At 40.0% G+C, this 144,179-nt stretch overlaps 1 protein-coding gene across 6 annotated transcripts; it reads left to right on the top strand.

Annotated features, from left to right (window-relative positions):
- The first annotated feature begins 4,282 nt into the window (after window positions 1-4,282).
- On the top strand, window positions 4,283-97,960 carry SNCAIP (synuclein alpha interacting protein). 6 transcript variants are annotated; one of them, XM_075739812.1, is made up of 12 exons: window positions 4,283-4,401; window positions 39,352-39,454; window positions 48,400-48,472; window positions 60,315-61,177; window positions 62,848-63,027; window positions 66,111-66,224; window positions 75,328-75,453; window positions 79,702-79,871; window positions 87,279-87,371; window positions 89,880-90,942; window positions 92,699-92,769; window positions 97,392-97,611. In XM_075739812.1, the coding sequence occupies exons 2-12, from the start codon at window positions 39,398-39,400 to the stop codon at window positions 97,474-97,476; spliced, it is 2,895 nt and encodes a 964-aa protein (XP_075595927.1). In that variant the 5' UTR covers window positions 4,283-4,401; window positions 39,352-39,397; the 3' UTR covers window positions 97,477-97,611. The 6 variants fall into 6 exon arrangements, with proteins under 6 accessions (XP_075595927.1, XP_075595930.1, XP_075595926.1 ...); XM_075739811.1 differs by lacking the exon at window positions 4,283-4,401 and adding an exon at window positions 4,531-4,676 and having other exon boundaries at window positions 97,392-97,960; XM_075739813.1 differs by lacking the exon at window positions 4,283-4,401 and adding an exon at window positions 20,601-20,654.
- The last annotated feature ends 46,219 nt before the right edge of the window (window positions 97,961-144,179 follow it).

Here is a 144,179-nt window from a genome sequence, read left to right on the forward strand (position 1 = left end):
ATTCATCAGCACATGTGTGGTACTGTTTGTTGTAATCAAAGCTAAACAGTAAGTCAATACTTCTAACAGCCTATGCAATGTTGTTGTCATTCTCTCAGTCTAACAGAATTATGTCTATACCTATATTTGATATCTTCTTCCATGCTTTTCAGAATGAAAATGTTTTTCCAAATTGAGTAAAATATTTGATATGTTGTAAGGCAAGCTGAATATGGGAAAAAGTAAAAATTATGGGTATTGAAATTTAGAAGCAAGGTTGACTTGATCTGTGTCCCATTCATCTCCACTCAGAATCTGAAGGTGAAGATAGGAACAACGCACCTGGTTTGGGCTCACTCTTTCGAAACGAGTACATAAATCCAGTTGTGCTCTAAAAATGGTAGTTATTCATAGAATCATAGAATCTTTAAGGTTGGAAAAGACCTCTAAGATCATCAAGTCCAACCATCAGCCCAGCACCACCATGTCTACTAAACCATGTCCCAAAGTGCCACATCTACGTGTTTTTTCAATGCCTCCAGGGATGGTGACTCAACCACTTCCCTGGGCAGCCTGCTGCAACGCTTGACCACTCTTTGGGCGAAGAAATTTTTCCTAATATCTAATCTAAACCTCCACTGGTGCAACTTGAAGCCATTTCCTCTTGTCCTTTCGCTAGTTACTTGGGAGAAGAGACCAACACCCACCTGGCTACAACCTCCTGTCAGGTAGTTGTAGAGAGTGATCAGGTCTCCCCTCAGCCTCCTTTTCTCCAGGCTAAACAACCCCAGTTCCCTCAGCCGCTCCTCATAAGACTTGTGCTCTAGACCCTTCACCAGCTTCGTTGCCCTTCTTTGGACACGCTCCAGCACCTCAATGTCTTTCTTGTAGTGAGTGGCTCAAAACTGAACACAGTACTTGGAGGTGCGGCCTCACCAGAGCTGAGCACAGGGGGATGATCACCTCCCTCGTCCTTCTGGCCACACTACTGCTGAGACAAGCCAGGATGCTGTTGGCCTTCTTGGCCACCTGGGCACACTGCTGGCTCATGTTCAGCCAGCTGTCAACCAGCCTCCTTCTTATTGGTTCTCAATGCTGAATGGGATTATTTTTTTTTTTAAAGATGACATCTAAGTGCCCTGATGACTGCTTTGAATGACTGTGAGTCATCATGGATCATCATATGACTGAGTTAAAGCTTGCTCTTTGTTATTCAGGAGATACACTTACTTAATTGCTAGGTTTTGCTTAATATGATGCTGTTCATGATGTTCCTTGGTGGAGACATCACACGTCAGCAGTCCTAGGAAGTCCACAGGCTGCCTTTATGTATGAAGTACTTTTAAAAAACTGTAGTGTGTTACTGACTGTTTAACTTACCTGTACAGCAGAACACTGATTCCCAACTTTGCTGCTCTGAAAAAAATTGGCAATCTAATCTACTGCACCTTACTGGACTCATCTCTTCCAGGCTCCTGCTGCCTCCTTTCTGTTCTGGCCCACCTTTTCCATCTCAGCACTGCTGCACATTTCCAGTAGCGAATATAGAGGCACCAGAGTTGGTCCTGCACAGGAACAGAAAAGCTCCTGCAGGACGTAGGACATACTCTATGGGCTTTGTGCCTTAACTAAAATGTGATCATGTCTTCATAAGCAGTATTAACAAGCACCACACTTTTAAATCTGTCTCAAGGTCATCTCTTAGAGGAGTTTCAAAATTATGGAGGGTTTTCTTCGTATTCATTAACATCGATGGATGTGATCACTCATGGATGCTGTGGTTGCTGGCTGCTGACTGCCATGGGTCCTTCATGGGGGCCACAGAATTCAGTTTTGCAAATGCTGCTAACCCACAGAATATCTGTCTTTTCCCATGTGCCTCCAACTCTACAGTGTGCAGCTCTGATGCAAATACCAGCCTCGGCTTCATCAAGTAGTAATGCTGAGGTTCAACAAATCATTAAATGATCTTGGAGAAACACACTAGAAAAACAATGCGCAACACATTTTCAAACCACTTTACTCCATTGGGAATAGGATTACCAATGAGAAGTTGTTTCTATTTCAGCAAAATTTTGTATCTGCACACACAGTAAGAAGAGAGCAAGTGTTCTGTGACAAAAAAGAGTTATGTTGCCATGTAACTGGCAGTAAAAATTCATCCTGAAATTCTTACAAGAACTGAAGTTGTAGATCATAATTTAGTTTTTGTATAGCCACATAGCCTAATCAGCACTTCTTATTCAAACAATGTTTCCAGCAATGAGTTCAGAAGTAGATATATAAACAGAGTTATCAGCTCTAATTGAGATACTATCATATATAACACACACAAAGACACTTGGCAAGCTCTTATCTTACAAGATGTATTTGCATTTGGATGGTATTTATAGCCTCTAAATTAAAATAAGATTTTTTTGGTCTTGGTTTTTCATCAACGCTGTTCGTCAAGCAGGCCATACTCCTATATGACATTGTGTTCTGGAGCTGACCTGCATTCCTTTCAAACCATTTAATCACACACAGCTGACCAACATTCCTGTATAAAACCACCTAATCAAATACATTACAAATACCCCAAATGGTTACTTAATCTCCATATATGTACAAGTGTGAAGTGTGCAGTGTCCAAATATGCCCTTTCATAAAAGCGAATGACATAAAAGCAAAAGACGTTTCCAAAGTAAACCTTTCCCCCCTGCCCCCCCCCCCAATCAGCACATTTTTAAGGTGGTTAAGATACTATTGCTCCATGTAGTTGGCCTTGTACATGAAGATTAGAGTTCACTGTAATTCATATTCAAGCTTATTTTTCACACATCTTAAAAATGCCGTTTAAGAAGAAATAAATATAACAGCTTTCCACTTCTGGGCAAGTATGTCAAATGAACTGCAAAATATTTGAAAATGCATGATGCTGCAGCACAGAGATAGCTCAAGGAGCATATCACAGAAAACTGTATTTCCTTTCATCTCCAAGTCGCTGTGTTCAGATGAAAAGCTTCCAAGGTTGTTACTGTCTGATGACTGTGTCTCAGGATTAAGTGGAATGAGGTTTTTTCATGTCCAGTAGCCACACTTTGATTAGCACTTTCACTAGAAATCCCTCTAGGAAAGACAGAGACCCACTGAGCTGGAGACTGAACTGTTTTCCCCGTTTCCAGAGATACTCGTCCAGAGCAGTGCTGCGAGCTGACTGATGTGAGCATACTTGCGGTACTGCTGAGTGTGCTCGATGTGTTCTGCAGGCAACAGTTTTCCAAATGCCAAACTAGCATAGATTCACTTTAATTTCCTACATGCATCTTTTGGGCTTTTGCAGTGTTTACTCATCAGAGATAATAAAATCTAAGTTTGGTGTTTGAAATATAAAAGCACACAAAAGCAGGGGGACATGGAAAGGTACATAAAGGGATACATTTGAGAGACAGGATGGAAAATGTGCCTACGAAAAGTAAGGGGAAAAAAAAATCCCTGCTAATGCTGTGAAAGCGCAGGACACAGAACAGGCTACATCACAAGGGAAAAAAAAAAAAAAAAAAAACACAAAAAACCAACAACAGCCAAAGGTTCACTTTTCTGCTGTTCTCCCGTTGCCATCAGATGCCCGGTGGCAGGGTGTGACTCGGCGCGACCCGTTAGGAGGGCTCCTTTCCTGCAGGCGTCTGAGGAACAGCCGGCGGGTTTCGGGCGGGCTCGCCGAGCGCGCAGAGCGGCTGCTGCGGGAGCACCCTTGGCGGCTCCGCTGACGCGCGGCAGTGTAAGAGGGAACACAGGATTTTGGCCAAGGCAGGTGAGAGTCGCTCAGTGGGAAGGTGTTCAGGGGTGCCACCGGCTCCACACGCGTGAACCAGAGGGAAGCAGCGACGCTTTCCAGGTTTTATAGCAGGCCAACCCGCCCCCACTCCCCGACCCACCAAGTTTTTATTTCAAACAGATGTGAGCGGATTGAACTCAATATTTTCAGGTATTTTTAGTGCAGCACAGTGCCACGCGCTTAGCATTGGACTCGACGGCGCAGCATTTTCCGATGCCGCGGGCATCGCTTTACACGTGCGTAAAACCCGCGTGGAGCGCTGCCAGCAAGCCGCGGGGCGGGAGGAGGCACCCACCGCCGGCCGCGGGGCGGGAGCTCGCCCCGGGGCTCCCGGCGGGGCAGGGCTGCCTCCGCGGCGGGGTGCGGCGCCCCGGCCATCCCGCGCCGGCAGCCGCGGCCCCGAACCCGCCTCGCGGGGGCCTCTCCCCCCGCCCCGGGGGGGGGGGCGCCGCCGGTACCGCCCACACCCCCCTCCCCACGCCGCCGGTCACGTGGCAGCGCCCCCCGCGCCCCGAGACCGCGGAGCGCGGCACGGGCGCGGCGGCATTGTGACGCAGCAGGCCTCCGCTGCGGCGGCGGGAGGAGGCGCGGGCGCGGCGGGGCGGGTGAGTGCCGTCCCCGGGAGCGCGCCGCCGGGCGGCCGGAGAGCCGGGCGTGCGGCTGGGCCGCCCCCGCTCTGTTCCTCCCTCCCTCCTCCCGGCCGGTGGAAGGGCAGGGGCGGAGGGCGGGGCAGCGGGAGCCGGGCAGCTGCCGGAGCCCTGCCTGCACCGGCGGGGAGTGGCGGGGGGCGGCAGCCGAGAGGCGGCACCTGGGTCCTTCCCCCGTCTCCATCACCCCGCGGCTGCCGTGGAACAACCGCGGCCGAGCGGAGCGAAGGGAGGTGAGGCAAGCGGAGCGGAGCGGGCGGGGGGCTTTGTTGCCGACGACGACGGAGTCCCCCGGGGCGGCGGGAGCGGGGCGCGGAGCCGGGCCGGGGTCCCCCGCGGGGGGATACAGGGGGTGCGGGTAGCGCTGGGGGCGCCCGACGTGGCTGCGGGCTGTCCCCCGCCGTGCTGTGCCCGGGCGGTGCGGGAGTGGGGGTGCCTGGGCGGCGGGAGAGGCGACGAGGGGGGCGGGAGCGGGGTGGGGGGACGCGCCCCGGCCCCCGCCAGCCCGCCCCGGGGAAGTGCTTTCCGCATGAAATCAGGGCTGAACGCGGGGGGGGTTTGTTGGGTCTGAGCACATACGTGATGTCAGCTCTGCGAAGTGCCGCTGCAAAATCCCTTGTAGCGCATTGAAACCCTCTGACACCCGAAGCCGACGCAAATCTGCTTCTGCTCTGCTCGGAGCCGGGCGTCCCTGGCCGGGACGCAGCCTTCAGCACCCTCCTGTCCCACCGGGGCATACCTACATCTGGAAGAAAATCAAGTAGGACTTGCATGTTTGTAACTGTGGGAAAGCAAATGCAAAGTTGTCTAATAGAAAAACTGCGCCTTGGTCAGTCCAAGATCGTGTTTTTGCAGCACCAGGGATCAAACCGTTTTCATACCCGTATCAGCGTTTTTGTGCAAGCAAATGAAATTTATATGAAGAAGAGCTCAAGGATCAGGTCCTGATGGTACTGGATACAAACCAGCTCCTAAATAGTCTCAGTCTTCATTGTCAGTGTTATCACCTCATGGCATTTTCAATGGCTGGCTTTAAGCCACAGCTCTTAGAGAGATATTAAGCAGTCACAACTGCTTCTCAAAAAGCCACCCCCCCCCACCCCAAAGCCCACCAAAAAACTGCTAGTTCCTATGGTTCCATAGAAAATCTTGTTGTACATCTCAGTGATCCAACCACAAAAGATAACGAAAAAAGTTTATTAAAAAAATATTCTGAAACAAATTACTTGATTGTTTGACCCTTTTGTGATATTTAAATGGCTGAAGAAAGGAATACAATTGTAGCACTGGAAAATCAAAATGACTTTATGTCTTGTGCAAATAGCTCTGATCCTGCAGCCAGGAATTATGTTGAACAATGTGTACATATTTAAGCCTTACACAGCATGATGTAGCAGACTTTCACAGTGTCCTGCCCTTACTGAATTCAGTAGGTATATGTACTGCATGTACTCCCAAAGACCCATAAATAATATGACCTGTTGCCCTTCTACCACCCATAAACAAGAGCTTCTTCACCCTAAAATCCTCTGCAGCTAGCTCATGGGCTGCCCAGTGAACATGATAAGCCACTTCTCTCTTTGTACTGCTAAGCCTGTTGAGTATGCCAGGTGCCATACTGGAGCCATATTTTGAAGATTTTGCATCTAAGCTGGAAATCTGGTCTTGAGAGCAGGCTTGAGGGATCACTCTAGAGGGAGTTCAAATGCAGTGAGAAGAGGTTTTCATGTGAATAAAACAATTAGAATTTGACTGTCCAGTTGTCAAGAAGAAACTTACCTTACAACTCTAGTTAAGGTTTTAAAATTGTATAGTAACTTTTCTTTTAGATAACTCCTTCAGTTAACACAGAGGCATAGCACCCGTGCCTGATGTGAAAAGGGTCCCTTTGTAATGTTTCTTTTCTGCACGTTTTCATGTGGCAAAGACTGACTTACGCCAATGGACTGTTCCACTTCGCTCAGTCACTAACGGTGTCTTAAACCAGCAATTCAGTCATTTTTCAGATCTTTGTGATTTCTGGTCTGTGTCATTGACTCAATGTGCAGCAGAAAGAAACTGTGGCTTGTAGCTTGCTGGAAAAGTGGGTAAAATGGAATTATATCGGAGTTATCTCCAAATTTGAGGAGCCTGCAAGGGACCAGTCTGCTAAAACACTTCCTTGTTTGAATGAGTAGCCCACCATGGGCTACTCAAAATACTTCCAGTGGCATTTTGGCATAAGGACATGGGCAATCTTTTAGGTGAGGAAGTCCTTATAGAAGAGAGTAAATTATATTAGATAGAAACTGCTCCTCTTCTTAATGTTTTTTTATCTAATGTCAGCGACGTGGCAAGTATGATGTGATTTCTTTGCGGCCAGCTTCTGAGTTTACAAGGAGCCACATGTGAAAGATAGACGGTTGAACAGGGTGACAGAGTGGTACCTTTGGAGGTGCAGTCTCTCTCCTGAGTACTGTGAATAAATGATAGGTCACTTTGCGGTTTGGTTTTTTTCTGGGTTCCCCCCCCCCATGATTGGAAAACCATAATCCCAAATATCTACCTATTTTGTAACCATTTTTGACAAGGCATCAGCAGAGCTTCAAGAAACTAAAAAGTGTCTCTCACTGTCCCTCTGCTTCTCAATTGACCAGTTTTGCTGGGAGCTGAAACCTCTTCCCATACGAACTCCGTAGGTGCAAGAAGTCACCTCTTCTTCCCACATGCACTTTAGAGAAGTAAGTACTTGTGGCTACCATACCACCTGCACTGGTACAGCTCTCCTCCTTGCATAGTCCTCTTCCAGGACATCCCAGGCCCCTGTTGTGTCTGCTCCCACAGCAGCTCCATCCTGCTTGGACACTTGCCTGATTACAGCCAGGAAGGAAAAAGCATGACAGCCCTGCTTTCCACTCTAGTTTCTGTCCTCTGAAATAGAGACGTGGGTAGCACTGCCTCCACACTGTGATGAGATGCCAGCAAGAAAGAGGAGCACAGAGACAGAGGCAGCCTGGTGGGGAAAGGACCTGACTGTCACAAAGAGCAGCACAAAACTCACATTGGCAATAATGCAGGGATGCTCGTACTCAAAGTTGTGGCATCATTTGATGTCATGTATGCATGGAGTGGCAATGTTGGTATCAGCATCCTGCACCTCACAGGCACAAAGACCGGTAGTTCCAGCAGCCTTTGTGGGATGCAGCATGTTATCTTCCCTCACTTGGCTTTCAAACGTTTCAGCTGGCTTGATGGGATGTGCAGCAGAGCTCTATTTTCACCCCTCTCTGTCTCTGATTGCCTGTATGAAGCTCCAGAAACCACCTGTGAATCACTAGCATGGCTACAGGAGCAAGGAGATGAAGAGAGGGGAAAAAAAATTACAATTTTTATTTCAGTTTTATTAGAAAAAACCTACATCTGTTTCAGGTTACAGTTGAAGGTAAAATGTCAGGATAATATTCTTATACTTCCTTATGCAGCCATGTTAATTAATGCTAAGTAGAATAAAGAAAAGTTTGTATTTTTCAGGTGAAAGTCTTTGTAAGGAACCATTTTGCCAATGCTTTACTGTACAATGAATAGAAAATATTAGAAAATACAGTGATTTTGTACAGTTGAAATGTATATGTTCACTGTCAAGATGAAAAATATGTTAAAAAGCCTTGAGAAGTATTGGATTTCAGAAGCGCAAGTAGTTGTTCTTGTTAACTGTTGTCAGACTAGGACCATAACTAAACTAAAGAAAATAATGCTTAGATAATTGGCAAGAAGACTTGGAGGAGTGCTGTGTCTGTGCTTTCTCTTTTTCTGGCAGATATGCCTGTTTCTCAAAGGAGGCAGAGAAGATAGGCTTACATGGAGCAGGTGCATAGTAAACACAAGGGAATTTCTCTTTAAATGCAAATGTGGTTGTACGATAGATTTATATGCACAGTGGAACCATTGGAAACAAGAAAATAGAACATATGCATCAGATATCTGATTGATTTGAGGTCTCAAGAGAGTTTTTTTAATGAGGGAAAAAAAAATAATTCATTATTGTGGTAGAAATATCACCTGCTGCTTACCTGTCTAAGGTGAAACTAATTTCATCTTCTAAGATAAAGCTCCAAGTGATTCAGAGGTCTGAAGGTCTTAGAGGTATCAAAGAGAAGTACAATTCAGCTGTCATACTTTGGCAGTTGAGGCAATCCTTCATTAGGTATATTTTGTTGTATGTTAAGGAGCGTTTAGAAGAGCTTATGTTGAATATGAATGTGGTTGATTTGCACTTAATGAAGAATTACTGAGTATTGCTTGAAAATGTATTTTTCTGGTTAAAATGTAGCGTTAGGTTTGTAAGATTTGCTCTGAGCATTTCCTTTGCAGTTCCGTTTCCTCCCCAGTACTTGTTTGCAGTTGAACTGCTGGCATTATTTTTCTTTGTTTATACCAGAGAAAAAAGGCATTGTCTCACTTATCTTTTAAATTCAATACAGTGTATTACATGACCTCTCCTTGTGTATAAATGCTCCCCCCTCCCCCTCCATCTGTTTTATTGTTACTGTATCAATCTGGAACTTACCATTTAAAATTAAATTCTAACCAGGAACTTAACGCTTCCCTTCAACCCCCCCCATTTTAGCAAACTTGTTTACATCTGTGAGTAAAAGTCAGGCTGTGCTGCATAGCTTTCTCACATGTGCATGACAGTGTTATGCACATGATTATGATTTGAAGCTATACTGCTCTGCTGGTTATTCATCCATGTAGTTTTGCAGGATTTGGCCATACTGACTGTCATTTTTCTTAAGAAATAGGAAATATCTTTAACTGTCCAGACTAACAACATATAACTGCTGGCATGTTTATACATCGATGTACATATCTCATGTTCTCTTTTACTAAAACACGACTGTAAATATTCTGCCTTTTGTATGGTGCACTGTCAGTTCCAGTTGAGTCACAGTAGTAAATTTATGAAAAGCCCAAAAATTGCTTTTGAATTGGCTCAGATTTTAAATATTGAAGTTGTCAGCATGATGAGAGAGTTATTTTAATATTTGTAAATGCTGTGTCCAAGATGTTTTTTAAAACAAACAAACAAAATAAAGCAAAACAAAACTGGGAAGTATGGCGTGCACAGAAGAAGAGTGCAAGCAAGGTAAATAAGCTTCCTGTTGTATTCTTTGACCCACACTTCTCATGTGACTAGACTAGGTTTACTCATTTCTCCTCTTGTACATTCAGATAGTCTTAAAGTACGTGCCGCAATTATGCTAAATCCTAGGATATTATCATTTCAGAAACTTATGTGTTGAGCACTGGATAAAGCACAGTATTTGTGCCTGTTGCTAGGACAAGGGCAAAAAGTTACCTTGAGTTACACAATGGAATCACCAGGAAATGGAGTTATATTTGCATTGTTAATTAGTCGCTTTTCATTAACCTAAAGCAGATTTTAAATTAGAGTTAAAGGAATTTATGGTGGCTAAATGTAAGCAACTTTGAATAAATACTGTAATCTTGAACTCCACCAATGCTTTTCACTTCATATCTGCAGAATCATAGTTACCCAGGTCCTTGACTTAACATTGTTCGTGTTTAAGTTAATGGGCATCCTTGTGGTCGATGTGAATGGAGGGAAGCAATGTACCCCATGGAACAAGCAACAGCTTAGAAAAAGGAAGATTCAGCTTTTCACTGTCCCTTTGAATATGATACATTATACAACATCTTGATGTGATATTTGCTTAAAGCAATTTGATAGCATAATTTTCAGGAGGCTGAGGTTGTTTATATTCTGTATACATCCTTGTATTAGTTATTTGTGTCTGGCATCTTAAGTTTTACATAGGAAAAGGAGGACTACCTTTTGAAGTATAATTATGATAACAGTAATTACTGTTATGATTGAACAGGCTAGATCTTGGAAAAAAATGCTGGCAAAGCAAGTTAAAAGAGAACCAGATTTGTGATATACTGTTACAGAGCACATGATGCAGTTCCAAAAATGAATGTTGGAGTTGTATGTAATATGCATGTAGTTCAATATGTTAATGTTTGTGTTAGTTTACCAAGTTGTATCTTTGATAAATGGTAATGATACTGGTTTTGGTGATAAGTTGACCCTTAATTCTAGGTTCAGGAAGCCTTTGTTTAGAATTAGCTCAATACAACAATTCTTGGGAAAGAGTTTTGGGAGCACCAATATCTGAGATATTAATAAAAAATCATTACTTATTGTTCAACATTGTGAACCTGCTGCTGATATGTATGACACAAATTTAGCAGTTATCTCAGCTGCTCTGTAGTGCTTGAAAAGCATTGATTACGTCAGTCTAATGAGTAGGTTTTTCACACCATACTTTGCAACTTGAGCTGTCATTTTCAAAGACTGGACAGAGAGAGCAATTAAATTCTCTCCCACCTCCTTACAGTTATTCTAGTGGGTCATATATGAAGCACTTTAGCAACCAGCATAATGGAAATTGTATTTCTGCTCTTTACTGTGATGCTCTCAATGTGGAGGAGTTAACCATTGCCTCTCTGCACTTCCTATTAAAGCACCCCACAAACGAGATCTGAGATGAAATGGCTGGAACAGCACTGCCTGAGAGTGTCTGGAGGTGTAGCTGTGGTCATGTGCGGAGAGGCCCAGGTCCAGACAGCTCAGTGGAGCACGACTGTGCACATGCTCAGGGTTTCCTCAGAGAGATGGGCAGCAGCATGGAATTTTTATCCTTGCGCTCAGAACTTTATTTCACTAGCTCACTTCTTCCCGTGGTAACTTTGTATGTAATCCTGATGCTGTGATCCGATTCCTACCAGAACGTTAATTGTCTGAGTGAAAACCCGCTTGTTTGTCTTTATTTTCTCCTCATAAGGCTGCTAAGCGTGCTGAAGAACTGCATTCCTTCTTGTCTTCTGGTTGTGATTTAGCAAAATGCACACCAAATCTCCCTGGAGTGAATCATTCGTTACGCAGTCAGTTTAAGCACTTATGCATAAATGCCTTTGGTCACTTGCTGGACAAATGGTAGTAAGCCATCCTTGAGAGGATGTAGTGTTTTGTAGCAGTTTGTAGCTTATAGCTAGTAGAGGATGTAGTGTTGCAGCTGTACAACAAACCACCCTTTGAGGGTAGGAGGTCCTGAATTTGAAGGACTTTATCAGCTGCTGGGTTTCTGCATTGCAGTAAGTTCTGCGCCTGTTAGCAGGAGTAGTGGATGAAGATATTGTTGGAACCTTGATGTTCTTCTGAAATAAGTGGCCTTGAAACTGTAGATGACTAAAATACCTCCTTAGGTTGGGGTTGTGGCATCCTACATTAGTACTTTTTGAAGATGAATGAGTGCCATTTACATGTAACACAGTTGCCTCTAGCTGCCTGTACAGTGTAACAGTGTCTCTTCATTACAGAGTAAAGGTAGGTGAGTTGCTGTACCTGAAGGATCAGGTTAATCCGGCCTGACCCTGTGAATCCCCAGAGGAAAGGCTGACCAGCACATGTTATGGTGTCCTCCAGGAGTACAAGGGCAGTGGGTTGTCTAGGGGAAGGAATTGGCCCAGCTGATACAATTTAGCAAAATGGACACTCTCTCCAGCATGTGTTCCTCGTCAGGTCCCATATGCTTTAGGATGTGTTCCCAGACTTTGCTTTTTGCAAATGCAGTTTTTAGATGAACATATCTACAGTAGCACTATTTCTGGATGTGTCTACATGGCAGTCGAGTAATGTGCAGGACATGCAGATAGATCTATACTAGCTTTAATCTATATGTGATGTGAAGACATGCCAGCTTAGACTTAAGAGAGGGCTGTCCAACCCTTCTGGACAGATTGTTAAGCCATGCTGAAGTCTGCTTTCATCTGTCTTCACTGCTATTTTTAACTGTGCTATCTAGATTAGCACTACCATGGGTACTCCTACACATGCTGACATAAATTCATGATTGCATGCCCACTGCTTCCCTATAGCATTGTGGGTGGATGCTCTGCATCTGGGGGTGCATCCCTTCTTCTTTGTACTGAGACACTCTAGTTTTCCACTGAGTTTAGTTGTTTATTTCACAGTTTAATTCCCCCCTATAAGGAATTACAGAAAAGGCAACAGAGTGTAGGAGAGACTTATGACAATTTTCTACTCCAAAAATTCATTTTATAGTCTCTATTCCAAGTTTGATTATTAAGGTCAGCCTTAAAGAACCTCCAGACCCAGGCCACAGGTTTTTGCAAGTGTTAAAATCCAGATGAGAGACCAGGCTGATGGAGCAATGTTAGAAAGTTAGCATTTTTAAATGTTTTTTTACGAAAGCATTTAATCTAGAGCACAATTATGTGAAAAATTTTGTGAAAAATACCAGCAATGACAATAAGGTGGTTGTCATATATAAAAGACAGTCCAACTTGTGACTTTATTTTTGAGAGAAGTAATGTGTATGGATTTTGAACATTTCAAAGAAAAGCCCTGTACTGCTAAGAATTTCTTGTTGTTGTTGGGGTTTTTTAATGCAATAAGGGTACTTTTTGCTTTGTCAGTCAGATTAATTGTTAAGTTACTCCACAGTCTTGTCAATGAAGTGTTCTTCTAATTAAGGTACCATGTTGGTAAGAGTAAAGTTTGATGACAACAGGAAGTGTACACATCAGATTTTAGTATTTTTTATTCAGAAATAGACTTTCCTTTCCTCACTAAACAAACAAACGAACAAAATGACAGAAAACAGCAAAATTTATATGTATCTAAGGATATAGTCTGGAAAGATCTGTCAATTATCCAATTCTCTTACTGTGCAATTTTCATGCTATTTAACAAAGACAAAGGAGAAAACATGGCTTGGAAATTGAAGTTAGGACATAAAAAAATGAATTAATGCAAATTTTTTTCATACTACAAAACCATTTCACATAAAAACGAGTACTGTCAAACAAAGAGGAATACAAAATAGACTCTAACAAGGCATATGTTTCTGTGAGACGAGACACTGTAGAGGAGTAAGGTGAAGCTTGAAGCTGAGCTTTTCAGCCTTGTGGAATGTTGCAGCTTACTTATATGCCAAGAAAAAAAAATGTTTCTAGATAAATGGTTGAACTGAAAATAAATGAAATATTCCCTCATCTTTCCTTAAACATTTCTTTAAAAAAAAGTATTTCTTATGACTGTCCTTGACACCCTTCTGAGGAAAAAGAACAACCTTGGTTCACCGCATGGAGTACAAGATGCAAGTGGAGAATTCTGAGTCTTGTTTTGACTTGGAAAAAAAAAGGAGCCATAGTTGGAAATTACATGAATACTTAAAAGATTTGTGACTGTTATGACGTCAGGTGCTTTGAAATTAAAAAATGGGAGAAGTAGAGTTTACTGTGCCACTTCATGCTGTCCTCACTCTTCCCCTTTTGACAGGTTGCATGGTGCTCAGAGATAGGTAGAAATGAGATGGGGAATGTGGTTAGACAGAACACAGAAAAAGTGGAAGTACTGAGTGCCGCCTTTGCCTCAGTTTTGACTAGCAAGACTGGCCTTCAGAGGGGAAAGGTTGGAGCAAGGATGATGTACCCTTGGTGGAAGAGGATCAGGTTGGGGAATATTTCAGCAACCTGGGCATATGTAAATCCATGGGCCTTGACAGGATGCACCCATGAGTACTGAGGGAGCTGACAGATATCATTGTGAGGCCACTCTCAGTAATCTTTGATCAACCATGATGACTGAGAGAAGTCCCTGAAGATGAAAGGAAAGCAAATGTAACCCCTATCTTCAAGAAGGGCAAGAAGGATGACCCAGGGAACTACAGGCTGGTCAACCTCACCTCAATTTCTGAGAAGCTACTGGAGCAGCTATTCCTGGAAACCATTTCCAGGCACATGAAAGTCAAGAAAATCATCAGGAGTAGTCAGCATTGGGGGGAGGTCATGCCTGACTGACTCAATAAACTTCTATGATGAAATGTCTAGTACATGAGGGAGGAACAGTGGATATTGTCTACCTAGGCTTCAGTGAGGCCTTTGACACTGTCTCCCATAAGATCCTCACAGAGAAACTATTGATTTGTGGTCTGGGTGAGCAGACAATGAGATAGATTGAAAACTGGCTGAATGGCCAGGCCCAGACAGTGGTGATCAGTGGCACAAAGTCTAGTTGGAGGCCACTGACTAGCAGTGTACCACCGGGGTCAATACTGGGTCCAGTCCTGTTTAACATGATCATTAATGATCTGGATAATGGCACAGAGTGAACCCTCAACAACTTTGCAGGTAACACAAAACTGGGAGGAGTGGCTGATATGCCAAAGGGTCATGCTGCCTTCCAGAGGGACCTCAACAGGCTAGAGAAATGGGCTGACAAGAACCACATAAGTGCAAAATCCTGCACCTGGGGAGGAGCAACCCCACACACCAATATAAGGTGAGGGCCATCCAACTAGAAAGCAGCTTGGCAGAAAAGGACCGGGGGATCCTGGTGGACACCAAACTGAACATGAGGCAGCAACGTGCCCTTTTGGCAAATAAGGCATAAGGTATACTAGGCTGCATTAAACAAAGTATTTCCAGCAGGTCAAGGGAGGTAATCCTTTCCATCTACTCACCTGGAGTGCTGTGTCCAGTGGTGGGCTCCCCAGTGTGACATGGACATACTGGAAAGAGTCCAGCAAAGGGTCACAGAGATGATGAAGGGACTGGAGCATCGCACGTGAGGCAAGGCTGAGTGATCTGGGAGTTTTAAGCCTGGAGAAGAGAAGGATCAGGCGGATCCCATTGATGTATATAAATACCTGAAGGGAGGGTGCAGGGAGTGCAAAGCCAGGCTCTTTTAAGTGGTGCCCAGTGACAGGACCAAAGGCAATGGGCACAAACTGAAAACAGGAGGTTACGTCTGAACATCAGGAAACACTTTTTCACTGTGAGGGTGACCAAGCACTGGTACAGATTGCCCAGGGAGCTGGTGGAGTCTCCAGCCTTAGAGATACTCAAAAGCTGCCTTGATGGAGTCCTGGGCAACTGGCTTTAGATGTCCCTGCTTGAGCAGCTGATTGGACCACATGACCTCCAGAGGTCCTTTCCAACCTCAACTGTTCTGTGATTCTGCAAAACACTGCGAAGAGACATCACTGCAATTCGTATGGACAAGGCAACACTGACTAGCCTGTGTCTCTGCCTCTGTGATGGTGATCTTCTATAGTGCTAAGCATGAAACCCAAATCATTATATGGCAGGTAGCGAGAAAAGCTGTATGCTTTCATGTTTGGGTTGTCTATGTTGAGCCTTTTGGCATCTGATACATAGAAGAATGGCAGTGCGAGCTATCTCCCACTTCTGGCAGCGATCAGTGCAGTCTGGTGATATGGACAGATATGCAAGTACTCCCACATACATTTCTGATCCTGTGTTATCCTGTGGCTTCCTGTAAGTCCCTTTGTTTCCAGTTTCTGGATGAGGACAATAATGCTTTCTCATCTTGTAATGGAGAGTGAATGAACTAATGAATGTTTGTGAAACGTTTTGACAATACTGATGAGCATCCTTGAAAAAGCAGTAAAGATGAAAATGATCTTCCATTCACTGTAGGGCTTAGGCTAAAATAAATAAGATTTAGACTAGCTAAATGCTGGGTAGGGGAAAACAAGAAATGGAAATAGCCACCTGATATTTCTGACTAGTTTTGGTTGTGCCCTGCATGAGGTAGATATCCTTTTGTAAAACAAAGTGTGATCCTTCAGTTAGACTCTGTATCAAAACCAGTGCAAGGAAATTAATGTTTCCATGCACAATTTTTGTAACATTGTGGTTTTTGATGTAGTGAGGTTTATTGCTTTAACATAGTTTCAAAAAGGTAATTCAATCTTTGTAAAGGGTTTTAGGAATCCCTAAAAGAAGACACTACAATATTACAGCTGTTCTTCATTGAATTTTCCAGTTTCCACCAAACTTTGACTGAAACAAAAAGTTCTTGTTTGACAATCTTTAACTTTACAGTAGTTTATGCTGTTTAACTTCTAAGAATTTTAGCAAACAATATTCTAGGCTTTGTCTAGAAAATGAGGTACAAAAAATTGTCATGTTTTTTTGTCCTTTATCAATTTTAATTTTATCAAAATATAGATATTCGCATAGATGTTAGTGGTCAAATGCCATTGCTAATTATGAGAAAAATTAATATGTGCAGTAAATTTTTTGAATGCTTTTTAGTAGTATTTGTTTGCTTTGAAAGTATATACCTATAATATATACATACAGTTAAATTGGTGTAATTCATCACGTAGTCTCAAATGAAAGTGGGATGATCTGAGTGACAAGGAGAGTGAGGTTTTATGAGTGAGTTTTTGACTTCAGGGTTTGGGGGTTTTTGGCCTGCGGCCACCATATGTGCAGATAGATGCTCTGCGTAATGTGCCCTGCCTGAGACAGACTCACATACCAAATGGCGGTGTAATGCTGTTTTCCCACCGGTGCCCCAGATCATGACCATGAGTAAAACCCACTTTGCATCAATGGAAAGTTTGAATTTGAAGTTTGGAGTATTACAGTTTCTCACAATTTAGCCATTGAGTATCCTAACGAATTTCAGTGTGCGAAGGATGGGACAGTAGACTTGATTGTCCAAAGGTTAAAAAAGAGGAAAAAAAAGGTTGCAGGTGGAGGATAGAGTAGGAGAGAGGTTTGGCCCTCGCTGCAGAGAGACAGGTCTTCCAGACACGAAGAGGGCAGCGTAGAGACTTCACACAAACAGTGGATATACTTGACAAATTGTGACCCTTGCGGGGAATGTTACTTACATACGAGTTTTCCCTTGAATTTATAATTAAAGCTCACATGAAGCAAAAAATCATCATGGGACTAAATGCAGGATATATATTTTGGCAGGCAAATGTAAATGAGGCACGTTCTAAATTTCTAACTTCAAATACAGCATTTGAATGTTACAAACTTGAGAGTACTGTTTGGCATTAGTTCTTTCCCAGGATATTTCTAAAAGTAATTGAACAGATCGCTATGGGACTACAAGGTGTTGAAATTCTAATGGATGATTATTGAATTTGGGTTGAAGAATTTAAATGAGAAAATTAAAGATGCATGGAAGATTTTGAAAAATGCCTTTTTCTTATTTTAAAAATAATAATAAAAACCCAACGTGATCTAACAGATGCTTTCAGCATTCAAAATATATTGAGCAAAGATATCTCAGATTACTTGGTTTATTGAAACAACAGTTATAAATGAAGTGTGTTCTTAATGAAAAAAGCAGCTTAGAAAGATTTATGGGGGTGGTATACTGATTAAATGAATTCCACATTTTCCTGTGATCAGTGCCACTGTAGAAGATAAGGTGAATAAGGGTGTTGTGTGGCTTTAAGGAGATAAACCAAGGTGGGGGTTTGAGCACTGTGTCAGAAAACTACACTGTCAGATACTATGTTTTAATTGAACTGATTTTACTGTGAGTGGAAACTTCCAAAGGATCACTGCCCTGGTGCTAGTGCCCCCAGTGTTGCTGCCGTTGATTCAGTGGAAAAAGGAAACACCTCAGCTTCTGATTTTTAAATGAGAGTGCAGTGAGTCACATCTGCTTTATTAAAGATGTTGACTCAGAATTCCCCACCTCCCCCCAAACCAATGCATGGTTTGGAAAGGCTGAGCTCTGCTATGCTTGATTTCATCCTAACATAAGTGCTGGAGCCTACATTAGCAGTGGTAGTTGCCATAAGCCCTTTGCTGCTCTGTCTTACTTCAGGGCCAAGTATCTGATTCCTTGTGGATGCTGTTACTAGGGTGTATTATTTTTGGATTTTTACAGAAGAACTAGGCTACCAAAAGAAGGCATCTTTTTTTATTTCTATAGTTCATGAACTTCAACAGCAGATGTTGAACATTCATTACCTTTGCCAAAAGACTTTAGAAGTTGTGAACGCTGTTATGGCACAGTACTTTTCAAGCTGTACCTGGAGTAAACTGTTGTTAAAGCAAAGTATCGTGCGTATTTGTATGTGTCACCTTCTTCTCAAGTTGATTGGAAATCATATGTAACTGTTCATTTCCTGAATGTTATGTATAAATGTCCTAAAAATGCACGTGTCTAAAGTCTTACTCAAGTCAATACAAGGACAGTATGTATGCTCACACACGCTTTCTCACGTGGTGTTTCTTTACTTTGGTAAAGTTTTATGGAGTAGTTTTAGGCCACACATGGGCTTTGTACTTTCAGGAGCCATTCAGGATATAATGGCTGAATTTGCATTTTTCTGTGTGTTTTCCATACAGAACGAGTCATGGTGGTAGTCTTGACTAATGGCTTGATAGGGAATGTGGAAATGCAAAGCAAGATATTGTTAGTATTCAAATAGTTAATTCCTTCTTACTTGTCAATGTTACCAAATAGCTGCACAAGTCTCTGCTGTTTCTTTGGTTACATTAGCAGTGTACTGATTGTGTCAAATAATTTAGGAGTCCTGTCAGCTGATCTCCTAATTGTCATTTAGTAGTTGCCTCCTGAAGTAAGGAAAAGGAATAAGCATTGGCTTTAATGTGGAGTGCACTGTATTTCAGTCACTAGTATTCTTTGAAATAATGAAGTGAACTGCAAATGGTCTTGACATGAAATAGCACAGCATTTTATGTCTCTCTTTCATTGTTCCAAGCAACCATGACTTGATCCATATAAGTCTTTGGTTCAGTCTCAAATCTAAGTTTAATGGAGGATTTACAGAAATGTTGAACAGCACTAGTACTTTTACATGATTGATGCAGTGTTCTATATATATTTTACAGTTCTGCATTATAAATTATTTGGTGTTTTAGTATTAAAAACAGATGACAACCTATTGCTTTAGCATTATGTATGCATAGAAGATGGATATATACCCATACATACTCTCTGTGTTTGTGATGTTGAACCTCTATAGTATATTAAAATGTATTATTCATTTCTGCCAACAGCCATGAGTCAGTGGAAAATAATGGGTGCAATCATTTGAAAAATGCGCATTCACAATTCGCTTGTATTCATCTCAAAGTTCAGACTGCAGATGTGTAACCATTCATTTTACTGTTCTCAGTGATGCGTGTAAGCCTCCTGAGGATTCACATTTATGAACTTCCTGCATTGCCATTGGTATTTAAAGTAGAACAGATAGGTAACATGAAATAAAATTTATTTGTGCCATAGAATTTACTGATATAAGAGGTAGTTATAAAAAAAAAAATTGACTCAACCCAATTATATAAAATACAGCTGCTATGTTTTCACTTGTAAAGTCATAAATTCAATTTGCAGTGGGCTTTGTCTAGTAATTGCAGATATTGTATGTGCATTTTCTCCTAGGAGTCACACTTTGGATTAGAAGCAGGTTTTTTTCCCAAAATTTTGCAGAAAGTAGAGAAAAAAGATGAGTATCTTTTAAGCTTACTCTGTTAAGCAAGCTTTTCTGGTCAGATTTCACATTTCTAAAAATGATTGAAGAACAGAATTATTAATTCCTGATATTTCTGCTCAGTTGTAATTTTCCATGGAAAGTTATGTCATACACAATCTCCTGATCTGTATGTGAATGTATTATTTTAACCTGGGTTTAGTGTTAGTGTTAAATTACTGATACTCAAAACAAATGTATTTGAAGACTTCTTTGGGTAGCTCTGCTTAAGAAAATATTTTTAAAGCACAGAGGAGGTACAATGAACTAGTTACTAGCTGCCCAATTTAAACTTGAGCTTTTGTGCATTCAGTGCTTCAAAATACATCAATGGCAGATTTCCCACTGTTGTGCATGTTCTTTTTTATTACTGATTGTTCCAGATTGTGCTTCTGGTCTAATTTAATCTTAGTCATACCTTGATAAGGTATGTATTTTTTTTTTCCCTTTGGTTGAGTTGGTTTTGTTTTGTTTTAGTCCATTCATTTTTATTATGTCCTTTATGTTTTTTCAGCATTTCAATAAGCAAAGGAAAAAGCCCTTTCACAGACATTCTTAACAGAGCTGCTTTTTACTTATTGCTGAGATCTTGCATTTCAGAAGTTGTTTTGATTATGGGCATAGTGCAACATGATGAATCATAAATTCAATCTTGTTAGAACCTGCATAAGAAAATCCTGCAGTATCAATCCATTGCTGGAAGTTTTATTCTTGAAACCATTCAGAATCCAAGTTAAAAAAAACATTTTTTTTTTTAGGGTTTTTTTTTTTTTTAGTTTTAAAAACATGTTAAGGTTGATTGCTGTCATGGGGGAGAAACTGAAAATGATGTTTTAACTACAGGTATAGTGTAATAGTGTTTCCTACGTGTATTTTAGATCTACAACTGCAACGTGAAAAATGTGAGTTTTGCCAGGACCAACTGACACAAAAATTCTTTTCCCGTAAATGGAGTGGTTTAAACCAAACAGGATGCTTGAAAAATTACAGCACTTAAAAAATCTTTTAAAAATACTTGCAGATTACAATTCTTCTAGACATGGGCCTCCATAAATAATCTACTTTGAGGGAAATTGCTTCCATAAAATTGAGAAAGTGAAAAAATCACCAGTGCTGTATTTACATCACCATAATTGTGCAGGGAGAAGGAAGTAATTCTCTTTCTCTTTCTAAATTTGAAAACTAAATTTAGTGTACATGAAGAAAGAGAGAGTAATCCTTTTTTTGCATCCCTTAGTAACAGTCTGTGGTGTACTCTAAGGTGCCCTGTCCTGGCTGAGAGAGGTGGTGATTTGGAGCCAGCACAGCTGATGCCAGAATTGCTACATTATTCATTGGTGAAAGCAGGAGGATAATCAGTGCTTGCTCTTTTCCAGAATCATAGGGAGCTTTTCAGATTTCTGAACTGAGAAGTGCACATATGTCATGACCTCTGGGGACTAAACTGTCTTCCCTGGAGTTCAGTTTTGGAGACTGGCCGATTTCACAGCACTGATTTTCAGGCGGGTAGGTGAATCTCACAGCAGCAAATCCTTTCTGGTTGTTCAGTGTAAATCTGAATTTTAGGCTTTGTAGTATATCAAATAGAGCATGATATTCTGTACAATTTTTTGTTATGTACACTCTTAATTTCTGTATATACACAAGTATGCAATGGTGTATATTCTGTCCTAGTGAGACTTCTGTTTCTGAAAGATCTTACTGAGATCTGACTTCAATTAACGTTCCTTAGCATGGAAATAACTGGTTAAAAGGTCCTGCTACATTTTTAGAGAATTTATACAAGCCTTAACTAACCTGCAGGCAAGTGCGAAGTTAAGTAATCTTGCAGGGAAGAATGTGGCTTTGTAAGTATTTTGGTGATGGGCTGTGTCACAGTTTAAATCTGTCAGTTAGAGGAGATACTATTGTCTTTACCAGTTACGGTTCTACAGATGTGCCTCATCTCTTATCGAAACTCCCCCATAAGCTGCTTAGTAGTTTCTTTGTATGACTTTCCAGCACTTCCTATGGCTCTGCATGTGTTTCTGCAAATCCACAGAGAACAGTACTGCTACAAACCTCAGTTTCTTATCTGCATTTGTGACTGTGTTGGATCTTTGAGCGTTTGAACAGCGAAGTAAGTGAAATTCTTCATAAACGGTGAGAACTTTGAGAACTCAGCTATTAGGGTTGGAGACTCTGTTGGATCAAGGAATTCAGGCAGATTCAGAATTTACCTAACCGTGTTATTCTACCTTCTCTAAACTCAATAAAGTTTTAGGACAGTAAAGTTGCAAAATTTATGTCTGAATAACTGCTTGTTCAGCACAGTATCTGTTCTGCCATTCACTTAAGGTTTCACTACGATATTGCAACTATTCACAAAGAAGAGCTGATGATGACGACATAAGGGACATTCATATTTTATGTGAGTCTGAATCAGTAATTAGCAGAGTACTCTGACAGCTGCAGACAATGCAGTCTTTTCTTTGCCCAGCCAGGGTTCTTCTGGAATTGTAAGACATCATCTCTCATCTCATAAGAGCATTTGTGAGAGCTACAGCTGACTTTTGAGTAGCAAAAATATGCTTCTTGAAAGATAGATTTGCTAGATAACAAGCAACCTAAGACCATATTCATCAGTAGCAGCTAAGTGCTGAACTGACATTGCAATCCAGAGTTCCTTTTCAGACTGTACAGCTATGATAAAGATCAGTGAATCATTTGTATAATTGAAGCACCATATGAACATCCTGGACCACATAAGGTTCCTAACTTTGACAGTATTCCACAATGCAAATTCTGGAGTTGGCAACACTTTCTTATGTGTAATAGGATATATGAACCAGGAAATCCGTGTTCCTCCCTGCTCACCAGATGTAATGCCCCTTTACCTTGCAACAAGTGAATGGAAACGATTGGAGCTGGCTTAAAAGGAATAATCTCTTAAACAGCTGCAACTGGCACTGATTTGTTCTGAACAGTATTAAAGCTGTCTTCTCTTCCTGGAACTGGGACAGATCCTACCTGGAGTGTTGTTGCTTGTTTCAGTGTATGTGTGCGTGGGAAAAAGAGGCAGTAAAAGAAATATTCCTTTGTTCAAAAAATGGAATAACAGTCATACAACACTGACTCGCCAACTGCATTTAATCCCAGTAAAGTAACTACACTTGTACCTTGGTCATGTGCCAACACTGATTATTTGCTTTATAGATGCAGAAAATTATGTTAATAAAACTACAAATTATAGTGCTACTATCCACAAGCGCAAGCTTTCCTCAGACAATATTGTTTACTTAAAAACTAAACATTATAACATTGATGCTAAATTACTTACGCAGATTTTAAACCAAATGTAGCCAATCAGTGTTTCTGCTTACTTGTCAGTTGCGGGTAACTAAATATTTGCTTGTGAAGCTAAGCTGCTGTCTGCCAAATGTTCTCAGTTTGTTTTTTTTTCCTCAGTAAATAGATGTATTCCCAGTTTCTAATTTTATTCTTTACACACTCCTAGAACTAGGACAAGAAATGTTGGTTGTTATAATTTTTAGTGAATAAACAGAGATTGTGGTATTTGGCCGTACATTCTTCCAATAGCCCCTGTCAACAGATTGTGCTAAACGTAACAGCTGTTCCTGATGGGCCCAATAGTCATTACTAGAGAAGAGTTCAAGAGTGCAGTACAGGCTATCTCAGTGCAGGTAGAGGAGTTGGGGGGACTGGGAATGGAGATGGTAGCTCAACAGTGAGAGCTCAGTCCTTCTCTTTGTGTGATAAGCAGCTCAGGCATACAGTTTCTGTATCTTAAATTACAGTCCCTTTCAGAGGTCATCCTAAGTGATATGGTTGCATAATTTCACTTGTGAAGGCTGGCAGCTAGAAATCAGAATTGGGTATTAGTAAATAGTTAATGGAGATCAGAACCATCTGGTTTTGGCATGCTTTCTTGTTGCCTTGAACAGAAATGTAGTTGGTGTGGAGCTAAAATGAAGCTACTGCTGAGTAAAAAGTGTAGTTACAAATCAGTAACTAAGTGTATTTCTGTTGTCCCATTCTGGTTCATCACCAGGCCCTATCTGATCATCATTAGCTATTAAACTTCCTGGTTCTCACTGTCTAGCTCACTACATGGTCTGATAGTTTTATGAATCACTTCTTGTGCAATGAAGTTTGAGTAGAGTATAAAAAAGAAACTAAACTGTGTTTTTAACAGTTTTGATAGGCTGATCCTTGTTAATATTATTGTTTTTCTGTTACCTTTGAAACTTTGAGGTCATTGCCCCAATTTTTCATTCATTTGAGGCTGATTTTTGAGTCATTCAGCTTCTTCGTATGCTTGAACAAGAGGCACTAGACGGTTTCTCTCAGCTGCAAACATTTCCTGTTATCCAGCTCTGATTTCTCCTACTGTTGTCACCCATATCCATGTATTCTGGTGTTTTTCCAGACAACAAGGCTGCTTTTTGGCTCCTTCATTTCCTTTCCATGTGTCCTTAATTAACAGTGACACCCACAGAAGTAGCTAGAGTCCTTTAGGCAGAGCACTTAAAATCTTGAGCTTTAAAAGAGTCACATGTATAGGAGCAGGGGAGTCTGAATAGTTGTCTGGAGAGTAGACTCCTAGATGGAAATAAACAGAAGTGCAAATGAAAAGTTTTTCTGTTTGTTTTAGTAATTTATAGTGTGGAGTCAAACCCAAGATAGATTTAAACTTTAGCGGTAGGACATCTGTGGTCTGGTTTCCAACTGTAGTAGCAAGTCATTGTGGCCAACTGACATCCAAAAAGTTAAAAATACTATTGCAGTATTTTTGCATGTGGTAGAGGAAAGCATACTGGTTTAAAAACCAATGGTATCATCTGTGATACTTCCATATGGAGGGCATTAGTTGTAAATTTCTGTATGTTCATTGAAGGTCTACTTTTTCCTTTCTCTCTCCTGTGTTTTCTGCAGCTATTTTTACCAATAAAGTGTCAGTAAGAGTAAAATACTGGTAAATCAGAATGGAGGAGTTCTAAATCCACTTTTTACAAATGTAGTAAATTACACAGGGTAGAAGTCTACCCACTCCCTTTCCTTATCTGTGTTGTCTTTTAAACATGTATATTAAAGTTGCACAAATCATAAAGGTCAGTATTATTCCAGTGAGTGGAAGACAACAAGGTGTGCTTTTTCATCTGTCTGGTAAACAATTCTGGAAAAAATAGCAATTGAGAGAAGAGATGATAGATGCTTTCAGAGACAATATACACAATAGTCCTAGCAGGGTTCTGTCTGCTACTGATTCTGGTTTTGGTAAAAATGGATAATTACAGTAGGTTATACAGGATCACAGAGCTCGTCAGGAAGACTAATTGCTAGGTGTCTGATTTGGAATATGAAATAACTATATTTGGAATATATTGGAATAAAAAGTTCAAGATGTTTCTTACATTTTCCTATAGTTGCATTCAGAATGTTTCCATGTCTAGTGTGATCTCATTTTCTTTGACTGCATTGCCTTGTTTAATGCAAGAGGATGAAAACTCAGAAAAGAAGTAGTGAAGAAAAAATAGCTGAGGAAATCATGCTGTCCATTTTAGATTGTAAAGAGTGATCTGCATTTTTCAACTGGTGAAGTTTTCTAAAATTTTCATCAATGTTAGTGTTGCCCATCCAGAAATTTGTGACTTTTATATGTCCCTAATGGCTTATAGATATTTAGCTGAATGACAATTAGTAGGGGAGCTGTGTTGATCTGTTTGTGTTCTTTTTGACGTATCAGTCAATAGTAATAAAAAAATGGTAAGATCAATTTCAAAACCTCTTAGCAACCACATAAAAAATAACAACTGTATTGATTTTTCTGATAATTGTCCTGGAAGAATGGTAGGAGCTTAATGGTATGAATGTAATGAAATGCATTTATCAATAGACTGTGTTGGATATACTGCATTAGAAGCCTACAGTAAGATGCTGTCAGTGGGGGTCTAGATGTAAACTTTCATGGCCGCTTTCACAGACTGATGAAAGTGCAGAAATAATGAAAATAGGAGAGAAAACAAATATTGCAGAATACTTGTAGCAAAAGGCAGACATTTGAAAGGAAACGCAAGAGTAATGCCCTCTTCATTAATCTAGCAAGTTCCTTAAAAGGCCATGAAACTTAGTCTGTCATACATATGTTCTAGATTTTATAGAAGAGACTTTGTGAGAAATATTTTCAGAGCCTGCTGAGATGTAGTCAGGATTATGGCAATTTCCCATAAGAACATGTGTTTACCAGCTCCAGCTTCCTTTTGAAACACTGTAAAGAATTGCTTTCATGAATAGGGTTTGGTGGGGTTTTTTTCTGTTTCAACAGGCAGAACAAACAGGATATCTTGGTCATAATGAGCAGCATAATGAAATGATAAGAACATCCTAATTGCAGCTTGTTTATATCATGATTATGCAAACAATTATTTTGATAGGTATTTCTGTTTCTATACACCCTAAAAAGTCTTTAAACAGTATTGTCTCTTTGTTGTTCTTTTCTCTGTTAAATACTTCAATATATAAGAAGGACACTAAAATTAAAAAGCATTGAAACCATGCCAACCTGTAAAAATATATATAAAATGCAAAATTAGTCTTCATCTCTCCCTTGAATTTATTTGTCAATGTTGGATATCCTAAATTACTAGCATTATGATATCCAGTGTTTGAAACGTAAGCTTTCTTTTATTTAGTTTCACACAAATTTATAAGCTAGCAAAGTAATAGAAAATAAGTACTTAGAGAAAGAAGTCATTGTTAACATAACAGCCACCAATACTAGTCCGTACATGTCTTCAGAGACCTGCTTGGAAGAATCCAATAATTTACAGCCGTGGAAAGAGGAGGAGCCTGAAAGCACTGGTCGATACACAAGGGCCACCTCCAAGCTCAAGAAAAATCCATCCCAACAAGCAGAAAATCAAGCACAGGTGGCAGGAGTCAGTCCTGCTTGGTGCATGGATGAACCAGGAGGTCTTGACTGAGCTCAGACATGAAGTGTACATGATGTGGAAACAACGGCAGGTAACCCAAGAGCAGTAGAGTTGTAGTCTGATTTTGCATGGATAAGGTTAGGAAAGCCAAGGCCGACTTGGAGTTGAATCTGGCAAAGGATGTGAAGGCTAACAGGAGGCTTCTACAAGTACATAAACAGCAAAAGGAAGACTAGGGAAAACATAAATTTTAAATTCAATCTTTGCTGTTAAAATTTCTGCTTATAAGTGTACTGTTTGCCTCAAGTGTCCATTTTTTGGAAACCGTTGGAACATTTCATATGAGAAAACCAAGTATGGAAAATGTGGTTCTTTCATACCTGAATGATAAGAATGTTGCAATTTAAGTAGCTTGCTTTTGCTTTTTTTTTTTTTTTTCTTTTTGGTAACTATTTCATATACCTCTAGATGACTGCGTTTTAAATTTACAAGTAGATAACTTTAAATGCACATTAGTATTTCTCCTGTAAGAGAGATTTGAGAACTATTACTCTCTACATTAAGCAGAAACACTTTGTCATTTTAGAGTCACACTGTCACAAAATGTTTAGTGGGAAGACTGAACAAATTCATTTTGAGAATAAGTGGTAACTGAAGATAACATGAGGTTAAATATATGTTCATAGAACAGTTTAAGGGAAGAAGTAGAAGTTCGTTACCATTTAAAGACCCCTTTTAAACAAGTGAAGGGAGTAGCCATCATGCCCAAATAGGGTCAGTGGCTGGCAGGAAGTAGTACTCCGCAGCTTGGGTAAGTGGGATGAAAGTGGCATTGGAAATAAGTAGAACTACAGGATATTTTCCACACTTGACTAGTTTAATGCCCTTTAACAAAGAATGGCTGAGAAGAATGAACATTGCTTCATTTTATCTTCCCTCAGATGTAAAATCTCTTTTTTATATGGAAAATCACTAAACAAGGAATGAGGTCCCTGTGTGCGAGAAGTATAACAACATGTCACAGTGGAGAGGAAAGGATGCTGCAGCAGGGCTTTCAGTCAGTGGAAACTGTACCTCTGTGCGTGGTACCTCAGATAAAGCACTGCTTTTCTTACTAGCATGAGTTGGCAAGTGGATAAATGGCAGAGCCAGACCAGATTCCACTTCTGTTGCAAGAGCTAAGATGTTAGAAGTTGGAGTAAATCCCACCACCTGCTTTCCTTACAGTTTGGCTGCAGATTGCATCCAAGGCAGCAACTGTATGTTCCACTCCAAATGCGCACTGAGCATCGAGTACAGCTACTGTCCCTGCTCTGGCCTCTGTTATCACTAGATCACTACAAACAGTGGCATTATAAAAATAAGTTATGGTAATGGAACTGCATGTATTCTTGCTGTGTGTTCTAACGAGGTTTCTGTCCGGTCTTTCCCTCCATTTATACCGACATGTACATACGTAATTTTCAGAGGGGAGTTGTTTGATCTGGTTTTGATCTGCAAGTTGGTGAGTCTTAAAGCCCATAGAAAGAGTTAGCTGGTGTGAAATAACTGAAACAGTTGCCATATAAGCTAGAGTACAATGAAGTAAGCGTATTAATATTGTATGACTGTAGGATAATTCATAATAAGAGCAAATAGCCTTGTAGTAGTTCAAAGGTAATAAATACATAAATTAATCAAATACAGCCAATGAAGTATTTCTTTTTCAACAGATTAGCTGACCTCTTATTTGTTTTCATCCTGTCATTAAAGTTAAGCACACAGTGCATTAGCTTTTAGCTTTTGTACAGTGCTTGAATCACATATGCAGTTTCATTTTTGAAATAACAGCTATTAATTTCCAACTCCAAAGGTTTCTCCTTCAAGACTAATTGAAACAAACAAGTTTATTTTTCTAGGCCTCATTCCAGAATGCCAAAGTACATATATTCTGTCTCACTGCTTGGAGTCCAGTTTTCCTTATGCTTGAATCTTAAAGGAAATATAAAAGCATGGGGAGGAAAGGATGGGGTTTTTATGAGAAATCTGGGGTGGTTTGCAGTGAGCAGATGTCTTTCAAGTTCTTTTATAGTAAAAACAGCTCTTCAGTTAGTCAGATCAATCAGTAGCCTGAATATTGATTTATTTTTGTTAGATTGCTGTTTTTCTTTTGGAAATGAAGAAGTAGAATCACTCTCCCTTAATATTAAATGTAACAGTTATTCATGAGAACACTAAATGGAGTAGTATTTAGAAAAGCAAGAAGGAAGTATTTCCTAACAGCCAAATAGACACTCCTTGCCTTAAAGTGGGTGACATCTTAGTCACAAATATTAATGGCAAAGGTTGCTTGTACTTTAGTGGAGCTCAGATGTCATCCTCTGAGTAACACTTCACTTTTGCAGTAAGTTATGTGGACTACTATTCTGTGTGCTAAAAACCTCCAAACAAACATGAGCAATGGTGTCTTAATAAGCATTCTGATGTACGTATTTCTTACAGACTACATAGTGTCAGTGACTGTAATTGCTAAAAATACTTGATGTTAATATGCCTCAAGTTGTGATGAATTTTCCATGCAATTCATGGGGGTAGAAGATAGAGTGGGTGAATGATACACTATTACCTACCTCTACATGACTTCTTCAAGATCATCTCTCTTAAGACTCCATAGGATTGCTTTATATCCAAGCAATAAAGATGAATATGTGATCTTGAGGTCTAGGTAGATGACGAGGAGAAGTTCAATTACATTTGGCCAGAAACAAATACATTTGTTCTTATCTAAAACCAGTGCTGAATGTGCATTGACTTCATTAGGAACAGACCTGGGCTCAGTACTTGTGCCTCTTCAGGGCTTCTGGTGGATTGTTTCTGCATGTCTGGAATGCAGAGTTTTTCTGAAGTTAAATTTTAAAAATAGCATCTTTTGGTCTTGGAAAATTGTTGTGCTTTGCTGCATTCTTTCTTCCTGTCCTATCGGTGTAGCTTGTGCAGTGATGGTACTTGTGTGATGATTAAAAGCAGTGCTTTTATTTTGACTTGTTTTAGAAGTATCATACTATTATGAATTGCTGCTGTGAACTTTTAAACTCAGGAAGACTTCTGAATAAATGTGATAAGGGATAAGGTAATTCTGGTCTCAATTCATTCCTTCACTGAAATAAATCACATAACTTTTCAGCCTCACTGTTAACTTTCTTTTTTTTTTTTTTTACAATAAATTGTTATTTAAAATTCATCTCTCCCTGCTCCTATTGAGCTTTCTCTTTAGATTTTTATATTTTAAATTTGACTGAACAGATAATCCTTTGCATGATATATTTTTCTTGGCTTACATAGAAGGAAGAAAAGTAAGTAAAACAAACTAGTACAATGGAGGTGCTCGGTCAGTAAGAGGCAATCCAGACACTCAGCATGACAAGTAATAGAAAAAATGTTACTTCATGTAATTAGAAAAAACAATTTGGGAGCCCTAGAAGGTAACAAAATTGGTTACGTAATGCACTGCATTATAATAGTGTAAACACTTACATGACTTAAAAGTGTTAACGTAGTCTAACCATGAAGCTAAAGTGGTGTACTTAAAAGCAAACAAACCTCCATTTGAGTCGCAGTGTTGCTCTTTACATTGTCGAAGTCATATGCTTGAATATTTATTGATTGTACCCAAGTAATCTACTCTACTCTATTCTATTCTATTCTAAATAGATGAAACTACAAGCTTTCTATGTCTTTGATGCTTTCTCCTTGTGTTCTGCGTTTATCACCTGTGGAGGTGCCATCTGTATTTGGTGAATAGAGACTTTCAGTTGTCAGCTCTTACAAAGCTTCAAATATGACCTCTTCCATAGTCCATTGCAATGTATTCACATCATGTTTATTATTTAATTGGATTACTCTTGTACAATGGAGCTCTGTTAATAGACAAGCACATAGGCTATGCGAAAAGCCGGACAAATATAGAGTGACTACACAATATCTGACTTAAAGAACCTGTAGTCTTTAATATGAGACAACACACAGCTAGGCACTGAGGAGCATGAGAAGCAGTAAAAGGTGTGATAGCTGGAGAGGCGGTGGTGTTAGCCCAGACTAGCTTTGCTAGGACCCAGTGGCTAAGCTTGCTTGCTTTCAATAGTGCAGTTCCCATATCCCCTAATTATGGCAGTGCTCCTGAACATACTATATAATGCTTTCCTTATACTGTGTAGTAAATACGGTTACAAGGCCAAATTAATTTTTGCTAGAACTTCACTGTCACAGTGGAATATGAGGATGGAGGAACTGAATTCAAAGTTCTGGATATTTCCTACTTATGACAGATGATGTGTCTTCCTGAGCTAAAGGTTTTAATGGGCTGTTGGGCTTTTCACTGCATGCTAAATAGATTTAACATACTGTAACAATGAACTGTCCTATTTGTTTGAAAGTGAAGAAACTTGGTTTTTCTTAATGTTAGGGAATAAAATTCAGACACTTACCAGATTTCAGGCATTACTTGAAACACGTACTGTGTGCTGAAATTAAAGATGTAAAGTCTCTCCTTTCTGCCCCAGAATCTTGTTCATCTTGAGCTACTATAGCCTCTGATGCTTAGGAAAGGGCAATATGTTTATTTTGCTATCTCAGACCTATAATTGTAAAATGTAACCTTATCCCCTAATTAAAAAGCAACCGTTATGGCATTCTGGCATTTAAAGCCTAAATCTTTAATATTAACTGTTCTTAAGGAAACAGCGTTTTGCCAACCACTATAGAAGTGTTTACATCTGATTTACTTTATATTTGATTGAAAGTTTAAGTAAATCCCCAAATATTTTGGTATAGTAGTTCTGAGATGTGGAAAATAAAATCTCATGTGACATTTAGTAGGATTTCTTAGAGTTACAACTGAAATTGACAGCAGATCTTTTTATTGTTATTTGTTCTTGTTATTTCTGTATCCATAAATAATTAAACTGACGCATTCTCAATCAGTTGTTTTGTTTTGGCCCAATAAGGACATTTCCCTTGTGCCCCCTCTTAGATTTAGTCTTTCACATGCAGCACTGAGACTGTTTTTGGCTGAGGTACTGGATCAGATTCCTTTCTGAAGCTACCAAATTCACTACAACCTTGTTGCAAAGGGGTTACTACAAATCAGTTATGGTTTTTTTTATTCCACAGTTTTGCATTGAGCAAACAGAACAAGAAACTGAACCTGATGCTTGCTTACTTTCTGCCTGTCATGCCAGTCTCTTCATTCACTCAATTAATTGACAGAGAGCAAATGCTCACCTATGGCCTTGATCTTGACTGATGTGCATTAGTGTGAATAAGGCGATGGCCATTGGCTTCACAATACAAAGTCAGTGGCAAGACTGGCTTTTAAAGCATTTGTGACGTTCCTACATTGAGTCTTACTCATCCTCAAAAGGCACACCAGCCCCTAGGTGTGACTTTTTTAAGATTGTGTGGTGAGACAAATTCAAGGCATGATCTAGCTTTACAAAGAAATCTGTGAACAGTGTAAGCATTTCACCTGTAGGTAGTGCATGCCCTCAGTCTAGAGCTGAGTTTTAGTGTTTGCAGAAATTGATGAATTAGTTCCCTGTATCTAATACTTCACTGCTTTTTTTTATTATTACTATTTTTTTACTGAGAATTTCTTTCTTTGCCCCTTTCTTCCTCATTCACCTATTTTATATTGAATATCAGTTACAGGGTTTGAGTTCAGACTACTAGTTTTAGCTGAGAAGGATAACAGCAGAGGACATCTATGTTTTGAAAAAACAGAAAGGATTGCTGCTGTTGTATGAAAAGGAGAAGGATGTTGGGGTTTTTTCCCTTTATTTTACAACCTAATCCTTATTTAGTATCTGTCGCAATGCAACATATGCAATATGTTATTACACTGATACTAGTATTACCACATTTCTGTATGGTAATTTTTCACTGGATGATTTCTCCTGGTGGAACTGTTTCATGAAACTATAAAAAACACTTTTTCTTCAGTACATATAGGTGATATTTATGTGATTTTCTTCTTTTAGCTGTGAATTCTGAGAGCAGACAGGATTTCTTTTACCTGTATAAAATGTGTGTGTGTATATATGCCTCTGCAAGCCAAATTGCCAGACAAGAAATATCCCTTTTGGGGTTAAAATATTGTGGAATATTTAATGACTAGGTTCCAAAATACAGTTATGAAAATTGATCAGTTACATTTCAGACATTTCTGCTGGCAGGCTATAGACAATCATCTGTATTGCTTTGGTGTTGATGCTGGAAATATATTATTCATGTCATGGCATCCATTGCTGGCAGTTGCAATTTTGGTTGCAATTATTTTTACCTTGGAGTTAACCAGTTGTGCTTATGATCTGCTTGCAAATGGTATTTGGATTGTTTATATTTCTGGTAATAGGATGGATTCAGCCATTGCAAAGGTCTCAAAATAACCACAAAACTGAGTACTATCCTTACCATATGGTTTGCATTATACATAGTGTAGTTCTGCTATGTGAAATAGTATCAGAAAAGTGCACCTTTTGAATAAGATTCTAAGTACAGTCATGGGAAATCTTATTTGGTCATAGTATTTGTCCTGAGTTGCTGTCTAGTTTTACCTCCTCCAGAAAAAAATGAAAATCTTATAGCAAACAGAATGCATGAGTCTCTTGCCTCTTCTTTACATGTAACTGAACATTATCTTCAGAAAGAGAAGTTTTCCATACAGAAAATGTGTGTGTTTTGGTTACCAACTTTGTCTTCAGCCTTTGTGTGTTTCATAGTCTTCTGTTTTGAGAAGACAGAAGATAGCATTTTGGGGAAGTAATGTTGCAAGACCTTGGACTGGCATGATGAATTTTGTACATCTGTAGGTGAAATGCAGTCCTTTTGCCAGCTGTGGATGGATGCAGCATTTTTTTGTCTCAATGGCTTCTTGCAGTTTAGAGCAAAAAAATAAGTTTGAAAGGTTGAAATCTTTTTGTTCTAAAATCTTGAGATATGCAGTAACTAGGAATAGTAGTTCTTTTATTAAAGCTATGGAGGTTTTTTTACCTGAATAAAATAGTTTTAATTGCAAAATAAAATCTTTAGGTCGCTTCTTGATTCTAGTTTAGTATGTAGCATGTTTAGGGTAGCTTTATTTATCTCTTCCATTGATTTTTAAACATACTGGATGGGGTTTTTTTAATCCATTTAATTCCAGTGAAAAATTGAAAGTCAGTGAAACTTTGGTTTGTGTTTAGGCTATTTGTATGTGATACAGTCCACATGCGTCTTTAACCTTTAAACTTTTACATTTTAATTCTCATTCTTCCTTCGTACAGGTATAAACTTATGGAATGATACTGGGTAGATTTTACAATCCTGTATTTGTGAAGGACAGTACATATACAGTTGGCATTTATCTTGTTTCTAAAACTGACTTAATTATTTGGTTTGAGCTGGTATCAATAGTCACAGAGATAAACTGACTGATAGTCTTTACCTCTGTGGAGGGACATTGTCATAACCTTGGCCGGTGGTCAGATGCCCACCAAGCTGCTCTCTCATTCCCGCTCCTGAACAGGACAAGGGGAGAAAATAAGATTCATAGGTTCATGAGATCATGAGATCAAGACAGGGCGGTGGCTCACCAATTACCGCTGCAGGCAAAACAAACTCAACTTGAGGAAAATTAATTTAATATATTGCCAATTAAAAATAGAGTAGGATAGTGAGAAACAAACACAAAAACTAAAACACTGTCCTCCCACCCCACTCTTCCCAGGTCCAACTTCACTCCTTTGTTCCCAACTCCTCTCCTTCCTCCCGCGCAGCGGCACAGGGGGACAGGGAATGGGGGTTGTGGTCAGTTCATCACACGGTGTCTCTGCCGCTCCTTCCTCCTCAGGGGGAGGACTCCTCACACTCTGCCCTGCTCCAGCCTGGGGTCCCTCCCATGGGAGACAGTCCTCCACCAACTTCTCCAACGTGAGTCCTTCCCATGGGCTGCAGTTCTTCACCAACTGCTCCAGCGTGGGTCCCTCCCACGGGGTGCAGTCCTTCAGGAGCAAACTGCTCCAGCATGGATCCCCCACGGGGGTCACAAGTCCTGCCAGCAAACCTGCTCTGGCGTGGGCTCCTCTCTCCATGGGGCCCAGGTCCTGCCAGGATCCTGCTCCATCATGGGCTTCCCACGGGGTCACAACCTCCTTTGGGCACCTCCACCTGCTCCGGTGTGGGGCCCTCCACAGGCTACAGGTGGATATCTGCTCCATCATGGACCTCCATGGGCTGCAGGGGGACAGCCTGCTGCACCGTGGTCTTCTCCAAGGGCAGCAGGCTAATCTCTGCTCCGGTACCTGGAGTATCTCCTCCCCCATCTTGGTGTCTGCAGGGCTGTTTCTCTCACATATTCCCACTCCTCTCTCTGGCTACAGTTGCTGTTGCACATTTTATTTTTTCCCCCTTCTTAACTCAGTTATCCCAGAGGCGCTACTACTGTGGCTGATAGGCTTGGCCTTGACCAGCGGCGGGACCATCTTGGAGCCGGCTGGCATTGGCTCTGTCAGGCGTAGGGGAAGCTTCTAGCAGCTTCTCACAGGAAGCTTCTCATCCCTGTTATCCCGCCTCTGCCCCACTATTAAAACGTTGCCATGCAAGTCCATTACAGTGAGAGTGCACTTTGCCACAAGTAAGATGTAATGTCACGTTAAAGCATAACATTTAGCTGTTGGAGTGAGTGCAGAGGAGGGCCATGAAGCTGATCAGAGGGCTGGAGCACCTCTCCTATGAGGACAGGCTGAGAGAGTTGGCGCTGTTCAGCATGGAGAAAAGAAGGCTCCGGGGAGGTCTAATTGCAGCTTAGCAGTACCCAAAGGGGCCTACAGGAAAGATGGTGAGGGACTGTTTACAACGGCATGTAGTGATAGGACAAGGGGTAATGGGTTTAAACTGAAAGAGAGTAGATTTAGATTAGATGTTAGGAAGAAATTCTTTCCTGTTAGAGTTGTGATGCACTGGAACAGGTTGCCCAGAGAGGTTGTGGATGCCCCATCCCTGGAAGTGTTCAAGGCCAGGTTGGATGAGGCTTTGGGCAACATGGTCTGGTGGAAGGTGTCCGTGCCCATGGCAGGGGGGTTGGAACTAGATGGTCTTTGAGGTCCCTTCCAACCCAAACCATTCTATGATTCTATAAACCTTAAAATAATATACTGATATTCAATGTTTCTGTTAAGAAAGCAAAATCTCTAATGTGGAAAAGAATCTGTCGACTTGAATGTGTCATGCCGTTTCACAACAGCTAATTCCTTTCATTGCAAGGATTTTGTCTGATGTTAGTGGTTCCCTCTAAGAATAAATTCAGCATTTGGGAGTTGTGCAAAATGAAAAGCTTCCAGTTAGTTTCACATTATAGCCACTTCTTTTCGTCATATCAATTTGGACTGAGGGCTTTATTCTGTTTTTACCTTTTTGTAGCCATCTCCTTTCACACTGTCTCACTCAAGTCTAACAGCCACAGTGAGAGCCCATAAGAGGTAGCTGAGGGTCTTCTTACATGCTGCCTTCCTCTCCAGTTTCTCCTTCCCAGAATTTCCTTCTCATATTGCAAGGAGCAGAAATATCCTAACACATTAAAGAAATGTGTGGGGTTTTTCTTTTTTTCCATTTAAGACTACAGTTATGCTTAATAGTCCTTCACCTTCAGCAACTTGATAAGAAATAAAAATATACTTTTCCATCTCTTTCAGCTTAAAACTGTAGATTTGCCTCCTGGTTCTTCTTCTAATAACTTTTCAAGAACAGGTGTCTTAAGGTCAGCTTTGTTCTTGGGTGGGGCGTTATGAAGGAGATTAATGACTAAGGTTTTGTTTGCCAATAAGTATAACACCTGCAGAAAAGCATTTTGTTCAAACTCCTTATCCTAGGACATTCTTAACTGTATATGTATGTTTCATACAGTGATTTTATTTTGACCTACACAGCTGGCTTCATTATCCATAAACATACTTCTTGGCAGTTGCTATATGAATAAACTGGGCTTCCATTTTTTTTTTTTTCTTTCAGACATTTCCTTTTCTTAGGTACAAGTACTAGAAGGATTTAATTTGCTTCCATAATACTTCTGTAGTGCCTCACATTATATAAAAATGCATTATAATTTTATTTTTTCAGCTTCCTTTAAAATAGCTTCCCCTTTTACTCCTGTTGTACTAGTCTGTAGTGGTGATGCACACCTTCATTTTAGTTGGGATTAAGAAAGTAATGAGGAATTTATTGTGTTTGATATTCTGAATTTTAAGCTCCAATTTATTCAGAATTACATATTGAATTTTCCAGCCAAATTTCTTGCTTTGCAAGAGAGTTTTCTCTTCTTTTTCCCTTGCTGTGAAGCCCCTGATAATCAGTACACATTGATATAATTCTGGTTTTTGCCTTGGTTACTGTTTTTGGGGAAGTGCACTGGCAGGCTGACGAGAGAGAAATTATCCATCTGTAAAGCATTGACTGCATTGTGTATTAGTCTACTTGTATGGAGAAGTGGAAATAAAGCGTGGTTGGATTTTGTTTTCTGTGCACAGCGTGATTCTCAGTTCTTTTCTGCCTTCTTGAGCAGAGGAAAACTACAGTCACAGAAGTTACTGTGTTCAGGGCAGTAAATTAGTAGCATCCTTAAGAGAAGATACATCATTAGTGCAGCTATGGTTGCAGGGTCATGAGGGTGCTCAACCGCTTGGGTCTTTACACCTATATTGAACTTCAGGAAGGACCCAGTGATGCTGAATCAAGTACTTTTGACTTCCAGTTCAAGTACCACTGTTGTGGTTTAACCTGGCCTGCAGCTAAAACAACCACACAGCCGTTCGCTCACTCCCCCTCCCCCTGCCCAGTGGGATGGGGGAGAGAATCAAAAAGAAAAGAAAGGCAAAACTTGTGGGTTGAGATGAAGACGGTTTAATAGGACAGAAAGAAAGGATAGTAATAAAGGAAGATAATAATAATAATAGTAATAGAATATACAAAACAAGTGAAGTACAGCACAATTTCCCACCAACCGAAGCCAATGCTCAGCTAGTTCCTGAGTCATGCTGCCACCCAGCCAACCCCCCAGTTATATACAGAGCATGACATCATATGGTATGGAATATCCCTTTGGCCAGTTTGGATCAGCTGTCCTGACTCTGTCCTCTCGCAGCTCCTTGGGCACCCGCCACCTTCGCGTTGGCAGGGCAGTATGAGAAGCTGAAAAGTCCCTGACTGCTTGGCAACCACTAAAAACATCCATGTGTTATCAACATTATTCTCATCCTAAATCCAAAACACAGCACTATACCAGCTGCTAGGAAAAAAAGGAACTCTATCCCTGCCAAAATCAAGAAAACCACTTATCTATTCTCCCTAAAAATCGAAAAGGCTTCTTCATAACAGCTAATCATTGCAAGGATTTTGTCTGATGTTAGTGGTTCCCTCTAAGAATAAATTCAGCATTTGGGAGTTGTGCAAAATGAAAAGCTTCCAATTAGTTTCACATTATAGCCACTTCTTTTTGTCATATCAATTTGGACTGAGGGCTTTATTCTGTTTTTACCTTTTTGTAGCCATCTCCTTTCACACTGTCTCACTCAAGTCTAACAGCCACAGTGAGAGCCCATAAGAGGTAGCTGAGGGGCTTCTTACATGCTGCCTTCCTCTCCAGTTTCTCCTTCCCAGGAGTTCCATGAAATGATAAGTTTTCGATTCTCAAAGAAGTAAGGAGGTGGGTCACCAGAACTGACACCTTGGGCTTCGGGAGGGCACACTTTGGCCTGTTTAGGAGACTGGTTGGCAGAGTCCCTTGGGAGGCAGTCCTGAAGGGCAAAGGAGTCCAGGAAAGCTGGACATTCTTCAAAAAGGAAATCTTAAAGGCACAGGAGCAGGCCGTCCTCATGTGCCAAAAGACAGGCTGGCAGGAAGGAAGACTGGCCTGGCTGAACACGGAACTTTGGCTGGAACTCAGGAAAAAAAGTAGAGTTTATGGCCTTTGGAAGAAGGGGTAGGCAACTCAGGGGAACTACAAGGATGTCGTGAGGTTATGCAGCAAGAAAATTAGAAGGGCCTAGCAAGCAAGTCCTGTGAGGAGCGGCTGAGGGAACAGGGATTGTTTAGCCTGGAGAAAAGGAGGCTGAGGGGAGACCTGATCTCTCTCTACAACTACCTGGAAGGAGGTTGTAGCCAGGTGGGTGTTGGCCTCTTCTCCCAAGTTACAAGAGGAAATGGCCTCAAGTTGCACCAGGGGAGGTTTAGATTGAATGTTAGGAAAGATTTCTTCACCAAAAGTGTTGTCAAACACTGGAACAGGCTGCCCAGGGAAGTGGTTGAATCACCAACCTGGAGGTATTTAAAAGATGTGTAGATGTGGTACTTAGGGCCATGGTTTAGTGGTGGACTTGGTAGTGCTAGGTTTATGGTTGGACTCTGTGATCTTAGAGGTTTTTTCCAACCTAAACAATTCTATGATACAGAGAGTAGACATGGCAAATCATATTTAGCTTTTAGAATGAAGTTATAAAAGACTGTACAAGTTAAATGTTTTCAGTAATCTAACAACTATATTAAACCATTTCTGTGTGGTTTTGATTCTATAGTAGATAATCCGTTTCTCTTTTCTTAATTAGGTCTTTACTACTGTGCTGACTCACCCAAAATGTCCATAGAAGAATAATGGAAGCCCCTGAATACCTTGATTTGGATGAAATAGATTTTAGTGATGATATATCGGTAAGTACAAGTCTTATTTTATTTGCTGAAGTTGAGTCATTCTTAGAAATCTCAATCCTGATACATCAAACAACACTATTGTTAGAAGCAACGTTCCTTTTTACTGCTACATATATAGGAATGCTTAAATAGGTTGAATCTAGAATAAAATAAGGTGTTTTGTAAGGGAAATCTTTAATGAGCTTGGAAGGAAAACTTGATTCCTGTCCTTCAGGAAGTGAAAATAACTCGCAAATCAAATTAATAAATGAGTTTTATTTCTCGGTTGCTTGTCTACTGTATTGTCTTGAATGACTTATCTGTTCTGTTATAATGCTAGCCTTAGACACCAAAATGGTAAGTTTACCTTTTTTGTAATTGAATGCATTTCAGTTGTAAAAGATCTGCCTCTTTCACCTCTGAATTGCTCCTTTTTCATGTAAGTTGTTACTCTGCCCTTTCCACCAGTAGCCATCTCCAAATACATAAAAATTTACCAGTAGGTGTAATGTAGCTACCTATGACATGGTAGAGTACAGAAGGAGGCAGAAAGACTTTATGGGATTCATAGACAGCACTGATCCTTAGTGTCACAACTAAAACAACTGCAGCTGTAACTGCAAGCAAAAAACTGGTCATCTACATTGTTAGTGGTTCTTATAGGAAGCATTGATACAGTATATTCTATTATTCATAATAACACTCCTACTGCCAGTGTTGCTGCTTTTTGTGTAACAGGGTTGCTAATATGTTGTATGTCTGATTAACAATGGACTTGAATACATAAATCCGCTATAAGAAAATTATTAATTCAATTTTCAGATGTGCCACCATCTCTTTCCACTTTCTTCATAATTTTATAATTTTTTTTTTTTTTTTTAAAAGGGGTTGGTTTTCCCTTTTGCATTTGGGACTCTTGATTCATTTTAAAACATTCCAGATGCTTTATTCACAGACAGATTCCTTTCTGAGAGGATTTTATTTTTACCTATTGTAACATTGAATTTTTATTAAAGAGGAGTATGGCAAATGCCCAAAATATTACAAGACCATGAGCCAATTTTGAGTGAATACCTTATTCTGGGCAACTTTCTTTTTATTACTGTTATTTGCTAGATCATGTCCTGGTATCTGTTTCTATACTCAATTTTGTAAAACTGTAAAACGTAATAGATGTAACCTCTCCATGTCTCTCCCATTGTGGCTGTTGCTGCATACTGGTGGGTTAGGTTACTCACTTTTCCGCTGAACAGCTCAGGCTGCCTGTTTTAATAGGCTGTTCTTTCGTTGGAGACTGAACCTTGAATAAAAAACCAGCACAAATTACAGAGGTAGAAGTTTTACTCCCTGCTTTAGCAGGTAAGAGAACAACGGATTTGTTGCCAGAATCCAGATTAACAAGAGAATTCATGGTTATTCTAGTGCTCTACTCATATCTCACCATATACAGTTTAGAGATACCTGACCTTCACTTTTTATCATTAGCCTGTCATGGAAAGAGCAGCTGCACAGCATCAGTGTTAGCAATTTATAGTGTTCCTGTTAGCCCCCTGGTTCTAATCCAGTCCAGAAAAGAACTGACTAAAAATAATGGCAGCAAGAAGGCTGTTAAAATGATGCACTTATAAAAGTACATGAGTTAGAAAGCCACTGTGTATAGTCCAGACGCTTGTAGACCATTTCAGCCAAAATGAGCAAAATATAATAGACAGAAAATAGACAGGAATTTGTTTTAAAAGGCAAATAGATATGTGAGTGAGTTAGTGGGTTTGGATTCTTTTTTTGTCTTTGTTGTTGTTTACATTGCATTTGTACATAATAAAATTAAACTGTACATTTCTTCAAAATCAAAGACTCATAGAATGGTTTTGGTTGGAAGGGACCTTCAAAGGTCATCTACTTCCAGCCCCCCTGTCATGGGCAGGAAAATCTTTCACTAGATCAAGTTGCTCAGGGCTCCATTTTGATAGGTTGGTGTTGGCTGGCCACCAGGTGCCCACCAAGCTGCTCTGTCACTCCCCCTCCATCAACAAGGTGGGGAGAAAAATACAACAAAAAGCTCATAGGTCAAGGTAAGGACAGGGAGATCACTCACCAATTACCATGACAGGCAAAATAGGCTAGACTTGGGGATGTTGATTTAATTTATTGCCAATCAAACAGCATAGGATAAAGAAAAATAAGAACATCTAAAAACACCTTTCCCCCACCCCTCCCTTCCTCCAAGGGTCAACTTTACTCCTGAGTTCTCTACCTTCCCGCTGCAATCAGCAGAGGTGAACAGGGAACATGTGGTCAGTTCATAACACTTCCTCTCTGCTGCTCCTTCCACCTCACACTGCTTTCCTGCTCCAGCATGGGGTCCCTCCCATGGGATGCAGTCCTTCCCAAACAGCTCCTGCATGGGTCCTTTCCACAGGGTGCATTCAGGAATAGACTGCTCCAGCATGTGTCCCCCATGAGGTCTCAAGTCCTGCCAGAAACCTTCTCCTGTGTGGGCTCCTCTCCACAGGCCACAGCTCCTTCCAGGAACCTGCTCCAGCATGGACTCACCACAGGGTGCAGATTTCTTCAGGGCTCATCCACCTGCTTTGGCGTGAAGTCCTCCACGGGCTTCAGGGTGGATACCTGCTCTACCATGGTCTTCTCCATGGGCTGCAGCAGGATCTCCACTCCAATGCCTGGAGCTTTCCTTGTCCTCGTTATTCACTAACATTGGTGTCTACATAATTGTTTCTCTCACATTTTCGCATTCCTCTCTTGCAGCTGCTGTTGTGTTGCAATTAGTGATTTAGGATCCTGCCAACTATGCCAATTTGTCGCAAATTGATTTTGCACAATTTTGAAGTAGCAGCAATTTAAGATCTATTAACTCTATTATGGTAAATGACAAGATTAACTTGTATGATATTTAATGACACTCGATTATCAGCCAATTAAAAATAAGTGATTCAACAAAATTTGTTGTAATCAAAATTTTGCAACTTAGTTAAAGATTTGAAAATGGCAAGGTTCACATGAGACTCATGACAGAATTTTCTAAATCAAATCACATACACATAAATACATACAGGTACAAACACAGATACAGATACAGATACGGACACAGAGTTTAACCTATGATCAAGATTTTTCTCTTTTCATGAATTGTGAATTAATCACTTTTTCATCAGCGTTTGTCAGTGGACAGGCTTTGAGCCTGTTTCCTTCGTCAGCCTCTATTAGTGGACGATCTTCGAATCCTTGTGAAATCTGCCCTGAGAGGTGTCCCAGTTCAGGGGGAGGCACTGGGTCACAGCCTGCTGTGATTCCAGAGAGCTCAAAGGATCTCAGGAAGCAGAGAAAGCCAACCCCAGAAAGCCAACCATATGCTAGAAACCCAACTGTATCCTCGGCTGCATCAAAACCAGCATGGTCAGCAGGTCGAGGGAGGTGATTCTGCCCCTCCACGCTCATGAGACCCCACCTGGAGTACTGCGTCCAGCTCTGGAGGCCCCAGTACAAGAAAGACATTGAACTGTTGGAGTGAGTCCAGAGAAGGGCCACGAAGCTGATCAGAGGGCTGGAGCACCTCTCCTGTGAGGACAGGCTGAGAGAGTTGGCGCTGTTCAGCATGGAGAAAAGAAGGCTCCGGGGAGGTCTAATTGCGGCTTACCAGTACCCAAAGGGGCCTACAGGAAAGATGGAGAGGGACTGTTTACAACGGCATGTAGTGATAGGACAAGGGGTAATGGGTTTAAACTGAAAGAGAGTAGATTTAGATTAGATGTTAGGAAGAAATTCTTTCCTGTTAGAGTTGTGATGCACTGGAACAGGTTGCCCAGAGAGGCTGTGGATGCCCCATCCCTGGAAGTGTTCAAGGCCAGGCTGGATGGGGCTTTGGGCAACATGGTCTGGTGGAAGGTGTCCATGCCCATGGCAGGGGGGTTGGAACTAGCTGATATTTAAAGTCCCTTCCAACCCAAACCATTCTATGATTCTATGATTCTATGATCACTATTTATAGGATTGCAAGATGATTGACTTTGGTTAGGTTTTTTTTCATAGAATCACAAATTAGACACAAGGATGTTGCGTGGGACTGTGCCAGAGGCTTTACCGAAGTTGAGATAGATGACGTCCGTAGCTCTTGTCACTCCATTGTAGAAGGCCACTAGATGAGTCAGGCACTGTCTGCCCTTTGTGAAGCCATGTTGCCTGTCTCTAATCATCTCTCTGTCATCCATATGTTTCAGCATAAATTCCAGGACGATCTGTTCCGCAGTCTTACTGAGCACTGAGGTGAGGCTGACTGGTAGTTCCCAGGGTCCTGCTTTTTACCCTTTTTAAAAATGGACATGATATTCCCTTTTTTCCAGTCGCTAGAGACTTGGCCTGACTACTATGACTTTTCAAATATGATTGAAAGTGGCTTAGCAAGTAAATCAAGCAATTCCTTCAGGGCCCTGGAATGCAAATATGATGCTTATTTAGCAAACTTAGATGATACTATTCCAGATCCATCTGGTATAGAATATATGAGCGTAGTTTAGATAGCTGTATAGGTTTCTGGGACTCCTGTTTATATTAAACAAAAATAATATTCTGTCTGCAATGATGTTAAGCAACCAAGCTGAATAATTTAATTTATTTCTTCATGAATAACTACTCACAGAAAGGAAGACAAAAAAATTACTACCTTTAAGTTGCATTAAATGATAGATACACTATAAAATTAAAAGCATGTTTTAAATTTTCCCCTTAGTACTCTCTATTTTGCCCATAAATTTGTTCCTGCTTGTAAGTTGTATGCTACTGTTATGGTTACCTGAAGTTTTCCTAATCCTTTAATTAAAATGCAGGATTTCTGTTGCACTGGAAAACTGTGTAAATTGAAACTATTTTATTTCTTGGTTTACAGAAATAATAACACATGAGCAGAGCTCCTAGTGATAGATATTTGTAAACTGTTTGGGCTTGAGTGTATAGATTATTGCTCTGATTGTTCAGATAGCTCTGTATGGATAAAAGACTGGCTCAGTGGTGCCAAAAGGACTGGGCCTTAATTGAAAGTTTGTGAAATGTATGGAATATTCCATTGGCCAGTTTGGGTCAGCTGTCCTGGCTGTGCTCCCTCCTGGCTTCTTAAGATGTTGATCACAGCCATTAAGTGAGAAGTTTATTTTGGGGGTGTTATTTCTCACAGGCACTGTGCCAGTCTAATCCCTTTCTTCTACTTTTTTGCCCTGGAGCTGCTTAAATTAACACTACTATTAAGAAAAATCTTCCTGCGGCCTCAGGCCAAGTATTGTTGCTTTACTTGTTCTCAGTGTAGCTTACTACTCCCAGATGAATGTCTAGCAAAAAGTGTGGTGTTGCACAGTTATAAATGATTAAGCAAATGTAATATACAGGGAATTTAATGGGATTTGAATATTAATGAAACAGGGTTTTTTACACTATAGCAAATAAACTGAAATGAGACTGTTAGATGGCTTACAGTAATAATAAGGCTTGGAAACAAATTAGCTATAATGAAGGAAGGTGTCTGTTTTCTCTAAGTGGAAACAAGGAGCTGTGCATTTAAGAGCAGGACACAGTCACTGGTTGTCTTGATCCAGTGGAGGTGCATTTGTTGAGTTTTGATACTGACCTAGTTGGAGCATGACATGGTCCTTAGTGTTTTGGGGGTGTCATGGTTCTGATGACATGGTCTAAGAGTCACACTACGTGTCCAGCTTTGCACTTTGACTCCATTTCAGGAGACATTAAAGGTATGGTCTACAACAGAATGTTAAAAAATGCTTTTTAATTCACAATTTTTTTTGCTATTTTGTATATACATTTCTATGCTACTACTTGTGATCCGGTATTTCTTCTTTCTGATACTTCTCAGGCACAAATGAGTCTGCAAGTGGCAAACAAGTAGCACAAGACAGAATGGCCTTGCTAGACATTGAAGTGGTTTTTTCCCATGTATTGGGTTTAAAATTCATTGCATTAAAATTTGAGAACCATGTGACATTTAAAAGGTTAACATTTGCATTCATTCAAATTCTGTAGTGCAGTTCTACATGACAAGCAAATGTGTTGCATGGTAAGGGATGTTTGTTTTCCCCTGAATTAAGTGTCTGTTGAAGAAAATTGGGAATCTCTTGCAGTTGCGTGGAATACATATTACTGCCTCTTGTCTGTTGTTTGCTGTTCATACTGTTCTTCCATCTTACAAAGTTCTTAAGGGGTTTGCTGAAATTCACTGTCAGGTTCAACATAGGCATGCCTTAAATGCAGAAAAAGAACCCAAACCTCAACCAGCAATCAAAAATGCCATTATATGCATTAGCCTGGAAAGAAACCCTTAGTTTTGTTACTGAATTTCACGTCAACCACAACACACTTCTATTAAATAACAAAGATCACAGTAAGCATTGACTAACAAAGCAATATCTGATGCTCTTAGCTCTCATAGTGTCATGTACGCCTTTGGGCATGGCCCTCAACTCTGGTTGACTTGGTTACTCTAATGGTGGAATGAGAGAAATGGAGTTTAATTTTGTATGTAAAACATTTTAAGATTATTGAATGAAAAGTGAGACATCATGAATTTTAAATGCCATTGGATAACCAATGAGTCTAAAATTGTGTTCTAGGGAAGGGTTGCAATCTCAACCTCTTTTGCTGTCTCTCTGCAATACCTCTAGTAACCTTGAAATTTTTGGTTGAAGAAAAGCTAACAAACATTACTCATAGATCAGAGCTGGAGCTAGAGTATGAGAGAAAGTAGTTATAGAGGGAAGAGCTGGCAATGGAATGTGCTTATGATTGGGAAAGGTCCATTTTGAAGAGTAATATTAGTTGCTTCCTGGACCAAAAGCCAGTTCTTCACATCTTCACCACAATACAGATGGCTGAAATGCAAATGCGCAGAAGTCTTTTTGAGGACAGAGGTGAGTAGGAGGAAATCTGTTAATGAAATCCAAATCAATATGCTTAAAATGCATAATCAAATTTATAACATTTAATAGGTTTTTGGTGGTGGCAGGTGGTAACTGAATATTTTTTAGTACAATGTTGAAACAGAAAAAAAATCTATTCTTCCGGAAAAGAACAGGAGAAAAGACAAAAAGAAAAATGGCTTTGTGCTCTTGAGGTTGTCTGACAAAACACATAGCAATGGAGTACAAAAGGTCTCATTCTAATTGAGTTACAAACTGTGTAATAGTTTAAACTGCACCAGCTGGTCTTGTGAAGCTACCATATTCCTTGGAGACATGTTCCTTGGATTGTCTTAAGAATCTTACTAGACCAGTTCAATATTGCCTTCTGAGTCTTCGTGCCGAAATAGCAAGATGTATAGCTTAGCAGCTCAATCTTTATTAAACAATAACTAGACTGAAGCACACCACATGGTGTTTGTGCATGTATGTGTTTAACTTGTATTAATTTGTATTTAGTAGCATCTTTCTCCCTGTCTCTGCTCTTCTGCTCTTTGTTGCTCTAGGCTGTCACATCCTGGTGCAGTCACAGCCTTATAGACAACCCCTTGTTTAATAGGGATTGGAGTCACTGGGTAGGTCTGTGGAATGCTGCTACACATTTTAATTAATAAGTTCAGTGCTGAACGTGGGAATACTTATGAGGGATTCTTGTTGTAGTTGAGGTTTCTCAATACACCCCTGAATCAGGTCAGCAAGGGAGAAAGTAGGGCATGGGAGGTTTCTGAGGCTTAATAAAGTAACGACAATCAGTTGAGCAACAGACTTAAACTTGCACCAGAGAAGTAAATTACTTCTGCAATTGGTCACATGAGGTCAACTTTAGATTATTTTGAAGTAGCTTGCCATCAAACTTTGAATGACAAACTGTCAGCAAAAAACAGTACAATCTACGACAGTTTCCTTTTTTGTGTGGAAAGCTCATGTGGTTTTATATGTAGTTGTTTTGCTTCATTGGTCAATAGCACACCAGCTAAAAATATCTGTTTCTTTGAAAACATATGGTGCTTATATACTCTTTAAAAATTTTCAGTTGTGCTAATCCTAACTGCTTTTTTCTGTTTTAGTTTCCAAACACTGTTTTTAATAGGTTTGTTTGTACGAGCAAAGGCATTGATCTTTCACAGACATAATGATTTTCATTTGTTTAAGTGAAGATTCCTGTAATTTTTAAGCATTTGATTAAGGAAGGCTTGCTATTAAGTAACTTAATTTCTGTATGTCAGAATGTGTAGTTTTATGACACTGGGTCATGTGTCTTACCAAGGGTATTCCACAAGTTTACAAGAAAAAGATTTCTGTTTAGTAAGATACATATGTCATCCCTGTTTGTTTTTTTTCCTCCTTTTTAATGCTGAATTCAGAGAATATCATACTGATTAATATCAGGCATATCCTGTCACATCAAAGTAATAATGCAAGTTTGCTTTAATAAAGCCTAGTTTAGAGAAATGAACCTGTCATCTGGTATGTGTATGTGTATGCATCCCTCTCTGAAATCAGATCTCTAAGGTGCAAATATTCTGTATTACTTTTACATACTGGTTTGTGAAAGCTTGAATTCTAATTTTTAAGCAAGAAGTATCCTGTGATATAATCACCATAATAGATACCCAGGTGGGCAAAGTGAGACCCTTGACATTTACTGTGAAGCCTAGATCTATTTGCACCTTTGACGTATCTTTCGTCTCATGGAAAGGATGCATATATAAAATGTATTTTTGACTTGAATAATGGTGATCTGCAGCAAGGAGAAATCTGAGGTGGGGGTACACTTTGCTGTAGCTTTGAAAGCCTGTTTGATATCCCTCAAGGTGGGACACAAAAGCAGATGCCATCTGCTTTTCTCATGTAACCTGAGAAGACCATCAGACTGCCAGAAGTACCCTTGAGCTGGTAGATTTAGGCTGTGCCTATGACATCAGGACCTCTTGAAAGTCTTTGTATCTTTTTAAATGAATTACTTCATATACATTTTTTCCTTTTTTACAGTATTCTGTAACTTCTCTCAAGACCATCCCAGAATTATGTAGAAGGTGTGATTCACAAAATGAAGACAGATCAGGTATGATACCCACTTCTATCCACCCACTGTATTCTAGACTGCTTTTTATCATGCACAACTTGGCAACAATAGCTTCTTGGCAGTGTTCTGTTGTTTTGTTTTCTCTCATTTTTGTACAGCTCTCTGGAAACATAATTTTTTTTTTTTTTTAACAGATGTTAGTTCATTAGAAAGAAAAAAAGTTCCAAAAAAGGATTTGGTTATATACAGATAAATGTAGGGCTTCATCTCAGCAGCTCCAAACCACAGTATATGCAACAATTTACTTGAAAACCCAAGAAACCGTTGGTGACAAGACGTAATAATGTAGGCGCCAATGAAAAAATGTTGGATACATTTACTACCCATATGGCCACGACTAGTTTGAGGGATGATGGTTTGCCAGAGTCTGAAACTGTATCAAGGATGCTACATGATAGAATCTACTCTAAGGCATACTGTAATAGTTAAGATTAAAGCCGAGTTTTTGAATTTAATAGTGTAAACTAAATGAAGAATCATGACATATAGATGAGAACCAGCTGGAGACCTTCCCCTTGCCCCCCTGACAAAAAGTGCATTCAGTGTTGGTTTTCGCTCTGTAAATCAAATTAATCCCCTTTTGTTTTTCTCTTTCTGATGGAGGAGAAATGAATTGGTGAGAGCAGCATTTTTGTTGAGCTATGAAAAGTTTATTGTGCTTTCTGATGTATTAATTGAACTATTGTTAATGTTGTTTCATCAAATACTTTTATAACAGAAATGGGAGACCTGGAATTTGTGGGATGATAGAAGGCCTTAAGAGCTGTGCTATACTTTGGCAGCTTTTATTTCTGTATTTGCTTCCAGAGAGTTGTGAATTTCTGAGGTTTGTAACAAAGTTGAAACTTTCTGAGAGCTACTTCTTCCACCAGAGTCATTAAAGGCCAGGTCATCACAGCTGTACACCACTGCCCTTGGCAATAAAGGGAAGCAAAGCTTTCCTTACTGTACCTGCTTGCCATGTTACTGCCCTCACAGGGCACAGCAGTGATTGTGCACACAGTATTTCTTGCTGCAAGCAGAGGTGGGGAAGAATTGGAAGGGGAGAGGACCCCTGATTCACCCCTCCAATTTGCCCTATCTCACTCTACCCCAGTCTTCCCCCGTCCTCCCCCATCCTCCCTTCCATATTCCCCCCATCCTCCCCATCACACTCCTCTGTCCTTGCCCTGCCTCACTGCTATCCCTCTTCTTCTCTTCTTCCTACCTACTTTTTCCATCTTCCCCCCTTCCTCATGTCTTTCTTCCTCCCTTCTCCCCCTTTTGTCCTCTCTCCTTCCCCCTTCTTCCCCTCTCCTTCCCTCCTTATCCATTCTTACTGCCATTCTTCCCACTCTCTCCTTATTCTCACTCCGTTTCTCCCCACCATTTTTCCCACCATTCTTCCCTCATTCTTCCTCCTTCCTTCCCTCCTCCTTCTATCTTCCTCCCCCACTTCTTCCCCCTTCTACTCATTCTTCCCTGCCATTCTCCTCACCATTCATCCCTTCATTGCTCTGCACATTCTTCTCACCATTCTTCCCTGCATTCCTCCTCCCATTCTTCTTCCCCCATTCTCCCCACCATTCTCTGCCATTCTTCCCACTGTTTTCCCACCTGTTCTCCCTACCATTCCTCCCCACCATTCTTCATTCCCATTCTCCCCAATGTTCACCCCACCATTCTTTCTCCTCATTTCCCCAGAGCTTACATTTTCTTCCCCCACATTCTTCCCTTCCCAGTCTTTCCCACCATTCTTCCCCACAAGTCTGTACCCTGTTTTCCCCCCTGTCTTCCCCAATATTCTTCTCACCATTCTTCCAGACCCTTCTACCTGCCATTCTTCTCACCATTCTCCTCCCCACCATTCATTGCCCTTCACCATTCCCCCCTTCATTCCCCACTCTGTACCCCCCTCATCTCTTCCATGTCTCCCTCCATCCCATTTTCTCCCCACTGCCATTCCCCACCCCCTCCTCCTGCCCTCTGCGTATCAATATTAGCAGCTGATCATGTGGCAACAGGGCATTATCTCATCTTGTAAAAAGAGTCAAACGCTCCAAGAGCAAGGTGAACCAAAGGAGAGCAGGAATAGCCCCAAAGGTATATTGTACTGGGTGGTCTGTTCATGAGGACTGCTCAGCCACAGTGGCAGCATCAATATCTATTTTCAGGAAGAAGAGTACATTATTTTTAAAATTCAGATAGTAGTCTTAAAGTAAAATGCAGACCAATTAGCAGGGTTGAAACAATGGTTATGAGCTCTTCCTGAAGACAGGTGGGATATTGACAACTTACTGTGTAGCTCTGTTGTTCCATGGTTGTCTCTGCAGTCAGACATTTTTCAATGATTATTTTAATTACATCTGCACTCATCTATTGCCTTGAAAAGGGATTGACAGAAGCAAGTACAGGCATCACTGGAAGACTGTAGTAGCACTGGGAGTCTGCCAGTGGAAGTTAATTCACAGCTTTGTTTAAAAGTCCGGAGTTGAAAAAGAGGTCTTTAGCACTGATAATAGTATTGGCAAACTGGAAACAGTACTAAAATCTGTTTTTTCTCTCTACTTATCATTTTTGAGTTTTGGTGAATTGGAACTAGTACTCAAATCTATTTTATTTTTACTCTGCTTAATCACTGAGTAAACATATAGTGCTGAACAGGAAGGTATCACTTTACATCCCCGTAGAGACTTCAATATCTGAAGTATCTTGAAATATCAACAGAGCTGCATCAGTCAACATTGTGTAAGGCCCCATCTGTTGACTTTTCATAGTTGCTTTTGATGCAGTCTCTTGCCTTCCTCATATTGTAGACCTTTAAAAAAATGTTCCAAAATTATTGTTGCTATATGCTATTTTTGACGAAGATAGATTATATCATAAATCTTTCATCTGCATGACATTCATGCTATTCTATATCTGCATTCCATTGGAAATTTAAGTAATTACACTCAGAGGTTTTGCTAAGAGCTGATCCAGCTTTCTAACTCATACTGACTCCTGCTTAGTTAGAGGTTGCATTTCTTCTTTAAAACAGAGAAAAATGTGGAAGTAGAACTTTCCAAGAATTATTTTTTAAAAGAACTAAAAGTTAATCATGTTAGCCATAGGATTAGATGTGTCAGGACCTTAATAAACTAAAAAATAATTCTCTGTCAGCTTTGTCGCAGAAGAATATTCAGTTCACTAAGACAGTTAAGACAAAAGCATAGAGAAAATAAAATTCAACTTTATACTTAAAAATATGTATAAATATGCAGACAACCATTTTTGCCAACAAGATTGTTAGAACAGATTTAAACCAGACAGTTCCTCTTTGGGGAATTACATTTTTTAATTATACGACTGATATTATGGAAGTCTTACTATTCATCGTTCACAGATATGTTTAGTAAATAGCCCTGTAAATCCCATTTTCTTTCCCTATTTTATGTAAACGTTGAATAATATGTTAGTAACATATGAAAGTGTTTGGTTACATTGCTTTCAAATTACTCTAAGCATTTTTAATCGTAGGCAAACATACCAGTGTTTACCAGTCAGTGGGCTTTCTCAAGCATTTGACATAGACTTTTCAACAGATTTCTTTTTTTTTTTTTTTTAACTGTTTCTGCCTGCCTGTAGCTTTTGCTCAAATTACTTGTTCCTTTGGACAAGGAGAGATTAGAAAGTCTGAGAAAGGATTTCCATACATGTAGTTTTTCCTCCCTGAATTCTTGTCACCTCCCTTTGTTGGATAGCACTGGGCAGGGAAGATCCCATGGTTCCCTCCTCAAACGTTGGCAAGATGTGCGTGAAAGTCATGCAGTAAGTACATTCTCAGTCCTGGCTCCTCTGTGTCCTTCCTTGGATTTAGGGACTTCTGATTCAGAAAAATTCCAAGGGATCCTTGGAGCCAAAGTATGTATGTCAGTACCCCCAGATTACAAGGTAAAAGATATATAGGATTGGAGAAAAAGTGTAGGGCAAATGCTAATTTATCCACATTAAAGAGTGATTAAGGGTAATTATTTTCTCTGCCATCATGCTTCAAGAGAATGATTTTTGTAGCTAGCATAATAACCACTAAGATGGGCATTGTTCTTCTTCAAAGATAGAAAATTAAAGAGTGTAGTTTTAAAATGGATCTAGCTAACTCAGTTTTCTGAAATGAAGTGTTAGCCAGCCTAAATCATTGATTTCCGGCATTGTCTAATGTAGAATGATGAATTGAAACAGAAATCAGTCCTTTATGCTTTTTTTATTAAGCATGAAATTGGTTGCTTTCTTTCTGGGCAGATTTTCTAAGGCCACTTGAGCAAATGGTTCAAGACATCTGTGTTCAGCAAGCTTCACTGAGCCATACCATTGTTGAAGTATATTCTGTCAGCTGTGATGACTTTTGGTTGTCATTAAATGTATGTCTCAAATGAGGACAATATCCTACTCTATTCACAGGTTAATAAAAGCAAGTTCATCTTTAATCTCCAGCAGTTTTCCTTCTGCACGGCTTTGTTAATTCCCAGAGTAACTGTCATTCTCAAAATTATTCAGAAGATTAGTGTCCTATTTGAGAAAAATAAATAAATCATTGAATAAAAAACTGCACACAATTTCTGTCTCAAGCTTTTGGTATTTTTTTAGCTATAAGAGAAATTAAAATAAAATTTGATTTGAGGGCAGTGTTATATGGCATTAAATTCACAGAGTCTGTTGTGCTCCAAATACCTCCCAAGTACATATGTCTGAGACAATACAGAATTGATTGGATAATTCCTTGTAGAATACTGAAGATTTTTCTCAGAAAAAATAATAATTAGTATGCAGTGACACTTGTAAAAGCTATATATAATCTCTTTTCCTACCTCATTTTCACGTCCTCCTTTTTCTTGTTTTACACATTTTGTGCCAGAATGACCTCTTCTGATTTTTCAGTAGAACTTTAATTGCTACCTCCCTTTTACATCCTTAGATCAGTCTGGACAAGGATAAACCCAATTTATTAATTTTGAAAATGTCTTTGTGTCTTCTTTATTCTCTACTTTAGAAATGACAGCTTTTGTAGTGTTCTTCCTCAAGCAAAGATAAGAAGACATTCATTCACTGAGGCTCGTATTAATGTTTGAATTACCTAGAAAAGTTATTTAAAAGGTTGAATTATTATTTACCTTGTTTAGCCTTTCCTTCTTCTTTAGAGTGGCTTCAAATTCCATTTAAATGGGAACAAACCCTCTCTGTTCTTATCTGTGCAGGGTTGTTCTTTATTTCAGGTTCTCGTGCTGCAGAGCTTTCATTGAAGAACCCTAAAATGTACTCCTGGAGGCTATTAATATATTAAAACTGTAAAACAGTGCCACCTTCAGTTAAAATTGTTAAATATGATTTCAGTGATATTAATAAAACGGTAAATAGATATTCAGAACTGGTTTTGATTATCCATCGATATGTAAGGGACATCCCTTCCTCCATCTCCTGGAGCCCCAGTATTGCTGCCAGTGTTGGAGATAAATTGGTGTTAACAACCATGAGGAATTTTCTAAAACTTTCCCTAGTGTAGACAACATGTCGGTGTCTGTATACAAAGTCAGAATCACAGTGCTCTAAAAGGACCTGGAATGAGTACAAGTCTTAATTGATTCAAGAGTCTCTGTTGAAGTCATATCACAAGTAAGAAGCTCAGACATTTCTTTCAGAGGACAGTAAAACTCCAAATGTGAAACTTTGTATGTACTTACTGCAGGCCCCAAATGATTATATAGTACATGAGCAATATGGTGAAATACTGCATTTAAAAAAAACATTTAATAGGTATGGGCAGTTGTCAGTGCTAATCCCATGCTTCCTTAATGATGATGATGGAAAGTGGAGTAAACTCCACAGTAAGTGAATTTTTAAAGCAAGGAGGAAGATTTTCAGATAAAGGAAAGTAATTTGAACACATTCATCATTTGGTAGCAACAGAGTCAACCTAACAGTTTGTTCTCATTTATAGAATGATAGAATAGTTTGGGTTGGAAGGACCCTTTGAAGATCATCTAGTCCAATGCCCCTGCCATGGGCAGGGACATCTTTCACAAGATTAGGTTGCTCAAAGCCCCATCCAGCTTGACCTTTGAACATTTTCAGGGAGGGGTCATCCACAACTTCTCTGGGCAGACTGTTCCAGTGTCTCACCACCCTCATGGTAAGGGTGCACTTGGGCTTGTTGACATTCATGAGGTTCACATGGGCCCAGTCCTCAAGCTTGGTCAAGGTCTGTCTGGACAGCATCCCTTCCCTCAAGCAAACCAATTGTGCCACTCAACTTGGTGTTATCTGCAAATTTGCTGAGGGTGCACTCAATCCTGCTATGTCATTAATAAAGATATTGAACAGTACTAGTCCCAGTACAAACCCCTGAGATGATACACCACTCATTACTAATCTCCATTTTGATATTGAGCTGTTGACTGCAACTCTTTGGATATGGCCATCCAGCCAATTCCTTTTCCATGTAATAGTCCATCCATCAAACCTATGTTACCAAATTAGGAGCAAGAATGTTGTGGGGGACAAAGACCTTACACAAGTTGAGACAGATGATGTCAGTAGCTCTTCCTTTGTCCACTGATACAGTCACTCCATTGCAGGACACCACTAAGGCATGATTTTCCCTTGGTGAAGTCACACTGGCTGGCTGTACTCACCTCTCTGTCATCCATATGCCTTCACACAGCTTCCAGGAGGATCTGGTCCATGACCTTGCCAGGCATAGAGGTGAGGCTTGACTGGTCAGTAGTTCCCAAGGTCCTCCTCTTTACCCTTTTTAGAGGGTAAACAATTGAAAGCTAAATGGTAAAGAAGTTTCTTCTTGTGTTATCAGCAAGGACAGAGAGTACCTCCCAGTATTATGTACTGGGAGTTTCCAAGTACGTGCTGACAAGATCTGGAGGTAAAAGTGCCCAAACAGTGTCTTCTCTTGTCTCTTTGTCAGTTTTGCACTTTGTTTCCAATCTTGCTACTACCTGCAGGCAGACTACGTTCTTTCAGGGTGGTTAGGTCTTCATCATAGCATAACTTAAGTCTGAAGGGACCTCTGAAGGCCATCTTGTCTACCTGCTTGTGCTCAGAGCAGTTCCAGTTACACCAAATTGCTCAAGGATCAATTCTCCAAATGAATGCTGCTATAAAGAACATTGCAACCAAGTTACTTTGCACAAGTGTTATTAGGGAAACAACCATAGTGCTCCCCTTCTTTGTCAGCAAGAAATAACTGTGATTCGACCTCAGTGGTTCGTAGACCATTGAACGATCTATTAGTCATGATAAAATCAGCAGATAGTCTTAGCGTAGCCCAGGACTATCATCTCCAGGGCCCAAGCAGCATATTGTTCTCCATTATTCACAGTTTTACTATGGTTTGTGACTACACTGATATGGAGTTCATAGGAAACAAAGGTTGTAATATAGAGAATTTAGGGTTAGCACAGTCTGGATGCAGGTCAGGTCATTAGGCAGAAGCATTAATGGCACTGATGACTGATAACTGTTTGGATAAAGGCAAGTCAGCCAGTTTTTCTCCTGGACAGTGGTTTAACACAGTTGACTATAAGATACTGCTCTCCATCCTGAGAAGGAACAGAGATAGCAAGCTAAAAATGCTCAAGGATTTTATTGAGGGATGTAGCATAGCAATGGGGATCACTGGTTGTCACCTATGGAAGAACAGGAGTGAATTGATACTCTTTCACTCCTGTTAAACCATTGTGTGGGAGTCAAGCGACGTAGTAGAGCAACATGGGCTCAATTGCCAGCTCATCCGCAAATGACTCAGATCTTTACATCCATTTTCCTGCTTGCCTGCACCACTGCCTGTTGTATGTCCCAGCTGTTCAACAGCAGCATTCATGACTACAGAACATTGGTCAAAGCGTAAACCTAAATGAATCCATGGTGATGGTGACAGAAATGTACTGTTAGGAGTTTGACCGTTTCCTCCCATCAATCAATGCTCTTTGAATGTGAGTCATTCTGGGTTTGTGAAGGTCTGGCATAGCAACGTCTACAATTACCACTCTGCAGTATGGTCAGTTCGTTTTGCAGTGGTACTAATGTGTGATATACAGCCTTTTGCCACTTCCTATTTGCGTCACCAGTGCTGTAAACTTCATGGAGCCATCATCATTTAAAGAATGTCATTGTACCCATATGCCAGGGAGACAGGCTCTTGCATGCACACCAGCAATGAATTTTAGGAGTAGTTTCCTTATAGAGCTGAAGTAAAAGCTGAATTCTTTGTTATTTTCATTATACTCAGAAGAATTTAAAGGTATTCTGATGTTTGACATTAGATTGTAGGTATCACAGAAACTGCCTGTCACAAGGGCAAAGTTTCATCTGTGCATGAGGTAGTCTTGATGGTTGAACAAAACTCATATTGTTACCCTATAATTCTACAGATGCTCATATACTAAATAAAAATCCCTCTCTCACTTCCCCACGCCCTAGATACAGAGGCAATGTTGAGAAATGCTCAGAAGTCAACAGATGCTTTCAATTGGAAACACGCTATAAGGATCTTTTTTAGAAAGTTCAAGGTAAAATTTGATTCCTAAAATAAAATCTGATTAAGTGATTAAATTGCAAGAAAAATTGGTTCCTAATCATCCATTTTTCTCATTATTGGCCCCCAGTATTTCTAGGACATCAATAAATAAATAAATAAGTGAAACTATAAATAAGCCTACAGGCCTCTTTATTCACATTTTGCATTTTCTCTTCCTCTAGAAGAGCATAGAGCACAATATATGGTTAAGAACTACTTTTGCAAATTTGACCCTTGCATGTTTTCATCAGATATACTACTTTCTTTAGTGCCAAGGAAATGCTTTGGCACCTCAGGTCACCACAGCTTGACACTTCTTTACTGATGAAGTCTCTCCAGTTTTTGTTTCCCTCTCTCTATTTACAGGAACACAACACAACAGGATCATCTAAATCTCTCATATTAGTGAATAAAATTAAAGAAATAATTTTGACAACATGGTTGGAAAAAAAAAAAGATTTGTCTTCACCTTTTTACGTTTGAGACACTGGTGCACAGAAGAGATATGGCTTATCTAAGATTATACCAGAATTATTTGTCAGGTTCTGGAAGTTAACTGCTCCACATTCTAGTCCCCTGCCTTAAACTCAGACAATCCTTTACTGTTTTTTCTAAAAGAATCAAACAGTATTTATTTGACCCAGACTTTTGATGGGTCCTGCCTGAGTTCATAAATATGGAGGGATGAGCAAGAGGCTTTTCCCCTGAAGCAGCTGTTGAAGACTACTCACATCACTCCTGCTGTGCTGTTGCTTTGGAGGACATAGGCAGCACTTGGTTTTGCTTTTTCAGGGAACAAAACAGAACAAAAGAGGTTCAAGCCGTGCCCTGGTCCACTCTGGCCTATAGTTTCAGTGTTGTGTAGGGGGAAACTGTGCTGTAACTGCCTAAGCACTGATGCAGCCTGTACAGCACACTAGCAGAAAACAGAACAAAGAAGGATTATCTCTACATACAAGTTTGACTTGCTTTCTTCCTTACTGCTATTTGGTTAAATGCTATATTCTAGTCCTTTATCAAATGCAGTGTAAAGTCATCATCCCAGTTAAGGGAAGAATGAGTTTGTAAAAGTCAGTAAAAATATTGCTAACTGTTCTCGGTGTTCCAGCTTATTTTCTAGAAAAACAGTGTTTGTAAAGAGATGTTGGGAAGAAAAACAGTGTAAAAATGGAAGTACCTTACTCTGCTCTAACTGTAATAAAAGAAAAGAGAAATACATGACTTTACAATAATATAAGACAGATTTGTAACAAAGGTCATTGCTTCTTTGCTGTATGTGATTTTACAATTTTATCATCAGTGGTTTATGTAAATGCATGTTATTAAGGTTAGAAGGAGAAAACCAAGCAACAAAATAAACGTAAGCTTAAATAAAGTGACAACAAACAAAATGTTGATGCCTTTTTCTCTGTCTAGACCCCTGTGTTGAAAGCAGTGTTTTCATAAAACTCAGACAGAATTCATTTCTATACTGGGTGCTTAATAGTTCCTGTCAGAACAAAACAGCTGGGAAACATATGGTATCCATTTCCCTGTATCACTTGGAAAAAATTTCACATGTAAATAAAACCAACATAAAAGTGTAGGCCTTTGAACCTAGAATCTTATACAATACATAAATAAGTCAGTACAGTGCGTTCTTTGTATTGGCCCACTAAGTTACATGTCTTTTGATTATTATTTTTATTTCTTCTTCGGAAATGTATTCTTAAGTGCTTCCAAAAGTATTAAGGTAATTTTCAGACATCCATAACTACTAAGATATACTAATCTTTCACTTCAGACATTAATGTTACACTGAAATTGTATATATCTGTTTCCTTAGGAAGGTGTTCATAGCAAATTGTATGTTTTGACCACAAATTAGATCCCACTGATATGCAGTTAGCACGTATAATAAATCTGCTTTGTTTAAACAGTATTCTTGACTTTCAGAATGCATTAACTCTTCATGTACATTGAAAGGGGCATAGAAACAACTGCCTAAAAGCTTTAGTGGTTTTAGTGCTGTCCCTCAACTGAAAATAACAAAATAAGGAAAACTCTTTGCTAGAGTTCCACTGGTTATGGAGATCATAAATGTCACCAGCTGGGACTGCGTGAAAGACTGCAAGCTCAGTAGGATCAAGAGTTCAGGTGCCTTGAGCTCCCTTTCTTCTCTGCAAGTCAGATTCACTGGTCAAAGTCCATATCCTGCAGTACACTGAAATAATGGTCTGAAAGGTCCAGAGTCATATATATGTGTGTGTGTGTGTTTGTGTGTGTATATATATAAAAATACAGGATATATATAAAAGGGATGGAAAATTTGACCGAGAAGCCCAACATACAGAGAAGTGGAAAAGGAAACATCATACCTGAATAAGTAGGCTTAATTTTAAGATCAGAAAATTGCAAAATTGTTCATGTTGGCAGGGACCACTTCAGATCATCTAGTCCAATGGCCCTGCTTAAGCAGGGTCATCTAGGGCAGTTTAACCCCAGGACTGTGTCCAGTCAGATTTTTAGTATCTCCGGAGATGGAGACTCCACAATGTCTCTGGGCAACCCGTGCCAGCGTTTGACCAGCCTCACAGTAAAAAAGTGTTTTATTTGGAAATGGAATTTCATGTGTATCACTTCATGCTTATAGCCTCTTGTCCTGTCAGTGGGCATCAGGGAGAAAGGTCTCACTCCCTCTTCTTCATTGCTTCCCATCATGTAATTATATATAAGGATAAGATTTGTCCTGATCCTTCTCTTCTCAGGCTGAACAGTCCCAGCTCTCAGTCACTGTTCATATGAATTTTCAGTTCTTGCATGAAAAATACATCTCCCAGAGATAAAAGGCCTTAAAAATTAAATTGTTGTTACTGTTGTTATAACAAATTCGCTAAAAAGTTTTGACTAATCCTTTTGTTGACCTCCCAGAAAATCATCCCAGTCTTGTGATGCATCTCCATGCAATAAAAGAAAAAAAGCAGAGTGCATACCAGCATAGTTGGCCAGGACCACTGTAAATGCCACTAGGCTCTTATTGATGTCCATTACTTGATTAAAACTACTTTATTTGTAAGTGATTACCAATGTATGTCCTGTTTGAATAAAGTTTATTTTCTGGAGTGACAAATTCTTCAGCTGTTTTGATAGGCCATTAAATCTGCTTGATATGCATGTGGCATGTTGCCATGTAATTCTTGTTTCCAGTGTTCACCCAGGTATATTTCTAAAGCATGCTCTATCATGTCACATGTCTGATAGTAATCACTTCTAAATCATATTCCTCTATTTCTCTAGTTTCCAGCAGCAGCTGGAACTGTGGAGTGTCAACTCTTATCGGAAATGCACAGAAACCAACAGGAATTGCAGATGCGTGCAACAAATTCAGACCAGTGAAGAGGGTTTCTCCATTAAAGCACCAGCCAGAAAGCTCTGAGAACAATGAAAGTGATGACCAGAAGAACCAGAAGGGAGAATACCAGAAAGGCAGCGATTCTCAATCCATACCTCCAAATGATGACCAGAGCCCAGGAGAAGGGGAGAGCCTTAAAAGCAAAAACATCGAGCCCACTGTTCTGCTTGGGGAGCTGGAGCACTATGACCTGGATATGGATGAAATTTTGGATGTGCCTTATATTAAATCAAGCCAGCAACTTGTTTCTTTTACAAAGGTAGCTCCTGAGAAAAAACTTTTGGGTGTGTGTTCAACAGTGAATGGTCTTAGTGGCAAGACCTGCTCTGCAGGGAACACAGAGAGCTCGCATGCTGGCAGGACACAGTTCTGTGTGCTGTCTCCTGTGAAAGGCTCTCAGCTGAGAAAAACACAGCCCATTGTCCTTGATCAGCACAAGCATTTAACAGAAGAATTAGAGCTTTCCCAGCCTTTAGTTAAGTGTAGCTCAGCCCATGAATCTGAAGCCCAGGGCAAGGGCTTCCTCAGCAGGACATTTGTTGATCCTCATGCTCACAAAACTGAGAAGACTATGCCAAACTGCCACCTGAGGACTTTCCACCTGCAGACAGCAGTGGCAGAAGGCAAGCAGCTGGAGGAACTGACTATGAACTGGAGCAGTGCAGGGGGCCCAGAGGAGAGGAGCGAAGAGGTGAAAAAAATTAAGAGCATCTTAAACATTGTAAAGGAAGGCCAAATATCTTTACTGGTAAGTATCATCTTTTTCATAAAGCACATAGAATAAGGGCGATCTGTAATGTGGTTTCTTAAGCCAGCAAACCTGATGTGTATTTTGAACCGCTGCCCTTTTTATCTTGTACGCTCCTTAGAAATTGAGCATATGGGCTTCCAAATGGAAAGTTTTAATCTTTAAATCAAATATGTAGCAAAACCAAGATACTAATTTGTGTGAACATGGCCAAGATTGGTAGTTTATGCAGTACAGTGAAATCATATAGAAGGCAGACATTTTAACTATTGAGAAAACTTAAATATCAAATTTAAATCTTAATTAAGTTTTGCCTTTCACAACGTTTGTGGTTCACTTTGTTCAATTATTGCTGGTTTACCTCAGTTGTTATTTAGATGCTCATGATGGGAACAGAGGGGCTTCTGTTGTATTCTGATTATTATTCAGGAGTGTTTATGCTGTCTTGTTGCAGCAGCATTCTCAGGCAGGAGCTTTCTCTATAGCCTCGTTGTCCTCTGACCCATATGAAGTTTTTTAGTAAATTCTAGCACTGTGATCAGGCACTATCAATGATGGTTTCCAAAGTAACTAGATGCAAGTTAACACAATGATGCAGGGCATGTGATCTCCACTCAGAATGGCTGGTGGAGGCACAGTGTATGTATAAGAACTGTTTTTGTTGGATTTTTGTTTAGCTTCTCTGTTTACCAGTCTAGCGCAAACACAAAGGCACACTGTTAACATAGCAGCAGGAACAAAGGCAGATATTCAAAGGCTAGACAGAGACACAAGAGGATATTAGATTGCTCAATAAGAAATAAAAGCAAATTAAATTCACCCCAAAATAGGCAATTGGGGGATGGGGGAAGAAGTCATCATAGGTAGGTAGATGGAAACAAAATGTGCTTTTTTTTACAAACAGGTCAAAACCTCTGAAGGTTTTGAAGTAGACTTATCGAACAGTACTTTGGCAAGTCTGCGCATCTCTAGGAACTTATCATTGCTACTCCTTAACTTTGTCTTCCTTCTTCCATTTTCCTTCTGGAGTTTCTCAGTCCAATTGTTTTGTCTCAAAAATAGACTTGGGCAGAAATAATGTGCTAGGTCATAGTTGTATAGTACATTGGGTGAATAGTCCATCAAATCTTCTCATGGAAACAAGCTATCAAAAAAGTCTTCTGTCATGTGTTTTAACTACATTTTAGATTGTGCTTAACAGAAGCTGCTGCTTTTGTGATGAGCAAAATTAATCAGGAACTTTTTTAGGAGTCATGGATGTTTCCTGTTCAATTACTCATTATTATAATGCCAAAAAAAAAAAAAAAAGGAGGGAAACCAAACACAAAATAGGTAGAAATTAGGAAAATGTGGGTATTTTTGCAGCTATGTCATTGATCAAACTAGTACAAAGACTTAAAGCTACCCAAGATCTTGCACTGTTGTGTGACAATTGCATGAGGAGAGAAACTCAATGAATCAAGCCAGTGAACATCCCGCCTCTATTCTTTTGCTGATAAGTGTCCACGTTCCGTATATTGAAGTGAAAAGCTCCTTGTTTTGAGTCATAAAAGAGCATGCCTGTGGGGGAACATCTTTGTATTTGGCTTGTGTATTGGGCCGTGAGGCTTAATGTTCTGTGTATCTTTTTATCCTTACTTATAACTAAGATAATGCCTTTTTTTTTACAGCCACATTTAGCAGCAGATAATCTAGATAAGATCCATGATGAATGTGACAACAATCTGTTGCATGTAGCAGCATCAAAGGGACATACAGAATGCCTGCAGCATCTCACTTCTTTGATGGGTGAAGACTGTTTGAATGAACGGAACATTGAGCAGCTAACTCCAGCTGGATTAGCAATAAAGGTAACTTAGTCTCTGTCTCTACAGTATCATGACATAAAAGTAATTTAGTTTCTTTCTGTGATGCCAGTAAGTAATATATCCAGCAGGATGTTATTTTTCAAGCGTTTTGTTAAGCTAGAGCAAAAAGAACTGTTGTCTGGTACCACATAAGCAAATAAAATAATGGATTACTATGCAGGATACAATATCAGCTGTATAACACTGACATTTTATACGTTGTTGTCAATGCATATACATTGATTTTTAAATAGTTAACTGACTCTAAAAAACATTGCTATATTTTAAGGAACTTTTATTTAACTCAGACTCAGTTGATTCTTTAGAGAACATAACAGTTTATTGGCTTTTTACAAATACAGGTATAATCTTGTTAGACAAGTGTAAGAACATATTTACGAAGCACAAAAAACCTCTGATCCACATCTGGAGGTGAAACTTCTTGGTTGTCTAGAACAATCACATCAAAGTTAAAATGTACATGTTACAGAATGACCTGTCAGAAAATGAAAAAATTAATGTCAAAGCTTACAGGAAAACCTATTATATAGGAAAATGTGAAAATTATTGGTGTTGCTGCACTAAAATAAAACATAGTGGTGTATAGGAAGGTGGATAATTTAACCGTATTGATTCTGATTCTTTAGTAAATGAGATTCAATGTTTGAGTGCCATTCCTTCTAGCCACTAAGTACCTTAAGAAGAAACAAGGAAAGGAGTGAAATATAATACAAGATTTTCTGTTTCTTCTGGGGTTTCATTTATATTTTCTTCTTGGGAAAACTAGAAACTGACAGAGGACTGGTGGATTCCACCCTGCAGGTTTGCATCTTTGGGATATCATTTCAATGACCTGGGGCCCTGGTGCAGGTTTCAGGGTTGGGTTTTTTTTTTCATTTTTCTGGGACAAGCCATATGAATATAAAATTAAACTGATATCTAGTTGTACTAATGAAATGCTATTATAAACGCAAGGTACTTAGCTTCAATACCTTGGCCCATGTTCAGACTGAATAGTTACAGTCTGCCAATTTAAAGTCTTACAGTTTTAGCTGGAAATTATTTTCTTTCTTGTTTTTTTCAACCGAGGTACATAATGTGTTTATAAGCCAATAAAACCTTTTGTCTTTTTAACCAGAAAGGTTGGCTTTTTAAATAATTGTTTCCTTTAGTTTCTTGAGCATGCTTTGACACTCATAGAAAAGTGTGTAAATGTAATGGAGTTCTTCATATAAGTGGGGGTGCTCAGGTCCAAGCATTTCTAATGATGACCGGCATGGCTGGACTTGTCGTGGATTATTGCAAAGTTTTGTGAGAGCCTTAAAGTAATCTGGCGTAACTAAACTTTGTAGCTCTTGATCCTTACTCCCAAAGTGGTTTTGCACTGATAGAATGGACTTCATTCTTTTTGCTCTTACTTTATACCATTATAAACTCCTATGATGTTATACCATGTGGGATGTGCACCTATGTTCCACAAGAACTATGATGGTCATTCACTGAACGGAAGAAAACTTATATGCAGGAACACAAATTTCCATGGAAGAGAATTGCAACAGTTTAGTGATGATGCTTAACATTTCCCAGTAAGGAATGAACTAATTAAAACTAATTCTTTTGATTCAAGACCTCTTTCTGACCTTGAGCTAGGAGCTAGAGAGTGAAAATGGAGCAGTATGTTACGACCTGTTGCACTGTCATATTGATAGTTTATTTTAACCAACTGTGGAGAAATCCTATCCACATGAGCAAAATTACTTTAATTAGTATGTACTTAATTTTATTAATTCTTTAATTTTAAAACTACAAAAATATTTTACTCAGTTGTGATACAAAGGAAAACAAAATAAAAAAATATTAGTTAGTCATACTTACCAAAATATTTGAACCCAAAATATGATCAGGAGGGTATTTCTAGTGTAATAAAAAGAATACTAGCAGTTTCATTGTTTTACGTCATTACTGAAATTGGGAGAAATAGAGAAAAATAAGTAAAGTAAAATGGTGTGCATTTTTGTGTTTATATACAGACATTACATATGGAAGGAATAAAACAAATATCAAATTAATTTTATTCTGATATTTCTTTCTCCCATATAATTTTAAATGGGTTAATATTTATTACATTCTTGTTGTTGTTTTTATAAAAATAAAACTGAAACTTGAAATGGATATTTCTTTCTTTCTGATGATGGCTTTTTTTCATTTCATACACACAAACAGCTTTTTTATGTATAGTTGGCCTCTGTGAGGTTTTGACTGAGCAATTGAAATACTTGTTTCAGCTATAAAAAATATAATAGCCTTTATGAACATGAGACTTGAAAAATGAAGTAAGAGCAGGCCAGAATGTAGGGTCATGCCAAACTGCATTTACCAAGGTACCATAGCTGAAAAGGGGCCGCAGCAAGGGAAGCTGCTAAAAACTCTTGCCTTTACATTGGGCCACAGGCATGCTCTGAATGTTCATCTGTTTCCACAGCACCTACATCCTGCTTTCACGGTAACTTGCAAACTACCAAGAGTGTGCATAGCAGCTTGGGAATCATGCGACGAGGCTGTAAAAAGTGTTCAGGGCAAGAACCATCTGCTTGTTGGTGTTTGTACAGTATCTATTACAGATAGGTCCTAATCCATGAGGATTAGGGGTTCAGATACTACATATATAAGAATAATTTAGGAAGCATGCATTTAATTAGTGATCAGTGAAGACTTCAGTTTGTAGGGAGACAGTTCACTCTGCTCCAGCAGCTGATCTCATTGAGTCATTGAACCTTGCTGTTCAGGTAATGGAAACAGAACTATGGTTTTGCTCTGAACAATCTGAGAGTAGGGACCGGATTGTGTATGTAACACTATTTGACTGCCACTTTTACATCGCCACTTTTGCTATAATCAATAGCCAAATATAATTGATCCAGGACAGAAAGATAAACAAGTGGATTCCATGACAGCAGATAAATGGACACATTTTCAAACAAACTGGAAATTCATATCATTTTAATAATTCTGATAAGCTTTTCCCTATTTTGTAAATATGTTTACAACTGAAACCGCTGGAATTTTGTTTTTTTTAATTTGTTTAGAATGGTCAGCTGGAGAGCGTTCGATGGATGGTGAGTGAAACAGAAGCTATTGCAGAATTAAGTTGCTCAAAAGACCACCCAAGCCTTATTCATTATGCAGGTTGCTATGGCCAGGTATGACTTTCATTTACTTTCTCAAATATATTATTTAGATGCTCATACAAGAATTTAAATTTAAAGCATGTTTATAATTTTGTGGCTTTTAATTACAGATGTTCTTAATTAGTTCAAATATAGTAAAATCACAAAATCTTTCCCACTTAATCTGTATATTTTTTTCAGTATTTTCCCTCTTAATTTTTTTTTTTTTTAATATGCTTTAACTAATGGCTAGGAGAAGATTAGCTGGCATATTAGGCCAGCCTATGAATCCCAAGAACATGAAGGGAGATTAGCTGTCATGTTCCCTAGAGACCTCCTAGGACACATCAGAAAATCATCAAACATTTTTGGATAGTTCACATTCTCCTTCCAGGAGAGACTAATCTCAACAAATTTTGGCAAATTGTGACAATTTAGGAATTCAGTATATTGGCAGTGAAGTGTGGTGAAATTTGAACATCATCTGTCTAGCCCTAGCCAGTTTTACTGAGAATTACATATAAAAATATGTTGTAAACCAATCCTGTTCCACACCTAACTTATCTATAAATCTGATGATGAGAAACCACAGAAGTACAGCATTTCAGTGCTTTGCTAACGTCTGGGGAAACATATACCACTTAATCACACCACATTCTCTTCCCACAAAGTCTGTTTTTCCTAAGTAGACCTTGCAATAACCCCTCTTCAAAGGACCTTCTCCAGGATCTACTACAAAAGTGATTGGTTATTCTTCTCTAATCTCTTTGGCAGATGGGCCACTTTATCACCCAGTTTCTTCAACTGACATTAAGGATAAATGCAGAAAATGCACTATTTTTGTGCTAATGCTTTTTTTTCTCTTACTTGTTAAGAGAGAACAAAAAAAAATGTAACCACTAAGAAAATTATCTTGTTCTTTCCTGTACACGCGTGGTTGTCTCATTCAGTGCCATACCATTATTGTGGTCTATTTCTGCTGTTAACTGATCCTGTCCAAGCACGAATTTACTGGAGGGGGAGGGAAAGAGAGGGGGTGGGTTTGGGAGGCTATTGAGCTGGAAGTCTACCCTTTCTCCTGCTGTTTCCATAGGCACACAGGCACTCTTGTTTTTATGCTGTGCAAAGACTTCCGTTGCCTTTTGTCCACTCACCTACTATGCAGATGTTACTGGTGCAAGTTAGGACCCTTCTGGATACATGATTGATTATGTCCTACTTTCCGTAGCAAGTTTGGCTTGTAAAACCTAGCACTGAATATAGGGAGACTGGGAACCAGATCAGAACTGGATTCGAGAAAGGCGTATTTGCTACTGGGAAGAAAAAGTTTGGAAGAGAGTTTCATGTGAACTTACATTCATATCTTCAATTGATTAGCCTAATTTTGTCCTCATCTCTAAAGATACTTATACAAATGAAAGCCAGTGAAGCTTTGTTTTTTTTCAGTAAGCTATGCTGTCTACTGCCAGGAACAGATCTGGCACACTTTATCTAGATTTTTTTCAGAGCAGGACAGAAGCTTTACCAGTTAAAAAACACCAGCTACAATCAGCTACCCATGAAATTTAAAAAGGTGATATATAAATTGCTGCCAAGTTTTCTTAGTTAGCTGAATGCCAAAGAAAGTTCACATGTAATGTCAATTATCTTTTTTTTTTTTTTTTGTAATACATAAACATCTTGCAAACATGAGGGAATGTTGAGGCTGAAGGGATGCCAGATTATCTTACCCAACTGTGTTAAGAAGAAAAAAACTTTGAGAAATTCAAATGCGTTGTTGGCGCTATCCTCGAAGCTTTAATTTATTTTACCATTACTTACACGAGAGATAATCCATGTAAACACTGGTCTTGGCAGAATTACAAGAGTAATATTTTTACAGGGAAGACCTGTTATTGAATCATTTTCTAAAAGAGTCAGTCCATCCATTGTTTCCCCAGCCATTAGGCATATGCACCATATTTTTCTTCAATAAATATCATTTAGAATGGGCAGCAAAAGGGAGTTCGTAGCAAAGCTCCTGTGTTAAAGGTCATCAAACCACAGTCATGGCCTGACTCCAAATTCATCTTGACAATATTATAATTGTCCAATGAGAGAGTGACCACTTTTAAGTTCATCTGATGGATGAGGAGAAGAGCTAAAAGTCAACCTGTAGCTCAGTCAGCATACCTCCTAGCAAGGGCTTCTTTAAGCATGGGATTGTTCTCCTCTACTCAGCTCTTGTGAGTAGAGTACTCGCACCTCAAGTACTGCGTTCAATTTTGGGCCCCTCACTACAAGAAGGACACTGAGGTGCTGGAGTGTATCCAGAGAAGGGCAACAAAGCTGGTAAAGGGACTGGAGCACAAGTCTTATGAGGAGCGGCTGAGGGAACTGGGGTTGTTTAGCCTGGAGAAAAGGAGGCTGAGGGGAGACCTGATCACTCTCTACAACTACCTGGAAGGAGGTTGTAGCCAGGTGGGTGTTGGTCTCTTCTCCCAAGTAACTAGTGAAAGGACAAGAGGAAATGGCCTCAAGTTGCATCAGGGGAGGTTTAGATTAGATATTAGGAAAAATTTCTTCACCAAAAGAGTGGTCAGGCATTGGACTAGGCTGTCCAGAGAGGTGGTAGAGTCACCATCCCTGGAGGCGTTCAAAAAATGTGTAGACGTGGCACTTTGGGACATGGTTTAGTAGACATGGTGGTGTTGGGCTGATGGTTGGACTTGATGATCTTAGAGGTCTTTTCCAACCTTAAAGATTCTATGATTCTATTATTCTATGCAAGAAGCAACCATGACTGTTGGCAGGCTTCTCCATGCCAGATATACATCATGGGTACATGGCAGATTGTGTACCAGCTGTGTCTGGCACAGTCACCATGTGACAGGAAGGAGATGGTGGTGCATCCTAAGTGCACATAAGTAGGTCCTGACTAAGAGCTTCACAGGACTGTAATTTCTTTGCAATATGGATGCTGTAGTAGCATGAACTGCACAGGTAAGAGGCAGAGGGTGGGTAGTGCCAAGGGTTTGTTGCTTCTGAGCTCCAGAGAGTCTAGGGGGTCTTCGGGGAACCAGAGCTACAGCATAGCTGAGGACCTAGAAAGAGTTCTTTGCAGCATGTGGCAATGGAGTAGTGCTGGAGAGCGCAGTGGGAAGGAGTATGTGACATGCAGATATGCAAATGCCTAACAATACACCCTTTTTCTACCTCAGGATGTTTGCCTTCTTGTGATTTTTGCAAGGATAATGTGTTGTTTTCACTCACTCCTCCACTGTGAAGGGATACTGGGAAAGGCATCTTATTTAATTAATATCGAGTGATGCGGCTAGGATTAGCTGTCCAGTCAGTACTCTTTACCATGCTAATCCTTCCATTTAAATGGTCTTTGTTAGTTGTTCTTTCTGCTCCAAAAGCCAGCTAATGAAGCCAAAGTCTGCAGCCTGTCCCAAAACAGAAATTACATATTGTGACATTTTCCCACAATCTTTTTTTAGGGAGTTTTGAATTATTGTAGGTCTAGAATATGCCAGAGGGATATTAACCACTGCTACAACATAAGACCATTGTAGGTCTTAAAATTATCAGATATACTGAATAATTCATCAGTATTTATCAGTTCCTGTTACATAACAAGTATGTGATTATTTTCCATTATCCTAATCTCATGAATTTTCATATTATCCCTCATTTTGTCTGAATAAATGGAGTTGATGACTATGAACCTATTCCTAAGAATACTTTTCTTCCAACTACATAATGTGTTACTAAAGTGATGTATGATATATTTTGATATATGATGTTTTCATTTTTCCTAGATGTAAGTGAAAAATATAGTTGTGGTTTGGTTTTTTTGTTTTGGTGGGTTTTTTTGTCAAGGATACATTTGTTAAAAAACATAGTGATTTGAGAGAAACACAGACTGAGTAGGCCTCTGACTTTGTGCCCGTGATCAGTTGATGCACAGACAGTCCTACATACAGATGACTGCATTTAGCCATCCAGGCACTTGATTTCCGTGTTGATTAGATAAATGACTAGAAAGCATCATTTGCTTCATGCTGATTGTAATCATAAAATTACAGAACATGCTTAACATTCTGGTCCCTGTTATGTTCCAAAGAAATATATAATTTCAAAGCTATAGTTGTCTTCCAATTCTACAGAGAAGTTTTGCTAAAATATTTTTCTTTTAATTCTTAAAACATAAGGGCAATTCATAGGAGCAGTGTAATCCTTCTTCACTGCTGGCCAACACCACAGGCATCTCAAGAAATTGCTCAGAAGTATTTTAAAAGGGATATGTGATCTGAAGTCATCTCTCCATGCTGGCTGTCAGCTGTATTGGGCGTTCAGCCAAGGAGAAGTAAAAATACCTATCCCTTCACCCTCTAATAAAAACAAAATTGCTGTTAAAGTGGAAATATGAAGAAGATAAGTTCCAGACAGACTAGCCCTCTGAATCAGTAAGCAGACATCCAGGTGCTTGAATGGGCAGAATCGTTTGGAGGAGACCTATAAGTCTGAGGATCCATCTCCTTTTCCTTGACATTAAAATTTCTGAGGTACTTTTATACAAAAAAAGATGTTTATATTCAAGATTCCTAGCTAGAATTTTGTTTTCTCACTTTTATTCTTTCCCTTTCCTACCTGATTACTGCTCAGAGTCCAAGGCATGCTTTCATAGAATCATAGACTCATAGAATGGTTTGGGTTGGAAGGGACCTTAAAGATCATCTAGTTCCAACCCCCCTGACATGGGCAGGGACACCCTCCACTAGACCACATTGCCCAAAGCCTCATCCAACCTGGTCTTAAACACTTCCAGTGATGAGGCCTCCACAACCTCCCTGGGCAACCTGTTCCAGTGCCTCACCACCCTCACAGTAAAGAATTTCTTCCTAACACCTAATCTAAATCGACCCTCCTTCAGCTTAAACCCATGACCCCTTGTCCTGTCACTACACTCCCTGATAAACAGTCCCTCTACATCTTTCCTTTAGGCCCCTTCAGGTACTGGTAAGCAGCAATTAGGTCTCCCCAGAGCCTTGTTGAGGCTGAACAACCCCAACTCTCTCAGCCTGTCCTCACAGGAGAGGTGCTCCAGCCCTCTGATCAGCTTCGTGGCCCTTCTCTGGACTCGCTCCAACAGCTCCATGTCTCTCCTGTACTAGGGCCCCCACAGCTGGACACAGTACTCCAAGTGGGGTCTCACCAGAGCAGAGTAGAGGGGCAGGATCACCTCCCTCGACTTGCTGGTCACGCATCTTTTGATGCAGCCCAGGACACGGTTGGCTTTCTGGGCTGCAAGTGCACACTGCCTGCTCATGTTGAGCTTCTCATCAATCAATACCCCCAAGTCCTTCTCCTCAGGGCTGCTTTCAATCTATTCCTTGCCCAGCCTATAGTTGTGCTTGGGATTGCACCGACCCACGTGCAAGACCTTGCACTTGGCCTTGTTGAACTTCATGCGGTTCTCATGGGCCCACCTCTCCAGCCTGTTGAGGTCCCTCTGGATGGCATCCCTTCCCTCCAGCATGTTGACCCCACCACACAGCTTGGTGTCATCAGCAAACTTGCTGAGGGTGCACTTGATCCCATTGTCCGTGTCACTGCTGGTCCCAGTACTGACCCCTGAGGAACGCCACTCATCACCGTTCTCCACTTGGACATTGAGCCATTGACCACAACTCTTTGAGTGAGACCATCCAGCCAATTCCTTATCCACCGAGTGGTCCGTCCATCGAATCCCTGTCTCTCCAATTTAGAGACAAGGATGTCGTGCGGGACAGTGTCAAATGCCTTGCACAAGTCCAGGTAGGTGACGTCAGTTGCCCTTCCCTTATCCACCAATGCTGTAAGCCCATCGTAGAAGGCCACCAAATTTGTCAGGCACGATTTTCCCTTAGTGAAGCTGTGTTGGCTGTCACCAGTCACCTCCTTATCTTCCATGTGCCTGAGCACAGTCTCCAGGAGGGTCTGCTCCATGATCTTGCCAGGCATGGAGGTGAGACTGTCCAGCCTGTAGTTCCCTGGGTCTTCCTTTTTACTCTTCTTAAAAATGGGGGTTATGTTCCCACTCTTCCAGTTGGTGGGAACTTCACTGGACTGCCAGGACTTCTCAAATATGATGGCGAGTGGCCTGGCCACTTCATCCGCCACTTCCCTCAAGACCTGCAGATGCATCTCACCAGGTCCCATGGACTTGTGCATCTTCGGGTTCCTTAGATATTCTCGAACCTGATCTTCTCCTACAGTGGGCGGTTCTGCATTCTCCCAGTCCCTGCCTTCTGCAACCTGGGCAGTGTGGCTCAAGCACTTGCCAGTGAAGACTGAGGTAAAGAAGTCATTCACTACCTCAGCCTTCTCCATATCCTGGGTAACCAGGTCGCCCGTTTCATTCCGGAGGGGACCCACATTTTTCCTCGTCCTCCTTTTATCACTGACATACCTATAGAAGCTTTTCTTGTTGCCCTTAACATCCCTGGCCAGACTAATTTCTATCAGGGCTTTGGCTTTCCTAACTGGAACAGATCCCTGGCTGCTCAGACAGTTTCTCTGTATTCTTCCCAGGCTACCTGCCCTTGCTTCCACCTTCTGTAGGCTTCCTTTTTTTGCTTGACTTTGCCCAGGAGCTCCTTGTTCATCCATGGGGGCCTCTTGATGTTTTTGCTTGACTTCCTCTTTGTTGGGATGCATCGCTCCTGAGCTTGGAGGAGGTGACCCTTGAATATTAGCCAGCTGTCTTGGGCCCCTCTTCCTTCCAGGCCTTTGTCCCATGGTACTGATTTATTTAAGTACACTTCACTCTTACAGACCCACATATCTAACTGTGGGCGATTATGTACTTATGTATCACTGAAACTAATGAAGTGCTGCAGGTTAAGTCTGTGCATTGGTAATTGCCTCACCAACACTAGAATCTACAAAGCTTTTTTGAACTAGAGCTCCTAGCCAGTATAATATGTGATAGCTATCAATGGAAGCTAAAAAAATACATGTTTAAATAAAAAATTATTAAGCTAGAAAGTAATTTATTCTTTTCAGCTATTCAGATACAATAACTAGGAGGACAGCTGTAGTCAGCTAACCTTTAATGGACCTCACTTTTTAATGAAATCTATAGATTTATTCTAGCTTCTCAATAGGTATCACATTCAGCAGGGCACAATGACATTTAATCTGGAGAGGCATGGAAGGTTCCTAGGAAGAAGATTTTTCCAAATAAGCCTATTGGGGAAAATAAGAAATAAAATAAGCTTAGTTCACATATAAAAACTCTCCACTGTTAGAAAAGAATATCCACATAACTGTGTATTACACCTGCACACACACACAAAAAGCAATGTAAAAAGGATTAAGTTGGCACCTCAGCTTTGGCTTCCAGACTTTCACTTGCAAGTTTTGCAGTCCAAGTCTCCCCATCCTTCCAAACATGCAGGTGCATACAAATGGTCCATTAGTCAATAACTGAGAGCTCAAGAAGGAGAGATTTCCTGGTTTTAGTTGTGTTGCTTCTCCTCTTGTACAACAGCTCAGAGCTGGGACATGATGATAGATTTGAAGAGTCCAGCTGCTCAGCTCTATGATCTGCTGTGCTGGTTTGACCGTGGCTGGAGGCCAGGTGCCCCCCTAAGCTGCTCTATCACTGCCCTCCTCAGCTGGGCAGGGGAGAGAAAATATAACGAAAGGCTCCTGGGTCGAGATCAGGACAGGGAGAGATCACTCACCAGTTACCGTCACAGGAAAAACAGACTCAACTTGGGGAAATTAATTTATTACCAATCAAATCAGAGTAGAGTAATGAGAAATAAAACCAAATCTTAAAAACCCCTTCCTCCCACCCTTCCCTTCTTCCCAGGCTCAATCACACTCCCAATTTTCCCTACCTCCTCCCCGCCAGCAGCACAGGGGGACGGGGAATGGGGGTTGTGGTCAGTTCATCACACAGTGTCTCTGCTGCTCCTTCCTCCTCAGGGGGAGGACTCCTCACACTCTGGCCCTGCTCCAGCCTGGGGCCCCTCCCACAGGAGACAGTCCTCCACCAACTGCTCTAAAGTGAGTCCTTCCCACGGGCTGCAGTTCTTCACGAACTGCTCCAGTGTGGGTCCCTCCCATGGGGTGCAGCCCTTCAGGAACAGACTGCTCCAGCGTGGGTCCCCCACAGGGTCACAGGTCCTGCCAGCAAACCTGCTCTGGCGTGGGCTCCTCTCTGCATGGGGCCACAGGTCCTGCCAGGATCCTGCTCCAGCACGGGCTTCCCACAGGGTCACAACCTCCTTTGGGCATCCAGCTGCTCCGGCGTGGGGTCCTCCATGGGTTGCAGGTGGATATATGCTCCACCATGGGCTGCAGGGGGACAGCCTGCCGCAGCATGGTCTTTTCCAAGGACTGAGAGGGAATCTCTGCTTTGGTGCCTGGAGCACCTCCTCCCCCTCCTTCTGCACTGACCTGGGTGTCTGCAGGGCTGTTTCTCTCACTTGTTCTCACTTCTCTCTACAGCTGCAATTGCTGCTGCCCAGTTTATTTGTCCCCCTTCTTAACTCTGTTATCCCAGAGCCACTACCACTGTGGGTGATGGGCTCGGCCTTGGGCAGCAGCAAGTCCTTCTTGGAGCTGGCTGGCATTGGCTGTGTTGGACATGGGAGAAGATTCTAGCAGCTTCTCACGGAAGCCACCCCTGTAGCCTCCCTCGCTACCAAAACCTTGCCACGCAAACCCAATACATCTGTGCATACTCCTGTTTTAATTTTCCAAAGAGGCTTGTAGAGTTTCACCAAATTTCACAAGCTGATTTTCAGATTGACACACAGGGTGTTCTGCCTCAGGTGTCCTCTCCAACATACAGGCAAGCATGCTTCTTAATGTACAATTTCTCAGAATGTATTACAGTAGTCACATTTGTCCTGTTATGTCTTTTTATAAAACAAATGAAATATTTTGGCTTATTTCCTTCTGGGGAAAAAAAAACAAAAACAAAAACAAAACAAAACAGAGGTAGACCCATGATACATAAAGTCCTACAAAGTTAGGAGAGACTGAAAACACGGAATTATTGGACAGTAACAGATGACAGTACCAGTATTCCTCCAGTACATTTAGATTTTCATTATTTCTTATCTTTTGTGACATCTCTTTCCCCTTCCCCTAGGAGAAAATCCTTCTGTGGCTTCTTCAGTTTATGCAAGAACAAGGAATTTCACTGGATGAAGTTGACCAGGATGGAAATACTGCTGTTCACATAGCTGCTCAACATGGCTATCTAGGATGCATACAGGTAGAGTGATAGCTATATCAGAAGCCTCTTTACATCAAACTTGAATGACAACAACCATTAAAATGATTGTAGGAGATCTTACAAGTGGGAATAATTAATGATACATTAAAATATACTAGAAGGAAGAACTTCAGTAGGACTCAAATTGAAATACTGAAACGCTCTGTTTTCTGGATTCTATTCTCAATTGTGCTGTTGTTAGCCTGAAGTAAGTGTTGTATAGCAAGAAGAAGGTGTGATTATATTGTTTATACACAAGCGGCTAATATGTATATTTTTATGTTACAAAAGGGCAGCCAGCATAGATATGCATACTCTTCTTTCTGTTCTATTTTCCTTGTGTTTCTTTTTCCAATAAATAGTTGTAGCTCTCCAGCTTAGAGGAAGTCTAACAGATAAGTTTCTTCTATGTTGAAGGATTTCCACCTTGAGTAAAACATCCTTTCCAGACCTGTATTCTGTGAATGTATCTATGCTAAACAATGCAGCATGATGGTGATTTCTAACTAATTCTCAATGAATCAGCTTGGCCACTGAAAGTAATATAGTTCTACTGTATAGAGGTATACAATAGAAAAGGGTAATTTGTTTTACTGAGAAGGCTTACACAGCTACAGTAATTTTGGAAGGCAGATCTGATAAACCAGTTTGGATACCTCTGTGCAGTACCAGTGTTCAATGCAGACATATCAAAAAAGTTGTGGGGTTGAACTGGATGGCTAGGTGAAGCATCTCAACTTTGCGTTGAATTGCAGATGTACCTTCTGTCCAGCAAAGTTACTAGAACCATGACTCACAGTACATTTCAATATTTAGTATTGTCAGCAGTTTGAATGAAAGCTGTTTGAAAAATGATAATAAAATTATTCCAGAAGATTGCAGAAAAGTATTTGAGAAACAAATTAATCATTGGAGAAGAATAGATAAAAGAATAAATAACAACGTGGCAGAAAGGCAAGAAATAGAAATCAAAGTGATCAAGTCAAGTAGGGGAGGAAAAGATGTCTAAGAAGGAATAATAATTCTCAAAGTCTAAGGACTCGAATATATATCAGTAAACATATTAATCCTGTTACCACACATGAACTGATCCACAGCACCTCTTAGGCCACTGCAAATACAGAACATTTGTATTAGTTCAAGCCTAAAAGAAATACAGCTAGTCAATTCTCATTAGCTAACCTCTTCAGAGAGCTAAATATATTTGTACACACTGTTATGTTGAATCTACAGATGCATAGCTCCTTATTATAGCAGTCTAATTATTTATCTGAACACAGAGAAGATATAACTCCATAAAAAACAGTGTGAGAGTCTCTCACAATAAAAAAAGAAAAACAGGTGTCAGCTAAGCTGAATGAATAAACTTGAAAAGAACACAGTCAAATAGATTTGGAGGACATGACCATGTCTGCATTTTCTCACTGGTGGAACATATCTTTCTTTTAAAGATGTCAGGAATGGACCCTGTACAAACTCTTATGAGTATAAAATAAAAAAATCATCATATCTGTGCTAAATCTTTTTATTATAATAATAAATGTTGTTATTATTGTATTGTAGAAAATTGCTGAGAGCAGTTGGAAAAATTGGATAGAAGACATGTTTATTGTTTACTAGTGAGGAGCACTGTTGTGGTAGGATGTGTGCTTAGAGTTACTAACTCAACAGCGGCTTGTCAAAATGTACAATGCCTTTGAAGGAGAAATGAGAGTAGATGATTTTGAACAGAGTGGTGACATCTGCAGGCTGTTTTCATGGATGAAACTAACAAAAAAGAGAATAGCCCTGCTTTCCTGATGAAGAATGAACCTTAATAAATGGCTTAGAATTCTCAAGATTATTTTATTGTAGATAAATATACAAATCAACAAGTGTTTTGTGCTGAAGTGAAGCCATGAGAAGTAAATCATGAAAATTACTAATGACAACAAAAATATGTTAGCAATGTCACTTCATTAACAGCTCACAGCCTTAAGTGTAGTTGATGTTTTGTTGTGCTGTGAAACAAAATAAGCCCTCTGCACAGTGAGCTCATGGTCTAATTTAAAACAATGTACAGTGAATGATCTGGTAAAAAGAAAGAAGCTATAAAGGAGGCGGGGAGATTATAAGTAGCGGTACTAAGGATGGAGGGTCACAGGCTGTCAGTGATTCCCCAGCCCTCTCATTCACTGTATTTATGAGGACCTGAAACTTCTATCATGTTCCAAACTATAAGACTGCTTTCTGCAGGGTCATAACTCTCCCTTCTTTATTTTCTTTATTGGCAAATTAAACCAAATTTATTGACACGAGATGCAGTGCAAAACTGTTCATAAGTTTCCCTTCTCTATAGATTTAGCAAACCAGACAGACCACCATTACTGTTTTCTGTCAGCAGATGTAGAGGGCTCTGTGCCTGCTGTTCTGAGTCAACAAGGCCACTCCAATCCTTGGTGGCTTACTAGCTCTGCTTGGATAAGTCAACCAAGAGCTAGCCATGCAATTCCTCTTCTGCATGTGTACGTGTAATGTTAATGATGTGGTAGTTTTTGGATGCATTATGATTTTGTTCAGAATTTTTTCCAAAGTACTATAAGCATTGTGTATTTGAACATTGCTGAGAATATTTAGGTCCTATTCTAGGCTCTCTAGTAAAGTGAATAGTGCATAAAACAGATTTCATGAACAGATCAGAAAGAGTGAAGGTTTGGTCTCAGTTCTTGCTTCAGTTATTGGATGTCTTGAGTACTGCATGCTTTGGTCTAGAGAAGAGGACACTGAGGGGAGACCTCATCACAGCCTACAGCTTCCTCACGAGGAGGAGCGAAGAGGCAGGCGCTGATCTCCCTCTGGTGACCAGTGATGGAACCCAAGGGAACGGCATGAAGCTGCGACGGGGGAGGTTTAGGTTGGATATCAGGAAAAGGTTCTTCACTAAGAGGGTGGTTGGGCACTGAAACAGGCTCCCCAGGGAAGAGGTCACAGCACCAAGCTTGACTGAGTTTGAGAAGCGTCTAGATAACGCTCTCAGTCGTATGCTCTGATTCGGCTGGTCCTGTGTGGAGCCAGGAGTTGGACTCGATGATCCTTATGGGTCCCTTCCAACTCAGGACATTCTATGATTCTATGTCCTGAGGTCAGCCTCACAGGCTTCTTTTGCCCTTACAACACTCTGGATTCAAGTCCCAGAGGTAACTCAAATGTCATGGTTTACAACCTGGACGATTCTGCAGCAGCAAGCTAGGGTTCTCCACTAGTACTGTGAGTAACACAGGGGTATACATCAGACTATAAGCCATTATTTTTCTTAAAGACTAAAAGCTGACTCAGATTTGAGTATCTCTTTAAAAGGGAATAAGGGGTAACCAAGCAAGTGCAAAGCAGTGAGACTTCTTTCAGCATTTAAAAAACCCAAACTCCCCAAAAAAACAAACAAGAAAAAAACCCACCAAGACAAACAAACAAAAAAACCCCCACCCAACAAGACTGAAAAAGTCATTATACAGATTTCTTTCTGCAAAAAAGAAATTTGGGCCTGTCTGACCTAAAGGAGTTGTTGGAAAGTATCTGCCATACCTTTCATATCCAAACATCACTTGGCTAAGGAATCAGGACATTGAGACTGCTGTGTTGAGTGTTTTAAACTCAGGGATTCTGCTGTGGTAGGAAATTGAGAGCTAAACCACAAAAAGGAGTCAGCAAATATTGTAGCAAAGACATTCCTAAAATGAGATTCTAAGGGTGTGTTGCAATGCCTTGCAGTGCAGAGATCCCAAGAACAGCAAATACCAGGCCTCGTAAGCCACTATAGCTCATCACCACCCTCTATAAACTGGCTAACGATGTGTTCACTCTGCCCTGGGCCCTGATGTTATGTAGCACAGATGTCCTTTGAATTGCACTTGCCTGTGTCTTCTTTTCTAGGTCTACCATGTGCAAAGTTAGCACAATGTTTAGTAATGCATAGACAAGTGCATCTGAAAAAGTTTGTTACTGTGACTCAGGAGAGAATCAATAGGTGCCTAAATGTAAATCTTCTGTTTTCATTTGGTGGTCCCACTGTTTTCATTTTGGTGGTATGTGTTTTGAGTTCAAGCTGCATACAGACTTGTCATTGACTGATTTGTAAAAAATATTGGTTTAGACCATTTTCAAGCATTTTATTCAGGAGTGCTTTGCATCCAGCCATTACTTTGATTGGCCAGAAGTGACAGCAGAGACTTACACTTGCAGATGTCAATGTTTCCTTTTGTGTTTTTACAGACATTGGTTGAATATGGAGCAAATGTCACCATGCAAAACCACGTGGGAGAGAAACCCTCACAAAGTGCTGAGCGTCATGGGCACACCATGTGCTCCCGCTACTTAGTAGTTGTGGAGACATGTATGTCATTGGCCTCTCAGGTTGTCAAGCTAACTAAGCAGCTGAAGGAGTAAGTGTTTCATTGTTAGCAGAGGGATCATTCTTAAAACAATACCCTATTTTGTCTTCAATTTATTAGCAGTGTCTGTTTTCTTCTTCTTATATATGATATTTCCAAGTCATATTTCTACCTTATTTCTCCACTCTTTCCTGCTCTCAGGCATTCACCCCTTCACCTTTAGCAGCTCAGCTTTTCAGCTCTTCTCTTTGTGGCAGTTTGCTTTGAATGTAGACAAAGGAAGTGGGAGTGGAAAAACGTGTGTATGAAGCAATCCCTTTGCATACCTTGGGATCACATCATTGCTGATCATAACTTCTGTTCACATAGCATGCTTTTATATACCATGGGTGGCTCTTCGCAGTTACAGTACTGAGTGTTGATGTTGGGAGGAATAATGGAAATAGTAGTTGGAGAGGTGTTTTTGGACTTGGAAGGTCACCAAAGTCCACAATGGTTACTCAGGAAATATTTTATGTTCTGTTTTTTCTTCATAGGAGCTGGTTTAAATATTTTAGTATGGTTTTTAATAAACATTCTGTAAAAAGCCTGTTACTTTAAAACATGAATTTATGCAATTGCTTGCTTTTATTGTAAGTGCTGTTACTGTGACTTAGCATGTCAATAGACTCATAAGACTCAGAAACCATCAGCACTGACCTAGCTTTGTTCCAATTTAGAAACATGATCAAGAGCTTGTCAACCACCTTGTAGTTGCTTCTCATAATCCCATGTTTAGAGGAGACCATATAATTTTATGCAAGCAGCATGTGAGTAATTGTACTGGGTAGAAATTACAAGAGTCTGTTAGCATGGGAGGTGCAGGGGTGGCTTCTGTGAGAAGAAGTGAGGGGCTGCCCTTTGCTGTACACAAGTGGTTCCAGCCTGCTGCACAACAGACCCACTGCAGGACACAGCTAAGCCCATCAAGCAAGTTGGTGGCACCTCTGTGAAAACATATTTGTGAATGGACAGAAAATGCCAGAGAGGAGGAGGGAACAGAAGAGTGACAGAGGGAACAGCAAGGTCAGAGGAGCAGGAGGTGCACCATGGTGGAGCAGGCACACGCCCAAAGGGACTGTGGGCCATGGAGTACCCATGCTAGAACAGGTACACCCCCTGGACGTACTGTAGCCCATGGGTAAGCCCACACCAGAGCCAGTGCTTCCCCGAATGGACTGCAGCTGGTAAAGGACCCACACTAGAACTTCAGAAAAAACTTGCTTCCAGAGAAGGAAGCAGCAGCAGAGAGAAACTGCTACACACAGATCCTGGCCTGTGCTGCTCGTTGTCTCACTGAAAAGGCTGGGAGTAACCTGCAGCTATGACAAGAGGGGAAGAGAGGTGTCTGGAGTGAAGCCTGAGAATGGGGGAGAGGAGAGGCTTGGAGTGCAGATGAACCTGGGAGTGAAATTGAGCCTGGAAAAGGGAAGGACAGGTCTTTTAAATGTCTGTCCTTTTGTGTTTCCCAATACCTGAATCAATAATGAAAATTTTATGCTAATTGGCAATGACTTAAGTTAAATTCCCCAAGATGAATCTCTTTTGCACATGACAGTAACTGGTAAGTGATCTCTCTGTCTTTGTTTTGACCAATGAGCTTTTTTGCCTCTGTTCCTCCTATTTTCTGCCCGCATCCCACTGAGGGATAGAGGGAGTGAGAGACCGGCTGTGTGGGTGCTGCCAGTTGCGGCCAATCCATTATAGTGATACAATCTTTAGTTTCAAACTGGATGTCTTGAAAATAAGGGTAAAAATTCTCTATATTGTTGATTCACCCTTTTGGTATAATCTGGTATTTAATTTGTACTGTTTTTACAGCAAAAGGAGTAGCAGTGTGGTGTAGTAGCAGTCCTTTCTGTCATTACAGAATACCTTCCTGCATTTGAAGTATGCTTAATTTTATGTTTGTTCCTCTAAGTGTTATATTATACAGGCATTTTCTCTTTGTGGTATCATCACTCTTCCTTTACATTTATAGTCCCATAAATGCAAACAGTGAACTAAGGATTATTATAATTTTCACAGTTTTCATAATTTCACATTCTAACACTGTTCACTGGACATTTCAAAGAACCAGGTGTTTTGTAGTTGACTCATTTACTGAGAAATACTAAAATATACAAATCAACTGATATAAAGGAAAAAAAACCCAGAATATAGGGTATTTCCTGAGTAGCTTGCATTAGCACTTCACTCATCTCAATATATAATGAAATTGATTTTCCCATAACCCAGCAGAAAAAAACCACACACGCTAGAAAGATTATCCATGTTTCAGTTTTCTTCAGTGCTCACCCAGTACTTGATATAAGTGTTAACTCTCATGTGGAAACAAAAGACTTATGTCAGTCGGCAGGCTGTTTAAGCCCATAGAGACAGTGTAGTTCTGACTTTCCTGACGAAAGCATTAACACTTTTCCAAGTCTCCCCTTTGTCATCTCACAGACTGCATGCATAGGAAGTCATTTAAATGATTTTTATCTGGCTCCTGATGGTTCCTTTGCTTGTCTCAGCTGAAGTTAAATGTGCTTCCCTTCAGCAGCCTGTTTTTTCAGGCTTCAGATTTAGCTCCAGTAAGTGCAGCAGCAGCCTTTTCTTCCTCTTCTACCAAGAGACATAAGAGTCGTGTGTAACCCTGTTGCAGTTTACTGAGACAGTGAAATATTTTACTTTCTGCTTGAAGAACAGCTTCTGCATGGCTGTCTGGGCTGCAAGCCTCAGGCCATGAGTGGTTCTGAAAGAAGCAATGGACCATGTTCAGAGGCCCCTGCTCAGAAGCCAGAGGGGATGATGGACGAAGACTCTATCCCTGTTTTGCAGCCCCATCCTGCATAAAAGTCCAAGGATGTGACGTGGTTTAGCCCCAGCCGCAGCTGAGCACCACTTGCTCACACCTCTCCCGCCGGGATGGGGACGAGAACGGGAAAACAATGGCAAAGCCTCCAAAGCCTCGAAGGTTGGGATAAGGACAGGTTACTGGGACAGCAAGGGAGGGGGAAAATCAACAACAGTGCTGATAACAGATATTCACAATGGGTGATAACAGAGAACAATTTACCGACCTGACGCTCAGCCCCTGCCCAACTACCCCCCCTTTTATGGTGAGCATGACCCTTTTATGGTGAGCATGACGTCGCATGGTATGGAATAGCCCCTGGCCAGCTTGGCTCAGCTGTCCTGGCTCCTTGTGAAATTAACTCTGTCCTTGCCAGAACCAGGACAGGATGGTATGAAGTACATGCCTGGGACAGCTTCTCAAGGGGCCTTAATTCTGGCATAGCAGGAGAATTCATTGGCTATAGCACTGCTGTAGATCCTGAAAGGATTAGATGTCAACAGATGGAGGTCCAGTTTACAGCCTAAGTCACTTCAAATTGTTACGTAGGAATAGCTCCAACTTGGGCAGCTGAGCTGGCTTTCCTGTATTTTCTCCACCCACTTCTGCTGGTGTTAGTGGACATTGTTCTAGAGACAGAGGAGTTATGATTGTATCATGATGAATTACCTGAATAGTCAATATCAACACAGAAAGCCCTTATGTACTTCACAGCCTTCCCTCAGCTGCTGTAAAAATGAGCTGATTATGCAATCTTCTTTCATTCTGAGTGCCTTATTAGCCAGTGATGAGAGCCTCTGTCTGATAATACTGTATGTCCCCAACCACAGGAAGACTGGAGTGGTTGATATTGTGCAAGAAGAACAGCAGCACAGAAACTGTCTTCCACCAGCACCTAGCAAGACCTATCTTCAAAGGTCCTAAACCAAAGAAGGAAGTACCATCTTTCATTCTCTTTTTATGAGTTCTTCCAGTCATCGAGGCAACACGGAGCAGTTTTAGAGACATGTTATCCCAGTCCATCACAGTCTTTGGAACCATTCCTGAAAAGAAGGCACAAAACCAAAACAATAAAATCACATCTGGCCAGAGTCTTCACATCTTTCAGCTCTTTGATCCGAAGAACCTCAGATGACAAATTTAGAGGAGTATAGCAAAACCTTTTGAGTTGGGTCTAACTCTCCATTCAGAAAGAAAAGCCTTTATATTAGAAAGAAGGAAATAAGTGGCAACTACAAATGTTTCATCAGATTTTCACAAGATGATTAACTGAGACTTTTCCCCAAAAGAGGGAAGGAACCAAGCAGTTCTTTCCATAGGTAAAAGGAAAGTGGCCCACAAAAACTGCTGTTACTGGCTTCAAAATAAAAGCTTTGGTTTACATCTCTTGCTAATTATAGACGTTTAGTCAATCCAATAGGACTTTCTGAACTAAACAAAATGCTTAGGACAGTCACAAAAGTTTCTCACAGAGTCTATACAAAATCTCAGCTTTCATTTTACTTTATGAGGTCTCCGTAAGTCTTACAATCTTAGTTATTCCCTCACTGATTCATCTGTCTAAAAAAACCTTAGTTGCCAGTGTAGAAAATTCCTACCTGCACAAATACATGGTTTCTAGCACTGATGACATTAGTGGTAATGACTTGTATTTTTTGGGCTTTCCTGGCTTGATGAGACCAAGTCAGAACTAATGACATAAAATTAATGCTTCCCTAGTCATCTTTTACAATGCTGCTTGAAGACAGACCGTTCTACCTGCATTCCCAAAGGGTTACACTGTCCTATGTTTATGGACTTGGATGTGCAAAGCTATCAATGAGTGAGACACTTGTTGATCTTTTTGATACACTGTAAAGCCAAAATCTCTGGCAAGGCAAAGATTAAAGCAAACCATGAGTCAAAAGATGAAGATGAAAAACTGGTTGAATATCATCTGTTGCCACCACTTTTCTCTGTTCTCTAAACAAAACTCATTATTTTTCTGAAACTTCATAGGAATAGCTGTAAAAATAGCTGAATGAAAAATTATTGTAGTGGTATGATAAGGTATGTGCATGTTGCTGGTTTGTTTGTTGGTTTGGTTTGTTTTGGGTTTTTTTTTTGTGGTAGTGTTATGTAGGCGTATAGTAAGAAACCCAGTAGAAACTTCACAATGTTCATATCTTTTTTATTTAGTTAAGCTGTTTTATTTTCTGCTTTATAGAGTGGCCATTCTTGTTTTATTTGAAACAAAACAGAGAAGTAGGGCAACATACTATGAAAGATACTTCAGTAGAGCCCAGTGCCTCAGCCTGTTCTCTATCCAATTACTGGACTCCCTGATTACATTAGGAGGTAGCTGTGGTCCACAACTGTCTAATTAGACACAGAAGGGTCCTTACATATTACTGGGAACATTGTCTAAGCCAAGACCTTCAGAATTTGGACATTAAATATCATAAAGTAGACCTTCTCACCTGTGAAGCTACAGTGATCTTGTCTCCTAAATCTTACCCTCAGCAATATTACTATTCCAAGAAGTTGCGATCCCTCGTTTTCAATGTTGTCTTAGTTTTATATGTGTAAGTTATATATCTTTACGGATAGTGCTGGCAAAACTTGTGGGTTTCTGTGAGCTATTTACTAACTAGTTAAACTGTGAAAATGAAGGAAACTTTAATTGTTTTAGCACAATAAAAATGTTTAAGTGGAATGAGAACATTAACTCAGCAGAGGAGGTGTCAGAGATTTCCATTAAAGCTAAAAGCATAAGAAGCTGACAGCTGCATTATTTAGATATTTAGAAACAGAGGTGAAAGAAGCATAAAAGTCCAATAAAACAGTTAAATTGCATCAAAATCTAATCTCAAATGAAAATTTCCCTGGTTCTTAAAAGAGGGTATCTGGGGAGTTGCAATTTAAGCCGATTTTGACAGATTGTAGGAGTAATTTTAAAACAGTCTAAGGAAGTGTGTAGGCAAGAGGAAGGAAGATGGAAACTTAAAGGAAGAAATGATTTACATAAAGCATGGTTGTATTGTACAATGTGATGGCAAGGCAGTATGTCAAAACCCCAACTTTATTTCTGTAGCACTTTTCAGATCCACTCTTGTATGTTAAAAGTAAAACATTTCTTTTCTGCCAGCCGTGCAAGTACAACCCTGAGTCTAAAAAGTAATCTGGATTCTTTCTGGCTTTGACGTTGTCAGTTAGAAAGACTGCCTTTGGAACTCAGCTAACTCTTCTGCTGATGGCATGTGAGCTAGGAAAGAGTCCAGCTCACTGGCAGAGACCTGTATGAGTTCTGCAGATCCAATAAGAATAAAAGTACTAAAAACATACTACCTCAACAGCAACAGAAGCAGAGCCTGGGAGAAGCAGATAAAAAGTCATTTTTGCATGGTCAATTGTATGCCAGGTGAAAGCATAGGTACAGCAACAAAAAAATGTAAGTCTCTTGTTTTCTAGTAGTTTCCCAATAATTCTGTCTGTGCAGTGTTTAGAGGCACTGGAACTTAAGGTCACTAAACAGAATTGAATGTTATCTGCAGTGGTGAACAAGCTAAAGGGGTGTTTTGATGTTGGAATGGAAGGTCTTAATTGGATGGGAACAGGGAGAGGGAGAAGAACTTTTTGTGGCAAATCGATCTATTCCTTCATTTTCACAGAACTACTTGAAGGTTTGCAGGTTATCTTGTTCAACTGAACAAGATACTTATTTCCTATGGAAATAAGTATGACATAGGACAACAGAGATTGTGATTACAGTTCTATAGTAAATGGAGTTTCTAGTATGGATGTAACTTTCATATTATTAATGATTTATATCTACTAAAATTCTACAATTTTTAAAACATTGGTCTCTAAAGTTATTTACAAAGCAGTGTGCATCAAAACGCTGCACTGGAAGTGATAGACTGCATTAAGTACAGCACTATTGAGTATAATGTGGGTGCAGAGCAGAGGTAGGACCTTTGATAAAGTTGCACAGCAAGCAGATGTGGTTTTTCCTACTCCCCTGAATACACAGAGGTCACACTTAGCCCTGTCTTGCAGCTGAAGTAGCTTGGACCAGCCCTTCCCAGTGGGCAAAGGCTCCTCCTTTTGCAGACAGAAAAGGAGAGAGCAGTTGCCTAAGGTGTTGTTTAGCTGAGTAAAAGCCATCCACCAAATGTAGCAGGAGACTCCTTAATGTGTCCCTTTCCTCTTCCTTAACACAAACAAGTAAGAGCCAAGTGGCCCTAAGTTCACTCTGCCATATCTTTGTTTCTGGACTATTGTGAGTCACTCAGTTCCACTAACTGCTGCTTATGATCCCACACTTGTCCTTATATGAAGTATAATAAATATTCTCTAACAAGTAAGCCTCTCTTGGTTTTGTACAGTGATCACAAAATATCCACAGGGATTCAGACACAAGTGCAAACTCTCTGTTTATGCTATTATTTATTATTTCTCTTTTTATTCACTATGTAATGTATAGGTGAAGAGGACTTCTTTTTGAATACAAAGTTAAACAGGTAGTATCAGTTATCTTGTAGCTTACTAATGCTGATAGTTTTACAATTCAAGGTGAACAGTCTTACATTTTCTTGCAGGCAAACAGTGGAACGTGTGACATTGCAGAACCAACTCCAGCAGCTTTTAGAAACCCAGCGGTCAGAGGGCAAGTCACTGCCCACATCCCCAAGGTAAGGTGACTGGAATTGTGCTGCAGCCTGGATTTGCACAGTTTCATGGTATCAGTTATCAGGAGAAGGTGTGACCTGTCTAAATAGTAGATGTGTTCTGTAAAGTAAATGTGTTTTTTTACCTCATGGGCTTGAAGCTGAGCTTCTAGAATTTGACATTGGGTAATGTATAAATATTGGAAATTTTGAGTATGAAATGAATAGTCCTTATTTCCCAACAGAGTGAAAATCAGATTTACAGTGGAATAAAATATATTTTGTATTAGATGAGTAGCAGAAGATCCTAGAAACCCCTAGGAAAGCTGTACAGTTTGACCTGTGGTGGTGCACCATACATTACTGCCAGCAGTAATTCATAAAGCCAGTTACCCACAAAACCTGCTTTCAGATTAATAAGACTCCTTGTGCTCATTAAATCTTTTGCCTGCAGTAGCTTGTATAAAAAGTCAAAACTCCAGAAATTTTATATATTGTTTACATACCCTGTCAGAAGTCCCAGAAATTGACACAAACTGGGTAATATTAAAAAGGAGAAAAGTAAAGACAGAGGACTGAATTTGGAGTCTGCTAACATATCTCTCTGACTTGTGCAACAGACTTCCTGTATGGTGCATGCAAGTCAAGCAAGCACACAACTTCTCTCTGATAACAATCTGAAGACAACTTTGAAAGGAATTAAGTAACTCACATGCAAATGTTTATCATTACTTTCTAATTCAGTTTCCTCTCTGGAAGACATATACAGCGCTTCTCCTTGTTTCAGCATTGTTAGGGAGCTATATATATGTTGAAGTATAAAGCCAGCATAAAAGCATCTGCAGGCATTGATGGTCAGAGCTTTGGGTCATCAAATATGAACCCATAGGATCAGTGACTGCTTGTTTTTCCATTCTTACAGAATCTCAAGCACTTTTCTGCACAAATGCTCCATGTGCCTGAATTTCATGTGTCAGTATTTCAGACAAGTGCAAATAGGTAGAGAAGTAGATAACAAAGACATTGGGATTGAAGATGCACTTGTGTAAAGGAAGTTCAGCTAGGAAAGGGATTTAAACTCAAAACTCCTGCTGAAGTAGAAAACTACAGTGGAAGGAGTTGTTTTTGTTCTTTTTTTTAGAATCGTGGTCTTTGTCTTCCCTGTCTGCCAGCTCAGCAGGGACAATGGGACCAAACGCTGCCTTCTGTCTCATTTTGTTCCTGTGACTTTTGCTGCTTGGTCTCTCCAAGTGGTCTCACATCTGAGTACTAGCGAGTGCCAGGGCTGTTTTACTTTCAGTATCAGATAAGATCATGTGAGAGCAGATCTCTCATCATTCATTATTCCTGTGAAAGGGTAGGTTTCAACATCTTCTTAGTTAAGTGAGCAGGTCTGAAAATTATATTCTATTCTTAAAAAAATTATTTCATAGTTGGCTACTAATTTTCCTTCCACCTAGAACTCACTTGTGGTTATTATCACCATCCAAGGATCCAGTAGCAGATTGAAGAGATTCTGCCTCTTTTACTAGGAATGTCTATTGCAGATACATACATATTCTTCAGTGTCTGTTTCAGTTTGCCACAAGGTAAAAAGCACAAAATGAATTGAACATGAGGTTGCTAGTGTAGGCATGTGAATGCTGTACACTGTGAGAACTATGGACTCATTAGAGTATTTTGCTTTCGAAAAAAGAAATTAAATTGATGAATTCACCGTCTCACACTAACCTTAATTTTGTCACCTTACCCTTGCTTAGAGAAAATGTGGTTTAAAATAGGAATGTGGAGTATTATGAGCTCTGGCATGTGTCATGGGGAAAGAAATGGTCTCTGTAATTTATGTTCTTTGAAAATCAGACTTCTAGAGATTGCTGTTTCCTCACTATGTAACATTTGGGATTCTAAATATAATTTATTATTCTAATAGTATTGAAATAAATTCATGTCACCTTTCTCATGCTTTTCAGTATTTTATATCTGAAAAGGTTTTGAGTGCAAATGGCCCTGACTTTTTATGAGGTCTTTTATGGCTATTGTTAATACCAGATGAAGTTTAGGTTTATGAAATCGTTGCTATGCAGGGAGCTGGTACTTTCACAGTATTTAGAATAAGCTACTTTTGTATTATGATGTGACTTGCATAGTAGGCATTTAGCCTTGTGGAGTTTTTTCCACCTTTTAAAACATGTCAACTCCTACAAAGAGGAAACAGTAGTTTCTCTAAAGTTTTCCACAGAAACTCAACTTTGGCATTGAAATAATCATTCTAAGTTTTGATTCTACGGAATTTTCTTTGTGAGAGAAAGTGAAGAGACTCAAATCCTAATTAGGAGTGGAAGCAGGGTTACATCCTTCTCTGTAATCTTCACTGTGGCATCATAGTAATGAATTCCATGTGAGTAGCAATGAAGAGGTTAAGCAACAATAAGCTGAGACAGACACGTACACTGTAAATGGCAGTTTCACATTTTATATTTGCATTATTTTGGCTGTGGTATATCCTCCTCCTTTTTTTTCTTTTTCTTTAAGCTCACCATCATCTCCTGCTTCTGGCAAACCCCAGTGGAAAACATCTGAAGCAGATGAATTGTCTCCACCAAAAAGTAAATTGAACACCCAAGATGGGATTCAGATTCTTGGCAGCTTGGGAACTTCTAGTCGCAATCGAGCCAAGATAAAAGATGAGGACTCGGATAAAATCTTGCGCCAGTTGTTGGGGAAGGAAATCTCTGAAAATGTCTGTATGCAGGAAAAGCTGACTTTGGAATTTCAGGATGCTCATGCATCCTCCAAGAACGTGAAAAAGATTTTGCCAGAGAAAAGGGAGCTGAAGTTAGCCAGACTGAGGCAACTGATGCAGAGGTCACTCAGCGAGTCTGACACAGACTCAGCTAATTGTGAGGACCAGAAGAACACCCCTGTGAAAAGAACTGACAAACCAAGGCCTCAGCCCATAGTGGAGAGTGTTGAGAGCACAGAGAGTTTGCACCTGATGATTAAGAAACACACTTCTGCAGCGGGACGCCGCTTCCCTTTTGGTATCAGGGTCTCTAAGTCTGTGGATGGCCACAGTCCTTCCCCTACTTCAGAGAGCAGCGATCCAGATAATGAAGCCCCGTATCAGTCTGGTACTGTACCTCAGAGCCAGTTTTGTGGAGACAACTCTTCGTCCTGCACAGACAGTGCCACTGCTCAAAAGGTTGCCACCAGCCCTAAGAGTGCTCTCAAGTCTCCATCTTCAAAGCGCAGAACCTCCCAAAATTTGAAACTCCGAGTCACTTTTGAGGAGCCTGTGGTGCAGGTGGAGTTGGCAGAGTCAGAACTAAACGAGGAAAAAGATAAAGACCGAGGCAAGGGACTCGTGCGGGCTCCACCCAGCTCTGGGGAGCCAGCGGGAGACCAGCTGAAAAGGCCTTTTGGAACCTTTCGGTCCATAATGGAGACGCTGAGTGGCAACCAAAATAACAACAATAACTGTCAAGCAGCAAACCTGATCAAAACCTCATCAACGCTGCCTTTTACCTCATTAGGAAGGAAGACAGCAGACAGCAAGGGAAATCCAGCAGCTGGCACAAAAGGAAGAAACAAACCAGTGAGTGCACTGAAAGGACAAAGGGCCCTGTTTTTCTCTTGTCTCTTTAAGTAATGAATAAGTTTGACAGCTTCTTCCTCCTGCCCTTCTATAGCAAAACGATGCACACAAATGCTTTACTGTATTTGATCTGTAAAAGCCCATCCACTGTTTTAATTTTGGAAGGCTTTTCCAAGGAGTGGCAGGTGTTGCTTGTGTACAAAGTCTGTAGTCTTAGTGCACGTGAGTCATATGTTCTGTGTTGAAAGCTTTCCACAGAGATGTGATTCACCTGGAAATGACATTTGGTGTTGCTCTGAGTGACAAGTCATACAATGAGAATGTCATGCCTGAATCCGTGGGATTTCTGAGGAGTAAATAACTGAAGGTCTAGCCCTGTCCTGTCCTATAGCCAAGACTGATGAGGCCAACAGGATAAAAATAAGTGATAGAATATAAAGAGGAAAAAATAGCAGGAATGGTGCTTCCTGTTTCTGAGGGAGCTACAGCCATGCCCTAGCTATTGAAGCTGTGAGTACCCAGACTTCTTTGCCCACCGTTTCCTGATGGCCCACAGTCTTCTCATGTCAGAGCATATGGATGGTCTCTAGCAAAACGTACTGGATCCAGATCATCCCCTCTCTGCAGTTAACAGAGTGCCCTTTCTGGGATCCCAACAGAAAGAGGGCTGTCTCCAGTTAGAGGCTGGCTCTCTTGTTCAAAAGAAAGGAGAAAATACTTTGAACAAATGTATCTTCCAAGAAAAAAGAAAAAGTATTGAATGAAAGAGACAGAGGTAGGAAATACTGTGAGCGCAATGTGTTTGTGGAGCGGAGAGGAGAAGTATGAGCATCTGGAGATACAATAAAAGTTGAGTGAGAGGGAATGGTAGATGATTTAATCCTCTGTGAAAGACAGGGTGGGAGGAAAGGGGTGGATGGAAAGACGTGAGGTGAAAGAATAATTTCAAGATGAAAAAAAAAGAACATAAAGCAGGCCAAGAGAAGGAATAGTGAATTATATACTGTAAAAAGTATGACAAGCTAATGGGAGAAAAACACAGGAAAATCTTAGGCACAGAGGAGGCAAAATGAGTGTGGAAAAAAACAGTGGAAAGAGAACTAGGAAACAGTGAGCAGTCCATATTAGTGGTACTGCTAGAACAGCAGTGCTATAGCAGAATGTGAAATGAAATGAAAAATTCAAAGGAGACGTAATAGGCTAAATTGAAGTGGGACTGCATTTATTGAACTTTATGCAGAATCACAGTATGAACTACTGATTTGAGTCTTTAAAGACATGCACCATGCCAATTTAATGTAGGAGTATTTTCGTAAGACAATGGCAATTTTTTTCAAAAGAGTGATTCAGATTTTATAATAACAAAGGAAAAGACAGTCTGTTTTCAAAGATGTTCTGATAGATTGCAAGGTGATGAGCAGTTTTCATAGTTCCCTGAGAAATTTGAAGAGTTGGATGGGGTAACTCTAACAGTATTGAGGGTTGCACTGTAAAATGCATGCTGCCTGTGGAAAGGCTGTGTTTGCATGTCATTGTTGCCAACGTCAAAACTGCGAAAAGAATACATTTTCATACCAACCCAAAGAACCACAGCACACATCTCAAAGAGGTAACAGATTCAGTCTCATTTCCTAGCTCAAGAAGAAATCTGTTAAGATGTTATTGTGGCTATTTGCATGTTTTGGTAGACTTCCATGTTATGCATGTGGTAAGCTCAGTGCACGTTTTTAACTGATATGATGTTGTACTTCCTTAGGGTCCTTACTTCAGCTACACCAGTCTTTCCTCTAGCACGTTGAATGAAGAACTTCTGTGTAACTTTGCTTGGTATGTGCTTATGCATGCTGATGTTTAGCATCTCTTTTGCTTTGTTTTCTCAAATTGCATTTGTTTGCTAACATTATTCATAACTGAAATACTGGAATTGATTGATGCATACAAAGGCAATAGATGAACAGATGAACATCTAAATTCCTAGAAAAGCAGAAATTTATGATGGATTTCTGCTGATGTCACTATTGAACTGGCTACAGGATTTCAGTTCCAAGCCAGTATAGAAAGTATTCATACTCATAAATCCACCAGGGACTATAGCACACTTTGGCTGAATATTCAGCCTCTGCTGAATGAAAGTCAAGTACCAGATGAGAATGGAAATTAAATTTCCTCTCATGAGCAGAGCAAAAAGACCACGGTTCATCTCTAAATGGAGGGTACAGAGAACATGAGGCAGAATGCTGTGCTTTAAGTCTAGTACTCTCCTCTTTTCACACATTTTTCTTACACTCCTTTAGACTTTGAAGTTAAATCAGTATTTTAAAAGTTTGGTAACTTTAACTATTTCAAACTCCTTAATTTAGATGTGTTCCATCAGGACCATTCAGGCAGACAGAGACCAGTCCTTCAAGGTCCATAAAGACATGTTGGAAAAAACAACATTTGACAAAATGTGCTTTTATTTTATAAGCAAATGCTTTGTAAAAATTACCTATCATTTGTATTCAACATCACAACAAATTCTTGTGATGATATTTTTTTTCTGTTAAACTGAGATGTAAATCCTTTCATTAGGCCTGGAAATGACTGCTACTCACACCAAAATTGTACATTTGAGGATACTTCTGGGAAAATTATAAATTAGTCATTCTGCAGTTTGGGAGCCTAAATTGCTTTCAAGTTACTCTTTTTCAAACGTCTAATAATTTTTTTTTTTTCTTAGCTTGTTTTCTAATGCCAGGACCTTCCCATACTTAAAAACTCAATTTCCGTAATGGAAATGGGAGTCTTGTTCTGAAGTCATTGGCACAGTGTATATGAAACCAGAAACAGAACTGTAAGGTTTCCAAGAGGTTTAATTCTCTCCTGAAAACAAAGCGGGAAATTCCAGTGCAGAAAACTGACGGCACAGCAGCAGTGTGAGGGAGCATCGGTGGGCAGCCTCTAGTCAAAACACTCAGCTGCTTGTCCAGACCATGGAGTAATACAAAAACCATTAATCTCACCCTTATGTTAAAGCCATCTCCCACACGTAGCCAGTTGTCATAACTCAGTATTGCCTTGTGTAAAGGCTCTTGAGTGAGAAATCCCTGGCAGCATGGCATTTCCCCAGAAGCAGCAAGAGACAGGGAGGGTCTGGCTGCTGCTGCAGAGCTGCAGAGTCACCTGCTGGGAGGGTGAAGGTTGAGCCTGGACTCCTGGCTATGCCTCCAGGCACTGCTGATCCAGGTACCTTGTCCCGAAGCTGCCCCCGTGGCAATGGGCACATGGAAAACCAGAGAGTAGGAAAGGAGGAGCAGAGTGCAGTAGGGGCACAGCTTGAGGAGGCTGATATTGTACCCACAGACTAGGACAGAAGTGGACAAATTGCGTGCCAGGGTCTGTGGCATGAGATTTCTAAAAATCACAGAAGAATGGAAGAAGTATTGTGCTTTTCAGAAATCAGAATGCAGACCTGAAGGCTCTCAGAGCTTCTAAACCAGCCTTCGTGATGCCTTTTAGCATGTGTTGTGATTTTTGAATGGCAAAATGGGTGCCTGTCAGTAGTCCACTGTGTGCTGCCCTGTAGCCTGTGAAATTTAAATAATAGAAGAACATCAACATCACATGTACTACAAGCCCCTGGACAGTGTCTGAATTTTCCCTGAATGGTCTGGGGAGACTGTAATTGCCATTTCAGAGCTATTTCAAAAAAGAATTTTTCTGGAAAACAGTGCACTCTTTGGTATTTTAAACCTTTGTAGACTGTTATATTGGGAGTTATATTTCTGGGTACAGTCCCAAAACCATTTTAACTGTAGAACTTTATATAGCAGATTTTATTAGCAGCTTCTGAAATCTAAAGTCATTATATAAAATCTACCTTCAGTCAGATGCCATTCCTGTCCACAAGTTTCCAGCTTCTTCAGCCTCTGTTGATTTTGTTCATTTTATTTTTTCATTCATTTCACCCAAATATGTCAAGGCTTTGTAGTTTACTTTTTCAAATTGGTCACAGCATAATAGTAGAGGATTATTTTAAATTTTCTAGTGTCCTTTTAAAATTTGATACACTCTGTTTTTCTTAAGGCCCTGGATCAAATTTCAGATGTGCAGGATGCATTGGGATATTTTTTCCCTTATTGGAAGGATTTGCTAGTTTCTTGCATATAACAACTACAAGCAAGTGCTTGTAGGTTTTTTCCATCTTGCATGTATGCCAATGAATGGTTCTTTCCCACACTTTAAAGCATCTGACATCTGCAGTACATTAAAGTAAGCACTAACTCACCATATCAATACAAAACTCTGTTTTAGCTGCAGCTATCAGGGGCAAAAATTGCTTCATATGTCAGGGGCAATCAGCAGAATCTGCCATCATGTTTCTGTCAGATAGTAAACTGGGCATGCTTCTAAAGTAGCAAGTGGATTTAACCTAACAAACAGATACCCCACTGCCAGACCTAGTGCTGGATAAATTACAACTTCAAATATGGGCTCTAGAAAAAGGGTGATTATCTATATGTCTAACAAAACAGTTACAATTCAAACTAGAACAGTATAAAATCAATATGAAAGTAATTTAGGCCTTGTTCCAGATGATTTACAGTTGTTCTGTTGTGAACTGTTATGATCATGCATCAGTGCCTGTTGCATGAGGGGATGTTTAGTATTTCTGTGGTGACACAGGCACCATAAAGTATTAGGAATTTGGTTTGTAATTAATAATATTAGTAATACATTTCCTTCAGGTCAGCAGGCACAGTTGTAAAAGGCATATCTGTTCAGGATTGTCACCTAGAGACATCTGCATTAGCTAAAAATTATCCTATTTGAGGTCACAATGAAACTGCAGAGCTGCAAAATGGGGTCTTAGGAGTACCTAGGGAGAGTCTACATGGGGGACTCACCCACAGGGTCTTTCAGCACTGCGAGTCTAAGCTAATACAGTAGTTAATTGATGCAAATTATCATAGCCTTAGAAAGCATCCTTTAATAAAGCTCCATGGTTAAAGCCAAACATACTGTTGATAACAGCAATGCATATTAAGTGCCAAAAAGTAGTTATGACAAAAAATTAAGTGCTCCACTTTTACCTCCTTAAACTCAGTCCTACAAATTATGCCTCATCTAGCTCAATTCTATGTCTTTTGCTCTTGCTTTGAGTATGTGGCAACAGTAATTTAGATGAATGAAGGGGATTTTAAAATAAAATGATCCCTCATGCTGTCTTGTTAGGATACACAACTGTGGTCCCTGAGAAGGTCAGCTTCTGTTAAATCCTGAAGTAACCACAAGGTTATCTAAGCATCCTAAATTTCAGTGTCTTGGGCATAGTTGGTTCTTTGTGGTCATTGTAGACTGGAATAAAGCTATTCTGGTTTACAAGAATCACGCTCAAAAAATATGTGAGTTTAAGGCAAACTGCTTAGCCACATACACTAGCTCTTTGCTGTGGATTTTTACCCTCCTGCTAGTATCTGTCCTTTGCACCAACAAACCAGCTAGTCATGACTGTATTGTAGGAGTTTTGCTGCTCAGCGATAATAACTAAAAATGAGTCTTTCAACCTTTTTGAAGTTGCTGTAAGCTGAATTCTTAATCAACAATCCTTCATCTGGAAGGTTAATTGAAGAGAGGGGGAACATTCTGGGGCTTCAGGACAAGGACATATGAAAGGAAGTGAAGAAACCGAGTGTTACAAATATTTAGTGTTTAATTTTTCTGCTTTAATTGGCAAGCTATCATTTGAGTTTCATACACAATAGATGATAGATTTTTTTTTTTTTTAATTTAAGTTTACCTAGTGTGGAAATGAAGACACACTATAAAGAAATTACCCTTATCTGTGTATCTAACAATATCTTAATGATTTGAATTGAGATTTTACCTAAAATACAATGTTAAAAGAGATATAGGCCCCATGTCAGAAAGAGAATTACTGCTTGTCATTTTTCTTATGGCCTTTCCCACCGTCTTCTACTTCTACATATAAAGTAACTCCAGTGAATCACCTTCTGAAAGTGTTTATTTCTCTCTGATGATCATTAATGGAGACTAGATGATTCCCTTACAGGTAGAGTCAGAAGCAAACAGGCTATGTCTAATGTCTGCTGTAGTGGATCTTTTTATCACTATGGTACTTTTCCCTAAAGGACAAGGAATTTTTGTACATTCTGTCCATTATTACCAGAACATTATGACAATGTACTAATTAATGCTGTGACCTAGAAGGTCCTCATTGTCCCATTGGTAGCCAGTTTTGATTTCAGAATAGAAGCTACAAGAAAGTCAGTAGGAATCCACAGTATTTAAAAATACTTTGTGTAGTACATATCTAGAGAAATAAACTCAGAAAGATTAAATCAGAGCTCAATACTTGCAAATGGAATAAAACAAGGTAAACAAACACAGGGCAAATCCCTCTGTACTTTTAGTGTTACCGTGAGTAATTTTCTTCTCTTTCTCTCCAGGCATGATGACATCAATAGGAAAAGCTGGAAATCCGACAGTCAAAAGAGTACTGAAGAGCCAGAGCTGCAGGAATTCTTCCTCTAAACCACATCTCATGATGTCTCACTTTGTTTGAAATACCTGAAATATATCCTTTTGAAACACTAATATGAGACATACCCCTCACCAGCAAAACAGCAGCTGTTAGGATGCCTTAATTTGTAGCAGTTAGACCATATACAAAACTTTTTTATGATATATGTGTATATGTAACTTGTTTGTAAGCTGTGCAGTGTAAAGGCATGAGTGAGCAAAAGTAACAATTCGAAAATTGTTATGACACAGGCAACCTCCAAAATGTTTGTTGGGCCACAGAACACATTTTGTACTTTGTGTCTTGCATGGATATATTGTCATATATCTTTATTTCCCTTTGTCAATGGCATATACTGTCAAAGTTTCAGCCAGGACTCTGCCTGCCCAGCTCCTCAGTGAGACCAAGGCAAAAGCATTGATTTTTTTTGCATATGTTTTGTCTGTTGTTATTTCTATTTTTTGTAAAAAGGAAATAAAGACGGTGTTAATAGGACACACTGAGTGCAGATACTTCTCATATTTCGTTGTTTCATCTTTTGAGCTTTAAGTGTTTTATTGGTCTTTTTGGTGTTCATTTGATAATGAGACAGTGTCCAGTACCAGGAGTTCAGTTCAGTCAATCAGTTGATTCAAGAATTGTTTTAATGTTTAATCATCCCTTTTCAGCTTTAAAATGTGTAGAAATAAAAAGAAAGCATAAATGCCATTTTACATTACCATTTATTGTTACTTGCAAAACACTGGCAATGTACTCAGCTCTATTCAAATCACTGAGTAATCTGCTAAGACCTAGTCCATAGTCTAAGCTGTCATGATCCTTCTATGGAACGTTCTTTGAACCTTTCAGAGAAAATGCAATCTCTTACCAAATTCACTTCTTTTCTAGTAAACTATGAGTACATTCTGCAAATGTGTTATACAGCACAACATCCAAAAGCAGACTACTAGATGATCTTGATGCATTTATTTGTATCAAATATGGTTATATATATTTGCTTTATTTTTATTATATTAACCTATTTCCATTTGAAGACTGCTACGGTTTGATGAGAAAGATCCAAATACATGAAGATTTATTTTACTGACTATTCTAACAGAACACAGGAATGTCAGAGGAAGTTTGCCAAAGAGTTTTTTTATCACAAAGACAATCCTAGAATCATAGAGTGGTTTGGGTTGGAAGGGACCTTTAAAGATCATCTTGTTCCAACCTCCCTGCAGTGGGCAGGGACATAAAAAGAAATGTGAGATTATGCAAATTAAATTCCTGTAATTGCAGAACTAGTAAGTAAATAATGTGGACACTCAAGAGGATTTTGACTAAGTACAATGGAATTGCATTCTGTGCAGTTTCTCTTGCCTGTTCTTTGCTGTGTTCATCCTGACCATTGGGCTTCCTTTTTGGTTAGTGAGAAGAGAGGGACTTCTGAATGTGATTCATCCTACCTGTTATAGATATCTCATTTACAAGAGTACCAGTCCATTCCTACTTACTACAGGGAAAGTTGAGGTAGTAGACCTCTTGGAAGAGTTACCTTTAATTAAGTCAGATAAATGGGTAACTCTTCAGAGTGATGTCATGTTTGGCCATACAGCTGCAATGGACCAAGATGACTGAATACAAGGCACCTTGCTTGTAGGCTTTGGATAAGCACAGAGTACTACTGGATAAGATGGAGCCAATTGAGAGATCAGCAAAAAAACCCACAAATAGAAATAATAAAAGTGCACACTTACAGAAATGAAATTCTGGGTTTCTTTCCACAGTTCTTAATCTGTCAGTTGGCAACACTTTGATTTTTGAGCTAAAGTAATAAACCTAGCACTCTAGCTGACCTGAGCTGTGTTGTTTAAAGAAACAACCAAACCTCAAAAAGTATCTGTCAGCCAGGAACAGCAATACCTCTGACTGGGCCTCCTGTCATCTGTGTGTGTTTGAAAAATCTGAATGCAAAGTGAAAAGAGACACATGTGCTGCAATTGCCAGAGCACTGAAAGAGTGCATGAAAAGGAGAGATCCTGTGCCTGGTTGATGGGCTTAAAACAAATTGGCAATTAGCATTTTTGAGAGTATGAAGAGTGTTGACTATGGTCATGTGAATGGCAGAAGCAACAATCCCGCTGAGTGAGCTTGCCTGACTGGAGATGTGTAAAAGTCTGCCATAGCTATCTCTAGTATCTAGCCAAAGCAGGGAATAAAACTGAATTTCTGTGAAAGAATATGAAACAGACTAAGGTGTAAGTATTGTCAAATCCTGGAAGAAAGAAGTTGCCTATTCTGGAGACTGAGGATTTAAAAGTCACCTGCTCTCTGCAGGGTAGCAACTTCTACAGCGTATATTCTCATAGAGCACACAGGAAATTAAATTATGCCAATATCGTAGGGCAATAGAGATTACTATGTGAGATAGGATTGGGATGCCGGAAGACGTTCAGGGTTTGTGGTTAAAGATATCCGCTAGGTAATTGATGTTGTGTGGAAGACTCCCATCCCAGATAATTGGATAATTGAGTACAGCTGGGGAGGGCTGAGTGTTTTGAGTGGAGCTACATGTGCTCTTCGTGTGGCTGTTCATGGTTCCTGAGCACACTGGGACAGAAAGCATTTTCAGGGCTAGCTAGTGCAAAAGAGAGGCCAACTTGATGTAAGCATGAAAAGTAGCGTCTGGAGAGTTTTATCTCTGGAGAAGGTGAACTCACATTGTATAAACTGCTGATTTTATTGTTCCTAATTTGTAGTTTCTTTTCTGCCTAGGGCCCCTAAGTCCACACGTGGTACACTCTGATATCATGCCTGTTAGAGAAATGCTGATTCTGTGATCTTCAGCTGGCTGAAGTGTGCGCTCTGCATATTTCTATCCTTAGTAGCTATAGAATCCAGGTGCCATAACTCCTTCTGTTTGGTTTATAATCCTCCAGGCATATCCCTCCCGGCATGAGTCTAAGTCAGCCTTCTGTCAGCAAAGCATAAGCATTTCCCAGAGTCAGAAGAGTTGATCAGGAAGTTTCCAGCAACCATCTTCAGAAAATATGTTAGCCAAAACTTTTAACAGGAGCACAAACCCCTTTTGGTTACAACCCTTGTCAGAAAAGGTCCTTCCCTGTCCCCTCAGAAGTTTCTGATCAAATGAAGGTAGTGAAGTCATTTGCTAGTGATCCAGTATGCGTCCTGGTAAAACTGTATCTGTGGATACCACAGATATAACGAGTGGCTTTTCAGGTTCTGTCACCCCCAAAGATGTCAAAATAAGATCTCTCTGTCTTTGTCCTGTAGTTCTGTATCAAAGGTGTTCAGGAGCAGGAATGAATTCCCAATTTCATGTAATCTGGCTGTCCTCTTTTGAAGAATGAAAATCATTTGCTAGGAGCCTTCTTTTTTCATGGTTGGCCAATTTATTTGTTTGTTTCAGGTGTTTGAGATGGGCAGCATATGGATACATGCAGTATCAAGACCGCAAGTATGGTACTTTATTTCATCAGCAGGGTAGTGGGCTATGCTTTGTTCTGCATTAGTAGAACAACATTTTAGTAATATTTTATTTATTTGCCTTTCAGTCTCCATATTAGAGGACAAATACATTGGTCTACTAGGTTGTCAATTAATAAAATAACTATAGTCAACGTAGTCGGTGTATGAAGAAGAATGTGACAAGTCAGACAGTTCAGATTTAATATTAGTTTCACTAACTGTCATTCAAAAACCTTTTCATAACATCAAGCTGACATAAGATCGATGGCATAACAAAATACAATTGACAGCATAACAGTAAAAATTAATACTCCAACATCCACTTATTTATAACAAAATGGTAACTGCCTCAGAAACATGTTCTCTGAGAGCTGATTTGTTGCATGTTTCATGACCTATCATTACAGCAATGTCAGAATATAGCCATGCAACACAGTCAAAAGTAAAAATGTCAGCACATCATATGGTAGGTATGAATTAATGGATTAGTGAATAGATCTCACGGTGAGACAACTTTTGTCTGCATGTAGACTAAGATTCAGCTCCTCATATGCTTGAAATATTTCTTAGTCTTTTAAAAACCTACTTGATGAAAATTTGACAGAAAGGTCTGTGAAAAATGTAGTCCCTGCATTTGTAGAATCAAACTGCAAGGCTTAATTGTCTGTCATTAAATGGTTTCTCAATGACATAATAGGAATAATTTCTCCAATTATATAGCATTTCCTATTATAAGTTCAGAAATGTCTTTCTAACCATACATCAACTGTACCCAAGGACACACTGCCAGACTGCCCAGTTCACAGAAGGCAGGGACTGGGAGAATGCAGAACCACCCACTGTAGGAGAAGATCAGGTTTGAGAATATCTAAGGAACCCGAAGGTGCACAAGTCCATGGGACCTGGTGAGATGCATCCACGGGTCTTGAGGGAAGTGGCGGATGAAGTGGCCAGGCCACTCACCATTATATTTGAGAAGTCCTGGCAGTCCAGCGAAGTTCGCACTAACTGGAAGAGTGGGAACATAACCCCCATTTTTAAGGAGGGGAAAAAGGAAGACCCAGGGAACTACAGGCTGGTCAGTCTCACCTCCATGCCTGGCAAGATCATGGAGCAGACCCTCCTGGAGACTGTGCTCAGGCACATGGAAAATAAGGAGGTGACTGGTGACAGCCAACACAGCTTCACTAGGGGCAAATCATGCCTGACAAATTTGGTGGCCTTTTATGATGGGATTACAGCGTTGGTGGATAAGGGAAGGGCAACTGACGTCACCTACCTGGACTTGTGCAAGGCATTTGACACTGTCCCGCACGACATCCTTGTCTCTAAATTGGAGAGACAGGGATTCGATGGACGGACCACTCGGTGGATAAGGAATTGGCTGGATGGTCTCACTCAAAGAGTTGTGGTCAATGGCTCAATGTCCAAGTGGAGAATGGTGACGAGTGGCATTCCTCAGGGGTCAGTACTGGGACCAGCACTGTTCAACATCTTTGTCAGTGACATGGACAGTGGGAGCGAGTGCACCCTCAGCAAGTTTGCCGACGACACCAAGCTGTGTGGTGGGGTCAACATGCTGGAGGGAAGGGATGCCATCCAGAGGGACCTTGACAGGCTGGAGAGGTGGGCCTGTGCGAACCTAACCACATGAAGTCCAACAAGACCAAGTGCAAGGTCCTGCACGTGGGTCGGCGCAATCCCAAGCATGACTATCGGCTGGGCAAGGAATGGATTGAAAGCAGCCCCAAGGAGAAGGACTTGGGGGTATTGATTGATGAGAAGCTCAACATGAGCCAGCAGTGTGCACTTGCAGCCCAGAAAGCCAACTGTGTCCTGGGCTGCATCAAAAGGTGCGTGACCAGCAAGTCGAGGGAGGTGATCCTGCCCCTCTACTCTGCTCTGGTGAGACCCCACCTGGAGTACTGCATCCAGCTATGGGGTCCCCAGTACAAGAGAGACATGGAGCTGTTGGAGCGAGTCTAGAGGAGGGCCACGAAGCTGATCAGAGGGCTGGAGCACCTCTCCTATGAGGACAGGCTGAGAGAGTTGGGGTTGTTCAGGCTCCAGGGAGACCTAATTGCTGCTTACCAGTACCTGAAGGGGCCTACAGGAAAGATGGAGAGGGACTGTTTATCAGGGAGTGTAATGACAGGACAAGGGGGAATGGGTTTAAGCTGAAGGAGGCTCAATTTAGATTAGATGTTAGGAAGAAATTCTTTACTGTTCGAGTGGTGAGGCACTGCCACAGGTTGCCCAGAGAAGTTGTGGATGCCCCATCCCTGGAAGTGTTTAAGATCAGGTTGGATGAGGCTTTGGGCAATGTGGTCTAGTGGAGGGTGTCTCTGGCAGGGGGGTTGGAACTAGGTGATCTTTAAGGTCCCTTGAACCCAAACCATTCTATGATTCTATGATTCCATGATTCTATAGCCTGTTACATAACTAGCTTTTGTGTAACCTTGTTTCCCTGTTTATAAATGCATTTTGAGGTTGCAAGTAAGCACACAATTATGCATGAGAAGTAAGTATAGCACATGCCCTCTAACCAAAATATCTTTCAAAAACAGATGTCGAGCATAAATTGCCTGAATTGGATAAAGTGCACTTCTTCCTCTGCCTCTGCACAATATCACTGTCATAACACCTTCTTGCATGCACCAGACATACTGCCCTTTATTTGTACCCATCTTTTCTTCATTATATTGACCAGTGAATATGTAGCTTTAACCCAAATATCAGAGGCTGCAGCCAGGAGAAATCAGGTAGTTTCTTAATATGCCACACAACCTCTTCCAAAGAAAGAAGGGGTGCTACGTACACAGCATCCAACATCCATCCTCCTTGCACACATTTAATAATGCATCTTCAGTTTTCCAGATATTCCAGATTTTGGAACATGGACTGCTTTTGTCTAACATATATGGACAGCTATAAATACTAGCTGAAGCCATCTGTTTCCTGAAGAAAATGTTACTCTTTGACGTTTGCACAGCCACTTCCTTTCCCACTCTTAACTGCTAGGTGTTTTGCCAGTGTGCTTACTGGCAAGCAGTGTACAGGAGGAAGTAAAATAATTATTCTGGGTTTATTTGGGAAACTGATAAGAACTCCTGAGGCTGTTAAAACACAGAGCTAGCTTTTACATATCTCTTTTGTCAGTCAGCAATACTTCTCCAAGAAAAGACAAAATAAAATCATATGTGTCTGTAAGAGAAGAGGCCTGAAAAAAGTTTTCCGTCATTCCTGTATAGACATGAACATAAACTTACACATATGTGGTGTACAGGTACCTGTAGAACCTCGAAAACTGCAGAATAGGGACCAACTCAGGGGTTTTGCAATACAAAAAGCTGTGGCCCAGCCATATACATATGTGTCTGCGTATGCATGTAGATAGATATTTGTACGGACATGCAGTAGAGGAAGAGAATCTTTACATTTTTTCTGCTCAGCTGTGGATATGGACAACAAACCTAGAAATATATTAAACAATGAAACATGAAAATGCACAAGTGCAAAGCCATAAGGAAACACTGAAAAGTTATTACTTATTAAAAAAAAAAAAAAGGCAAGTGACAAAGACAAGACAACTGTCTTCCAGTATGCAAATAAAAAGGAAGATGGGAATAAATGCCTCTCCTTGTTGCTCTGCACATTGTCTACTAGAGAGAAGTAGAACAAGAAGCAGTGAATGTAGAACTGTAGCAAAGGCGATGGAGGTTATGTCTTAGCAAAAACTTTGCACAAGTAATGATAGCACTGGAATCAATAGCCTGGGGAATGATGTGAGAGAGTCATAATTGGATTATTTTAAGAACAGGTGGGAGAAATAACTGTCAGAAATGACATGCCAGCAACAACTGCCAAAATACCATGGGGCAGGTGGTTGAACTTGGATGACGACCTGAGATTCCTTTCAGGCTGCTCTGTTTTAATGGGTCTGTGATTCAGTTGTGGCAGAATCAGCTTAACAGAGAAAACTGTTGAGGTCTTTACAACTCATGGCTTTTATAGCACTGTCAAGACAACCAACAGTTCTGCCAGAGGTCTATGATATGGTATTTATTATCTGAGAACATTGATCAAATAATATCCACATACAGGTTTGCTAAGGAATCAAACATGACGTAACTTTAGGCTTCCTTGAAAATGTCTGCCAAAATTGTGGCAGCTTCTACAATATGTTTCTGGTCCATTAAGAAAACAGATAAAATCATTTTGCCCAGTGCAAGACCAGTTTTCACTAGATGCCAGGTTTCTGAGCCGTAAAAAAAAGGTTCTTTTACAGGATGCTCAGATTTCACTGCACATGCAGTAGTGGCAGGGGAGAAAAGGCAGATTGAGAGTAAGTGATCAGTCCAAGCTAAGTGAAAAGGAAGAGCCTCCAGCAACAACTAAAGTGCCCATTTTGGTGAAGAGAAGCTGCGACTGCCCAAGCAAGCTAGTAGAGCAAGTGTGGGATAAGAAAGTGGCAATCCTGGGGGAGATCCTGGTCCTGTACTCAGCCCTCAGTTCCCTTCCCTGTTGCTCAAACATGGATTCTGTCTTTCCCTTGCTGGAGATATGCATAAAAAGGCATTCTACAGATTTCAACAAGGTAAGTGTGGCTTATCCAGCAGCACAAGAAAAAACTACTTTTGCCATTCCAGTGATAAAGGGTTGAGTTCTTGGCATGAAAAGTTTCCACTGCCCTGACACCTGAAAGTGGCAGCAGTGCTGGTGCTCTACACAACTGCCTGCTCTACCAGTAATGGGAGCAAGGGCTAAGCAGAAAGTAAGAGCTGCACTGAGAGAGCCCATGTGTAAGATGGGCTGTTGGTGAGCCTTTCCATGTTTTTCAGAGGGAAATGCTTCTAAGGCGCCATTGGGTAAATCTGTTACAGGTACTGCTAACTCTCTTGGGTACCTTGTTCTGCAGAGCACTCCCTCGCTGCACTGCTCACTGTTTACTGCTGCTCTGAAGGGCGGATTCACTGCTGTTTCACAAGAAGGTGTCACTTGGCAATACACAATAGGATGCTGGTTACATCTGTCACTGTAGGTCCTTTTTTTTACCTGGGCAGGATCAGGTATATAAATCAGTCAAGTTCTTTTGTTTTCTGGAGCATGATGCCTGACAGTTCTCCTAGACGAGACAATAACTTCTGCTTAGAGTGAAGATTTACACCCCAAAACAGTGGCTGAGCCAGCTTCATTTGTATGAATTACTTTCTGAGACACTTAACAATGAGAATACCCACTAAAGCACCCCTTACAGATGATGTTATAGTTCACAGTTGCACTTTGAATTAATAAAATCTTAATAGGAGAAAGAAATAGCCTCAAAATCTATAGCCTATAATTTCTGGATCCCTTATTTTTCCTGGGAATCCATTTGAAAGAAATAATTTTAAATGCATTGCTTTTAAACAGAGTACAAACAGTGCTGTGTGCAAAGTGCTGACTGTTCTCGCCTAAAAGTCACTTGGATGTCTCACTGGCTTGAAAGTGTTTGCCTGATATATTCCCAGGCATCCTCTGCAGAGCTGTTTTTCTGAAGATACTTTCCCTCTGTGCTATGAAGTAGTTAGAAAACAGTCAACCATACTCACGGGCATCTCTAATTCTATGATGGAAAATTGCCATCCAGTGACTTCCAGTGTCAGTGACAGCACTGGAATTTTTGCCAGTTTTCAGTAGAATTGTGCTGTGTCTTCACAAACTTGATGATGGTGCTGAAGGCAAGTGCTTTAAAGAGTACTTCAAACCATTAAAAGGCATTGCATACAAAGAATACTTGCAAAGAAATTCTAGTGTAGGTATCCACACTGAAAGCTTTTGCTGTCTTCATATGAACAAGCTAAGCAAAGGCTGCAACTGAGTCCACAGTAAAAGAAACAAAGAGAAAATCCTTTTTATGCCAATACAATAAAAAACCCAGGCATTTTCCTCCTTTGCTTTTTATTATACTTTTACAACAAACATAAAATATGCATATATTTCATTAGGCAGTGTTAAATAGAAAAAACATTCATCTGGGGATCAAATGCTTATGTATGTTTCAATTTATTTTGAGGTTTTATTTATAAAAGTCCACTATGGGAAAAGTAGTGACACTTGCTTTTTTTAAATTTCTAGTTTCCTTGGATAAAGAAATCTGCCACATGAAAAATAGTAGGCATCTTTAGGGTGCTGTTATTCATCCCTTTCCAGCCTTTTTCAATAGAAAGAGAGGAAAGATTTGCACTTCAACATAAAATTTTTAGGGCAGAATCTGTGTGTTTAACAGGTGTGTTATCTGCTCTGAACAGCCTTTAAAACAAGGACTGGGCCCTATCCAGCAGACAGTAAGAGGAAAAAATTTGGTGTTGATTAAAACCAAAGAATCTAAGCCACTTGGAGATCTCTATTGCTGTCTCTTAGAGAAGTGCTTGGAAGTCAAGAGGCCACTTCACCTTCCTCCTCTAAGTGTACCTTTTGAAGCTGTTGGAAATCGCCATCTCTTGGACTATTAAGTCAGATACTGGAATATAATGAATTTATTCTGAAAGCAAAGAGAGGAGAGGGTTCAGAAACAGAAGATATCCATTTCTAGCAAGGAACAATTTTTTACTTCTACCCTTGTCCTCTAGATGGATGGGTGGATGTAAAGATGGATAGATATTCTTTTACAGGTATATGTAAATGTGTGCATGTATATATATATCTCAGAAGAATTTAAGGTGTCACTTAGGAATAAATATAACTTGGCAGCTACCTGTTAAACTAACAGGTTTTCTCTGGCATTTTGTGCTCCACATATATATTAATGTAGCAGAACACACATCGGTCAAACACACTGCTTGTTCAGAATAATGTTAACTTCAAAGCAGTGAAAGCATGCTGTGCAAGGCACTAGGGATCTGTTTAAGAAATATTTCAGATAAAAGCCTTTTTAGGAGCCAAAATTTTCCTAATGATATATTTAGAACTTGATTCAATATGTTTGGAAAGATTTTACATACATACAAACTTTTTAGAAGTTAAGTTCAAACTGTGTGCATTGAAATTATATTTGAAAACCACTAACTGCAAAACCATAACTCAGTAGTAGGATCATCCAATTAGCAATTATCCTTAGAGTATTAGTTTCTGTACTCCAGATGCTTTTTTTGTGCCACTTCAAGTGCTATGTGCTCCAGGTTTTAAAGCATAGCTCTTTAATGTGGTCTCCAGCTTCTGGCATTAAAAGTATTACAAGAACATATTTCAGCAAACTGTTGGCAAGATGATTATTGCAGGGACCAAGCTGTTAAAAAATGAGATTTGCGGGGAACAGTGCAGGCATTGTTTGCATACAGCCATCTGAGGTTTAAGTGGAAAATGAACAGTATCCTGCGCGCAGAACACGAGTGACCAACCACAGCAGCCGACAGAGCACGGAGATGCTCGCTGCCGCGTGGCCTCGCTGATCACCAGAGGGAGACAGAGCGTGTAACATTTCGGGATAGCTCTGAAAGCGGCAAGAAATGCTCAGGGTGAAGGTAGCACAAGATTGTGCGAGTTTCCAAAACAGTGATAGATATGCATAATAATCAGAGCTCACCACTTTGCTCTGTTTTCCTTAGGGTGGGCATGCATATGAGAGAGAGAAGAGTAACTTCGTATCAGCTGAGGACAAAATGTTCCTGAATAAAGGCAGGCTCACCAGTAATCTTTTTTTTATTATTATTCTAAGTTAAAGCAGTACTTAATGCAAACATGAATGATTTTACCAAATCAACACAGAAGAATGTGCGTATGCGCTTTGTTGAGATGCAGCCTTGATGAGAGATAACTGAAAGGGTGTTTGAGACCTCATCTTCAAACCAAAGGAAACATGTTGTTATTAAAAAGACCATGTCTACATTGAGATTTAATTGTTTCAAAACTTGTTAATAATAATGTAAATTTTGATGTCCAGAATTCTGGGGCGGGGGGGCGGGGGGGGGTGGGGGGGAGTGTGTTGTCTTTTATAACCACAGTACTTGCAATTAGCCTGTATTACAACATGGCTGAAAAGACAGCAGAGATCATCTCTGCCTGGGTGCCAGGGCCTGACACCTGCAGAGCAATGAGATCAGCCTGTGGATGAGTAACTCAAGCTTTCCCTGTTTCATCAGCCAAAATAATGATTTGGAAGTCTACAGTGGCTGTAGCAAAGACTGCTGGAAAAAAATCTGGCAGCGAAAAAGCATGGTACTGCTCCAGGCAATAGACATGGAGATCTCAGAGGCGTCATAATTACCTGGATGAGATGGCTTCTTACAGCTACCACAGCTAATCAACATCCTCTGCTCTCAGGAATTTGGATTTGCTAACTGCCTCTCTGGCTACGCATCTCCATTCTGCTTTCTATCTTACCTTATTGATAGGAAAGAAAAAATTGGCAACCTAATGATTTGCAAGTAGTCAGGCTGTCAGACACTGTTTTTCGCTGAAAGCCCGTTCAGTGTCATTTCCCTGACGTGTCTCAGAGCTGAACCATACTGTAGTGGTCAAGATAATGTGGACTCTCAAGTACTCTGTATTCCAAAACACGCAGAGAAAATCTATCATTTCTTCTGTGTACCACCCATGAGTACAGGAGGAATGGATCGCTTACACAGCCCTCATTTTACATTATCAGGTATACTACAACTTTAATCTATTCAAACACAGTGAGATGAAGAGTTATTTAAAGTATAGGAGAGAAAAAGACATGGCAGCTTCCACAGCATGGAAAGGCAAAAAAATTCTGTTAATCAGATAGCTCATTTTGTACCATTCAGAATAGTGCCTTCATGTACGGCTCTGGCCTTGGTTCACTTTGACTATTGCAACTGTTTTAAATTTAGTTTGGAAAAAGTGTCCCATATACCAGTTTTATGAACCATTTCTTTTGTAGTGCTGAAATAATGCCATTTCTGGATTGGTCAATTTTTAATTACTTGGATTTGGCTTTATTAAAAGTTTTTCACATTTAAGAATAAGCTTAAACAGATAAGTAAACACATAGTGTTCTTCTCTTATTCTATTTCCTCTCAGATTTGCCAAGTTTCTGATAGTTCTCACATGAATTCTGCATAGTGGGTAAAGAAAAGAAGCCACATATATTTTTTCAGGTAGTACACAGATTCATCTCAATATTACCTGAACTGGAGGTTTCTGTGCTAGTGTAGCACGATTTGCTCCAGGAAATCTCTCTGTTAGAGCAAACAGAAACTTAAACAGGATAAACAGTTTTTCAAGAAGGCAAAAGCCTAACATTACATCTATTTTGAGCATCCATTTTAAGATCACTGTAGAAAATATACACTACTATTGTTTTTACTTCATCTTTTTGTTCCCCTCTTTTATTTAGTCATTTCCATAAAATTTAGCCCTCTGTACTGTGTCATATCAGCCACACATTCTTCTAATGAAGTTCCTTGGGAGTTTTGTCATTAATTTTCAGCTATACTGGGAATTTTTCCCAGTGTTTACAGTTAAGTAATGTCTTTCATCTCCAGAGATCCTCAGAGTTTCTCACATGCTGTGGACCTGCCCCCAAGTCATTCTTAGTTCTTCAAAGAGTTTGTCTCCAGTGATGGGATTTAGGTTTTAGTGCAGTACATGCAGTGTTTGGTGTGTATATGTAATGTTTTTATATCAAAAGCAAACACAATTTTGAGTGAGCATTTGAGTCTGTGCATGCACAAAGACAGGTTGTGTGTTTTAAAGAGCCATTGTTTCATTTACTGGCAGAGCATAACACACACAAGAGAGGCTGACAGGAGGCAACGGAGTTATTAACTATTTTGGCCTGGGAGTAAGGAAGATAGCTGAGATCCAAAGAAGCAATTTGATGCTTTCTCACCATCTGCAAAAAGATTTTCTCAGCTGGTTGGTATAGGCTGCTACGGACTGTGAGTGAGCTCATGCCTGTGTCTGTCTCACCGAGCTTCCTGCTGCAGTTGCTGGAAAGCCCATTTTCTCTCTCTGCTGTTTCAGGCAACTTTGCTAAGGAAAGACTATGACAGCAAAAACAGTGGAACACACGAGCCCTTCCTATGAGAGGCCAACTTCCAAAAATTATTTTTATTCCTTTTATTTGGTCTTTTGATTTAAAAAATAAGTTACGATTCAATAGTAATAGGAAACTGCTAACAACCTTCCTTCAGTTTCCATGGTTCTTCTTGGAATCTAAACTGCATCAGCCACTAATTGCTGCTGAAATTCTTCTTCACCTTCACCTGTGTTCTTTTTCCTTTCCTCTCCTTCTGGAGGGAAGGAAGGGTTAAGTCCATGTCCTCACAGAGGAGTAATAGTTCTTCCCAAAAGACAAGTCACAAGCAAACTATTTAATTGTAAACGTCTCACTGAAGAATTGGTACACGAGTGAGACATGACTTCATCCTTTAACCCACATGCTTCACTGGTCTAGGGAACCCTGGTGGGTTTGGCCCATTTTAGTCATAGTTGTCATGGGAGATCCTTAATGACTAAGTAAGGTACCTTAAAAAATCTCCATACAGAATCCAGCATATAGTATATTTATTGGCAAATGCTAATCCCCCTAGGAACAAGTTCTGTAGTAACAAATGATGAATTATGTGGCTTCATAAGCACTCATGTCATCAAATGCACCATTGACCTTTTTACATTTTCAGGGGGATTTTCTGCTATGTGCAGTTTCTCTGGTTTGGAAGTGAAGCAGTTTAACAACGTGTCCTGAAGGAAACAGGTAATCAATAATTTCAGTTTTGGTTACTGTAAAAGGTAAATGAGGACCATATATTTGTTGGGCAAGTAAGCAATCCACCGTTTAGCAAAGCTTAAGCAGGGGGTGACAAAGAACATGAATACTCATAATACAGGAACACAAAGTAGAATTCCTTGACAAGAGGAAAGAAGTAAGAATAGGTCAAATAGGTCCTCCAGTACCAGAGGAAAAAAAATGTTCATTTAAAGCATGCTTTTGGGGGGTGAGAAGCAAAACTGGAAAAATACCTCACTCCAGTGAATAAGTCTGTTATGAATTTTAGCAGAAGATGCTTTAAGGTAGCCTGCAGTTAGCAACCAAAAGGATGGATCCCCATTTAGGTTAATCTGAGAGATGGTCTGAAACTGTTCCTTGGATCCTGTGATTATCATAGAATCATAGACTCATAGAATGGTTTGGGTTCAAGGGACCTTAAAGATCATCTAGTTCCAACCTCCCTGCTACGGGCAGGGACACCCTCCACCAGACCACGTTGCCCAAAGCCCCATCCAACCTGGTCTTAAACACTTCCAGGGATGACGCCTCCACAACCTCTCTGGGCAACCTGTTCTAGTGCCTCACCACCCTCACAGTAAAGAATTTCTTCCTAACATCCAATATAAATCGACCCTCCTTCAGCTTAAACCCATTCCCCCTTGTCCTGTCACTACACTCCCTGATAAACAGTCCCTCACCATCTTTCCTGTAGGCCCCTTCAGGTACTGGTAAGCCGCAATTAGATCTCCCCAGAGCCTTCTCTTCTCCAGGCTGAACAACCCCAACTCTCTCAGCCTGTCCTCACAGGAGAGGTGCTCCAGCCCTCTGATCAGCTTCGTGGCCCTCCTCTGGACTCGCTCCATGTCTCTCCTGTACTAGGGCCACCACAGCTGGACACAGCAATTATAATTATAATTTTGATCTTGGGCTTGTTAGGACCTGGAACCTGTAGGAACCATATTAAGAACTGGAGAAGGGCTACCTGAAGTTACTAGATTGAGAAATGGAGCAGGCAAGATCAGGATACGGTCATGTCTGCTGTCCTTATAGCTTGAGACTAGTGTGCCTACAAGAACAGCATCTGAATTGAATTCAGCAAAACACAGTCACTGCTGGAACCAGAGCACTGTTTCTGGCAGAATGGTTTTCCTAAACTAACATTTTAAGATCTGATAGAAAGCATCAGCTATTACTATGTGTATATAACACTCACAGCTCTGTGTGTATAGTATACAGTCTGCACGCCGGTACCCCCTGACTGCAGTAGACAGAGCTGGGACAAAGACTGCTTTCTTTTTCTCATTGACCATAGAGTCCATGTTAAATTCAAAACTGTGCTGGTCCAGCTGATGAATTTGAGCTCTTCTGTCTTTGCCTTAATCACTACCACAGTCTGCTGTACCCAGAAATATTTCTGAAAGCTGGGTGCTAGGGCTGGTGTCAGGTCAGGCAGCCCACGTGGGAGAAATTGAACCTGTGTTTCACAAGGTGCATCTGCTGCCAAGTGAAACCAAGGAATCCATAGCTACAGTGGTAATGCAGTTATTTTTGGTCCTGGTCTCTCCTTGTGCTCTGTGCAACAGCTGAGATGAACTAACATAACACAGTGTTGCAATGTATGTACGTGCTGCCCCAGCTATGGGTAGACAAATAGCTTTTGGAAACACCTTTTTTACTTGTGGCTAAATTTGTAGAGGGCACGTAAGTAAACAGTAAGTAAGTTATCTTGATTATAATTCACTTGTGATGTAGATGTCAGCCCAGTTCTGAGGAATAGCTAATATTAATTTACCACGCGTTGCACTGGCACACTATATACCCCTAAAATCAGGGTAGGAATTTTTCAGCGATTAGTCAGAGGGAAAGGGTGACTTGCTGGCTGGACTGCCACCAGTGTTTCTTTCTTTTAAGGTATTTCCTATGGGGCTTTTCATCCATGGCTTGACCGGGCTGGACCATGCATCACTCTAGAAGCTGAGCAGGGTTGCAGATGAAGCTGAGCTAGAAGTGCCACCTTCATTATTTTTGTGAAGACTGACCATAACCACAGCATGGGTAGTGGAAGCTGGGCACTGCTGCAGCTTCTCTCCCATCACATGCCGCGGGCTGCCCATCCGTATGTACAGGGCCTGTTCACCAGAGACATGCCAACCACCTCCCCTATCCCTGCTGCTCAACCTCAGGACCCAAGGTAAGCAGATGCCTTGTCAGCATCACAGAAATGATTCCTAAGGTCCCATTCACTCCAGAAGTACGAGGCAAACCACACTAGACCAGCACAGGCACACTGGAAAACAAAGTAATTTAAGCAGACTGAATCGCTTGGGGCTTGGGCTGCCAAGAGAATTTTTGGGCCCTGAGAACATTTATACGCCCTGGGCCTGGTCTGCCTTCTCCATCTCATCATGACTAATGGTCCTAATTGATTGGAACTGCCAAGCCTGGCTGCCAAGCAGAATATTTTTACAATCCTGGTTCTATTTATGCACTGACAAATACAAAACTCGTTGTCAGAAAAGAAAGTGTGAAGCAGAACTGCAGGAAAAGAAATAAATCTGCAGAGACGACTGTGAAATGATGAATGACAAGGCACTGAGGGGAGGTACCACACGTGAATACCTGTGCCTGGTGCGAGTGAGTGCTGACAGTGCTTCTAGAAACAAGTCTGAAACAGCATTTGGCACACTTTTTGAGAAGTTTTTTTTATTTTGAAATATCCACTGGCCTCTGCTGGAGTTGCACTTGCTTTTCTGCTTTCAGTCTTTTTCAGGGAGAAATGCCATCTGAATTTGTCACCTTTATCAGAGCATTTTAAAACATAGAACCAAACCTGTTACAAAATGACAGCCACAAAGTATCTCAGTAGGAGCAGATTGGTTTTATTGTCTGTGACAGACAATACCTATTCTTTGGAAAAGACCATTCCCCTCTCAGGCAGCACTGCAGCTTTTTTAGCCAGGTAGAAGAAAAGGTGATGTCCGAGTTTGATTTCTTCTGCTAGCCAGAATGATCAGTGCATGTCCACTTGTTGGATAGAGGAATGAATTTGGAGGAGCATGGTATTCTTAAGGCTGGTTTTTACACTGGTACATGTTAACCTAAGCATTTACTACAGCTGATCCAATCTAAAATATCTTTTCTCCTTCATTACTACCTAAAAAAAAAGACATGGAAATAGTAACAACTTCTCTCACAACAGCTCCTCAGCTCTGCTACTGCTTGTGCACTGACTGCAAGTCTTCACCAGCCTGTTTGGTTTACCTTTATTCAGATGAGGCTGTCTCTCCAGCTGCACTTACTTTAGTTTTATGAATGCATCAAACTTAAATGAAACACTTGGAAAAAGCCAGAGAACATTTTGAGTGTACTCTGGGAGGCAGGAAGATGGTGATAATCTGTAAGGTGATGATTTTTACTTTATCCAAGTTCATATTCTCTCTGCTTTTACTCTTTTGCTATTTGGTATTACAGACTTCTGTTTCCTGTCAGTCTCTGAGCCCAACCCTTCTTATAGCAGAGGCTGTCTGCAGCTGCCTAGTCTGGTAAAATCAAAAAGAAAGAAGTGGATGCACTTCCAACAGTTGGTAAGAACTTGTCTGAGCTCTTACATAATTTTCTTTGGGTTTCTTGATTGTAGCAACAAGATGCCCAGACAGATACCAGAAGCAGATAATCTTGTCAAAGGACAACAGCAAAGCAAGGAGGTTCAGTAAGAAGCTATGTTACTCAGTAAGTACGTACAGGAGCAATCACAATAGAGGAGGCAGACTTGCCAAGAATTGCCTTACTGTAGTAAGATCGGTGCCCCTTCCCATGCATGAAGTAGATAATAACCTGATCTTTTTACGTGATCCACCAGGAGTGTTTTATAAGCAGAACTGCCACACAGTCATTTGTCACTGTAGGGCTGGGAAGATGACTGCTGAGTTTTGCCCTTCTGTCTGCCTCCAGATATGAAAATTGATTGCGTATTGATTGTATGGTATATTGGCTTACTGCTAACATCAAAAATAAGGGCTGTAATCTGCCCACTTTTTCACAGCACTGGCTAAGATAAGCCACTGCCTACCTGGGATGAGTGCCCTACTGGGTTTTCCCATCCAGGCATTGGTAGCAGCAGCAAGGGGGAGAAAAATGACCAGTTATCACATGTGACATAACATGAGATTGTGGCATGGCTAGGTATCAAGGGGCACAGGTGGAGAAAAACGCTTGTGAAGTGACCTAATCATATCTTTTCTTGCTGGAAAGAAGAGATACGAAAGGCTTCTTTCGGCATCCCTCCAGCAGGAGAAATCCTAGGCTTTAACAGTCACTCTAAACCACCACCGCCGTATCCAACAGCGCTGGCGCCGACTGAAAAAGCGTATTTTTCTCTGGAAACTCATTTCCTCGAAGAAGGCAGTAGAGGGGGCCCTTGCCCCGCAGTGAGGCAGCGGACTGCCGCCTCCTGCTTCTTCCCGTCCCCTGCTGAAGCGAGATGGGGTACCACCCCACGCGGGCGGGTGGCCGAGGTGTCTCCGTCCTCTGGGAAGGGCTCCGAGCCCCCTGAGGCGCAGGAAGGGCCAGTAGCCGGAGGAAACCCTGCCGCGGATCCACACTGCCCCGTGTCCGTCCCACTGGCTGGCTTGTTTTGTCGTCTGCGAGCGGGGAGGGAGCGAAGCGGAGAAAGGAAATAAAATTTTCCGAGTGCTGCCCCTGAGTTAAAGGATGCGCGCAAACATTTCTGTGATGTGTGAGATGGTGTTCGCTGGACTCCTGCCCGTGCTGCCCTTTGCAAAACTAAAATTAAATTTAGCAACCCAGGAGAAGTGTTACTGCGAGCAGCTGTGTCCTTTTGCGGTTCTCTGCAGCAATCCTGCTTCCCTGCAACAGGCCATCTGAGAAAATGCTCTTCCCCATTACGCCCTGGTGACTAGTACAGGCACATCTGATGTTTTTGTGCCTTTACTAAGGCACAGTTTGGTCTCGCATGTTTTTGGAATGGGTAGGCCTCAAAAAAGAAGAGAAGATAAATCCAGTGAGATTTAATTACTTCCTTCATGTTGAGGAAAATCAGCCACAAAGGCTATCCTGCTTTCAATCCTGTCTGATTTTCCAGGAAAGTAATTTAGAACGGCACGTGTTTGCATCCATTGTGAGTCAAGAACATGAAATGAGAACTTCCCAGAATATTTCCCCTTTGCATATCTCGTGTATTGGATGAAACTGATAAAAACTACAGAATGAATTTTCACTAACAAGGCAGCATTTTTTTAATCACGCATGGAATTAAAGGAAAGGTAGTGAAGCATTGATTTAGCATTTGTCACCAGAATTCGTCTTATCTCTGGGCCTGATTCAACACCAGAGCTTTAATGCCAATGGGGTAGTGTACAGAAGTATTCAAGAGGGAACCTCATTGTAAGAGCCTGTCATAAAATACAATCACAATTACAGCTATCACTGCAAAACAGTTTATTTTAGTAATTATTATTTCCGGACACTTCATGTTCTCTACAGGAATAAAAGAGTGAAGAGTTGTTGTCTATAATTCACACTTGTTCCGTTTGTGCTTATTAAGCAAGAACTGTATACCTTAGTGTAAACGGCAATTGATCTCTAACGTAACAGCCTACAATTCAGAAACAAGACAGAAACAGAAGGGAAAGGAACAGTGAATGGCAACAAAAACAAATTCTATTTACTTGTGATGTTTATCCTTTCCCTGGGATTCTACCTTGTACAGCTGTCTGACTTCTTGGGGCATTCTGTCTTCAGGTGCAATGTAATACATTATGTCTGATTCCTTAAATTGGCCAAAATTTTCATGATGACCTGGAACAGAATTTGTGCAGAAGTTGTAGAGTATTTCCTTATTGCTTTTTTTATAGTGTCTGGACAACAGATAGACTGTGAGGGAAAAGAAGGGGTAAAAGCACCAGGCTACATAATCCTATTTTAATACCAGTTTAGAGGTTTTACGCATAAAGGAGATATAGTCTTTTTCTTTTTCATGGTTTTTAAGTAGTCATCTGATTATTTAAAAGCTATGATTAGCATGCATTTCTGAGCAATTTTTTTCTCTACAAGAAAATTCAGAAGAAATATCAAAGTTATTGCACAAGTGATCTTCATGAAGTATAACTTTTTAAGTATATATATATAAGTATATATATAAGTATATATACCTGTAAATTTTTTAGAGACATTGTTGTGATTAATTTTGTCATCTTGCTCTTTTGGGTATCATCAGAAAGGTTTTGTTTCTTTATGAAACACGTGGAGGAGAGAGAAAGATGTTGAGCATGCAATAATGATTCAGATGGAGTCCTCAAACTGCCAGCACTGTCCATCTGTCAGGACAACCTGCTTTGGATAAACAGGTGAGGAGCTAGAGAGGAAAAGTGAGGAAAAAGTGTGTGAAACAGAAGATAAATCAAGAATTTGAGATGAAAGCTACCTATCTTCTCCAGACTTGTGCAGCAAGTCCATCTCTGGGAAGGTGTCACAAGGTAACATCAAGCTGAACTTGCTTTGGACCAGCTGGAGCATCAGTCTGCTGCACCTCACATGGATATACATAACTTCATGTGTCCCTACAACGAGGAACATAAACTCCACAGAGATGAAGAGCTGTAACTGAGTTTGCAGCCCCTTGCAGCTCAGGAACCTTTGCAGGTCCCTGGGGTTTTCATATTTCTCATCTTTCCAAGCTACTGTCTGCTCCCTTCTTCTGTAAGCATATTTGTCTGCCTTCCTCTCCCTAGGCAGAGAGTGTCTGGGCAGAAGTCAAGTCCAAGGAGGAGGAGCAGCTCATGGGGAGGGAAGGGAGTGCTGGCTGTGAACTTGGGAGCAGTGAGGAGAGCTGCAGAGAGAGAGAGAGAAGAGGTGGAAATAAGCAAAAGCCAGAAATCTAGATCATTTGCTTGCACCTCTGTGCCTCTGTGACCTTTTGGCCGTTTCACGTCACCTCATCTATCAGCCTAGAGCCTTGGAAACATTTGATGTGCCTATGTGTCAGTGGGTAGCCAAAAAGCACAAGGAGGCTGGGACTGGGGCTAGCAATTATCACCCAGGGATGCTGTAACACTGAACACGTTTCTAGTGACCTTATGGATCACTTTCACCGAAAGAAGTCAAGGTTTCTAATGCTTCTCTGAGTTGGGTAAGGAAGCACTGCTGCTCCAAGTTTCCTGATGAAGAAACAGTGGCAGAGTAGGTATGTGACTCTCATAACCTCAAAACATCACATCAGCAATATCCCTCCTCCCAGCTCTGTGCTCAGCGCAGTACCAGGGTGTCCCTTCAGTCACTTTCCCATAGGACCGCATGCTAGAGATTCTACTGTTACAGTGCGTATCTACCTGGAAAGATCTAAGTCCTCTTTGATACTTACCGTGTCATCAATATAATTGTGCATTAGAGTTTTTGCTTTTCAGTGGATCCTGGTTTTACAATAGGTCCTCTGGGGGCAAAAAAAAAAAAAAAGTTGGAATAATAAATGAGTGTAAATAGTGTTCAGTAATGACTTGGATCTGGTCTTTCATAGCATACAAGAAAACCATCCTTTACTGGCTTGCTTTATGTTGCTGAGATGCTGCTGCTAACCTGATACTACTTCTTGTCCATCTTGACTAAAAAGGTAGCATTTGATTTGGAAACAGTACATTTTTTATTTTAAATGGAATAGAAAAAAATTGATTCTAAGCCCTAATTGCACACATGTCAAATAACATGTCACATTTAAAGGCTGTCGTGGGAGCCAACCAGTGTAATTGTATATGGACAGTGTTATCTAATTTACCCTGGTTTGTATGATTTACTGGTATGTTTTGCTGTGGGTTGCATTATTTAGTTGTTTGATAATCTCTTTTCTTCCTGTTGTGATTTATGAGATGGTATTTCTGCTTGTTTTATACCAGCATGTTATTTTGTCAATCAAAGTATCTTTGTGCAATATACAAAAAAAAGATAGTAGAGAAGTAATATCAAATATTTGCTTTAAACAGATTATTTATGAGGAAGTATATCAGAGGAACCAATTTGCAAAGCAATGGTTGGTTATATGTAAAGAACAAACGCTGCAATCAGCACTCTGTGGGTTTGCTTGCATGTTTTGTGGATCTGTACAGTTGTCTAAATGATTAATGAGGACAAAATGAAAATTCTTTTTTTTTTCCTTTTCAGCCTTTGTGGTTTTCCCTTCTTTCTCCTGATGGTGGAGTCATATCCTCTGTCTTTGCTGCATCACATTTCCTCCTCACCTTTCTAGCCTTATCTGGGACCAAGCACAGAAACGGTACAGGGCCTGGCTATTGCTTTTCCCTGCTACGCAGGCTATTGCTGCAGACTGGGGAGATTCAGAGGTTTTTGTCTGATCTCGCAGCTTTGTGCCCCTGCCTCGCAGATAATGAAAGAAAAGGGGATGGAATATATCCTAAGCATTCAAGGCTGTGTGTTCGAGGGGCTACATATGCATGCCAAAGGCAAGTTGTAGAAAAATAATTATAGTCCTTAATATCTCCTACTGAGGTGACAATGCAGGTGCTTCATTTGATCCCTTTCTACATGGGTATCCAGTTTTGCTGTTCATAATATATAAATAAATTTACAAGCTCTTTCACTGATCACTTACTGAGTTTTTTATTTTTTAAATACACCAAAAGGTAAGAATTTACTGAAACAAATGAAAATGCACTTTAGACACATGAAACACATGGTTTACTATGAACTCTCCACAAAATATGGCAATGCAGTGACAACAATGCCAATACTATTATACAAAGTAGAAAGAACAATATTGTAAGGGTACATAATGCTTGAAAGAAAATTTAAAATAAAATGTTTTCCATTTTATTAGAACCAATTCTACTGGGACAGGCAGGCACCCATTCAGATAATCAACTTGAGTCCCAGGCAGTTGAATGATGATGTGTAGTACATGCAGGCAGCCTTCTTAGATCACTACAGAGGGCATAAACACGGTATTAAATTCGTGCCGTTCAGTTTTGTACCTGTATAAATTAATTCATGGCCCTGTTTCTGGCAACAGCAAAAATCAAATTGGCTTCTGTACGGACTCAACTTCATCCATGATATTAATTTCTCAGCTAAAGCATTAAATACCTGACTATGACCTAAGTTATTTACTATACAAATGATTCAGATGTCAGCATGGTATAATCAAGACTTTAGATGGTTATAAGGAAAAGAAAGAAAACAAAAATAAAATTACCTCTATTGACAAGGAGCAAATACATGTGACTGAAATAACTTAGGAAGCTGGAGCCTTTTTGTTGATTTCAAAGAGCTTTGGAAGGAATGTAAAATGCTTAGTACAATATTGCATGAGGTGTGCTTATACCTTTAATACATCTCACACATTTATCAGGGAGAAAAAGTGAATCTATTTTTAGAAACAAACCTTGCCAGAGAAAAGGGAGCATGAGAAAACGCAGTTCCCACCCAAGCTGTGAATTGGTATTTCCGGATTAAGCGACCAGAAAGCTTGATGGCCCTACTCAGAATTACAGGTTTACATGCTTGCTTTCTCCGTCTTTATCTTTGCATTCACTAGCTCAATGGATGCTAGGTATTTAACCAAAAGATGACAATTTATTCCTTGAAACAAAAAAAAATTCACAGGTCCAGGTGACTTTAAAATTTACAATGAAATCAAAAGCAAGACAGACAAGAAACTAACAATTCTTTAGAATCAAAGCTGCTGCTAAGAGAAATTCAAGAATATCCTTATTTTTATGAAATACTTAGACAATCAAAGAACATTTTCTAAGGAAATGAGAAGACAAGCAGGGTGCTGGTTTAGATGGAGGAAATAAACAGGTATGGTATTTTGTTATCTATCTGACAAAATGTAAAAATTCAAAAAATTAACTGTAGAGGCAGTTTACAGAGTGTATATAAACCAAAGGCTTTCCTTTAATCCTTTACTAATCCCTTACTTATCTCTCCTACTGTACATGCATTGTTAACAAAGATACAAAAGGAGCAGAGACATGCAGGCACTCTAAAGGAGTTAAATTCCGACATTTCAAGTACAAAATGCAGAATACCCTCCACTGAAAAAGTCTTTGTACTGACAGTAACATATTTATTTTTTAAGATTTATAAAACCTTTTCACAGTTGCTAGTAGCTCACATATACCTATTTCTGGATTATTGAAACTTTTTTTTTTTAAAATTATGATAGATATAGGAGATTTTTTTAAAAACAATGTAATGGTCACCTTTTAATTATACCAATGTACTAAATTATTCTTATGATTTAGGAATAAATAGCAGTAATTAAATTAAACTTACATATTTTTATGTACATTTTATGAGAAAAATTGAGTTAAATATTTATATTTTGCTAGAAAAATAATTCTATTAGAAGAAGAACAGAAGTTGGTCCCTAAGTGATATTCTAGTCCTTTTCTGAAATTTAGTTCAAGAGGAAAATTAGTGGAAATAATATGAATTATTGACAGTGAATGCACTGCTTATACCTGAAGAACAGACCATTTGTGGTGATAATGAATTGGGCATTTGAGTGTTCCAGAGACCTGCAAGATTTTGTTAAAGGATAAAATGCAGCTGGAATTTTCAGTCTGCCTTATTTCAGACAATTTGGAAGAGACATGGTTACAAAATTGAAGTACAACTTTGTTTAGCTTAATCTTGAGGTTTGTAATTTTTTATAAGTTACTTCCATAATTTTGATTTTAAAATTGCAGTGAAGGGGAAAACCTTTGCAGATATGACTTGTACAATCAAGTGTTGTTGATTCCACATCCTTTAGTGCATATTTTAATGGCTAAATGTGAAGGATTATCAAGTCATCGAGTATGGAGGTGTCTGTGACTATATTATTTAGTGCTAGATATTTTTACGAAAAATCTGCACCACTGTTCCTTGTGCACATGATGATGCTGCAGGAGGAGGTGTGAAGCAAAGTTACGAACAAAATAAACTAAAATAAACCCCCAGCTCTTTAGAGACTGGATAAATAGTAAGAAGCATGTTTAATACAACTAATTTATAGATGAATGTGGTGCCAAGCCAGAATACATTAACAAGGTAAGGCTGCAGGGTCTCTAGGTAAGATAATATATTGCTTTCATTAAAAAGCAATCTGCATGGACCATATCCACTAACACTGGAAACTCTGCAGCTGTCACCTTTATCAGGGGAACAAGAGCAAGCCACTACATTTTAATCACTGGAGTTTGTCAGGAACGAAAAACAGCCAGCTTCCCACAAATCAACAGACATGTATCCTGATAAGGAGAGTGAATTGGAAAAGGACAGCTACACCCCGCACTACACCACCTATTCTGGAGTGATCAAAGCGCTGTAATTGTAGCAGATAAATCTACTGAATTAGGCTCTGGGATGAAACACCCGTCTTTTAACAAAACAAACACATGCTTACTTGAGTCATCCGTGACATATTTCACTTTTTAGTTTGAGTATTCCCAGTAGTTCACAAAGGCAGCAGGAGAGAAAAAAAAAAAGGACGCTTGTACCCAAAATCCTGTGCCATTTTTTTCTGAAATCTCTTTCCTGATCATTACACAGTAATTAATATCTGCACTACAGTTACTGAGCTACTCTTCTGAGTAGCACTGCCAATAAAAGTAAACATTATTTTTTAATAATCGTAGTCTTTGAATTTGTCATATCTGATATACACAAGGGCAGATACTATTTTTCTATGGTAGATAATTATTCTTCAAAGAGACGGCACTAAGGAATTGAGAGAGGCAATGCTTGCGATAAGAACAACTTGATTCTTGCAGAATACATATTGTGAGAGTCAAATTTTAACCTCTTGTGCAATCATAGTTATATGATAGCTATATAGTAGGCAATGATAGTAGATATGACCCCTATAGTGGATAATATAACATGGATTTCCTAAAATGAAAGAAGATTTAATGATAAGACTGTCACAGAAAAGAATTTTGTCCAAGGGAAATATTTGCTTGCTTGTAGAAGGATGACTGTAGCTTTTTTTTTAAGGCAGAGAGGGACTGATAGTCAAGATTTCTTGTTGTTGTTGTTGTTGTTGTTGTTGTTTTGGTTTTTTTTAACTAGCACAGTAAAAGAAGATTGGATTTTGGGGAAAATCTTTCATTTGCAAGAGCTTTGGAGTACTGATTAAAATCAGTATAATAGAGAGGTCTTTTAAAAAGGAGTAATTGTAATACTGTGTATGCAAAGCTTGGAGGGAATCAGATATATCGGCTTCATAGGATTTACAGTTCTGAACTCCCCACTAATGTACTAAATTGGCTAGGATCAGCCCATTTCCATGAGCTGGTACGATCCTTGCTGGTAGTCTAGGTGAGACCACTTAGCTAAACAGCTTATTACCATTTGCACCAGCAGTTCAGATTCTTAATCAGCAGTGAGAGGGGAATAAAATAACTGTTACCTCACAAGGTAACAGTATTAATCTTCAGAAATACAACAAACCCAGGATCATTACTGTGATGTGTTATTTGCTGCTCATTAGGAGATCAAGTTCAGATGGTACATGTATTCTTATTTATAGTATTTCAAAACTTCCTAGCATTCATAAAATATTCCAAATAAATCAATTAAATGTATATTATTGGAAACCTTCAAGGTAGTTTTGTGTATAAGATCCATTCTCCCATTGCTTATTTACATACAGTTAACAATCATCAAATGTCAAAGCCACCAGTCTCAGAAATTAATTTAAATTCATAACTAGAAAAGTTATGTCCTGAGAGCTAAGCCTCAGAGAAATCATCGTGCGGTGTAGTCTCCATGAGGACGTGCATCCCATCGACAGCAATTAACGAGGCATGCGGAGGCAGGCACCAACAGATAAGGACAGGTCACCACCGAGACTCAGGAAAGTGCCTGAGCAGTTGTGCAGGACACGTGTCCAAGCCTCCATCAAAAGTCTCGGAGAATGGAAGTCTAATTTCCGCAGGCACTCTTACAAGCGTATGAGATCTGTAGCTTTGTGACTGATTCTCCCTGGGCCCCTTCACCGGGCTTACATGATTATTGGCGCAAAAAACAGAGTTTACAGGACTGTCCGCTGTATCATTTTGCTGCTTGTAGGCCTGGCTGGCTATCCGTGAGAACAGCGCCAGGCGATTGCGGCACTCACATGCTAAGCAGGTAGCTAAGCAAGCCGGCCCCTGTCACTTTCCCCGCTGTGTTTTGGTTTGTGCTGAAAGCTGTGATATCCAGGCATCACCCCCCAGCGCTCATACAGAGAGAGAGAGACGTGCATGAACGCTGTTCCCACGTGCTCAGTCGCACTGCAGAATGAATCCACAAGTACATGATTTTCCCTGGTTTCATTGTGGGGTTGTATTTATTTATTCATTTATTTTAATATCACAGTGGTTCTATATCTCTTAACTGCTACAGAGATGGGGACATCAGGATTTATTCTGATGGGTGTAGGAAGCTCACTAGACAGCAAAGAAGAGCTACCTACCTTTGTTTTCAGGCTCTGTTTAACTCTGCAATTGATCTCAAAATATTAAGAGAATGATGCTGCTAAACTCTTCTGGAAAAAGGGAATCGTGCTTGCATTTTCTAAATTCTCCAGATATTTATCTATGAGAGAACCCCAGGCTGGATTTTATTATATACTTGAAACTTGTTGGTTAGCTGAAGGCCAGAAAACCAAATATGAAATCATGTTTCACCCCTCAGAATCAATTATTTTTATCTCCTCTGCATTTCAACAGTCCTTTTAATGGTAAAATAATATCCAGAATGGCATGAGAATCAAAGATTTCTTTTTGGCTATCATTTTCTTCTGGAATAAAAATTGGTGTAATCCATCATCTGGAGAGCTACTGAAATAAAATCACCAATACTCTGTCAACACCACGAAGAGAGTCCCATTGTCTTTCTGTTTTCTTGCACTTTACAAGAGAAGATCTGAGTATTTCATGTTGATTGCTTGATTAGCTGCACTGGGACTCTTTAAAAATACTAAAAAAATCAACAGTCTGGTACAAATCAAACACAGGCTTCTATCAATCACGAGCCTGGGGTATTATCTGAGGTTTTTACCCAGAAAGATGTCATTAAAAGTTGCAGAAATTAATTGGTGCCATTGGCAGTAATGGCCTTTCCTGACACAGTTTCTCAAATGTAGAGAAAAATTATGGATAAGGCAAATTCCTCATGGGATTTTTATAGATGTCTGCTTTGTTCTGTTATTGTTTATTGCAAATGTTATTACTGTGATCTATTGCCCCATCATGCTTTGTCTATACTGCTTATGCCATTTCACAGCCTGCAACAACTGAGGGCTTCTGTCACTGACGAAGATAGCATTTAATTTTAAATTCTATGTTTTGTATATTCCTATAGTGATCTCTAGGTGTTAATTTTGTGTGTTTAAAATTTCATACTCAAACAGATCTTGTTCTGATTGATTAAATGTTGCCAACGATCTTCCTAGTACAATTGTGAATCTTCTCTCAGTATGTGCATCTTCTTCTACAGTTAGTTTAATTGCTGTACAAAACTGCAGGAGCTATTAGTTTATTTCAATTGTTCTGTTTTGCATACCTATGAAACAGGTCTTTAACATGACAGTTTTCCCTCTCTTTTTAAAATTATTCCTTATAAGACTATCTTCTTAATTATAAGTTAGATTATCCTGAGAGCTAACCTTCCAGAAAGGTAGATCTTTTAGAAACAGAAAACTAAGAAACACAGCCTATGCCTCACAGCAGTGCACAATAGTAGTAAATGAATCCCCCAAAATTAGATTTGAGATTCACAAAAGGTTTCGTATTAAATACCAGCAGGCCTTCTTAATACCATCACTGAAGTGAGAATATGCAATTGTATTGCATTGCATTTTCCATTCTGGGGCTTGAAAGATCCACTTAAAGGCATTTGGGAGCATAAGTCTTGCTTTGAAAAGTGGTATGAATTAAACTTTAAGGCATATGTTTCTTCATTAAACCTCCTCAGAATACACTGTGCATAATTTATTGGAAATTTAGTTAACCTGTTTGGTGTTTTCTGTAAAATGTAATGGATTGAGTGTAGTATACTCTGGCAATATAACAAAACCCCAACAAACATGGCCAAAGAGGAAAACCTATTGCTATATTACATTTTCAGCAATGTAGGGGTATTTTCTTTTTTTCCCATTCTGAGCTTCTGGCTCATCATACACACATGTAAGGTAGTGTAAAGGATCAATATCTTCAACCACCTGCCCAGCCTTCAGTCTGTAAAACAGTGATGGTTAGCCTGTCATCTTTCAGTTTTAATCTGCTTCTGCTGTGTGCATTAGTAATTTGTCTTCTGCCTGTGCATTTTAACTCTGGTGATGCAATGCCACCACTCTATCTAGTTCTGGGAACTTCAGTGTACAGCTTTCAAACACACACTTTATCTCCTGGTGACTGTCGGTTTGTTTGTGTTTGGATAGTTTCAGAGCTGTGCTTGAGTATTCAAATTGATTATCCTGTGCTAAAGTTATAAATCCTTGCAGAGGCTCAGCCAAGAGTTCACTGAAAATGGGAACAATGGGCTGCCTGGACTCAAGTGATTGGTAACGGAAATGCAGATTTTCTTTCATATGGGTTTTTTGTGGTGCGCTCTCACCGCTGATAGTCTTATTCTAGGGTAGGGCTTTGGTGGCCTAATTTACACAGCATTATAGTCACATCCTCGTTACAATAGTCAAACGTCCCCATAGCATAAGTATGACCATTGTCATTTAGACTTTTGCTGTCACTCTCAGGAAAAAATGTCTGCATTTTAATAACTCTAGAGATTGAATAGGGCCTGTCTCATAAAGGCTGTTCCTGCAGGGCAGCACCGTTTGACTGCAGATGTTGATGAGTCCCATCTTGTAAATCTCAGATCAATGGGAAAGGGCTCTTTCTACCCTTTGTTGGTGATCTCCAAGACCACTAGTCTGCCATCTTTCTTTCTTCAAGCATATTGTTTCATCCTCATCATCCCATATCATGTAATGGCCCTCACTGGGGGTGTTAGTGAACTGCTGAGAACAGCTATATGTTTGGTGTCACATCGGGTCTTCAGGCAACCCCATCTAAGTGGCACAGATTTAAGCTGGAACATTGTTCCCGTCTGGAATTGTTACTTTTAGGACCACAACCACCACCATCCATATAGCTGAGTACTTGTGGGACAACATTGTTTACCATCAAAGCAGGCAGGGTACATGTATTTCTGCAGTGCCTGGAACTTCAAGCAGTGCTTAAAGCTGGGATCTTGCCTTCCTTTTTCTGATCATCTCCCAGCTCCATATAGTTTTTCAAGTGCTCATTAGAAGGAGGATGTTGAAGCCATTCAGTGAAGGTGTGACACAGGATGTTAAGTGGTATGGCATTCACAGCAAAAGTTGTAACTAGGCAGACACATTTTTTTAAATCAACTATATCAACTATTCATCATACAACTTAGATTACTCAATATTTTGTAAAGTTGGGATCTATTCTTAAGCAGCTCACAAAAAGTCTACATTTGCCAGACTGTTTTCAACACCCAGTTCAACCCTCTGTAATTCACATGTAGAAAGTTAAAGTGATGTGGCTGAGGTCTCATAACCACTGTGTGTCCTTGTTTGTATTGAAGATGGAGCCTGGGCTGCATGTCAAGTGCCTTGCTCATATTGGTTTAATTTAATGGGAATAGGAACTTTTCAGTGGTATTCTGTTTTGGTTTTTTTTTTTTTATTTCTCATTCAGATAAACTTGTACAAAGATACTCAGAAGCAATGCATCAGAAATATCCTGGGTACCTGTGTGAACCACCTGTACCTAGTGCACTCCCTTGGCTTCTACCTCCCAAGATGAGACCCTGAGGAGATGTGAGGAGCATCTCCAGGAAGGGTGGGCAGTTATCTGCTGCAGTCATTTCTACCATGCAGTGTTATCTTCCCTGTACCTTATGGGATAAGGAGGTAGGCTGCCCTAAATCACCTTTCATTTCCCTCAGGGCCTGGTCACAGGAAACAGGAGATGGATGTAAGGAAACCAGCTTGCTGGAGCGCAATCATTTGCTCCGCTTTCCACCAGGTTGCAGTAGTAGCAACCAATAGGTCTCAGAGTGGTATTTCCTAATTATACTCTATGTATCACTCTTCTGACAGCCATCCTTACAAAGACGAGCCATAAAAATCAGCCTGTCAACATGCTCGGGGAGTGGAGTTAGGTTTTCTTAGAGGATATTGTTCTGATTTATTGAACCTGCTGATCATTTGACAAAGTTAACAGAGAGAAAACTTTATTTTTATCGGGTCATGCATGTAGTGATGTTACGAGCCTCTGTGTAAAGACTCTGCAAGACACAAAGGAAAAAGGCCTGTTGTGCTTTGTCCTGGTTTCAGCTGAGATAGAGTTAATTTTCTTTCTAGTAGCTGGTGTAGTGCTGTGTTTTGGATTTAGTATGAGAATAATGTTGATAACACGCTGATGGTTTTAGTTATTGCTAGGTAGTTTTACTGTCTACACTAAATCAAGGACTTTTCAGCTTCTCCCACCCTGCCAGGGTCACAAGAAGCTGGGAGAGCACAGCCAGGACAGCTGACCCAGGCTGGCCAAAGGGATATTCCCTGCCATGTAACATCTTGCTCCATATGTAACTGGGGAAGTGAGCCAGGAGACGGGATTGCTGCTCAGAAACAGGCTGGGCATCTGGTTTTGTTTTTTCTGCATGTGGTGAGCAATTGCATAATTGCATTTGTGCATCACTTGTTGTTGTTGTTGTTGTTGTTATTATTATTACCACCTTCCTTCATTATCCTATTAAACTCTCTTCATCTCAATCCATGAGTTTTTTTCCCATTTTCCTCCCCGCCGCTTTGGGTGGGTGAGGGGTGAGTGAGTGGCTGTGTGGTGCTCAGTTACCAAGTCGGGCTAAATCCCAACATGCTTCCACTAGTGTTGGGGTGGTGTGAAGAGAAGCCGCTTCTGATTTCTCACTGGTGTAGTTCTGCTGTTCCCAGAGGTGCAGAGACAGTACATAAGAGCATAGTCAGGTCCTTTTAAAGTCCTGGAACAACAGGATGCAGACCAGACCAACTCTTTTTCAGAAATGAGCGTGGGCTTGATCCTCAGTTTATGTAACCTGGCACAGCTGCGGCTAGCTTTAGTAGGGAACTGTGGCGATTTAAAACATTTGAGAGGCTGGGTCCCCAGGCAGAGCAATGAGAAATGTAAGACAGCCAAAAAGAGACATAGACCATTAAAAATATGTTGATAATAGAGATTTTTTTTATATATGCTGCAGGCTTGTCTTTAATCTTTAAAGTTTTAATCTTTTGCTGTCTATGAGACAGAACATGATGTATTTTTGATATATTTTGAAAGGTCAAGCCCAAAGTCGTGCTCCTTTAGAGGTCTTATGGCTGTTTGTGCTTTTTTGATGTTTGTATCATCATGCAGACCTGATAAGTAGATGAATGACCATGATAAATGTGCATAATGAGAAAGTGATAAGAATTGCAGCATCTGACATGAGTTATGTCTCTGTTGTCCAGAAATGGAGATGCTCTACTTTTATCTTTACTCTCTAATTTCTTAATTAGAAAGAAAGCATATTTTCCACCCAGTGCATATGTATTTGGCAAGTATGCTGTCTAATAGCAAGATATGTCAGCCAATGACCTTATTATAGATAGGGCTGTAATTTTTTGTTTAAAAATGTCTCTCCTCCCTGTAGAGCATGAACCATAGACCAAGCTGTATGCGGTGATACACAACAAAAATTGCTAGATATAAAATCTGATGGGATCCTGATGATTTGCAAAAGAAAAAAGATTAGGACCCGATCCAGCAAGCTTTTGAAAATATATCCTGATTTTCTCACATATATGGTCTGATTCAAGTTGCTGGGATTAGTTATATGAGCGATGACACACACATGTATTTTGAAAACCTAGCTATGGAGATCAGATTCTAATTTGAGATGCCCAGAAAGTCTGGATCCTGAAAGCCTTATAAGGGCAAAATTCCCTTTAATGAGATTTCTCCCATTGATAGGACTCTTGCTTTAGAAAGGCAACAAATGTGTAGCCATTGAAATAGTCCTCTAAAAATGAGCCACTGCATGCTGTTGGAGAATTAGAGCTGTGGGGTTTTTTTAGAAAATGCAGTCTACATTCAGGGACCTTAACTTTCCAGAAATCAAATGAATGGTCTGAATTAATTTATACCCAGCATGCTTTCAATCCAGTGATCGTTCATTGTTTTATGTCTCTACTCTGCAAAGATTCACACACTGGCATGTTTTTCACACCAAGCACTTCCACTGAAAAAGGATATACATTTGTGCAAGCAGAGCTTAATGGATTGAACCTACTTCTCTCAAAGTGAGTGGCAAAACTGTTCACTTGAGTGAAAGAAAGATAAGATTAACAGCAATAAAGTTACACCAAGTTAAATTCTGCATGCTGTAAGCAGCAAAACTGTCTTGGCTTCAAAATCATAGAAGGAGAAATTAAAATTAATCTCTTCTGATTACATACTGCACAACTGTTGTAATACAGTATTTTATTCTGCCATTTAATTATTTGCATTACTTTTCTATAATAATACCAAGTTACTGGTTCTTAAAAGCTATCATGAATAGTCGAAAGCAACTACCCCAGGTAACTGCAAAAGCATATTTTGTTTTGCTTGCATCAAAGGCAAAGTTTATAAAAAATCAGCAGTACTATGTGTAGCAAAGAGGAGACAAACATTTTGTTGAGGGTGTTTATTTAGATTTTCTTGGTTTCCTTTCAAACTAAGGTTTGTTTACTAGAGGCATTACAATTTAGTGAGACAAATTAGGCTAAACTTTTTATCTCTGGTGGTTTGCACATGCACTGATTGAACTAGTATTTCTTCTAAAGATTGCCTAGGAAGATAAATGAACAAGAGGAGCAATTAGAGTAAGGAAAAACTAAAGATTGGCTGACATGATTTAAGTTTACCTCTAAGGCAGTTTGTCATTTTGTCTCTATAATCTCTATCAGAATTGACTAAAACCGTAAACATAAATCATTATACTAATTTATTTCACCACACTGTGGTCTGGGAGAAGAAGATTTCATTTTTTTTCAACAGACTTTGGGGGATTCAAGCATTTGCAGAACTTTTTTAATACAGAAAAAAAAGCAAGCCAGCCTAAAGAATCATTGATTAGTATTTCAGCTTCTTTAAAATCTGATTTTCTTGGTGGTAAGCCAAGGAATGTTTCTGTTACTACTGCTAAAATAACTATTAAGAATTCAGAATAAATGGGCATGGATTTGATTTTTTAAGTGACTGTATAAAGCTTAATGCACGACAAAATGTAATGCAAGGCCATCAGTTAATACTTCACAATAGACCAGTTAATAAGCAGCCTTTTCTCCTGAGATGCATCAGAACGAAGTCTGTGGGACACTGGAATACCTTTGTGGGAGGGAAACCAGTAGATATCTGAGGACATCCTGCAGTATAAATCTTCATGGGCTGTCACAAGGCCTGTTATAGACTCTCCAAAAATAGAGCTCTGTATATCTTCATTAGGAACTGTACAAACAACACTGGATGTCTGCAATTTTATTCAGACGCCACGGTAAAGCTAGGATTATATTATGTTGCTCTTGTCAAGTGAAATATTCCTTATCAGTGACTTTCAGGGACAGATTTTCCAATGCCATTTAGACACCTACATCCTGCTGACTTGCCTAGTTGTGAATGGCCTCACTTGGTTCAGTGGAGCTCCTTGCATAAGCCAATGGTAGCAGGACCACTGCCTGAATTGTTCCCCCAAAGGAACACTGTCAGATTTTGCCTCCCTCGTGCCCGCACTCCTACAGACCCCTTACAGTGCATGCAGTCTGTATTGCCTGATTTCATCTCCAGTCAACCCTACCAAACCCTAAACAAGAAGTTTAGTTCTGCTAGCTAGATCCACTGCACAGGAGGAGAGGGAATGTGTCTCTGGATCTGGTAGGGCAGCCTGCAGCTGAATTTGGTTAAGCACATTGTGAATGTTCTGAGTGTATTTCTAAACCTGGGCTAGGGGTGGCACTTTCCCATAAAACCCGTACTCAAAAAGGGGTCTGAGGATGACCAGAACTTCAGGAGTCTGATTTCCTATGGATTGTGTCTCCTGGTTGCTTTACTTAGTAGGCCAAGAAGGACAGTGTCTGGCACAGCCATTTCCCATGTCAGATTATTTATAGTCTCTGTGCCCTGCCTTAGCACCTGTTTTCATGAAACATCAAGGAATTTAACTCTTTCAGACCACTCTCCCTGCCTGTCCCATAACTCTGTGTAATCAGGGTTCAGATGTTGTTATAAGGGAATATACAGATAAACATTACACATGCTTACAGAGCATGATTACATAAACCATAGGAAAATATGCTAAACCAGGACCCACTAGTAATTATTTTTAAGTAGAAAGCTTCAGGGTTTTCAGAAGCATAGCTTGCCTTGATAAATGTTTCAGTTATCAGTGTTCTGTATCTCTACTTAATTTACACTAATTCAGCAGAAGGAAAATATGTGTCATTTCATTACTTCACTGCTGCTTAACATTAGGCACACACCACAGATACACATATTTCACTGAGAAATGTATACAGGACTTGGTGTTCCGTTGATTACACTGGCACATCTACTACGAGTGGCAGTTCATTCTCCAGCCCATAGTGATCCCTTGTAGTCCCTGCAAACAGGGTTGGGTGCAAGCACTGGAATAAAGTCTGCTACCTCTATTTTCCTTGCCTTCCACTTCATGTTTTTTTACCCCTCTTTCACTGGAAAGTATGAGTCACTGAAATCCCACTTGTTCTCGAAATTGTATTTACTGACCAGAGCTTTTACCAGTTAAGTTGTGTGAGCAGCTTAGAACACAAACAAAAAACTGTTGCTCTGAACTGCCAAATTCCTGCAGAAGACAATAGAACTGCAGGAGCTGTTACTTTTTTTTTTCAACTTGATTTCCTACACTTTTTCTTAAAAAAGCATGCTGCAAAAGCTTGGGTGAGTTTCTTAACTCTTTTTTTTTTTTTTTTTTCTTTCCCCTGTGATAGATGGGACTGTCTATTAGGGCTGGAACAGTAATTTACATAATTAATGGAAATGTGTGGGAACAAGAAACTGCTAATGCCCAAAAATGCCAAAGACTTCTAAACTTCTTTGAAATAGTTCTAAAGTCAAGATAAGCATTAGTCATGCAATGAACCAAGATGGGTTCCACTGCTGTCTTGGCCCTAAAGTAAAAGATGCATTTGCAAGGAGCAAATATTCCAGTGATCTCTGTACAGATAGACTACGCTGAGTGAAAGCCAGAAAAATTCCTGCTTAGTTGTAAACTCACTGAATGGGGTGGGAGGGAAGAGGGAAATAGTGCCAAGTCTTTTGCCTGAGCAGGAAGGACATTTTATATTGCAAGAACGCTCATTCCAGCTTTGAACTCCAGAGGGCAATAGTCCACAGCACGACATGTATGTAGGCGTTTATTAAAAAACTCCGTCATTTCCATCAGCTTTCTTGATACTACCGGCAAGACTAGTAAGGCCAATGGACACATAACAATGGTGCGTGCAGAACATACAGCCAAGGTTGCCAGAAGCACAGCTGGTGGCAGAGTATGGGGCTGACTGGAAAAAAAAAAAAAAAAAGTGCTGTGCTCTCTTACCTCTGAAAACAGTCAAACCGGATTTCAGTCGCACGCTGGAGGAAAAGCAGGGTAGGACATAAGTGAGGAGAAGATGTGCTGTGGAAGCAGGTCAAAAGGGTCAAGGGTCATGCAATTTGCATAAGTCCTCATGTGTGCTAACTAATAGCTTTAAACTGAGTGTGACAGATGTATAAAAACACATGATTACTTACTCTGATTATATTTATAAAATCACACTTTTCACACATTAGGAACTAAGGAATTTTTGCAAGCATCACCAAAGCTGCAAACACTCTTGCACAACTTTGTTAATGCAACACACTGTTTGAATCTGATTAATCAGGAACAAAAATATCATTTCTACCTATACTGTTAATCCCAGAAAAGGGCACAGTAATCACAGATTTGAAATCCCTGGGTGTGACTCTTATTTTTAAAACTGGAATCACTGCACGGGACTTAATATTGCCATCCCTGTCTGTAACTAAATCTAGAATCTGTTCTATCACTTCCTTCATACTGAAAACACTAAATTTGCCTGGTTTAGATACCTGAGGATCGTATTTTCTTCTGCAGAGATAACCTCTTGTGACAGTTGCATTCTGCTGTACCCAGGAAACTACTGCACAGGAAAACTGAAGAGGATCTTGTTTTTTCTTCTTATTCCTCCTTATTAATAATAACAAAAATTAGGATGGAAGTATTAACACAATACAAAGGGACGTTGAGTGAGGGAATTATACTCAAGATAAAAGTAAAATTCAAATTTGCATTTAACTCTTTAGTTCAATGTTAGTTTAAAACAGAGGGAGCAAATAATCTGTCTGACAATTGTGAGAGCTCTGGTATATAAATTCACAAGTCAGGCAATAAGGGTTTGTAAGAAAACTGTGATAGCACAATCGACTTTACAGGTTCATAAATAGCAGTTTATAGCTAGGAGAAAATAAGTGATCCAAGCAACTTACTCTCCCAAAGTTCGATACCATTCTTCTGTAATTGATTTTGTGGAGAAGATGAAATAAAGCTACCTGGACTTCAGGAAAGCACCTGATATCCTTTAACATGGAAAATCATCAGTTAAAGTAGAGATTAACATAATGACCAACGCAATGAGGTTGGTTGTAACTAGGGCTAAAAATGAGGTGGCAGCAGATTCTTTTGATCAGGAGATTAAACACCTGCTGTAAGGCTACAGGCAGAATTTCTGAGAGGTCACCATGGGGAGTGATATTACTTAGCAATTTTTGCACAAAAAGTTATGACAGTTGTCCAAGGTGCAGAGCTGAGAGGAACTGTCAGCAGAAGGGGATCTGAGTGTCCCTCAGGGACAACCAAATAACAGCGAGGATTACAGTAATAGAAACAAAAGGAAACAATCATAAACACTGTCAGAATAATAACACTGGTACTGGTAAAAATCTCTGCTATGAGTGAGAGTCTTTGTACTTGAAAATGAGAGAGAGAGACAGCAGTGATCATAGATCACAGTATAGTACTCAATCATGTACAAGAAGAAAAAACAATGATGATATAGTAGACCAGCAACATTGTACAAAGACTTGCTGAGACTTCATGGGTATGTATGTGGCATGCAAAGTTTTAGTGTCTGTTAAAGATCAATGAGGTCTGCAGATGTTGAGAAGGATGTTCAGGGAAGATGAGTAGATTCCCCTCTACTCATGTCCCTCTGATGTGTCTTTAAGGTGAAGAGAGTTCCTATAGTCTTTTGACTCACTCTGATGTTACAGAATATGGATCTTTATATGTAGATTTGTAACTGTCATTAATTTTGTAACAACTTGCATACTACTCTCTCGGTTTCACCCACAGACTGTCCTTCTTGACATTCTTTTTTTTTTTTTTTTTTTAGGCCAAGATTTTCAGAGCTCTTTTCCCATGGTGTCTTCCTTCTGAATGTGGAAATGCAGTGTCCTTGGCTTTTGCCAGACTGTTTCTTCTTGCCCTTAGAATCTAAAATGTTTCCTGTGTGCCATGCTAATATCAATGATATAACGAACCTCAATGTTAAGTTAAGGTTCTAAAGTTATATGAGAGAATGGTTCCAGGTTAGGAGTAGGTAGATATCTTTGGATTGAAACAGGGGCAGGCAAGTTAAGAAGGTTATACAGAAAATATATTAATCCTTATCCTACAGTGTGACCAACACACAGTGTAATGTGTGTGGTTTTTTCTTTTGTGTGCAAGAAAGATCTTTCCTGTAGATTTCAAATCCTCTATTGGTTAGGATACATTAAAAAAAAGTTTAATTGAAGCAGCATCTCACATGAGAATGTCTTTGCCTCACTGAACAGCTTGGCATCTATATTAAAACAAACAAACAAACAAAAACAAACAAACAAACAAAAAGTAGCACTTCAGTGTTACTGAAATATGCAATTAAAGCTGCCCTGCATTACCTGAATTTCCACTACTACTGATGTGCATTAATTTTGATATATGTGAAAACAATGGTTTTTTTCCTAGCACAAGCTTTGTCTGTATTGAAAGTATATTGTACCCTTTAATGCCAAAAAAGTACTATTTTCCTGTAACATGAGTTTATATCCACTAATTCTGTGTTGTCTTTTCCATACTCAATTTTCCACATCTCTCCATTCCATCTACTTGCTTCCCAAGACACACACAAATTAGATAAAACATATTATGTGGCAGAACAATTAGTTTTTAATCATAAATATTTTGCAGCTGGTTTTCTTGAGGCATGGTTTTGCTCCCTATATATTTTATTAATGATCTTCTAAATTTGTATCCTACCTTTCTGAACTTTTGTGTCTATGTCTGCCTGATACTTTTAGCGCGGTGATGGTGAGCTGTAAGCCTAGCCTGCCTAGCCTGCACCTTGTTCCTTGAAGAGTGTATCCTCTGCCAGAGCATCTCCTATGCTGGCCACAGATTTCCTGCATCTCCAGCTCTTAAAAAAGCCCTGGTAAGTTAGTTTCCACTGTTTCCACTCAGGATCAAAGTAAAGGGATTTCGGGAAAAGTAACAAGGGGCTGTGTTTTAAGATGTAGTCAAACTAACATACCAAAACCAGCACTGAGCTCTGTTTCATTCTTTTTATTTGTTTTTCTAGGAATGGTTTATTGAGGTACCACAGTATACAAGTCCATACCGCTCAAGTATATTTTATTCAAATACATCTTTCAAAAGGGGAGAAAAGGTATGACAGACTAAGCATGTGATTGCTAACAAGAGCTCATACAACTTTCAAAATGCGACGTGGCAGGCGTCTCTTCACTCTCTGGGCAAATGGCACACAGTACCGGGAGACATTAGGTTTTTAAAAGTGAAGTTAAACTGATAAATTAGACCTCATTTATTGAACAGCAGTTACAGTCAATTGCCCAGGGAGTCATTTGACACCTTTGAAGACCCTGCTAACTTAATTGGTGATAGTTTGGGGGCTGAAGGAAACATTTAAGCCTGTAGCAGCAGGACACCGTGCAGCATGAAAATGGAGAAGACAGGCATTCTCACTGACAAGGGGAGTCATATATAGATTTTTGTGTCCATTGTTTTCGCTTATTTGTGTGTGTGCTTTACTCAGTCAATCAAATATAATTGACACCACTGGGTTCTGTTGTTTTGTGGATGACAGGAGCTAATGCAAGGGAAAAAAGCTGGAAGTAAACTTCCCCCTGAAAGGCTGTGTAAAGGTTTTTCCACTACGCTTGTGACATTTTTTGCTCAATTGTATTAATTGATGTAGTGACAAGGCAGTTGGAAAGATGATGGATACTGATCACTACACTTTTCCTTTTTTTTTTCTTTTTTTTTTTGAGGTATCTGGGCATTAACATAAACTCTGCTTTTGTGTAAGCAGTAGGAATGCAGCCAATAAGAACATAAGATGAAGGTTTAAGTAGCCGCACACCTAGTTTATGGGACTCAACAGTCACACTGGACATTACTACAGAATAGGCAAGGGATGTTTTCTTGGGACAGACTTTTGCTAGGACACCCATGTCACCACCTTGACTTTTCTCTTCCATTATTTCCCCTTTTGTTCGAGCCTTCCCAATGTAGTGGCTCCTTGCATCAGCTCAAAGGGCATATTTAATTAAAGCTAATTTGGCTCTTCCCTAGATTTAAAATATCTCCAAATTCAGGTTGGAAACTTAATTGCCTGAATGAGGTGACAGAGGAGGCCAGCAGATTTTTGTTACCACAGTTAGGTTGCTGGCTTCCAGCTTTGCAGAGTGTAAGTGTGGGTGATCCCTAGATTCAAGGTACAATGTAGTAACTACCCTGTGCCTTTGTGTTGAGGATGCAGACAAAATCACACAAACATTTGTTATTCTGCCTCACAGCTTTCCACAGAGGACACTGTAGTCCCAGCACAAAGGAGATGTCCCCACATGCAGATAACCAAGTGCAGAGACAACGGGATTGAGGTAACACAAATGTAGCTTTGCCTTTGGATACAGATGCTTGATCTGGGCAAACACAGACATCAATCAGACAGTTCCTTAAAGGACATCATCTCTGGAGTTGGCTCAGTATGTAAATTGCATAGTCATAATCTTAGTTTTTCTGAAAGACATCAATGTTGGTTTCTTTCTACTGGACTTCATTCAAAGGAGGTGGCTAAAAAGGGAATTTGTAAGAGTCTAGACTTCTAAAGGAGAAATTCCGAGGCCTTGACACAAAAATGTAGGTACACCTGTGAATCAACATTAGGGGGAGCATAAGTATCATCTATGAACACACAGGTTGACTGAATATTGAATCAGTTACACCTTTCCATTTACTCATTGTCTGAGGTTGTGGTTACTAGGCTGGGATGATTAACACATTTCATGCTTTAATCTCCTAATTAGAAACTTGGCTTCAAATGTCCCACCATCTTTTTTTAGATCCTATTACCTATTACTGGCTTAAGACCTACAGGTAAGAGTGGGCATTGCCCAGAGACAGTAGTCCCCAAAAATCTCATCCAGATACAATATTTTATTAAGAACACTCAGGTAAATTCAGGAAAAGCAAGGCTTTTTTTTTAAATATAAATAAGTATTCCCATAGGTAGCTCTATCCCATAAATATTTACTTTAGCAACTTGCAAGAAGAGAATTTGCCACTACCACTGACATTGTGTATGATGGCGGCAATTTAGGGTGAGAGCCACAAAAGACTTAACACCTTGCTCCTTTTGGAAATCCTCAGTGCAAAGTAAAGCACTATTTCCCCCCTTAAATTAAGAAAGCCACATAAGAATAGGATACCCACAGAAAGGCAAACTGCCTAGGACAAGTCCAAGTTGACCGAAAGGAAATATGTGGAAGGGAGAGACTCAGCTATGACCTTCTCTGTCAGTCAGGGAAAGAGGCACCTCTTTTAGCCAGAACTGTAGCCAGGGACAACCTCCTTTCTCCAGATTTCTAACCTGGTTCTTCTCACACAACATGCTTCAGGGGAGCATTGGCTCACAAGAAACAGTGCCTGGTCATGGGTTTGCTGCCCTCCTCTCTCTGATGTGGAGCTATGTTTTGTACCCAGATGTGGGGAAATATCATGACCCCAAGTCTGTAGGACACCAGATAGAGGCTGTCCCGTCGGATCTCGCTGGAGCTGTTTCAGGAGGGGTGGATCCAGCCAGCACGGAGTCTGGCTTTCGCTGGTGGTGGCTGTGGGAAGTCATTCTCCTCTCTAAGCAATAAACAGTTTGGTGCCAGAACTTGTCTGGTTGTGCAGCAGCACAAATGAGTAAGAGTTTTATTGGTGGATGTGTGAAAGTCTGGAGACTGTATATTTTTGTTTTTGCAGACTATGAAATTATTTTACCTATGTTTCCACAACTCCCAGGAAAAGTGAAACAGAGACAATCCATTGTTTCCCTCTCATTTCAAGCTTCACAGACTTTCCCCTTTGGATGCCTTGGTGTGCATAGTGTGCAATAGATGAAACAGTTGGGTCTTCTGCAAGGGCAAATATCTCTAGGGAAAAAGGTGGAAACATTTGCAAATTCAGTGTTAGATAATAAAAAGCAGATATTAAAACAAAGTAAACAATGTCAGTGTAGAATTATCTTAATGGCTCAGTCAAAGGGTAAGACATTCTTATTTCTTTGGTACTCACTGATCCACCAACACAAGCCTTCAGTCCCTTCAAAGTATTTGACTGTTATCATTTCTGGTCTCAGTCAAAAGCCAGTAATAAGCTGCATACAATTAGATTGTATAGATGTTTGTATTGTGTACTTTAGTATACAAGCTGACAGGAAATGAAAAGCCAATCAGAGATGCATCCCTGCTTGAAGAATGCCAAGTAGCTATCAAAGGGAGAGCCATGAGTTTCACACTTCATTGAAGGACAGAGTTGTCTACAAACCAGTGCAGACTACTGGTGTAAAAAATGATATTTTCGCATACCTATGGGAAGGAAAACCTCTGTTTTTATTAAGAGGATTAAGGTCAAGTAAGAGGGTTAAAGACACCACACTTCAGCAAGGGAGGAGGAAAGGAACAGCGAGTCATCTGAATGAGGGAAGGGGACATTCTTTTGACATAACCTTAGCATGAACGGATGAATTACTGCTCTTGTTGATTCTTCAGCTTTGTCTTTTTTATGTGTCGGTGTTCTGCCTGTTTTTAAATTTTATGGACAATTACCGTACTTAGCCTGCTTTGATTAGTGGTTTAAGGGAACTGGAAGACAACACGATGTTCCTTGCCCAAGGATGTGGTGAGGCTACAAAATGGGGCCCAGGGACACCTGAGATGTTTCAGCTCCTCAGCACATCCTCTGCAATCTAGCCAAAGGATATCAGACACCCCTTTGAGCTGCATGGGCCACAGGAGAGTGGACATCACAGGGATCAAAGGAGGCAGAAGCTTCTCAGTGACTGTTGATGACACTGAAGGCACTCTGCATGCAATAAAATACTGGGATATAGGCTTGAGCTTGGAGTCTCACAGAAGGAGGTGTTTCACATTTGTGAAGATGAGATTTTTCTTGCCCATGTACGAACTTGTAAAATTATGAGGAAGTCAAAACTCAGTACCTTGAAGAAAGGCATAAAAGTTAAAATACTCACCTGATTAAACAGAAACTACCTGATTAAACAAAACTAAAACTGGTAACGTGTGCTGTAAAGTCCCCTGAAGGTCCAGCAGACCAAAAACAAGGTCCTACACAGAACGGATCATTCAGACATACACAGGTGAAATGAGGTTTAGAACAATTTTTATTGTCATCATATTTTTTCCCCTTTAGATCCCTTTCAGATACTTCTGAAAGTATTGGTGTCACCCTGGAGTTGACCTTACTAATGAATCCTTCAGAAGTTTGATCATAAATGTATGAATTTATGTTTCTGTCATGTGTTGTGTCATTATATGAAGTAGGAGCGTGGCCTGGCATAATTGAAAAAAATCTGTCAGTGGATGTTTTGTTCCATTTCTAGCAGGAGATTTTTGTTCTATACAGTCCTTGTATGAACAGAGAGGGAGTTATTTTCAGACATTCCTAAAACTGAAATAACTCTACAGTGTTAGCACAAACTGTGAAACAAATATACAGACACTTCCCCCTGCAGATGTTTTTAATTTTATGGTTAATTGTCTCAATGCAATTATGGCAATGTGGGAAACATTGGCAACAATGGGTGAGTCTGTAGTCAACATCCTTCTTCTGTTTCATTAAGAAGTTGGAAATACTCCTTTGTGCTAGGAAGATAAAATCCAGTACATCTTGGGAACTGTGGCTCTTGAATCTCCTATCTCTTCATAATGAAATGGGTTCTACTTTCAATCAAACCCCAAGAAAACAAAAAAGGCAATTAGTGATATTTCTTGTTGAAGTGGTGAACACACTAACTTAAACTTCATTACAACAATTTTTTCAGTTACTCTTTGCTTGAATGCATGTCAATTAGTTAAGTCCTTAAGATAAACAGCAAGTAGAAATCCTTAAGTTAAAAATTGGAAAGAAGACTGGATTCATGTAAAGCAAAATGTTTCCCAATGTATTCCATAAGCTGTCATTTGTGGGAACTGTGATACCTTTAGGAAAGCTCACTAATGCATGGTACAGCTCATCATTCAATTCACCATCCAACTATTGAAAAAAATCCATGCATTGTTATTCATTATTATTATTGAAGTATACTGATTGCTTCACAGAAGACATAGAAAAACATGACTTTTATCCAAGGGGATTTCAATGTGTGCTTCAGCTGTATCACAATAAATGTGACAAAAATAGAGGGAGTAATGGATGTATCCCAGTATAAACAATACTCGTGTGATTCTTCATTGTAGTACTGAGGAATACAGTCTCATACTGCTGTCGGTCCCTTCATGCTTAGTCATATATGCTATAGCTTCTGATCAAACAACATTTTTTATTTCCAAACAATCATTTGCATACTTCTTGATAGTATCCTTTGGAAGCATATAATATGTATGTCATACCAACATGCAGATGAATGATGGTGCATGTTAGATAACTACAAGTCTATCTACAATTGTATTTCAGTGTTGCTTTATCTATGTGTAAATGCAAGTGTGTATTTGGTGTTTGTGCAAAGCCAGATTTGTCCATTTATCTTCTAGTTGAATTTGCAGGAATGGAGAAGCTGTAGTTCTCTTTTAGACAAATTTGATGAGGTTTTACTGTGTGTGCATGTGCAGAGACCAGCTCTTCTATGTGCAGAGATGTACCTAATCTATGTGCACATGCTAAATGAGCTCACAATTATTTGTGCTATTCCTTTTAGGTCTTTGATAGGTAAAATTTGTCTTAAGATACACAGGGATCCTGAATAACGCCCATTGAAATTGTGGGTGTAAAATAAGCAGAGGGTTTCTGTCACACTAGGGAAGGCTGGAGTAGCTGTACCTTAGCTGCCCATCAGACAATTAATGCCTTGTGGCATATCTCCAGGTTACTACATGAGGACGCCACTCAGTTTCCCATCCTCAGCACAGCTGAATGTGGTCCTAGACTCAACTCCCTTGCAGTAAATGGTATGGGAGCTGGCTTTTTAAATATACCCCTTATTCAGATGCCTTTCCTAACAGAGTTTATGAGTAAGCAGTGTCCTTTCCTACTTCGTAATTAGCATCTAAATTATGCACATTAGCTCAGGATTTTAATAAAGCTTCAAAGGATCTAGGTCTGGAGAGTACATCAAGGAAGTAATAAATATTTTAAGGAGTAGCATGTATAAAACATTATGTGCATGTGGAGATTATAATGGAAGTGCATTACTTTTAATAATGTCTTGGGTTAAATATTCTGAAATCAGCATATCTGCAGTATAAAATTCAGTATTTTGTCGAATTTAAAGACTGCAGCCCATCCAAGCACATCACTTCTGCTTTTTCACTCAGGGCCAAGGCAGGTCGTTAGATGTATATGCAAATCTATGAAAGTTAATGGATCTTATATGAATGCAAGCAGTTGCCAAAATTGACTGTAAAATCAGAACCTTCTTTAGTAAATAAAAGAAAGAACAGCTTTTGTACAGATCTTTTGACACTTTTTCACTGAACTTATTCTAAAAACCAAAGGCATTTAGGCAGAACAGTGAAATTTAGTAACATCATAAAAACAGAGAAGGGTCAGGAAACATACAATGAAGTTGAACCTTTCAGTGGGATGTCTTACCCTCCTGTTTTTACTGAAGCTACGCCAATGCCACATAGGTCTAACTTTGTTTAATCACCATGTTCATGTGTATGCTTGCATTTGCCAGGCAGGATGATGTTTTCAGCTGATTTAAACCAGTGTGCTGCATCAATGCTGTTAGTGTTTTACATCAGTGGAGAATGCTGCCTGTACTATGCAGCTGGCATGCGGAAAGAGCAAGCTAGGGTTTTCTTGAACTCGTTACCTTGCTTGCCACAGTGGGAAGCAGAA

Source organism: Balearica regulorum, chromosome Z (assembly GCF_011004875.1).
Source record: "Balearica regulorum gibbericeps isolate bBalReg1 chromosome Z, bBalReg1.pri, whole genome shotgun sequence".
Classification (NCBI taxonomy): Eukaryota; Metazoa; Chordata; class Aves; order Gruiformes; family Gruidae; genus Balearica; species Balearica regulorum.

Excerpts from the sequence above, each read along its gene's own strand:
- SNCAIP (XM_075739812.1), top strand. The coding sequence starts at position 39,398 with ATGGAAGCCCCTGAATACCTTGATTTGGATGAAATAGATTTTAGTGAT. Across the intron at positions 87,372-89,879 it reads TCACTGCCCACATCCCCAAG|CTCACCATCATCTCCTGCTT; the intron begins GTAAGGTGACTG and ends TTTTTCTTTAAG. Across the intron at positions 92,770-97,391 it reads CTTCTGTGTAACTTTGCTTG|GCATGATGACATCAATAGGA; the intron begins GTATGTGCTTAT and ends CTTTCTCTCCAG.